Source organism: Cavia porcellus, unplaced genomic scaffold (assembly GCF_034190915.1).
Source record: "Cavia porcellus strain 051 isolate PalLab524CR breed Dunkin Hartley unplaced genomic scaffold, mCavPor4.1 scaffold_26, whole genome shotgun sequence".
Taxonomy (NCBI): Eukaryota; Metazoa; Chordata; class Mammalia; order Rodentia; family Caviidae; genus Cavia; species Cavia porcellus.
The window spans coordinates 34,811,981-34,956,159 of NW_026947509.1; the positions used below are offsets into that span (position 1 = coordinate 34,811,981).

A 144,179-nucleotide genomic window follows, 5' to 3' on the forward strand; every position below is an offset into this window, starting at 1 on the left:
GGACCAGAGGGCCTGATGGGAAGCCCTGGACTCACAGGGATGGTGGGACTTTGGGCATCTTTTTTCCTCCTTTTTTGCATCCTGGCTGCAAAACTGGGGTTTTGTCACACTTTCCCACCATGAGGTGGCCTCATGGTGGCCGGAAGGCAGGTCCTGGGGGCCCACACTGCACCCAAAGCAATGGGGCTGTGTGTCCCCGCCGGGAAGCTGTAACAGCCACAATAAATCTTTTCTCTTAGTAAGTCAGTCACCTCAGGTATTTCATTATAGTCATGCAAAGTGATCAGCGCAAGGCCTTTTGGCTCCACTGTGAATCCTCCTCTTGGGAGTGCTCAGTGGTCTTGAGGAAACCAGGGCAGTGCAGAAAGGATGCCCCTTCCAGCTGTGCCTTTGCCTCTCATCTCTGTCTGCCCCTCTCAGTACTCCCTTTCCACTGAGGAGCCTATTGGGTGCTGAGTGTTAGAGGAGGTTTTTTTTTTTTTTTAAAGTTTAGGTACAATGTAAACAATTTTGGTTTTTTTTTGTATTGGGAATCAAAGTCAGGACCTTGTGCTTGCCAGGCAGGTGCTTGTGCCTCTGAGATCTATCACAGGCCACAATTTAAAACAACTTTGACTGACACATGCATATCCAACATAGCAAGCAAGATACAGAACATTTCCACGCCCCAGAAAGTTCCCCCCAATGCTTTTCAGGTAAATTTATCCCTCCTCCATTGATTGGCATCCACTGTGGTCATTTCTGCCATTTAATTTCATAAAAACAAAACTGTAGAAGCCAGGCATGGTGGCATATGCCAATAATCATAGCATTCTGGGAGGCTGAGGCAGGAGGATCATAAGTTTGAGCCCAGCCTGGGCAATGCAGTGACTGAGTGGGAACTTGGCTTAAAATAAAAAATAAAAGGGACTGAACTAGCTCAGTGTGAAGACATTAGTTTCCCTTCCTAGTACTGAATCAATCAATCAGTCGGTCAGTCAGCCTTACAGTGTGGACTCTTTGTATACATCGTTTAAATTCTTTAGTGAACCTATTTATGAGATTCATTTGGAATAATTCTTCTTTCCAGTAAAGAACTACTGCATTTGGTTAATGTATCATGATTTGTGTATCCCTTCTCCTGGTGGTGATTTGGGTTGCTTTCAGTCATTGGCTATAACGAACAAAACAGCCGTGAACAGTCCCAGGCATGTACGTTGTTAGCACAATTTTCTCTCTTGGGTAAATAGCATCGGAGGGTGAGGTGGGAATGGTTCGCTCCAAAGCGTGAGCATGTTTCTCACTGCTGAGGCTGGTTAGAACTGCAGGTAAGCGGTGATGGTGTATAGTGGCCTGCTGTTTAGTTGGCTTTATAATTGTTTTAAAATTCTCTGCAGAAATTGCACCCCTATAGCCAGATCCAGGCCTCTCCCCCACAGGACTCCTCCAGCTGGCTACACCCCTGCCTAGGAGGAGGGCGGTTTCTGGCCCACCAGTGCCGGGTCCCCACCAGCAGGGTGTGGAGTTCCAGCTGCTCTGTGGCCTCCCCAGCATTTGGCAACGTCAGTGGTTTAGCAGTGCCGGTTACTACAGTGAGTTGTACTTCATTGTGTTATTTATTTGTATTTCCTTGGTGGCTAAAGATGTCCGGTATCTTTTTATGTGCTATTGGTCATTGGTAGATCGTCTTTTGTGAAGTGTCTGTTCAAATCTTTGGTCATTTTAAAAGTTAGATTCTTTTAATTATTGATTTGTGGAAATTCAGTTGTCTTTTATGAATACAAATTCTTTTTTATTGTGAATATTTCTTCCCAGACTAAGACTAGACTTCATTTCTTAACTCTTTTTTCACTAGAAGCTTGTAATTTTTGATGAGTTCAGTATATCAATTTATAAATTTTTTGAAACTTAACAATTAGTCATTTTAATGTCCTGTGTATAAAAATCTCTATCCACTCAAAACTCAGGAAAGATATTCTCATATATTTTCTTCTATAAGGCTTATAGTTTTAGGTTTTATATACAGGGCTATGTTCATTGTTAGTTGACTTATGAATGAGGTGAGGTAAGGGTTGAGGTTTTTGTTTTGTTTTTGAGAGATGGTCCTGCTGTGTAGTTCAAGCTGGGCTTGAACTTGTGATGTAACTCAGGCTGGCCTCAAATTCACAGTCCTCCTGCCTCAGCCTTCTAAGTGCTGGGATTACACGTCTCCAGGCCTAGGTGGGGGCTGGAGCTTATTTCTTGAATGGCTGTCCAGGTATTCTAGCACCATTTGTTTAAATTTTTTTTCTTTGTATGCCTTGGCATTTTTCCAAATTTTAATTGATAATTAGATGTGCATGTATTTCTGAGCTCTTTGATTTATTATATTGATTTTTCCCCCTTTCACTTTATTCACCCTAGTTTGATTACAGTAGATTTTTAGTAAGTACTAAAATCAGGGAAGTATGACTCTTTTGAGTTTTTTCTTTTTCAAGATTGTTTTGTTGGGGCTGGGGATTTAGCTCAGCAGCGTAAGCACCTGCCTTGCAAGCAGGCAGTCGTGAGTTCGATCCCTCGTACCGATAAAAAGGAAATAGACAAAAAAAAAAAAAAGATTGTTTTGTTTCTTCAAGATCGTTAGGCTAGCCAAACAAATCTTAGCATTGGTCTGCCAGCTTCTATAAAGAAGAGCCTGTTGGTTATGAACCAGGCTGTGTTAAATCCACATGTCAATTTGGAAGGAAATAACACTGTCACAAGACTGGCTCCAAATCCATGAACATGGTATAGTTTTTGGTTTGTTAGCTCTTCTTTAGCCGCTCCCACTAACATGTTGTACTTTTCAGTGCCGGGTTTCGTGCAGCTTTTGGTAAATATACACTGAAATATTTTATGTTTTTTGATGCTACTGCACTTATTTATCTGCTTCATTTTTCAGTTCTTTATTGGTAATACATTGATAGACAGCGGATTTGGAGTCACTGACTTTTTTTTTTTTTTTTTTTTGTCTTTTTCATTTTTATCAGTACCGGGGATCGAACTCATGACCGCCTGCTTGCAAGGCAGGTGCTTATGCCGCTGAGCTAAATCCCCAGCCCCTTTTTTGTCTTTTTGAAGCAGGGTCTCGCTGTGCAGTTCAGGCTGGCCTTGAGCTCACTTTGTAGCGTAGCTGGTCTTGAACTTGCAATGATCCTCCTGTCTCAGCCTCCTAAGTGCTGGGATTACAGGCATGAGCCACCACGCCCGGCTGGAGTAACTGACTGGTTAGTGTTGCTGTGATGCCTGAAGCTGGGTATCCTGTAGGAAAGAGAGGGTTAGTTAGCTTACAGTTTTGGATATTGGAGAGCACAGTGTCAGCCTCTGATTATCTCTGGTAAGGGTCTCACAGCAAATGGCCTCAAGATGTCAGAAGGGCACATGGAGGAGATCATGTGATGAGATAAGAAGGGACAGGAAGGGCCAGGCACGATCTTGTGTAATGATCTGTTCTCTAAGAGCCCATCTACTCTCCAAGACTAGCACTAAATCCTGGGGCTGCGCCCCTAGGATCTGATGATGTCCTCCAGGCCCTGCCTAGCAAAAGCTCTACCAATTCTCTGCTGGGGACCAAGCCTCGAGCACATAAGCCTCTGGGAGGAAACCGTTTCCAAACCGTAACATCTCGCATCTTCAATCTGATTCCATTCATTCATGAGTCATTTTAAAATGAGGTCCCTCAGGCTTTCTACAAACCTGATCATGGTATCTGAGGCCAAATATGCTTCTTTCAAACATGAATTACTAATGACCCATATTCCTTTTCCTTCTGCTGCTTCTGACTCAAAGGTCACAACTCTGGCCACTTGCTGCACCGAAAGGAGCTTTTCTGGGTTTACACATACAGGACTGTAATAGTGTGTCCCCTCTTCTGTCTGGCAGTCTGCAGACTGTGATCTGAGGGCAGTTGGTGCTGTGCATGCTGCGGGTGCTGCTCTCATGGTCCCGGGGTTTCTGCTGGATCCCACTGGTGGGGAGCTGTGCATGGTGTGGGCTTTGCGGATCTCACAAGCAGTGCTGCGACAGATGTCCTGGCTCGTGTCCTGGGTGATTGCATGCTTACCTCACCAGTACTCCATGGGGACCACATCTCATGCCTTCACGTGTCACGTGCCCTGTGGTGACAGGAGGTGAGCTTTCCTCAACAGCTTGTCCTTGTGTTCCGATGCAGCAGTCACCCTGGGTGACAGGGCTGGACCAGATCTTTTCCTGAGGATCGTGAGTGGGTGTCGGTATGGTCCACAGGGCTGGGCTCCAGAGCTCAGAGGCTGCTGCAAATTGTGTCTCTGGGGAGAAGAGCATGGGGATGGGCTACCACAGATTAACCCTGGGGGTTAAATCTCCACTCCACGGCCTCCTAACCCTGGAGCCTCCTCAAAGGAGCTCCTCACTCCCTCTAGTTGCAGGAGGAGGAGGAGGGGGAGGACGAAGAGGGGAGGAGGGGGGGAGGAGGAGAGGGAGGGGGAGGGGGGAGAAGGGGGAGGGGCAGGCGGCAACAGAGGCCGGCTTGGTGCCTCTCCACCCCGCAGGCTGCCTGTGAACAGGACGCCTGCCCCAGGTGTTTTGACACACACCATCAGAAATATCACAGGCAAATATTCCTTCCACGGTTGCTGCTACAAACATGTTTCTGGGAAGAAATCCTATACCTAAAGCCAAGAAAGGCACAGGGGTGTGGAAAGACGGATCCCTGTCTTCCTCTCTTTTACTTGACATCCACGACTTCAAGGAGGAAAGGTTTATTCTGGCTCAGTTTGCAGAGGTTTCAGTCCATAGTCAGCTGGCTCTGAGGCAGGATAACAGAGGGATGCAGCAGGGGAAGCAGTTCATGGTGTGGGGATGGGGAGCAGAGACAGAGACCAAAGAGCAAGGAGGGAGAGAGACCTTTGCAGGTGATGCCCTGGGGGACCCGCTGCCTCCTGCCCATCTCACCTTCCATCCAACATCACATAGAGTTCCAAGCTCCTCAGCGGAGAATTCACTGATGAATGCAGCACCTCACAGTCCAGTCGGCTCCTCAAAGCCCCACCTGGGAGTGCATGAGGTCTGGGGGGCATCTAGATAGGAACCGTAACAAGGTGGTTTTCTAGCACACATAAAACCCTGTTTCCATCCCGAGAAAAAAAGAGAAAGAAGAAAAAGAGAAAGAAAGAAGGTTTAATGTAGAAGTGAATGGCGAGAAAAACTAGTCTTGGAAGGGAATATGAAAATGTCAATTACCCTAAGAGTTTTTTTTGCAAATAAGTAGAAAAAAATATCTAAAATTTGTCTTCAAAAGCTAATATAGGCTGGGCATGGTGGCACACATCCATGATCCCAGTACTTGAGAGGCTGAGGCAGGAGGATTGATTCAAGTTTAAGGCCAGTGTGGGCTACCAAGTGAGCTCAAGTCCAGCCCAAACTGCATAGTGAGGCCCTGTCTCAAAAAAAAAAAAAAAAAAAAAACCTGATATATTGCAATTGCCAAGAACGTACAAGAAAAGAAGAAATGGTGACTGAAACTTGCAACATAACAGTACAGTGCCAGAAGAAGAAAATGGGGTAATATAAAGTCTAAAGAGGAAGGCCTCATAAGCAAACAGGCATGATAGAAAATTTGATGTTATATCTGAATATACCATGAAATAAAATAAGGAGGCAAACATCAAACTAGAAAAAAATCTGATTTTCTGATGGATGAGGCAAAGGCTAAGAATGAAGTCCTTTTAGTTAGATTGTAATAGGCTCCGCCACATGAACTTCTATTTCTGAAGAAGCAAGGGAAATTGACATGAGGGATCGGTTAGTGGGTCTCGCTGGAAGAATCCACAATTAAAAATAAAAATAAAATAGTTGACTGAAGTTTGGGTGCCCAGAGCCCAGGGAGACAGCCACAGAGCAAACGAAAGAAGGAGGAGTAAATGAACGGGAAGCCGAGTGCCACGGCTGGACGTGGTTTCCGTTTGCCCCTAGACGTTCAGTGGTGGAAGCTGGGTCTTCAGGGTGGCAGCATCGGGAAGTGGCTCCTTGTGCCTTTAGAGGTGGAGATCACGGTAGGTCTTTAGGTCACTGGGGAGACCGCAGTGACTCAGAGACAGTTATGAGGTCCTGGCTCGTTCTGTTGAGAAAGTTGTTACAAAAGCCCAAGCTTGGCCCTACCCAGCTTCTTTGGTTTCTGGTTTTGTTAGGTGATCTTTCCTCCCAAGCCCCTCCTATGGTGATGGGACACAGCCAAGACAGGTCCAAGAGAGCTTGCATGCCCTTGAACAACCACAACTGTGAGCTAAGGAAACCTCTTTTATTTATAAAGTTAGCCCACCTCAGGTATTCTGTTATAGTGACAAGGAACAGACTAAGACAATGCAAAAAGCAAAAGAATGGATCAAAATATCAAGCACACTTCTTTTGATTTTGAAACAAGGTCCCAATATATAATCCAGGCTCGCCTTGAACTCACTAGTCCAGGATGACTTTGAATTTGAGGCAATCCTCTTGCTTCAGCCTCCTGAGTACTGGGATTACAGGTGTGTGCCTCCACACCCAGCTAGAGGTATTCTTTTTTTTTTTGTCTTTTTCTTTTTCCTTTTTTACCGGTACCGGGGATCGAACTCACGACTGCCTGCTTGCAAGGTAAGTGCTTATGCTGCTGAGCTAAATCCCCAGCCCCAAGGTATTCTTTTGAAAGCAACTAAACAAGACAAATCCCTGGATTACATAATAAGCAAGAAACAAAATATTAATACAATGAGAGAGGTTATATAACTATAGGAATGGTGGATAAGACAAACTATAAGGCTTTTTTTTTTAAAACATAGAATCTTATCTAATAAGCATGAATATTCAGAAGTGGATGATTTCATAAAATAAAAAAGTAGAAATGGCCAAAATGGACTAGACAAGCAGTAGAAAAATATAATGGCCTATAATCAAGGAAACCATTGAAAAAGTTCTTAGGCAATTATCTCCAAAGAAGTGGTTCAGAGCAGCCGGGCCATTTAACTGGATGGTTCTTTCAGATAAAAGAAACAGCTCATTCTTTTGATGCTTCCATTAATTTTGGGCATAGATTATATATTCAGACACAGGACTCTGACAAATAAAAGAGAAAAACATCACTTAGCTATGAATAGACACAGAAATTCAACAGTACAGCGGAGCAGCCGTGAAGTGTGGCTGGTAGAATGTCTCTAGCAAAAGAGACATCAGTTTCGTATTTAAAAATCTATTTGGGGAGAAATGGCTTTCTAAAATAATGTTTAGAAGTGATTTCTATTCAACTTGGAAGGCTTAGGAAAGTCTAAATGAAAACAAAAACAGCCAGGACAAAATCCACGATAACTATTATTACTTCTTTATTATTTATCCCCCCCCCAGTGTTTTCTACTTCCCATACATAGATGAGCATGAGTGTGTGTGTACACTTCATTTTTCTGCCCAAATTAGGGCCATACTCTGTGTGTAGCTCACATTTAGGGGTGATTTGTCCTCCTCCAGATGGCCAGTTGCCAAAATCGAGAGACATTTCCAGTTATCACACCAGGCTGGAGTCCCTTAGGGCATTACTGGCCTCTTGGTAAGGCCAAGCACTGTGCTGAGTGTCCTGCAATGCACAGCATCGTCCAGTTTAAAATGTCAGTGGTGTCCAGCTTGAGAACCTTATGGCTACTGTTTCTATCTTGTTGTCCCCCAAAGCCTCGAGTGCTCACAGGTGGGGCTTCTGGGAGGTGGCTGGATCGTGGGGCGTGAGGATCTGTGGACCCCTGCACTGGTGAGTTTGCTGCTGACTCTCTGGAGGCGGGGCTTGGCGGAAGGAGTGGTCACTGTGGGCGTGGCCTGGATTAGTTTATCCCTCTCCCTCCTCCCTTCCTTCTCTCTGGCTGCTTCCTGTGCCTCATGCTGTGAGCAGCTCTCTTCCCCCAGATGCCTGGCAATGCGTTCCTGCCTTGGAGACAGCTGGTTATGGGCTGAAACCTGAGCCAGAATAAACCTCTCCTCCTTTAAGTCGTGGGCATTGGGTATTTTGTTCCAGCAATGAGGGAAGCAACTAAGGCAATCAAATATCCTGCTTCTTTCTGACTTAGGATAATTGGCACACTTTCCTGTTGCATGGTTCAGCCTCAGCGTCTCCCAAGGACATCTGCATCCCGACCTCTGGAACTTGCGACCTGGCTACGTAGCATGGTGCAGAGGACATTGCTGATGTACTTAAGGTCATGAAGGTTAAATTAGGGGGGCACCCGAGAGCAGCTGCATGGGTCCTGGCTGAGGAGTCCGCAGGCCTGGAAAACAGAACAAGGCAGGAGGAGGACCCCACACAGCACGGTGGGGCGGAATGGGGGGAGCAGGCCAGGTGACAGGGATACAGCTCCCCCTAAAAGCTGGCAGAGGCTCCCAGCTGACACTCAGAAAGAGAACGGAGACCTCTGACGTTTGCCACAGGGAACTGAATTCTGCCAGCAGCCTAATCGAGGACCTTGATTTTGACCTTGTGAGACCAGGAGCAGAGCCATCTAGATTGTGGCAGAAAATGCCTCCCGCCCCAGCCAGTATACTTCAGTTTGTTAGTTGTACAGGTAATAGTTCTTTTTTTTTGGTACCGGGGATCAAACTTACAGCCTTGTGCTTGTCAGGCAATAAGCTCTGCCCCAGGCCCAGGGTAAATCCTTCTGCCTCTGTGCTTCTTGCGTGCTTAGCCAGTGTAAGTCCTATGCCACCAGGGTCTTATATTTCAGGAATGAATCTGATCAATGCCCATCCACATGAATAAATCTACCTGCAAATCCTGGATGTTGTTTTGTTTTTTTGCTCGCCATTGCAATATGATTTGTTGACCTGAAATAACAAAGTCACCTTGTTTTCAGCCTCTAAATGTGTTTTACAGCAGCAGTGAAAATCTAATACATCTGACTTGATTAAAAACTCTCTTAGCCTGTGATGACGGTGCAAGCCTGCAATTCCAGCACTCGGGGGAAGCTGAGGCAGGAGGATCCTTCCAAGTTCGAGGCCAGCCTGGATTACAAAGTGAGTTCAAGATCAGCCTAAACTATGCAGTGAGATATTATCTCAAAAAACCCCAAATTCTCTCACATTTATAACCGTCTTTGTATGTGAATATTTGCCTCTATCTCACAGTCCTGCTTATCAACATCATCATGCGTTCCAGAAACATTTTCAGTTTTTTGTCACATTTGAGAGGACTGCTTACAACATGAGCTTATTAACAGGTAGTGAATTCATTTAAAACATAGTCTTTACTATAAGTGAAAACATATATGTTGATATTGTAATACTTTGTTCAAAGAATTTTTTTTTTTGAAATAGGGTCTCACTATGTAGCCCAGGCTGGCCTTGAACTGGCGGCAATTGTACTGCCTCAGCCTCCCAAATGCTGTGATTGCAAGTGTGTACCACCGTGCCCAGCTGAGGGCTTAATTTTTAATTAGAAATGTTTATTTAAAATGGAAGCAGGGTAGGGGCTAAGGATTTAGCTCAGTGGCATAAGCACCTGCCTTGCAAGCATGCAGTCATGAGTTCAATCCTTGGTACAAAAAAAAAAAAAAAAAAAAAAAAAGAATGGAAGCCGCGTAGGAGACTGGGCATAACCTGCCAAGTGGAGACAATTGCTCACACATGCGCAGCTCCCGAGCCCTGCACCCATCACCAATCATGTGACCTGAGAACAAGCGGAGTTTGGCATCTGATACCAGTGTCCAGCAGGCTGCCCGCCTGGAGCCACCGTCAAAGACCAACAAGGACAGTGGCAGCCAGCTCTGCAGCCGTCTTTATGCAGGATAGACCTTCTCCTTTTCCCCTGTAACACCCTTTTCTCCTTGAGCAGTTCTGTTCCTGTGTTATTTTTGCCCTAAGTAAATGTTAACCCTTCACATCCACCGATGGTTCTGACCAGGTCATCAAAAGGGACAAAGAGAGCCTAGGAAGTAAGGCTGGTTCCGGCCACGCTGGGTGCCGGAGGACGGACTCTTTCTCTGTGAGGGAGACCGAGAGCCCAGGGATTTCAGATTGCACAGGAAGTCGGCAATGACAGCAGGGCTGCTGCTGATAGCGGGTGTGTGACACAGGACCTCCAAGTAACACAGGGCAAATGTAACTCCCACCCACAACGCCGCGTTTGTGTTCCCTAAACTCGAGGAATGAATTCCAGGAAAATGGAGGTTAAGAGTAGAAAGAGCTTACTGAAAGGAAAGTTTCTGTCTAAAAGGGACAGAAAAAGGACCCTGAGTAGGTGGCTCCCCAAACTTCAGGATCAGAATGGCAACATCATTTAGAGATATTACAGGCTTTTGGGGCTGGGTGCTGGAGAAGTCAGTGCAGAAGACAACCGTGGCTGGTGTTGTGTTTGTTGAAGGTCAGGCCTTGGGACAGAGAAATGACAGCTCCGCATTCTCCCCCTAGGGGCGAGCAGCAGTGACTGATCCTGTCACCATGGGTGGGGACCAGACCTCCTTGCTGGGTCCAAGGGAGCCCGCTCCCATGACTTGGCTCCCCATTTGACCTTCATTTAATCAACATTACCCAAGCAACTGTGCTTGTGATCTCATTAGTGGGCACAGCTTTGCCTCAACTGAACCGCCTCCCCTCGGGGGTTTGCACAGCACAGCCCCTCGAGGAGCGGGCTCGGGCCCCCCCTTCCGGCCCTTCTCAGACGGCAGTTTTCTTTCTCAGTAAAAAGACCCCCAGCCGGTCGGGAGCTGTAGCATTTCCCCCTTACATTATCTGGTGGCCCGTGGATCGTCCCTGTGTCACGCTCCTGTGTGGCCCTGACCTCCGAGAAGCCTGCGCCTTTGCTCTGTCCTTTGATTCCGGTCCTGAGAGCCGGCGCATGCAGGCCCCGCTCTGTGCCCCGCCCTCTTGCAGCTGCTCCTGAAGGCAGCTTCCCTATCCCGGGAGGCTGCAGTCACATCCAGGCCCCTCATGGGGATGGAGATTATTTCTGGTGTCTCCTGGGACAGGCGCTTGACAGGGATGAATCTGCTAAAGAGCGCCTCTCCTAACCCCAGGCACCGGCTAAACTCGGCCTGTTCGAGTTTCTCTTTCAGTACTTTCCTAAATCCTGTGTCAAGCCCCAAAGTTGGTGATCCCGGCTCTTTATCAGTGGCCTTGGGGTGCTGTCTGAGCGATGCGCGGAGCCCGAACAGGCCCGGCACCCCTGACTTGGTTGTGGATGCACCCTATGACTTAGATTGTTTGTTCTTCAGCCTGGGTGCTGTTCATGTTGAGTCAGGGACTTAGTTGTTTTCCTTGAAGCTGAGTTTCCAAAAATGTGTCTTTTTCTTCTCGAAGAGTAGTCAGAGAGAGTTTTTGGCATAAGAGTATATAAAGTAAAAAATAGCCCTTATTCTAAGGAGGTGGAGAGAAGTCCATGACCACCACCGGGGGCCTGGGTCCCTCTGTGGGTAATGTGGGGCATGGGATATACATATAACCTCTGACTGGGGGTGGTGCTTAGGGGGGCATTAATGACGCTCGAGGAGCTGATTGAAGTTTTCTTTACATGCAGACAGGAAGGGGAGTTGCAATCAAGACTGAGAAAGAAGCAGGAAGTGGTAGGCATTTCTGCTTTGTCCTTCAGCCACATTAGACCACCGCCATAACTGCACAGTAATTTATACTAGGGCAAGAACCTTTCATTCCCGTCTTTGTATTGTTAGGAAAAGGGCAAAGTCTCTCTTACTACTTCCTGCTGAAAGGGGGTGCTATATTGGGGTTTAGGAAGGTTGATTGGATGATGGTTGATGCCCATGCAGAAGCTGATACCAGGTGTTTCAGCCAGGACAACTTCACCATTGGTGAACACCTGCATACTAGACTGGAAAAAACCTAGACAAGGTGCTACGAGGAGGCAGGCCACTATCATAGTTAAGGACCCTGGAGAGGTGGAATTCTGAAAAATAAGGGTGGGGTTAGGAGGAGTAAAGTTATGAGAGGTGATTATTCCCCCACCTGAGAGGGTAACAGTTAAGAGTGTAGGTCGGTAGGGCTTATCTCAGGCCCAGGAGTTGAGCTGGAAAGAATAAGAGGGGTGGGGAGGCTGTGTCTGTGTCACTATAAGGGAGATAAGAGCCTAGGCCCACAGGGATCTCGGGTTTGACTAAACAGCTGAGGGTAGGGAGAATTAAGACAGTTGTCATGTAGAACAACATAAAGACGATTTTATGCATGATGTGGGAGTCTTTAGGAAAGACCGTCAAGAGTCCTAATGTTAAAAAAAAAGATAATTAACTAATAGAATATAAGGAATTAGGAACCAAATTGGGTAACAAAACATGACTTAGCCTTAGAGTTGTGGCTGTGAGGCCTTGGTGAGACGGAGATAGGTGGGCAATAGAAGATGAGATGACCACTCAGGATGGTTAGATTTAGGGCTGGGAGGGCACCACTTGAGTGATGTGAAACGAGGATGGCAGTCTAGCAACTGTGACTGCTGTTGGGGTTGCCAAGAAGACCAGGTAGAGGCCGCTTCACTTTGGTTGTAGTCCTTGGGATGATTTCCTATAAGAGGACTTTAGTAAGTATATCAGCAGTCTCCCTGGTTGTGGAAAAGGCTTTTATTTATCCTGACAAAGTACAAACAAAGGTGAGAAGATATTTGAGAGTTTTGTGGCAGGGCATGTGTATAAAATTTACCTGCCAGTCCTGACCAAGGTTGTATCAATGAAATTGATGAATAGGAAAGGAAGGAGGTGTTATGTGTCCCTGAGGAGAGGTTTTATTAGAGATAACAGGTGTAAGTTGTCGAGACCTCAGAGTGGAAACACAATGGAATAAAAAAAGACATTTTTTTAAAAAAGGCATTTTTAAGATCTATGACTGTAAACTGAGTGGTGGAGGGAGGGATATGAGAGAACATGGTATAACAGTTTGGGAACATTGGGTGGATTGTGATAATGGCATTCTTGATTACCTCCAAGGTCCTGCACTAGATGATAAGATCCATCAGGCTTGAATACCAAGGGGATGGGAGTATTATAAGCTGAATGGGTAGGTTTAAGAAAACCATTGTGCTTAATTACAGGTTTAAGTCCCTGTAAATGTTTGGGAACTGTGGAATATTGGGGAATGCAAGGAAAAATTGAAGGATCCCTGAGATGAATTAAAATAGGTAGTGCAGGTGGGATTGGAGGTATCTCAAACTATGGAATCAACCAGAGAAGACGTTGAGTTTGGAGCCTGCATAGAATAGGCCTTGTCTGCAAAGGCTGTGTAGGTTGGCCCTCAACACCCACTATAGAGACTGAAGATTTAATATAGCGGCCTGAAAACTCAGGAAGAACACTACCCATGGCTTCTATGTCCACAAGTACAGAGAATGTCTTACCTGAGACCTCCAGTAGGACTTGGGGCTCTGAGAAGGACACCTTAAATGGAGGGCTGTGGACCCCGAGCCCCATCAGTCTTCAGCAGCAGCAAGTCTGAGTAGATCAGTCAGTGATGAATCTGGTGGTCATGAGATCTCCTATGAGGACAAGGAGTTAGAGGGTGGCTTACCTGCTCACTGGTGGCTAAGACAGTAGCTCTTCCAATGGCCCTTGAGATTGCAAGGCCTCAGAAGAATGCCGGGGTTGGGGCACTCTCTTGCCCAGAGTCCTTCTTTGTTGCCCTTGAAGCATGGTCTGGGAAGGGCTCAGGAAGCTCCACCTTGTGTCGGTTTACCTGTCTCAGAGTTCCAAGTGTCACTGCTAAAAGATCAGATTGTTATTTTTCCTTTTAATTTTTATCTCTGTTGTTGAAAACACGAAAAGCCACATTAAGAAGGTCTCCCTGTGGGGTCTGAGGGCCAAGTTTAGCCTTTTGTCTTGGGATCTAGCCCACAGAGAAAGGTATCTGTCTCCTCCACAGTCACAAGACATCTGCTTTTTATCTTGGGTAGGTGTACAGCCTAAGTCTAAAGGAGATAAAGGTAAAGAATCAATTAAATATGCAGGAGTCAAATAATAGAATCAAAAGGTATTTATGATTATAACTTTAGCAATGGCTTTCCATAAGGAGGATAAAGATTAGGTCCAAGGCATTTTAGAAATTGACATGTCATTCATTTGTCATACACACATTTAGGTTTTACAATTGTATAAGTACCTCCTGTGCTGTTAGAATGTCTAATGCCATCTGATTTTTGGAGGATGGCCTGTTTTATTAATTTTACCTTTTTATTTAGGAGAGAAATCAGCTGCGGTGTCATTTAATGTCAGTTGAGTATAGTTAATTATGGCCCCAATATGTATCATATAACCTTATTTTGGAAAAGATCTGGTGGATCTCAGCAAAAGGAATCCAAAAGGAATTTGTAATTATCTCTTAATTGTAGTTGTTGAACATCCAGAAGATTGATAACAGTACAATGCAGTAGAGACAGTAAGCTTAACATAGAACATTAAATGGAACTATTATTTTCTATTAACCATGAGTGTTTTAACATTTGGGCAGTGAAGAAATTTGTGACACTGTTTGGACTGTGTACTATTTAAGCATCTCTAAGTATAACATATATATTACATAAATTTTTGTTTGAAAATTATTTGACTGGTGATCTTGTGTTGGTGTGACCTGAATCTCCTGGCTGGAACACAAGAAAAAGGCAGCCATCTGGATCTGAAAGAAAACACTTGTCATCATAAATAATCCCAGTTTTATATTTGAAGGCATGAATATACCATCAGATCAGCAACAATGAATTGTCTTAGTCATATGAACTTTAGTTGAGGTGTCACTCGTAAGGCTATGGAGATTATTGGGGCCTCTGATTAATGAATAAGAGCTGATTAAAGTTACCAGGTGGCTACTTTCTCATTCGTTAACTGAAGTCCTGTCCAATGTCTCCTCACCACAAGGGAATTTGGTTAATCAATTTTAGCATCATTTTGGCCAGCTGGCAACCTAGGTGGAAGCATGTTTTTAAAATCTATAACACAAATAAACTTTGATTAAATGATCTGAAAATGTAAAAGAGGAGGAAAAAATTGTTGAGTTCAAATAAAAAGGAACAGCTGTTTACAGAGCAGACAAATGAACAGACAACAGATATATAGACTGAAAATCATCGTATAAAATCAGAGTGAACTCAAATATATTTGGCCAATTTGAACTATAATAAATAGAATAGTGTGAACTTTTTTGTAGATCAATTAATGGAGATTTCTTGAAATAAGAATACCAGAAAAGGAAGGAATAAGTATACTAGAATAGGTCAGAAATAAGAATACCAGAAAAGATCAGAGAGGAAAAAAGGAAGGTGGATATTACCTGATCCCTCAGGCTCAGCCTGTTCCCAAAGTGGGAGCAGAGACTGAGGCTGAGAAGGCTGTGGAGTAGATGGCCACCGAGTGGCCAACATCCAGCAGGCATGTGTGGGCAAGTACCCAATGACTGGCTACAAAATGGCTGCTTGTCACCATGCGATACGGAAACATAGGCTGTTGGTGGGTCACCATGTGACCTGAAGCAGCCTAGTTGCTGCCAGTAACACAGTGAGGGAGCGCAAGATGGCGACTGGTCATCATGTGACCTGCAGCAAGATGGCTGCTGCTCATCACATGAGAGGCCACAAGCTGGCGGCCATTGATCCTGAGACCCATCACAAGATAGTGGTGCCCTGTCACGTGGTGGAGGGCCGCACGATGGTGGCTGTCTTCCATGTGAGCTCCATCAAGATGGATGCTGAGAACCACTCGGCTCGCTGGAATGCTGGCAAGGCAGAGGAAGGAGAGAGATGCATCATCTAAGGAGGGTGGAGCAGAGCCATGTAAGACAGAGTGAGAGAAGGATACGTCCTTAAAGTGAAAAAGGCCTAAAGATGAAGGGTTTCTGCCAACTTGATGCCATTGTGACAAAAGCATAAATAAAAGACCAGCTTTTTGGTTTTTATAGCCTTCTAGAGGCCAAGAGCACCAAGGTTATGAACCAGGCACCCCAGAGGTGTGTCTTTTGGGGGACAGGAAATGGTTCCCATGACTGAGTTATAAGTGAGCTGAGAGAACAACTTTGCCTTGGAATGTAAGAGCCTTAGCTCCCCCCCAGGAATGTGGAAGCTGTCCTGGGTCACACCTATTAAAAGAGGTCGTCACCAGTTTTGAAAGTGTGACATGGAAAATCCCAACACCATTCTCCTCGGCCACCAAAGAGTGCGGGGTGGGGTGTCAGGGAACAAAAACAGCAGTTTTGCTCAAGCAGTGTGGCCTAAGGAGCATGAAAACTGGTATCCTTGTTCCAGGATGGCAGGATAGATTTTCTGCCTCAAGCTTGCAAATTAGGAACAGAACCCGGGATGGCAGCTCACCTGTGTTCAGTGAGGAAGGTCGCTTTGCATGCAGATGAGTGGTGACAAGTAAACAGTCCCAGAGGAAGAAAAAGGTGGTCCTTAGGCAGGGGAGGTCAAACTGGGATTCCCAGGAGCCACTCATTCTGCCATATGAATTGAGGCACCATTATGAAAGAGGTTTTGGCACGTAAAAGAGAATATAAAGTAAAAAAATAGCTTTTATTCCAAGGACATGGAGAGAAGTCCATGACTACCAGAGGCCTGGCTTTCTCTGCCAGAACGTGGGGTATGGAAGATAGGGGTGGTGCTTAGGGAGGGCATTGATGAAGCGTGAGGAGTTGATTAGAGTTTTCTCCATGCACAAATAGGAAGCGGAGTTCCAATTAGGGCTAAAGAAGAAGCAAGAAGTGGTAGGCATCCCCGCTTTGGCCTTCTGCCATGTCAGACCTCCGCCATAACCGCGCAGTAATTTATACTAGGGCAGGAATTTTCAGACCCTGCAGCGACCAGGTTGCCCCTCCTTGCGTGGACCCCCCCAATGGAACCCTGGGACACTAGCACCGTGTCCCTCCCCTGAGTTTGGGGGCCTGGGTCTGGTCCCGGCTCCCCTGCACTGCTGCCCCATTGAGAACCGTGTATCCACGCAGGGTGGTCCAGAGTGTTACCCCCACTAGCTGGCCCCAGCCGCCCCAAAGCCACTAAAGGGGTGGGGTGGGGGTGGGGTCAGGGCCTGTGGCCACAGCTGACCTAGGAGGAAACCAAGGATGTGCCGCCCGAACCTGGGAACCTGCCTGTCCCAGCCAGCGGGCAGCCTCAGGGCAGGGGGTAGGCGACAAGAACAGTGGGCCTGGCCAATGTCTTTCCCTTTGATATTTATTTAACTTATTTCTTATTTATTTAACTTATTATGTATTTCTAAGCCAGGCTCTCGCCATGTGGTCTAGGGTAGCCTTGAACTCACTGCGGGGTCCTATCCTAGTTTGCTGAGAAGGCTTGTCCCACAGCCTCAGCAGCAGCCTTTAAACCAGGGGACTCTATCGCCCCCCAGTGGACATGTAAACTATGACTGTTTTTCCAAAGCAGCCTGTCTTAGACCATCAACAAACATGATTGTATAAATGCAAAATATTAAACCAATTCTCTGCATATCATAGTAGAATGAAAGAAGAAATCAACAGCAAAAGAATCCATAGAAACCACTCCAACACACGGAGATTAAAGAACATGGAATAGTCAGTGGATCACAGAAGAAATCAGGGAGAAATGAAAAGTTTTCTGAATCAAATGAAAACACCACACCACATGCAGGGGTACAATGAAATCAATCTGAAGAGGGGAAATTAGCACTGTAAATGCACGAACAAAAAACCAGCCAACCCCAAATAAGTAACCTAATGATGGATCTCAAGGTTCTGGAGAGAACAATCCAAATCTGAAACTAATAGTAGGAAAGAAATTATAAAGATCAGAATAGTAATTAGAGAAATCGAGACAGAAAACAGTAACACAAGACAAGAACCCAAAGGACCAATGAACTAGAGTTGGTTCTGGCTGGGCGTGGTGGTGTGCTCCTGTAATCCTAGCACTGGGGAGATTGAGGCTGGAGTTCGAGGCCAACCTGAAGGCAAAAAAAAGTTGGTTCTTTGAAACGTTGAGAGGGATGTGGATTGGGGAGCCAGGACAGGGGTAGAAAAAAGGATCAAGGGGTGCCATACATGTGTATCAGTTTCCTCACACTGAATGTATCTACTATATAATAAAAAAATGCAATAAAATTTGAAAAAATATGGGCACAAATTGGCTGGAGAAGGGATGGACTTGGAGGATGGGGTGGAGGACAGACTGAGGCTCCCCAGGGATCTGGTCAAGCTCTTCCCCAAGGTACCCATTCTCTAATTCTCCAACCCACCGGTAAGGCCATCCTATGCCTTCCAGAAAAGTTATTCTTTAGGGGAGCAGAGTGTAAGAGAACTGGGTCTTTCTCAGTTTTGTTAGCGTGACACTTTGCCAGCTGAGTTAGGTGTGCTCTGCCCTGCGGATTCTGAAAGGTGAATCTGGGGGCTTTGGCTGAGTGAGGCTTGGTAGCAGGCAACAGGCATCTCTGGGCCTCAGGAAGTCCTGGACCAGTAGAAACAGGCTGGGGCTGGCATCAGCCTTGCTGTGCCAGGCCTTTCCCCGTGTTGTGCTCTGGCACTCACACCTCTGGCACTGTGTCCCCTAGATTTGCTGCCTCCAGCCTCTGCCCACAGGGATGGCCACCCAGCAGAAGGAACACAAGGAGCTGGCGGCAGGCGGGCTAGCCCCACAAGCTGACCCAGGGAGGAGGCTTGCTTGGGGCTCCAGCTCAGGAAACCCTGGTTTAGCAGATGTGAAATGAAAGCTTTTCTGGACCCTGCCTGGGGAACACTGCTCCTGCGCCACTGTCCTCCCCTCGGGAGGAGGGCTGCTTCTGCTGACAGATGGGCCTCCCTCCCTTGGGTCCAGAGGGGACTGCCGAGGCAGGGACACAGGCGATCACGGTGAGCAGAAGCAGGGGACACCAGCTGTCCTGCTAGTGTGTGGGTGACAGATTGCGCTGCAGGAGAGCGAGCTGCCTGGGTTAGGCTGAGTGCAGAACGCTCACCTCTGTTCGGGATGAGAACTTGGTTAGGAGGGCAGGGGTCGAGGTCTGGGGTGTGCAGTGAGGTGTGTGTGGCAGCATTTCCGGGGAAGGCCCTTTGCCTCCAGCGTGGGGCAGTTCCGGGGTGCCAGGGAACCTCAAGCTTCAGCCTAAGGCAGGAACCAGCCAGCAGGCATGTGCGCCTTGTGGAAGCCCTGGCCAGGAACCGGTGCCAGCTGGTTATTGTCCCTGAACACCAAAGTTTAGGTGGCAAACATGGATTGCCCAGGGAGCGTGGTTCCACCGAGCTGGAAGAGAAGTGACACCGCCATGTGCAGCGTCACTCTCCCTGGAGGCCCGACGCTGGGCCCATATTAAGAGTTTGTAGGTCTGGGTGATTGGACTTGGGGAGACGCGCGTGGAAGCCGCAGGAGACCCGAGGCGGAAGGCTGGGGTGGGGGAGCGCAGGCTGCTCGCGAGGCGTCTGGGTGAGGTCCAGCAGGTTTGGAGAAGGCCGCGTGGCTTGGGGCGCACCTCGCTGTCCAGCTCTGGGAACCCGATGGCGGAGAAGACACCTGGGATGGCGGCAGCCCCGGGGTGGTCATCTGGCCTTGGGGTCTGCCCTGCTGGTGCCCCCACGCAGGCCGGGATGTCAGTTTGGTGCGGGGAGCAGCCCAATCTAGTCTGCAGCTCTGCAGCAAGAAGGGGGGACCCCATGGGGCATACCCCGGCACAGGCTCCGGGGCTCCCGTGGTGCTTCAGAGAGCGAGAGCTCACGGCCCATAGCCAGGGCACGTCCGGGTCTCCAGCTCACTGATGGGCGGGGAGGGACGTGCAGGGTCCTGGGCCGGACGCCTCTGCCACCCGCTCTCCCTTCCCACTCAGCGCCGGCCCCTTCTGGCTCCCGGGCTGTGGGGCCACTGTGGGGTGGCAGCTGCCACAGCAGGCGTGGCTCCGGGTCAGTGACGGGACACGGGAACTGCATGGACTCTGAGCACGGTCTCAGGTGCTAAGAGACGCCGAAGCACTGTCCCCTACGAGCCAGCTCGGCTTGGCCTCCCGAGGGGGCTCTTCAGCGGCATGGATTCTACTGAGATACTAGGAAGATGGACACTGCTGTTTCTCCAAAATTTTATTTTAATTTAAATTACAGGGCCAGCCAGGTATTCTGATAAGAAATTTACTCTTCCTAAGGAGAAAGGAAATGCTTTAATAATTGTTTACATCCCCACTTTTTGCTTTAAAGGGTTTAAAAAAATCTCATTAAGTAACTTCAGTAAAATTTAACCTTTATAACACAAACAGAAGCGACTTCCAGCACAACGATTTTGGCAATGTGAAGATATCAAATGATCACAACTTCAAATGCAATTTTCAAATTTGGAATCTTTTCATATTGGTTTAAAAACAAAAGATCAGACAGCCTTCATCGCCTTCAGCTTTCACTGTGCTGGTTCAACGCAGGGGCCTAGAGCTCGCAGGGCGGAGCACAGCGCAGACCACAGCCCACCGTGCTTATGGGGTGAGTCTGGCCCCCACCAGCTGAAGAGCTCCTCGAGGGGATCGAATGCTTTCCCTACTTCCAGTAGGGGACATGGATTATTTCACTGAAGATTCCTGTGACGACAGCTTCAGAAAAACCAATCACTGTGGACTGCCACTTAAATTACACAGCAAAATCTGTTTTCTGGAGAGGTTTCCTAACTGGTGTTCCTTAAAGATCATCAGCTGGGAGGCTCATTGTACTGGCCAATAAATAATTCAATTAGTGAGACAGGCTAGCAAAGAATAATTATGTAAATTTCTTAATCAGCTACAGCCATGCTGAATTCAAACTGGCAAACTCTGATTACTAAGGTGTTACTTGTGATCTTCATATCGCTAAGATGAACAGATGCCATTCTAACTACACAGATATAGTCCAGAAGACATTGTTCTGCCGTGGTCACAGTAACGAAAAAGTGGTGCAAAATCAGGTACTTTATAAATACTGATAATTTGCAGCATTAAGGAACAGGACATTAAAAAAAAATAAATTTCCCCATAGGACACCTAGGATTAGGAATTCTTCCTAAGAGAAGGTGAAGGTTTAATTCATTGGTTTCACAACTACTGTAATGGATTACGTACTCCAAGAAAGAAAAGGTGCGCTAGAGGCCCCCCACCCCCCAAATCAGCGTTAATTCAGCATGATCTGTATCAGCCACAGATCCGGCCGGCTGGCGACTCCACCTCAGCACGTGAGGCCAGGGTTACACAGGAGAGTGGAGTGGACGGAGGCCCAGGCCTGGTGCCGCCTACTATGGGCACCCATCGGGTAACTGAATACAAAGGATTGGTTTACTTTTCCTTTTAATGCTGTGATCCTTAAATGTTAAATCAGCATTTTCATGTGATCTGAAGTATTTCAATTACATATGAGCATTCTTTTTTTCTTTTTTTGCAAAAACTCAGTATTAGGTAATAGTTACATACTACTACAATAACATTCCTCTGCTGTACAAATTAAATCTTTTAAAAGAAATGAGCATCCTAAGAATTATATACAAAAGAAACCTGTAAGCAGTGTTGAAATGAAATGCAAGGTGTCTTCGCTAGCTCTACTGCTTTAAAATACCTTGGAAAAGTAAAATTAACAAATACCCTTCAACATATCCAGGTTTACAAGTCTCAAGAAAATCAAACGTCAGAAAGTTCTAGAAAGCTGTGAAAAGCATATATACATTTTCCTTATGATCTTATTAAGCTTCACACCCTTGAGAAGTTTGTAAGTTTAGGAAATCAATTTATTTGCATGTCAGCTTTCTATCCTGCCCAAAGCTCGCGTTGCAGACAGCGGCCCCTCTGGGTTGGTGCAGCTCCTCTGGAGAAGGCAAGGGGTCTGCGGGAGCACGGATGGGTCCCCCCAAGGGCACAAAGCCGAAGCACGCTGTCCTGTCCTGTCCTGTCCTGTCCCACAACGCCCCCGCCCCACCCACACTCACCCTCCATCCCACCACGTGCCCCACGGCAGAACTCCCAGCGCGGAGTCCATTAACTCGGAAACAACACAAAGATCAAGAGGAAGCCCGTGGCTCTAGTGTGCAAGCGGCAGCAGCTACTTTCTCCAACCTGGACCGAAACACAAAATGGTAAAATGAAAACCGTTCATTAACAGCAGATTAGCAGTAAAGTTCCTCATGAACTGGTAAGGGTGCCTGATGCTGAACAGCTAACAGCAGAAGCTGAATCTGGGTTTGACACTGGAGGTGTTTATTGGAAATTAGGCTTCCTGCTGAGCCGGTCTCTTCAAATCCCTGATCTGTTTAACTAGGTAGGTCTTCTCATCGTTGAACTGCTCGTCCTCGGTCCTGTCGTTCTGGAACTTGCTGAGAAACTCGATGAGCTTGGTCTGGTTCTTGAGGAGGATGTCCAGGATGGGCTGCGTCTTGTTGGGGTTGGCCACGAACACCTGCAGCACGGGGAGGAAAAGGTGGGGTCACCAGGAGCCTGTGCCCCACGAGTGCCAAGGCCACTGAAGGCGGGGCTCAGGCTTCAGAGGGCTTGTTTTATCTGAGGTGGAGAGAACAGGCGCCGGGCACTGCAAGGGACTGCGGCTCACCTCACCAGCCTCCAAGTGCAATGCTTAGTGCCCATAATGTGAGAGGAAATAGTGTGTGGCCACAGCAAGTCTGACTGGATTTTAAGAATAAAAACTTTGCACATGCCTGGAATCCCAGCACTCAGGAAGCTGAGGTAGGAGAACTACCTCAACAACACTTTTTAAAAAATTATTATTATTATTTTTCTGGTACCAGGAATTGAACTCTGGACCTTGCACTTGCCAGGCAGGCACTGGCCGCTGAGCTAAACAACACTCTTGGTACACACTTGCTCCCAACCCAAACAGGACATGCATCTTGTTTCCAAGCCTGTCTCTCGGTTTAAATGTCACACCACACCACCATGAAGTGACTGACCAGGCTGGAGGACGATACTGCTGATGATCTGTACACTCTACCTTGAAAACGTGAAAGGCTTCAAACTGGATGTTGCGACTTTTGTCTCGTAGAAGGTTCATCATTAGTTTCAGGTTCTCAGGTTTACTGATGTATTTCGTCATAATTGTGAAGTTGTGTCTGTCTAACAGTAGTTCACCGAGAAGCTGAGAAGACATTTAAACAGTCATTCTTACATGACTATTAAGGCTAGATGCAAACTCTTAGTTTAAAAGTTACTAGTAAGCACAGGGTACTAACAGACAGCCCAAACAGGGGGCTGTGTCAGGCTGGAGGCTCAGAGGATGCTGCTGTCTCCAGAGCGCACAGGGTATGTGGGGCCCAAGACTGTGCCTACCCAGGGCCTGCTCCTTAACTTGTGCAAACCCTTGAAGAAACTACCCCAGAGCACATGTAGGGGAAAAGTTACTGTCATTCTTGTTAAGTAGCCTTAGCGTCATCTGACATATTTCATTTGTTTCAAATTGTACTTAGTAGACCATGAAGGGATAAAGGGCTTCCTAACCAGCTCTCCACACCCCGACCCCGCCACACGCCACAGCCATTAGCCACTGTAACATGGGCAAGGCCCATAGCAGATGCACGCCTTGGCTGTCAGCAAGGCTCCCACAGATAAGTCTCCTCGCCACCCAGGTGTCCGTGAGCTGAACCCCCCTAGTTCAGGGCCGGCTGACTTACGCAGAGCTGATCATATCACAGAAGCCTGCAGTGCTCAAGTTGTCACACTGCTTATTCCTTTTTTTTTTGAAAGAGGGTCTTTCTGTGTAGGTCAGCCAGGCCTGGAGCTCATAGCAATCACCTTCCCTCAGCCTCCCGTGTGCTGGGGTTACAGGTGTGCACCACCACGCCTGGCTACCATCACTTGGTCTACATTTTGCTCTAGGCTGTCCAGGTGCCACCTCTAGCTACAGTTCAGTGCCCAATGTACAGGCCCTGTGTCCTGGGGAGCCATGCAGAGCCCCCTCCTCACTGTGGCACAGGGGCAGAACCTGTGAGGGGCTGGTCCCCATGCCTGTGTGCTGGAGCCTTGGTGAAGCGCTCACACACTGTGCTTGTCTTAGCATCTAAGTGGTGGGAGTGGGCTGGGGGTGGGGGACAGTGTCTGCGCCTCAGGAGTGGTGGGCAGCACAGGGCATGGAGTGTGCGTGAGTGCTGACACATGGACGGGGCCTCTAGGAGGAAGACGCACACGCAGTGCTCTTGCTCTGGGCTTCTCTCCTGGCTCCTGCCTGTGTCCAAGAGCCATGACGTTTCTAGATACCTCATCTCTAGGGAAGTAACTCATCATCATAGCACATAAAACAGTCTCATGTGTAAGAATCTATTCTACTTGAGGTTTATAAAAAATTTATAGTAACAACTTAAAAACTTAGACTTCGTTATCAATCTGAATCACAAAATGTACAATTTCCAAGTGGAAAGCAATCTGTATATGCTTTTATGAAGACTCAAAAGTTAGTATTATGTAAATGTTTATAGTTTTCGTGGTGCTCAACCAAAGAAACCAAAGAGAAGCTGAAAAGGGCTTCAGTTATCTGAGGGAAGACAGCAGTTAACTCTTAAATTTCTTCAGACATAAAAATGAAAATCCTGAAGTCTTACAAAGAAAATACAAATATGCTGGCAAGATAAACATCAGAAAAATAAAGGCCAACACAGCTGCCAGAAAGAGTACAAACTGCAATTTATCTTTAAAGTACCCCTGCTCCGTGTTCGTGACACATTCAGCGTGGTCTGCGCAGTGAACGAGCCGCAGGAATGAGCTGTCCGCTCTGGTTCCACCACTAACGGCCTAGGAAGGGCAGTCCCTAGCTTCCTTTCTATACGGGTAGTTCTGAACAGCAAAAGGCTCTCTTTCTTGCTCCTCATCTAAGCTGGTGAGGAGTGCAAAGCTCTGTCAAAGGTCACTGTGTGTCAATATATCTCCTCTGCCCCAGCGAAGAGGACAGGGCCTGAACCTATTCTCCTCTAGTCTCCCATCTGCCTTAGACTCCTTGGAGCTGTGCAGCATATGTGACCCTTGGAGAGGACGGTCTTGACCCCTTAAGGATGGCAGAGGAGGACAGACAGGGGTCTCCATCCTATTGCACTAACAACTCAGGAACAGCAGCTCCAAGGGCTGCCACAAGCTGCTCTGAACTCTAAAGAACAGAGTGGTCACCCTCAGCAGGCAGAAGTGTAGGGACTGATCATCTAACCACACCACGGGAGCCTGGATGAGGCCACGAGGCTGCGGGGAGGGCAGCTTCTGTCACGGCAGTGCACAGGAAGCGCTGGGCCTGCCTGACGACTGCAGTAGTGCCGTGTCCCCGAGTGGGGCTGTCACTGTTCCCTGACTGCAGCAGTTACAGCCTTAAGGAAAAGAAGGAAGCAGCTGGTAGATGGAAGGGTTCCACTGGTATCTGCAGGGCAGAGAGCATTCTTATCAAAGGACACAAAGCATGACACATGCTCCACATGTCCTTCGTATCTTCCCACAGATACGGTCTTCAGGTGACATTTCCCCATGGCTGGAAGGGGGAGAAAAAAATGGAGTCTTTATCAATATGAATTCAGAGGGTAGACCTCGGGGCAGACCTGAACTTAAAAGTGGGCCTGACAAACATTCCAATGCAATGACAGCCTCCCCGGGTCTTGGTGATTCCATCTGTACAGCAGTCCTGGTCAGGACCACTTACTGACAGACGCAGAAGGGCACGGCTATACACTATGAGCTGATGTGAGAATTTTCTGGAGCAAGGGCAGCAAGCTTTCTCTGTAAGTGCCAAGCAATAACCTTTTAGATTCTGCAGGCCACACGGCGTCGGGCCGGCTATTCCGATCACCACTGCACCTGGAAGCAGCCCTAACCACATGCACCTGGCCTTCAGACCTTTACTTACAACACAGGCAGCAGCTGGACTCAGTGCACGGGCTACCGTCTGCCAACCTGTGTTCTAGAATTTAATGTTTTAAAGTTTGAACTGGAACTGCCACATCCTGTCCTGATACAAAGCACCAGAGTGTGGCCAGGTCACTTGTCGTCCCTGTGGCAGCAGCCTCAAGGCACACAGCACCTAGACCACCTTAGTCCAGATGGCGAAATTCTAAATTTTATTTTTACTTTTTATTTTATCTTAGTTTAGTTTTTGTCTTTTTCTTTTTTATCAGTAACGGGGATTGAACTCACGACCACACACTTGCAAGGCAGGCGCTTATGCCGCTGAGCTAAATCTCCAGCCCGGGCTTTAAAATCTACACTGTGAAGTTCTCTTCAAATTTTTGTGCACTCCCTCGTGGGTCCCTGCCTTACAAGGAAGCAGGCAGGTCTCCACATGGACCACTGCCTGAGCCTAAGCGCCACGCTTTTCTGTAAAAATCCCCATCGGGGACGGATGTATTTTTCTCCAAAGTCCTGTAACTTGCTGTAGCACATCTTTCTTTCCCCAAATCCAAACTTCAAAAACCCAGTGTAAAGAGAGAAAATGACACAAGAATCTGTCAGAGCTGGGTGTGGCAGGCCACACTTATAATCCCAGAATTTGGGAGGTTGAGGCAGGAAGATCACTCTGGGCTTCACAGTGTTTCAGGGCCAGCTTAGACCACATAGCAAAACCCTGTTTAAAATAAAACAAAACAAAATAAACAAAGGAATCTGTCATACCTTCAGTGACTGTCTCTTTGTCACATAATTTTCTGAATGAAGTAGCTTCTCGTATTCACTGAAAAACTAAGAGAAGAAAACACATCCAGGTTATCTGAGAAAAGACTGGCAAAGTTACAGAGCCTGAGGGCAGGTCCCTAACACCATGCCTGCCCTGGAGGCCCTGGGGTGACAATACATCAACTCCTTTTGGGTGCCACTACCTGCCACTTCTGTGATGGCCTGACAGATTCCCACAACTTCCAGTTAGGCTTGGAATCTGCTGGGATCCGGCCCCCAGCACCCCAGATTATACATGCACAAGACACAGCCCTCCCCAATGGCTTCCCTACAGTGGAGTCAGTCTTCTTTCTTGGTGTTAGAAATAGAGGGTTCTTATTTTTTATGCATAAACTGAATCTGTCCAAAGTCAACCACAAAGAGAAGTTACTGGCTCCTTTTCATACCACACAAATAAGAGACTTAGGAGACAAGAAATCCAGCACCGTGTTACACAGGAGACGCCAGAGAAAGTGCTAACTTGGGGGAGAGTGATTTTGCTTAGAAATGAGGAGAAAAGCACTTCTGGAGGGACACAGAAGGAAGAACACAGCCTGTGGGATGATCTGGGGATGCGCAGTGCTCTGATCTGAGAGCTGGACACAGCCCTTCATATGTATATGCTGAGGGGTGGGAGGATCCTACCGAGCAGGCCACAAGGCTGCTCCGGGGAGACCTGGGCTCTCTGCCCTGCACTTTTTGGACTGAGCAGGAAACCAGAACTGACAGGCATACAGGGGCCAAGGCCTCCTGGTAGACAAGGCCACTGTATTCTGCTTGTTTAGCTCAAGATAGGTTTAAAATGCTCTGAATGTCCACAACCTCTGTTTTGTCTCCTGACTTGTCGCTGGTTGTGGTAGGTGCCAGGGCAGTGGTTGATGATCCTAGGGCATGCAGGTTGTTTTTAAGACAAAAGGTGTTAATGTGAGTGGTTTCCTCAAAACTAATCTTCAGTGTTGAGGTTTACCTGTAGTGCTGCCCTTCTGCAGTAATTAAGGAGCTTCTGGGTCTCAGCTTGGGCTCGTGTCTCTGAAAGGTTTCCCATCACTGTGCTAGAGGCCTCCTGTGTCATCGTTTATCCCTACATGTGCCTCTGCTTTAGGGTGGGTTCTCATTAGCCGTTCATCTGGCTTAGAGCAGGGTGGGCAAATCAAGGCCCAGGGGCCAAAGCTGCTGGCCGCCTGTTTTTATAAGCAGAATTTTACTGACCCCAGTCCTGCTCACTCATTGACTGTGAACTGAGCCGCTTATGGACTTATGCATTGCTAACGGAAGCTTCGCAGTACTATGGACAGGAGCTGGCAGGCCATGCAGCCCACAGTCTCAAATGTTTACTGTCCGGCCCGCTGGCCAGGCTAATGACCTGTGCTCTCCTAGTTGCTGCCTGAGGCAGAGTGGGTGTGACTACCTACTCTGCGTGCCAGCAAGTTCATTGTTCTTTTCGGGGTAAGCCTGTGGACCCTGCTTTCTCCCCATACCATCACCAAACTGATGATCAAACAGCTGGATCTGCCTTTGAAGCAGTCACACAAAATACGTTATCCCCAACTTCTTGACAGAAAACGCCAGTTAAGGTTTCCTGCTGGACTGAGAACTCAGAGCCTTCACACTGAGCTGCATCCCACCTTTTTTTTTTTTTTAAAACAGGGCCTTGCTGCATTGCCAGGTGAGACATGTACTTGCAATCCTCCTGCCTCAGCCTCACAAAGTGCTGGGATTACAGATGTGTGTCATGGAGCCTGGCTTCTGCTGCTTGATTCTGAAGACAAACTTGGTGGTGAGAACTTATGTTCGAGGGCACCTGCTGAGGAATGTGTCTGCAGTCCAGCCTTCCTCCAGACAGGCTGCACTTTTCTCTTTGGATTGGGGCAAAGGGCAGGTTAACAGTGCTGGACACTTCCCGAACCTCACCTGGGCCCTTCAAGGCTCGTTCTCAGGCTGTCCTCTATTGAGTGCCATTTACACTTGCACCTGCTGTTCACTTCCGGTGCTGCACATCTGGCTTAAGACTGGGGTGGGTCTCGGCTGGTTTCAGCCCAGGGATGGAATAGGCTACCTCTGAGCAGCCGAACACAGTGAAACCCTGGACTGCAAGTGACTTGCTCGGTGAGCACTCCACAGATGGCAAACACGTCTATTGGGGCCTAACAAGATGAATGGGCAGTGGTTCACAACACAAGCAGAGGACACTGAGCACCACATGATCACAAGTGAGCCAACAGCTGCTCCCGCCACTCTCTCTGTGGGGTTGGGGGTGATCCACTCCCAATAGCAAGATGTTACAGAGATCCTGTCTGCAGAGGAGGAGAAAAAGGCAGAGGAATCTCTCACTTCAACTGTAACTAGCAGGTGTGTTATGTGGGAAACAGCGCCAGATTGTGTAGAAAAGTGCCACCCAGGGCCGAGCCAGGCTGCAGTGTGGGCATGAGGAGTGTGTTTAACCAGTGCAATGTCGCTTTTCCACGAAACTCTCACAAGGAGCAAAAGTAAGGCTTATTGGACAGGTTCCTTGTTACAGTTGGAGGAAAAGAAACGATCTCATGGAGCTGACAAACAGCAGCAATCCTAGTAGACACAGTAGTGAAAGTTGTCTTCTCAAGGCCCCCACCAACACTCCTTCACGGCAGCCAAGGTTTTCAACACTAAATGCTGGTTAATTTATTTTGCTTCATATTTTATTACTTTTTTGGGTTTTTTTTGGGTACCAGGGATCAAACTCACGACCTTGCGTTTGCCAGGGCAGGCGCTTACACTGCTAAGCTAAACCCCAGGCCCTATTTCATTACTTTGTGTCATATTATGACATTGTAATCATTTTCCTAAGTATTTTTGTGTTGTGGAACATGTCATCTGAGTTTCCATTACAGGCATCCTTATTTAATGACTGAGTTATGTTCCTGTAATGACAGGTCCTTTTTTAATTTTATGTTTTATGCTGGGGGTCGAGCTCATGACCTTGCGCTTGCCAGGCAGGTGCTTATACCACTGAGCTAAACACCCTGGTCCTTTTTTAATTTTTATTTTTAGTTCTGGGAACTGGAGACAAGATCCTTAAATGAACTGGCTGTGCTAAATGAGGAATTGTACAGTATATGCATTACAAGAATCAAAACAAAGAAATGGTCAAAGGAAACTCCAACTTGATGACTTTGCTTTTATTTGCATAACTTACATGCAGAACTGTGGTGTATGACAACATAAAACTGTAGTATTATACTGTACAGTGCAATCAAGAAAAATTATAGTACTGTATAAACAAGTTGTACTGTACAAGAAAGACATGTAGGTTTTATAAGTAAGATATACAGAACTGTACGAAATTTAAAAAAGATGGGTCATGAGTCCAAACAGCAATTAAGGCTGGATAGTCATTAAATAGGTACATCATTAGATGAGGAACCTGTATTAAGGGTAAGATTCACTTTGATAAACAAATGCTTTGGCCAGGTGTGATGGCGCATGCCTGTCAACTCAGCACTTGGGAGGCTGAGGCAGGAGGGCTGCAGCAGAGAGTTCAAGATTAGACTGTCTCTAAATTAAAAAAAAAAGATACACAAATGCTTTGTATTACAAGCATGTTTCTGGAACAAATTATGCTGCAAACCAAGACTTTATTGTATATTTTACTTTACAAATGTTAAAATGTTTTCACTGATTTTAGTTTCTTCCATGCTTTGGTTATTAGGTGATTTGGAGCCAGAGTATTTGGGTCTTTTAAATTTGTTCAGTACTGTACTGGTAACTGAACCCAGGGCCTTCACACTGACTTACATCCTTATACTGCTTTTAAGTTTTTAAAAATTTGAGACTTGCTAAATTGCCCAGGCTAAACTTGAGGTTGCAATCTTTCTGCCTCATCCTTCCAGCATGCTGAAGATTAAGGTATGCGCCGCAATCCCTGGAGTGTTTTGGATATTACTACATTATGCATTTATATGCAAGCCCCTCAATTTTGACCTTATTAATTTTCCTTCCCCTTCAGATCTCTTACACTGTACACATTTCTGCTGAGTAACTCATGTTGGTTTTCTAAAATCCTATTAACCACTGTTATTCACCAGTAACATGTAGGAAACTGTTTCACTGCTTGTAGTGAACCATTTTTTTTTTTTTTTAAAAGCCAGTCTCTCTACAGAGTGCAGGCTGGCCTTGAACTTGCTTATGTAGCCCACCCAGGCTGGTCTCCAACTGGAACTCATGATCCTCCTGCCTCACCCTCCCAAGTGTTGGGATTACAGGTGTGCGACAACACGCCCAGTTATGCAGTCTATCTTCACAATCCCCATGGCAGGGACTGGTCCTGGGTAGGGTACCTTGCAGGAATGGCGGGTGTGCGAGCACTGGAAGCTGCCCCAAGTCTCTTTGGGGCACAGCCAGATGCTAAAGCCCATGGGTCTGCTCTTGTAAGGAGGCTGAGGAAATGACAGTGCTGCCCCTTGGAGCTGACAGAATACACAAGGAACTCATTCGCGGTCAGAGATGAAAGAACAGAGGTGCAGAAGCCCCGGTGAGGCTGCTCCTGAGAGGCTCAGTGTGTACCACAGTGTGAGGACACTGCCGGGATGGGAAGGGGTCTGGGCACAGAGACACCAAAGAACAAGGAAGCAGGGACTCTGTTTTCTAGAATCTCCAAACATAATTGAACAGCAAAGAAGACAATAAAATATTAATAATACTTAAGATTCCAAAGACACAAGTCACTAGTGGAAGAATTAAGACCTAAGCACGTTTTGTGGGAGCTAAGGATTCTAGTGGATTGTGAGGCCTCTAATCTTGGATGAGGTATAGTTAAACTGCTGTGGCATTGGGGAGCACTGGGGTGTGACAGGGACCCCTCTGGTGGAAAGCAGGGCCCTATCGGTGGAGGAGGACGTGGGACGCCGCAGTCCTCAGGCCCACTATCATGCAGGACACTGACTCTGACTCGGGGCAGGAGAGACTCGTGGTCAGACTAAGCACTGATCTCATTTCACAGGAAGGGAGGACCTCTGTGGTGCCCAGTGGCAGTGCTGGTTGGGGCCAGAGCTGCAGCCCTCAAAGGCCTTAGCAGGGAGGCTTGGGGCAGTGCAGGGCCTGCCCGTCCTCTGCTCCTCACGCGGTTCTCTCCTCTCAGCCGCTGCCTCCCTTGCTATGTGTAGGCAGCCACTGGTGGGAAGGAAGGACAGTGTGAAAGTCAGGCAGTAACTCTTCCCACTGTATTACCATCTCACTGCATTACACTCAGCAGCAAGAACCTCTTTCCTACTGGTCACACAGATTTGTTCTGCATTTTTGCAGTATTCTGCTTTCCTGCAAGAGGACGGAAAGGGCGATGGGCGAAGAGAAGAGACCACGTTGTGCTTCTGACCAAGTAACTCTCTGTTTTGTGTCAGCAGAGGAACCACAGCACTGTTTACGAACATTAGATATGCAGATTAAATATTCTGGTGCAATATTTCATATACTTACTCTATCATAATGCTGTTCCAAAAATTCTGCACTGAGCAACTTGTGTCTTGTAAGCAAATCCTAGGAAAAGAAAAAAAAAATTTCCAGTTGTTCATTGAAGTTCTCTTTACAAAAAGAAAGTCTCAAAACATTCCAAGTCACCTTATTGGCTAAAAATTTGTTAAATAAATACAGTACTTAATGTCTGTGTATGAATTATAGTAATATATTGACTATATAAAAACAATAAAATTAATAATTTGAAATCACAATTGAAATGTTTAGACATGGCTCTACAATTCTTCAAAGGAAACACTGAAAACAAGAGGCTAAGGAAATATAAACTACAACAAAGGGAGAAAGCAGTAACACACGAGTTACCAGCTGCCATAAAATATTAAATAAAATTCAAATAAAATATCAAATAAAAGCCCATTAAGAGCTCCTAGTGGTAAAAGAAGAAATTTCTTTTATTAGAAAAGGTAGAGCACACCTGTAATCCCAGCACTCGAAAAGTTGAGACAGGAAGACTGCTGTGACTCTGAGGCTAGTCTGGGCTACATACTGAATTCAAGGCCAGCCTGAACAGCACAGCGAGACCCTGTCTCAAAAACTCAAACTCAAACCACAACACCACACCAAAAAAAAAAAAAGACACTGAAAGTTCTATCCTTTTCCTCCTAGATTCAATTACTTCATTTCAAACCTAAGTCATTTTTTCAGAAATGTTTTATAAAGTGCCATCATTTTATATACATTAGCTCTGAAGAAAGCAGAATACTGCAAAAATGCAGAACAAATCTGTGTGACCTACAGTCTAACTGTGCATTGCTACTGAATCGAGCTTACACCTCAACCTACGAAGCAACTCAAGGATCAATCCGAAATAACCTACTATGTGCTAGGAAAAATTCTAGGTGCAGGGGTCTGAAAGACAAAAAAATGCCATCTCTGCCTAAGGAACCCACAAGTTCACTATGGACTAGCCTTGTGCTCACCAAGTGGGAGAAGGTGGGGCCATGGCAGCAAGAATGCTGGCTGCACTCAGCGAAGCAAGAGCCAAGTTTCTTCAGTACCACCTTCTAGACAGGTTACTGCCAACCCGCCCTTCACCTGCACCAGCTTTCCCTGCTGCTTCTTTCTGTTCCGTCTGCATGCTGCCCGGGGCACAATGAGCTGGTGTTTCCTAAAGTAGCTGGTGTGTGCTCCCGGGCCTAACAACCCTTAAGGAAATATCCCATAGTCACAAGTGTGAAGGCACAGCTCCAGTTCCGTTGTGACAGTCCACCGGGTCTCAAGCACTCTCTCTCTTACCACCTGTTCACACCCTTCCGTCCTCCAGGCCTCTCCACCAGGTTTCATCTCCCAGTTACCTACCACTCAACCTGTAGACTCCGGCCTGCAATCACTTGCTCGGAAAACTCTTCCTGATGGTCAGCAAATGCAAGCACTAGTCTCAACTGTGACCTCACACGTGCCGCAGGACCCCGGATTGACGTCTCTCTGTACTGGGCCATCAGTCCCATCACACAGCGATCTACTTACTAACCTCTGAGGCCCCAGAACCTATGCAATGCTTTGTACACATCAAGAGCTTAACAGTCAATCAGTGAATGAGCCAAGAAAATTGAGAGACGTTAAGAAAGACAAACAATTAAGCAATCTTCAAAGTATGCTTTTTTAAAAAAAGTTTTATTTTGTTTTTTGTTTTGGTGGGTTTTTATTTATTTTTGGGTACCAGAAATCAAACTGATGACCCTGTGCTTGCAAGGCAGGCATCTGTGCCGCCAAGCTGAATCCCTGGCTTCTAAGACAGCGTCTAACCCACCCCAAAGGTCTATGGTTGTCCAAACTTGCTGGAGAGGGTTATTAATAACTGTGTTCCCCAATAGAGATCTACTTAATTTTTCTTAAATCCTCTGTGAGGATTAAACAGGCAAAATTGGACAACCTGGAGTTTGTTGAGTCCCCTTCATGAGTGAAGAGTGCTATCTTCAAAGCTTTGGTATAAACCTGCAGCCCAGCTTGCTCGTACCTCAAGGAACTGCTCTGACAGTGAGGAGGCTTCCCTGGGTGGGGCAATCTCTGTTGGTCCCCTGGTCTACAGGGCAAGAGCAAATAAGAGAGGCAAGAGGACCTCAGAGGAGACATCTGACACACACTGGCCAAGGGGCACCTACCACCCTGACTTGACACCTGCTTCGTTTAAGGCAGGTGTCCCCCTGTATGTGCTGAAAGGACAGTACCCAGGAACCTGAGGAGTACCCAGGTGAATACAGGAAGAGGGGAGTAAGGAGCCAGGGTCTGTGCAAGACTGTCATTTCTGCCTTTCTGCGGCTCACTCATTCGGGAGCCCAGTGTGAACAGGCACAGCAGAGGAACCCCTTGCTCACTGTCCTGTAGTAACCTGAAGAACATACTAAGGCAGAGGTGACCTGAGGGATGCTGGCACTCAAGCCAACCTGCAGTCTGGGGAATGGAAGGGACAAAGTGTCTCCTCCCTCTGTGGGGCACTAGTTACCGCTGTACTGACAGTGTGCAGTAGGGACCACGCCCTCCGAAGGCTGCATCTGAAAGAGGAGCACCAGGCTCACCATTGGGCCACGCACAGCAGGGCCCCGGGACCTCCAATGTCTCCCTGTCTCCTGTCACCTAGGAATGATGTCTCAATGACTTGAGGTAGAGGGCTTAAAAAGGGACCTGTGAGAACTGCCAGTATGGGAGCTGGGGCCCCGCACATCCCAGGACAAAAGCCCTTTGTTAAGACTTCCAGGGTCAGGGTAGGGGATAACTTTTGCAGTGAAAGGACAACTAAGTGCTAAATGCAGGCAGGGTGTGACACTGCCTTCTCCCCACATATAAGACCTGGCCAGAAAACCTATCAGCCTTGAAAAAAAAAAAAAAGCCAGCCCCAGCCAGCTCTCCTTCCTCACCTGCCTTCCTGCCTCAGAGCAGCCACTGAGCGAAGAGAACAGTGATGGTGGGCAAGGCCAGGACGGGCTGACCGGGACTGGTTTTTTCTTTTTTTGACAGGGTCTCACTGTGAGGCCCAGGCTGGCCTTAACTCCTCCCTCAGGCTCCAGCATGCTGGGATTACAAGCATGCCGCCACCATGCCTGGCAGGACTGGAATTTTTTATTTCTAGTTTTTAAAAATGATTATTTTTCAGCTAAGTCTTATTTTTGGGGACAGCGAGTACTAATTTGGGAAGGAGGAAATGGGGCCATGCGCAAAGCCTCTAACTACTGGGAGATGAGAACAAACTTTAAACTTGGTGACTCTGACCAACAGCTTTGGCAGGATCAAAGTGCAGGTGGTAGTGGTAGGGGACAGGAGAATACAAAGTGAAGGATAAGGGTCACTTCTGGCCAGCAACTTGCCGTGTTTACAGAATAGTGTGACTCTACTTGAGCAACTGTGCAGCAGAGGGAAGAAATAAAGTCCTTTGTCCACCTGCTCACCTATCTAAATTCTAGAATCTCCAGGCCTCTGATTAACTTGGAGAAAGGTCAGGGGTCATGGCCTAAGTCCAGCAGAATAAGCAGCTGACTTTCAGGATGGGATTAATTAAAAAGCTCCCTAGAAGTCTGAGTTGGGCCCTAAATCACAGCGGGTCCTGTGATGTAGTGAAGGCGCACTACGGCCTGGCAGGGTGAGTTTACTTACACAGAGCTGTGGCAAGTCACCAGTCCAATTTCCTACTTGGTGCCCGGTCACATCCAAGGACAAGGAATTCAATTCTTCCACCTGTGCAATTCACCTTTGGAGTGCTTACAAAGTTCCTTCTGTGCTAGTCAAAATCTACCCCAAGTTAAAAAAAAAAAAAATCTACCCCGAGTTATGTTCAGAAATCGTTGGAGCTGACACAATGGACCTGATTTATTTTTTCAAGGTTCCCACTCCAAACACAAATAGCATTCTCAGAGCAAGTCCCAAGCAAGACTTCTCTCCTCGAGGCTAAAACCTGTCAGCTCTTTTAAGCAATCCTGGCACAACAGGGTTGAGTCCCCCTCACCACCTATTATCTACTGGAAAACTATCAACTTGTCCCTGTGCCTCTTAAGGCACAGCCTTTGAAAGGAGCACTTCTATGTGTTGTTATCCTGCAAACGTGCAGTGGGGTGCGACCATCCACTTGCTTCTGCATGCTGTGGTTGCAGGGAGCAGAATTCTACTGGACAATTCAGAACCCTATTCCTCAGGGGGCTCTGTGGTCAGTCTGCCTGGGGCAGGTGAAGTTTCCCTGTTCGCTGTCTGACTTGAGGCTGCATCTTTGGGTTTGGTTTCCTCATTGTAAGGGGGATGACACCTCCTCACAGGGTAGCGTGTGACAGTGAATTAATTATACACCGGTAAGTATTACACTTAGCAGAACCTCTTGCCTTAGCCTGAGTGCTGGGATTACAGGCCTGTGCTGCCACACCCAGCTCCTCAACTCTTATTTATACAGTTGGGTCCGTTATCAATAAGTTTCATCCTGTTCCATCCTGGCCTTGCTGAACTTTTATGAATTTACGATCCTTTTTTCTTTTTTTCTTTGAGACACGGTCTTGTGTAGTTCAAGCTGGCCTTGAATTCTTAGGATCTGCTGTTACCACTTTCTTTCCCTACATAGCCACACCTACATACCAGGTAAGCATGCCTTGTCCCCTTCGCTCATTAATAAAAGTGCTGACAGGACCAGAGGAATAAGGGCCAGTGCAAATCTGCTCGAAACTTGTACCCAGAGATGACAATCCATTTGCCAACACAATAGTATGACACACAGTGAGTTGTCTCCACCTATCTCCTTACTGGTTCTAGACCTACAGAATCATTCAGTACCTAGTGTGCCTTCACTGTCATGAAAGAACTGTCTAATAGAGACATGCACGCTGCACATGCACTGTAATATTACATCTTCACAGGAGGCAAGGGCCAGTCACACCCACAACAGAGCTGATCTGAAACAGGCACCTGCGAGATGAGTATGACTGAGCTTCCTCTTAGTGAAACCATACTGGCTGTGGGTACACGGTTTCCTTTCCAAAACACTTAGAGATTGTCTCTTTAGATACTTTTAGAACCTTATACAGCTCCAAGCTCCACCAGCCTCTCTGGGGAACCTACCTTTTTTATTCTGGAAAATATATTTGTTTGCCTTCTAATGCCCTCCCCATTTCCTGAATTCCACAAAACAAACCAAAACAAAACTCAGTAACAAACACTTGGCCATCTGGTTTTACTATTTCAGTGTCTATTACTCAAGCTATGCATCCTAGACACATTTAGAGCAGATAATTTTATCTTCCTTTAGACTCAGCACATGTTCCAGGGATTCCGCAGCCAGCGCGGTAGATGGACACACATTTGAAAACTGCTGTGTGTCAGGTGCTCTCTGAGGAGGAAGCCCCTGTGCATCCTCACGGGGTGGGAGGCAGAGCTGCTGTGCCCCTCACTGGAAAGCTGTCCTCTGCAAGCTATAGCAGGACATAGGCTTTCCCTCCCCTTTCTGCTGGCAGTGAGGTAGAGTTGCCAAGTTGGGCCTGCTCTACCCGGAGTCTCACGCAGAGAGGTGTGGCCATGCGTGCGTGCCTGGCAGGTCTGAGCCTTGCTATACACTCTTGGCGGGGTGTTTCTTGGAGAGAGCTCTGCTTGTGTGCTAGGGTGTACCTGAGATACAGAAGCCAGTCCAGCTTCTGACCCTCTGCTAGAGCTCAGCCTCGGAATCCTAAACTGCTTTTTGAAATTCCCCTTTTCCAACTGGAGGCTGCCTGTCTGGCTCTGCCTCGTGCGTTTTTTGGGGCTACCAACGTGACAGGACCTCGTTACTCACAGGGATTCTATCAGCACCGTTCTCTCCCTGGTTAAGAGTTTGCTGAGAGATGCAGCCTTAATTGGGATGAAGTCATCACAAGCCCATCAGGACTCTGTCTAATACTGCATTTCCAGTGTGCAGCTAGCACATCATGGGGAGCCAGGCTGGCCAGCTGTGCCAGGAGCTCATCCTCCACGGGGTCGGGGGCTGGCTCCATCTCCCTCTCCCACACCACTGCTGCTCCTCCTCCTCTTCCTGCAGCTGCCTGCCCAGAGTGCTGCCACTCTTGGGCTCCTGGCTGTCCTTCCACGCAGGGCACTGTCTCCCTAACACAAGGTGTCACTGTGCCTCCTGCATGCTGGGCTGCTGCTCCTGAGCGGGGCGCTCTCTACTATAGGTGCCTTCTACTCACAGGTCCTCGCCCAATCCTGCGGGGACACCAAAGACACAACACAACAGTGACCACCCAGTGCTATACTCTTCAACTCACTTCGTTTTGCTCTGTACACTGAAGTCTTACCTATAGCTTCTGGCATTTTCTTTCACAGTTTGCTCTTTTTTTTTTTTTAAACTTTTTATCGGTACCAGGGATTGAACTCATGACTGCCTGCTTGCAAGGCAGGTGGTTATGCCGCTGAGCTAAATCCCCAGCCTCCTCTTTCGCATTTTAAGAAATGACTTTCGGGACACCTTTCAACTATGGCCTTATTCTCCTTTTCTGTGAACCACCAGGACCGGGCCCCAGGCCTCCTTTGGCCGGCAGGCATCCATATGCCCTTCAGGCCCACGTCTCATGCAGAGCCTAGGGTGCATGCCAGTTACTTTGCTGCTCTTCGCAGGCAGCGCTAAGGACTGTTTCTCACTGCGACAGCACTCACGCTCTGGGCAAGGTGGCCCACATGTAAGTGTACTAAATCCTGGTAAAACTACAACACTTCTAGGGCTTTTATTGGTGGAAAAACAAAGGCAAGATTACTGCTTTATTATGTACTGTAAACAGCACAGAACCTTATAATTGCCATGATAATCTGTAGGTTGTACAGTGGTTTCATAGCGTATGTACCTGCCTACCTACCTTTCTTTCTTTCTTTTTTGGCAGTGCTGGGGATTAAACCTTGAGCCTTGTGAAGCAAGGTAAGCGCTCTGCCCGTGAACCACATCTCCAGTCCCCCATGTGTATTTAGTTTGCAGAAATCCACAATAAGGCAATGAAGATAGATGACAGGAAGCAGGAAATAACAACTGAAATACCACACTTCAACTTCTGCCTTTTTGACAGACTTCAAATCTAACATTTCCACCCTCTAAAACTAACTTTTTTGCAAAAATCTAAATCATACCAACACATATAAAATACATTTTATCCCTTCCCACCAGAGGACAGCTGTGTGTAGTTCACAAGGGCAGAGAAGATTAGTTTTTACGTTACCTTGAATGTGGCAAATGCATCTGAAGCTATGTCAAATGTTGACATTTCAACATATCTGAAGAAATCATAAAACTGTTCTGACCACAAAATGATTTTTGCCAGAGGTTCATGTCTGATGCATTCTCTTAACATTATTCCACAATTTAGAGCTATTTCTGGAGATTCATACCTGTAAAAACAAACACAAACAACAACAGATAGGATTGCTCTCTCAGAACTCCAGGAGTGAACATTTTAAACTGAGAACAGGAAGCTTCAGACATGGGTTTTGAACTAAGAGACCACAGCAGGTTCCAACAGGAGCATCTCTCCAAGCATAGCCAGGACCCAGAGCTCAAGAGCTCACACACTGGCTGGGGACAAGGCCATCAGTAGAGGAAAAAGTCCTGAGAGTGACCATGTGAACAGAAGTTCACTGTTTACGCTTTGAAAAGTTATAGAAGAATGTATTCAGGGTCACAAGGTTCCATTTGGGCTCTCCATACCCAGAAGAAACAAGGGCTGAATCAAAAAACAGTAGAAGATGAAATTAACTTTTCAAATTCAGAAATGCACAGTATTTAAATAGAACTATCAAATATATAGAATTTATATTTTCTTTCAATGCAACACTCAAAACAGTGCTTTCAGATTCTTAGTAACATGCAGCAGTATGAAGGGGACAGCCTCGCCCTGCATTTTCACAAAATGCCTCTACCACAGAGCCACGAGGCCACCAAGCATGCAGGGAGAGACCCGGCGTCAATGCCATGATGGGTACTCTCCACACACAGCGCCCCAACCTCAGCTGGCTCTGTCACCTCTGCCATTCCTGTGCTGCTAAAGAAAACCCTTGGGCTGGGCAGGGAGCCTTTGCTTTCCAAGTGCACCAAGCTCTCCCTGGACCGCTTGGCCGACTATGCACAGGCTCTTGTGGTTTCTTACAGTCAAGTTCCACCTCCCGACACTCCAATAAAATAACTAATTGGCCAGCAAAGACTTCCTCTTGATGAAAACGAGCAGTCTCATCTGATAACAAACATCCTTTTACTTAGGATTCTACAGTGATGATCTCTGCACATTTTTCTTAAGAACAGGCAAGAATTCTCCCAGTTCTTTTTCTATTCTTCTCACTGTATCTATTTGTTGTTTGGCTGAGGTCTTCACTTCTTGCTGCCAACCTGTAAGAAAGCCCATAAAATCTCAAGGTTCTCATCGTGACTACCCTACTTTCTTCCAAGCCTACATCTGGACTGCAGTTACACATTTTCTGCTGCCTCGGGGCAGCTTCAGTTAAATATCTACCATAAGTTCACAAGTCAAAAATACAACATCATTTCCCAGCACAGAACACCCATTCCAGGCCCTTGCTTCCTCATTTCTGCAATTTGGCATCATTATTTTGTTTTGGATACGCAGGTGTAAAGCAGGTCTGATCGAACTTTCTAGAATGGTGGAAATACATTCATTATGGTAGTTACCATCCCTGTGTGCCTACCGAGCACTTGAAATCTGCCTGGAGTGACCATGGGACTGACTTTAAATGTTAATTAATCTAAATTACCTCAAAATCAAATCACCAACATTCGACTAAGGAACTACTGTGCTGGGCAGCACAGCTCCAAACCACCCCTTCTTCACATCTTCTGTCCTAAGCAATCTACCCAACACACAAGCATACTGAAAACATTCCTACTTATAAACTTAAAATTGTTTCTTGCCAATCAAACAAAAGACAGGACTTCTGGGTTGTTAATGTGGCGTCTCCTCTCAGTGGATCTCTCTCTCTGGTACAAGGCCATCTCCCAGTCCTACCGTAAAGCTCCCCGCTGTTAACCTACTGCTTATATTTCTTTTTTGCTGCCTGTCACATGCGTTCACTCCTGCCTCTGGACCTTTGCTCTTAGTCATTCATTCTTCGGATGCTTCCTTTCTTTTTTGTGCCTATGAAAATCCTAAACCATCTGGATCTTCAAGCTTAAGTTCCATTCCTTTTACCAACCTTTACTTTATTAATCAAACTTGTCTTTATCCTCTCAACTCCTACAGCACTAATTTGCTAACTAACAGTGTTATCTTTCTGTTGTCTGTCCATCCCTCACAGATCTGCATCAATGAGGGGTGAGGGAGAGTCCTGCCTGGCTCTCGATTAAGATGTCTGCCCACAAACGGGTGATCACAATTCATTTCTGCTTATCTTGGATAAGCAGGCGACACAAGGGACAAGGATAAGAGTTTGGTACAATGAGTTGGGCAGGTTTTGATGAAAGTTTATCAGGTCTGTTTAAATGATTAAACCAGAGAGTACATGGTAAACAGTTATGCTGTACAACTTGTTAGCACTCGACTGGAGAGTACATTAACTTTTAAATTGCCAGTAAAAAAATCAGTGCCTCAAAACTCAGCCCAATGCTAGCAGTAAAGATGTGAAATGCACACCACTACTAGCACAGCAAAACTCTCCTCTGATATCCAACATCCAAGTTCTTACAACCTAATAAGACAATTACATTGTAGTCTAAACTAATTAACTGAAATACAAAAATCTTAAAAAGTAGTTCACAAAACTCATAAAATAAATAAATAGCTGTTTCCAGTTTTGGCAGGAACCCTATAAAATGACCAGGGTAGTCATCCTGTGCAAAAAGCAAGGAAGCTCTAACCAACTTTCTTACCAGGACAGGGAGCCAGCCTGAGGGCGCTCCCAATGGCCTAACACGGGACAATGTGGACATAAAGAAGTAATGATTGCAGAGGACTGAAACATAGCCAGTGTATTTCCTTTTTTTCTTCTGGCAGGTGTGAGATCCTGAGTTCAGGACCCACAACGAACAACCAACCAACCAACCAAACAACAACAACAACCCAAAACAAAAACAAAATACTCAACAGTCACTTAAGGACATGGGCAGATCATCAAACTAATTAACAGGCTTTTCTTTATAGAAGGAACACACTGAATGGAGAAACAGTAACAGAAACAGGAAACTTTCACTATAAATCTAGGTAACATTCTCAATGAATACATTTAAGTGAAAAAGTCAGTGGAAAACTTCGAACTACTAGACAGAGTCCAGACTGACAACAATGTAACATCAACCCAAGTGGACAATCAGTGCTACCTAACAGCAAATATATTACATCATCTTTTTTTGGGGAGACAGGGTCTTGCTCTGCAGTTTGAGCTGGCCTTGAACTCATTTTGCAGCCCAGGCTGGTCTCAAACTTGCAACGATCCTCCGGCTTCAGCCTCTCAGGTGTTGGGATTACAGGCGTGAGCCACCACACCCAGCCTCAATGCGTCATCTTTGAATAGTTCATGCCTGCCTCAAAGTGAATTTGAATGCAATCAAACCCTTAGGATATAGAGGCAAATTTAGATGAACATAACCACATGAATGCAAATATGATTTTTCTATACAATAAATGACCCAGCTGCTTCAATAAATAAGTGGTGCAAATTAAAAAACCAAAAAGAGGCATCAATCATTATACATTAACAGAATGATGAGTCTAGTCAATCAAATTCAGTTTATGGACCTTGTTTAGAAACTGATTTGAAACTAAGTAACCATAAAGCCTCATTTTTGTTACAACAGGAAATTCGAAAATTTTGTTACAACTGGTTAGGCTTATAAAAAGGCATTACAATGTCACACACCGTGTTATGGATCACAGGCGAGGGATACACACTGACATCAAATCAGGTGTGAGAGGAGGAAGGAGGCAAGGATGAGAGTGAGCAGGAACGGCAGAACAGCAGTGTTGTGGTTCAAATTTAAAATGGCACCCAAAGCTGCACATGGGTGGAAGGTAACTGATCCTGAGCTGTCCTCCGTTGGCCCTTCCACTGCCTTAAGAGCTGGCTGATTCTGGACTGAACCCACGGGAAACCATGAGCCAAACATGAATTCCTCCTCCTCCACATTGTGTGTGTCAGGTTCTGCGCTTCACAGTCAGTGACTGCTGAGGTGGAGTTACGGGGAGAAAGAGCACACTGTGCTGGTCTGATGTTATGTGCACAGTTCCTACAATGAAGGCTGAGGGGCCAGAGGGAATGGGGTGTATTTATTACCCCAAGGTGTTTATTCTCCATGCTTCTCCTCCCTCCCCACCTGGCTGAGATTTCCACTCTGGCTAGCTCTCATGGAAGTTTTAACTTTAAACTGCATCTCAAATGTCTTACTTTATACTATGACTAGCAATGTTTATTTTCTGGCTACTATGAAGTCACAGGTAGAGCGAACTGGCTTATGGATCATAATAACCACTGGTTTCCATGGAAAACAAAATACTGACATTAAAAAACCACAAAGCTAACTGGTAAGAAGACCAAAGTTCCAACCAATCCATTATATGTTTACACAGCTACAGTGGATTGGTCTAAATTAGATGTGCACGGCAGCATGTGAAGAGGCAGCATGGACGATCAGAATAGAAAGGAGGAAATGGAATGCTGGCAGGCACCCATCTACTGACTCACACTTGGTCTAAACAAGTTTGAACCTGGGGCAAGTGTCAAGCTAGAGAGATGGGAATCAGAGTGATGTGAGCTGCAAACCTGCCGGGAGGAAAGCAGGCTGGTTCATGCCACCTGTCATGCCGGCAACTCACTTGCCCACCAGCCCACAACCCTGTTGGCACTGGGGTAGAAAGAGGCACAGCGCACCTCGAGCCGGCAGACAACTCTGGTTGCCCAACAACAGGAGGCACTCTGCTGCTCGGGGAGGCTCTGTGCTGGCGCAGAACAGGATCTAATTTTTGTTTCTTCAGTTTCAGTTTTTAGTTTTTTGTTTTTTTGCACTGACAGACTAGCCAATCACAAATGGCTGCATAGTCTGGCAGTAACTATAGGACGAAGCACTGTGAATTACCAAATTAAGCGGGCTATGGAGTGAGTGCAGAGGTGGAACTCACAGGGCCCCATCGTGCAATGTGGGCTCTGCTGACCAAACGAAGTGAGTCTCACGCACCCACATTCCATGTCCAGGTGGCTTCTGCTGCTCCAGGACACAGGTCAGGTGCAGAGGAGATGTACCCAAGTATGGGACTTGGCTGATATTTCAACAACACTCAACTCTGGTTTGTTGAATTAAATATATATAAGACCACTGAGTACTTCAGCCATGTTTGATTTGTAAATGTAAAGGCTCATAATTTACCCTAAACTATAGGGCAATTTTATATTCAATTTTGCATACAGATTGGATTTTTTCCCCCCTTGAGACAGGGTCTCAATATGTAGTTCAGGCTGGCCTCGAATTTGCAGTGATCCTCTGGCCTCAGTTTCCCAAGGATTGGGTTATAGACGTGTGCCACCATGCCTGCCTATGGGTTGGATTTTAAGGAATGAAATATGCTCAAGACCTATGGAAAAATGAGCTGATTAAAATGCTTCCCACATTTATCATTCTTGTTTTACCAAGGCAATCTTTCCTTTTTATTTTTATCTAAGAATATAAATTTTATTACATTGTACATACCCTTTCAATAACATGAACAAAATATTCTGTTGGGTGCAGATGTATTCAACAGTAGGAGTTCTTGTACCAATTTGTCTTCTGAGGATATTGTTGAAAATTTGAGCCACGTCTTTTTTGCCCTATTAGGAATACAATCATTAAAATATTTACCTGACTAAACAGAGAACGCCCACCTACCCTCCCAAATGAACTGAAGAAAACCATTTTATATTTATAGTTTTTTTTTTTTTCTTCTGAGACAGAGCTTACTATGAGGTTCAGGCTGGCCTTGAGCTCACGCTGTAGCCCAGGCTGGTCTGGAACTTGCAATGAGCATCCTGCCTCAGCCTCCCAAGTGCTGGGATTATAGGCGTGTGCCACTATGCCCAGCTTATATTTATAGTTATGACTGAATATCTAACTTTAAAATCTTCATAGACATTAAATTTTCTTGTTTTTATCTTTTTATAGTTCTAAATTTTAAACTGTAATAGTACACTATTTTTAATATGAAAAATGTTGACACAGTAAATCTCCTTATTTCCCACATGTCATTTCCATCATTTCTTACACATAGAATCATACTGACTCAGATATGGAAAATAAAATGTTGCCATTTGCTAACAATCTATAGGGCTCTAGATCTCACTCAAGTGGAAAAAGCTTCAGATGGAATATTTGTGCTACAAACAAGGGAGTTTTTTTTATAGTTAAGGAATTAATACTTTACCAGTATAACAAAATGAAAGAACGTGTGTAAGGAGTTTTTTTTAATACCAGGGATCATGATCCTGAGCTTGCCAGGTAGGTGGCTGTGCCACTAAACCACATCCCCAGGCCAAGAAGCTGAACTCAGCTTTGATTCTAAGTAGATGTTTCAAACTGATTAATAATGAAGGACTAAGTAGCACATGGTTCAGTAGTTCAGAGATTAGAGCCTTGTACAAAGTAGATGGACGTTACCACCATCTGAGAATTTCACAAAACTGCCCAAGAGATTAATAAATGGAGAACTGGACCCAAGAGGTGTTTCAGAATGGTCCCTGTGCCAAGGCTGAGAAGTTCTCAGCCAGTAGCAGTATGCTAGCTTTCCAGCCTCCCTCAATGCAGAGACCATCTATTGGTCTGTGCCTAGTTCAGGTGTAGCAAGGGCAACCCTTATATGCCATTCCTGACCGGTCCTAATGGCACACACACACTTTCTATCAACATCAACTGGTGTCTCTAAAGTCTCAAATGAATATTAAATTCAGTGTCCTGTTAACAGATAGGGATGGGGGATGACAAAGAAGAAGGAGCTACATGTTCCAACATATCACCAACTTTACAGAGGAAATAAAAAGTTTTGTTGGAATTTAATACTGTTAAAAATACTATATGAAAGCAGCTATATGAATGGAAATAGTTCTATCTGCTCTATAGCAGAAAAAATATTTATTTTCTTCTATTATCACTGTTATCCAAGTAGTCTAAGAATTACACCTTCTCATCCTTCTCTGAAATTTTATTTGCTTTTTGTCATTTTTCCCCCTAGAATATTTACCCACATGGACAGCCAATCAAGTGAAAGCGGAAACTGCCTGTGACTATACAAGCGGGCTTTATTATCTTACGTTCTTCTCAACTAGTTTATTCTGACTAGAATCGAGGAGCATTATTTGCACTATTAAATTCATTAAATATTTAACATGGCACGATCTAGCTGCATAAGCTTGGGTAACAATCTCAATGCCTACCAGGGCTGGGCAGAAGGTGCTAACAGGTACAGCAAGCTGAGCTGTATTAGGATGCTGGGTAGCTGCTGTGCTCCAGCTGAAGGACCGGACCAAGCAGGACTGCAGGCCCAACACTGACAGATGAATTTTCCAAGAGATGCTAAGAAACTGAGCTGTGAGTAAAATCTGCTCCTTAAATATTGTACTAATTTAAAAATTTAAAATCAGCATGAAGTAAATAAACCACATGATCTCTGCTACAATGAACTTTTCATTAAGATCTTTTCCATCTTTAAAACTCTAACATTCTATAGTTTTCTTGAGATTGTTCACTCCCTGAGAGCTAAGCTCTAGTGAATTATGTAAGCCACTATACTGCTTTATAAAGTATAAAGTATTTACAACACTCTACAACCTAAATAAAAGGCTTGTCCAATACCAAGAAACTGCATGTATAATGTGGCTGAGGCCCAAGAAACCCTGGGTCCTGCCTTGGCTCTGCTAATGAGGCAGGGCACACAGGCATGCTCATAGGTCAAGAACCCCTGGGCTGAAAGCCCAACAGGGATCTTAAGATTCAACAGAGAACATATGGGGAAGGATTAGGAATGGGTACTGTTTTAGAAAATTAATAAATGATACCTTACCTCAAAGTCAATGAGCTGCAAATCAGCTACCAGGGTGCTAAGGAGCCCACTGTTATACAATTCTTGAGCAAGCTGGGCCACTGCTTCTGTTTGTGGCTCTTTCTCATTTGTGCCATATAAAATTTCTTTCATGGCAACCAGGTTTTTGGAAACTTCTTCTGTAGCCTGGTTTTGGTGGGAGAGGTTGGGAAAGAAAAGAAAAACAATCCATTTTAAAGCAGAATAAACATGGATTTAACGTTACTATGACTACATTCAATATGTTCTAGAAAAATAATGGGATTAAAAATTACAATAGGTGGGACTGACAGATTAGATACTGCAGAAGAAAAGGTTAATACACAAACAGCAGTAAAAACTATGCAAAATGAAACACAGGCTGGGGGAGTAGACCTATGAGGTGACTTTATTTTTTATTTTTTTGTCTTTTTCATTTTTATCGGTACCAGGGATCGAACTCACGACCGCCTGCTTGCAAGGCAGGTGCTTATACTGCTGAGCTAAATCCCCAGCCCCTATGAGGTGACTTTAAGCAATCACATTTGTTTAACTGCAATCCCTGAAGCAGGCAGGTGTGCAGACAAAATATTCCAAAACATAATCACTGAAAACAATATCTAACTGTAACAAAAACTGTAATACTGCTAGAAAGTTGAAAAATCCCAAGTGCAAGAAAAAAAGGCTACACCGACGTAATGAACAGTCAAACTGCAGCAATTCAATGTTAAAGTCTTACGAACAGCCAAGGGAATAAAACATGGACAAAGAATGACAACGGATTTCTTAACAGAAATGATGCGAGTCACAAAGACAGTAGAAAAAGACTGCTAAACGACTGAAAAAACATGCAATGAAATAAACTGTCATCTTAGAATTTTATACTCTGTGCAAGTATCTTTCAAAAACAAATGACTTTTGAGATACACACAAGATGAAAGATTTTATCACCAGTAGACTTATACTATGCAAAGGGTAAGTCTTCTGTGCAGACTTGTACACAAACAAAGAAAATGGGATGGTAATGTGAGTAATCAGAAAATACTTTCCCCTATTATTTAAAAAAGTCTTTAAAAGTGAATTGGCAGTTTAAAAAGGCAGGAAAAGTCTATTTAAAACAAAGCACTTACAACCTGAAATATACCTGAGAGATAAATTAGCAGAGATTCACAGACTGGCAGGAGCAGTACTTAGAAGCATAAATGGTACTCTGTTTCACAACCGTCTCACCTTCATACCAAATGATCACATTACTTCATCTTGAATATCTCCATCATCCAGTAATGCAGAGTTGCCAGATTTCAGATCAGATAGCTGCTGAACAGTTTTATAAGGAGACAAACATTGCCTCACCGGTGTGTGCTGGCTATGGGTTTGCTCTGCAGATCACGCAGTATTTTCACTTCTCCTCCACACACAGGCTTTAATTTGAAGCAGCTTGCCTGTCTTCCCTGAATTGTCACCTTTTCCAGAAAACCTTCTCTGAGTTTCTCTAATTACTATTCTAAGAAAGGCAGGTCTAATGTTCCAATCTTATTTGGAGAGGATGATCCTGAAAACCCCCGGGCCACCACCTGCCTATACCAATGTGAATGTACCTTTAAGAATGTTAAGTGACCTTGAAGAATTCTGGCAATTCTATTTCATAACTGACTCAGGAATCTTCCAAGTGCCCTAGACTGGAAAGCACTGGCTCTTCTCACGGGGAACACCATCCTGTCATAGTCTGCCATTTGAGGCTGTGGCAGTGCTTCTGTACTCTGAAGGACGTCCAGGATAGCAGACACAGTGGTATCATCAGGGCTGTCTGCTGGGTGCGCTTCCACTGCCTGCCTCAAGCACAGACCAAGCACTTGTCCATGCTGACAAGGACAGAACGACAATCGAGGGTACTTTCATGGCTTTGAATGGTAGTGCTTTTTTCAATAATGATCTAGTAACAATGTTTGGGAATGGCTGCTTGATCACTTAATATATGCATCTTCTTCCAAAACATTCAAAGAACTTTCTGTTAACTATACTGGTTTAAAAAAACACTATTCCTAGCTGGGTATGGTGGAGCACGCCTGTAATTCTAGCACTTAGGAGGCTGAGGCAGGAGAACTGCCATGAGTTCGAGGCCAACCTAGGCTACATAGTTAGTTCAAGGCCAGCCTGAACTATACATAGTGAGACTCTGTCTCAAAAATATAAACAAAAACCAAAACAAAACACAGTTTCTTCCCTATTTCCTGACCATAAGAAAATGTAATAAATATAATTTATTTCGTACGGCTTTTCTCTAAGCCTATGCTGATTTCTATGACTTCTGAACATTTACAAATCCTCATCAAGTAACTCCACTGTGGTGACCTACTCAGTATCAGTGCTAAGCAGAGTATTTCCTTTCCTAGCTGCCAGTTGCTGCTTTTATAGAGGTCTCTGTAACACTCAGGAGATTTCTGAAAACAGCTTATCAGCCTAGGAGCAACTTGTAAGCAACACAAACTACAATTTTTCTGGGTCAAGAGAAAATCATTTAGCAATACTCAACAGGTTATTCATAATCTACTCACACAGGTTATTTTCTCATTCCATTTCATTCAACTTTACTTTTAGAGGATTCTCTGAGAGGGAAGAACATGACATTTGACAGATTCCTCTGCACGGCATCTGCTGGTTTACAGCAGCGGCCTTCCTCTCCTGTGCTTTTCTGGTTAGACCAACATTTTGAAGCTCCTAGCGACTCTTCGGTTATAGTTTTGTTTGTTTTTGGTACTGGGGATTGAACTCATGACCCTGCTCTTGCCAGACAGGCGCTTATGTCACTGAGTTAAGTCCCCAGTTGGTTAATAGTTTTCTTTCAATTCATTGTGATTTTACATTTGAATTTAGACACACTCCACACTCTCTTCTGGCAACATATGGTTTGGAAGGAAGGGAGACATATGAGAGCTGAAGCACACAGGTTTCTATTTGAGGGCATGAATGTTCTAAAATTGACTGTGGTTGTGATGATACATATTTATGAGTAAGTTAAAAACCATGGAATTGTACATTTTAAATAGATGAGCTATGACAGCAAATCCTCTCCTTGGTATCTTCCTCAAAGAATTAAAACATCATACCAGTGATACAGCACATCTATGTTTACAGCAGCACAGTTTGTAACAGCTAAGTCTCAGAAACAGCCTAAGCACCCATCAACTGACGAATGGATAAAGATGTATTTTTTATACCATGGAGTATTACTCTGTCATGAAGAACGAACGAATGAGATATTTTGTATTAAATGGTGTCTGATATAGCTCCTGCCTGCAAGTACAAGGTCCTGCGTTTGAGTCTCCACACCAAAAAAAAAAAGAAAAAAAAATTACACACACACACACAGACAGAGTATAAGGCTAATCCAGGTAAATGGAGGCAGCTCGAGATCACACTCTTTTTTTTTTTTTTCTTTTTCCTGGTACCAGGGATCGAACTCATGACTGCCTGCTTGCAAGGCAGATGCTTATGCCGCTGAGCTAAATCCCCAGCCCCGAGATCACACTCTTAAGTGAAATAAATCAGACACATATGGGTAAATATTGCATCATTTCCCTGCTATGAGAAACCAACAGTGTAAATAAAGACCAAAAGGTATAATAGGTATAGTAAAACAGGAAGAAAATGTTTAAATGGGAAGGGGAACTAGGGGTGGGAAGGGGAAGAGGAAGGGAGGAAAAGAAAAAAAAAAAAGATGAGAATGAAGGTAAAAATGGAAGCAAAGCTTTTATAATAAATAAGGAAGAGGGGTTGGGGGGAAGATGGGGATGGTAAAAAGAATTAGGCTGTATCACATATAGGAACAAACCCCCTATAATGAATGTGATCACTGTCTACCTAAAATGCAGCAATACATTTAAATAATTTAAAAAACAGGTGAACTATATGGTGAGTTCTATCTCAATAAAGCTGATTATATATAACAGCGATGGGGGAGGTAGAGACATATTAATCATACTCCTGAGTGGAATGGCCCTTGGACTCGGGCTCAGTCCCCATTCCTTTGGAAGACATCTCCTACTTTACAGTGAAAACGCCCACGGAATTATACTCCCCACCAGGACGCTCCTGCAGCCTGTGCCCGGGCTGTTTTTTCTGGACCTCACTCTACCAGTTCACCTTCATATGGCCAATCCCGTCTCTCGACTGTTCCCTATCAGTGCAGAAACACACCGGACTGTCCCTGCCCAGCCCAGAAAGGCTCTCCGCGGATGCTGTGAGCACCCTCCTGGCTCCCGCCCATCTTCACCACAGCCTGCATCTCCTTCCTCATTTGGTCCTCAGCCCTGCTCCGTGCGGCCTCTACACCTGGTACTTCTCAGCTTAGTCACAGCGACTTACTCTTAGGCTGCCGAGTACAATTGTCTATCTGCATTACATGGGGGCTCTGGGCCGCATTTAGGGTTGATTACACCCTCCTTTAAAATTGTTCCTCACTTGTCATCTGTGACTCACCACTGCCCTAACTCTCCTTCCTGGCTCTCTGCTTTGTCCTTCTTGGGTCTCTGGCTCTCGCCCTCCCTCTCCCGGGATATTAAGCATTTCTTGAGGCAGGGTGCCAGGCATCCTGTCCTCACTCTGTGGTTCCTCTTTAAATGACCTCACCCACGCTCACTGCTTTAATTAACTCCTAATGCAGACACCTCACAGATCTCTATCTCAAATCCAGTTCTCTACTCCCTGGTCTTACCCATGCATTCAAGGATCTACTCAAAACGTCTCCCCTTGGATGATGTCTCGTGGGACCCCAAATGCAATCCATGATCTTTTCCTGATGTCTAGTTCTTTCCCTGTCCCCTATTTCAGGTAACAGCAACGCTACTGATGTCACTGCACTTGTCAAAAATTCAGGATCACCCTAGACTCTTCCCTTTGCTCCAACAGCTAATCATCACCAGTTCCCAAAGCCTTCCACGTATGCCTCCCTCTCCTATCACCATTCAACGCAAAGTTCCTGTAACTCCTGCCTACGCTACTGGAGGGCTATCTGCTGGTTTCCTTCCATCCCACCCCTCACTTTTGTTTTGAGACAGGATTTCACTATACAAATTCATGATGGCCTTGAGTTCACTTTGTAACCCAGGATGGCCCTGAACTTGCAGTGATCCTCTTGCCTCAGTCTCCTGAGTGCTGGGATTAGAGGCATGTGCCACCCTGCCAGGCTCCACTCCTTTCAATCCCTTAAGATTCTCCACACCACAACTACAATGATCTTTCCACAACACAAAGATGCTTCGGATACTTCCTCTGTTTAAAGTGCTCCAAAGATTACTGCTCTTAGGATGGAGCAAATTCTTTCCTAACATGGCCTATAGGCCCTGCAAGGTCTGGCCTACCATTTAGCCTTTCCCTACCCTGCAGTTCCTCTCCCACCTTGTGTTCGCCAGTGTGCTGGCCACGCCGCCCTTTCTGTAGAGCTCTTGTGCATGTGGCTCTTATGTCTGAAATGCTCTTTGTGCCAGCTTCTGGCCAGCTCTACTCTCCCTACACTGTGCAGCTCAGTGATCAGTCCCTTGGGAAAATCTCTCAGTAAATTCTCCTCTCTTACTACCAGGTACATTTTCAAATTGTTTCTCACTAGATACAGTTTTCTTTTCTTTGTGATTTCTAAACTAATTACTTTGCTTCTTTGTGTTACAGCAGGAGCCCAAGGCTTGCAGGTACTCCATAAATGCCTGACAAATGGCTGAACATCAGTACAAATGATCACAGAGATATAAAATCCCAATTAAAATGTATGGGGGAAATGGGGATTTAGCACGGTGGTGATATTATACTATAAAGTCAAAGGATTCCTTAAAATGTAGTGCACATACAGGGAACTGAAGGAAGGACAACCCTGTTATATCTTAGCAGGAAAACTAAGGGAGAGCTCTTGGTGGAATGGAAAGACACTGGTTGATCAAGCAGGGACTACGCTAATACTTAAAAAGACAGGGAACAGCCTACCTGGCTCACTCCTATGAACATCACACATAGAAAAGAGATAGACCCAACTTGGGTTGACTCCCAGCTCCTAAGCTTTCCAGGCAAGATCCAGCAAAGCAACCTAAGATTCACAAGTGCACTATGTTTTAATTATTGAAAAGGAAAAGGAGAAGATACCAGAATTAGGAATCAAAAGCTCTGACTAGTACTGCAGAACAGATTCTCCTCTAAAAATGAGCAAAATCCCTCAAATCCCCTGAAATAGAATAAATAATAAGTGCAGTTCAAAAGAAGGACCAATGAGCAAGTTACAGCCAATGTTTCTCTGACAGAGTTATAATGAGTGACAGTACCGTGGCTGATCAATTCAATGACCATGGTCACTTCATGACCAAGTGCATGCCCAGCACCAAGCGTGGACATCTCCCCAAGCTGGGCTGAATCAAAGCCACCTTTACATCTAGTACTCAACTGAAGAGAGAGCAGTTTCTTTCCGTAATGGAGGAAAAGTATTTGCTGTCTTGGAAACCCTGAGTCACCGTACACCTACACTGCACACAGTTCTGTAGGGACCACTGGTTAAATGCAAATCTAAGTGTACATTACAATGTTCATTATGTTGCTACTAACTGGTTTACCTTACCCTTTTTTCACTCCTTCCCATAAAGATATTGCTCCAATTTAAAGATATTTAAAGATATTTTAACAAATAATCAAGTACATAGGTTTAAAATATATAGATAGGTGTACTATTTTTGAAAAACAGCACCATTAACAATCCCAAATACATAGCTAAATAAACAATGGAATGATTACCAGAAAACTACTATACTCTGAAGTAGGTAATGAGTAGGGAGAATGAGACTTTGAACTTCCAAAACTGGGCATTTCCACGACTGGTTACTACCTACATAGGAAAATCAATAGCATGACATGAAAGGAAAACTACAATTATTTAACCTTATTATTTAGTAGCAGTCTGATAAATGAGATTTGTTCATATTTCAATTTATGACTTTTACCTGCATGTGTATTTCAGTGATTTGTGTGGTTTCTGTTCCCCATTACATGAACAACTACCAGATGACTAGGCTAAATAAACATTCAAATAACATTAAAAGATATCTGAAAATTTTTAAGATGTATTTCAAAAGAAAAGGCAATCCAGCAAGCACTTCCTGATTCACGATATCACACACAGAACACACTTGGTCATTCTTGTTTAGATCTGACTCGGCTTCTTCCCTAGAGTTCTGGGTGGTGACTACGCCTGCCTGGCCCCATCTGCATTTCGCCAGTATGTTCTTGCTCTGTGACCACATCCTTCTTATCTGCACTTCCCTGTGTGTCTCCTCACACCCACTGAGGAAGCCATTCACAGCACAGATCCGATAAACACTGTCCCCTTTCAAGCTGCTGAAGTCACTGTGTCACCTAATCCTCTGGTCTCTTAATAACCATGTTACCTGTTCTGCTCACAGGCAAGTTAGGCGCTGCCTCTGCCAGATGCTCAGTTTCTCGCTCCTTCACATTGTCTTGGATATATTTTACTAAACAATTCTCTACCATGGCTCCCAGAATTCTGCAGGAAAAATGATGGGATATGTACATACTTGGTTCACTAGTAATTTATGTTGTCCAACTGCATTCGATTCAGCTTAGAAACATTTAACTGAGTTGATTTCCAACCAATTCCTAGAAGCATGTATTTAAAATGGTTCCACTGTTGTTCAGAGAAGCTTCTGTATCTCTCTTCTCCTTCTCCAACTAAAACATTCTCAGTTCCCTCATTCCATCTTGATGATATTTCTGCCATCCTTCAGCTCAACCCTAGCAACATACTTACTTATAGAAAAGTATCCAGCACCTCAAGACACTCATTAAAAAATACAAACCATAACTACCAAAGTGGAGGTCCGACTTTAACCAAGTGATTCAAGTGAACATCACAAATAAAGAGTCCCTTGGGGCACATCATCACTTCTGGGGTGCTTTTGCCCAACATGCTGAACCTGAGAAGACTGAGGCAGGAGGATTGAGAGTTCAAAGCCAACCTGGACCACACAGAAGGCCCTATCTCAAAAAGCTGAAATACAATAAACCTACATTGAATCAGAAGAAACATCAGCCAAACCCCAAATCAATAAAAATTTTAACTGCCTGGGTCACAAAAGTTTAAGATTGAGGAACTGCTCCAGATTAAAGGAGGGCAAGGAGGTACAACCAAATGCAATGTGAGATCCTGAAACAGACACTGGTCTAGAAAAAGGTCATCATAGGACAACAGATAAGATCTGTAAAATGTTTGTACAGTCAGTTGACAGGATTGTATAGGTTACTCTCCTATTCTGACCAGTGTGCTGTGGTTGTATGAAGATGTCAACATTTGGGGAAGCTGATACCGTTTTGTAAGGCTGACGAGTTCATCCATCTTCTTAATCTGCTCCTTCTTCAAGTAAGGCTCTGGATGGTGTGCTGGAGGAAGGTGGCAAGGTCACCTGGCTGAAGGTCAAGGCGAGTGATCTTTACCCAAGTCTCCTGTGCCGTTTTTCTAGTTGTGTGGCCTCACAAACACTGCTGGTCTTCCTGAATTGTAACTGCAGGGGCTGGGGCAGCTGACTTCTGAGATCCTTTCCACTTCTTAAGACCCCAAATTCCACATTAAGGGTCTTCAGTTCTTTTGCCCTATCATCTACATCTCTGCTCTCGCCCTAGACACCTGCTCTGTGCCAACAAAAGCGCCCAGGCCCAAGCCTCTCTCCCCCAGGGTTCCATCCTTTGACACCACAACAGCGGGGCTCTTCTTCATAGCCGCCCTGCAGCACTCTGCTTTCTCACACAGACTTCTGCCTTCCTAACACAGCCAGGAGCACTGGAAGGGCTCATCTGCGCCCTTCCCAACACACCACCCTGGCGGTGCCATCTGAGATGGTGGTTTACACATGCCACCCCATGACGTTGTTAGCCCTGACAGCTGGACACAAACACATAGACACTGCTTCTGTGCAGAGCAGGAAGCCTCCTATCAGGCTCCATTAGCAGCGGCCAAGTGTTTCACTCATAACAACACGGTGAAGAAGAGATGGAGGAAAAGCCCGCTCCCAGGCTGGACAGCACAGATCTACTGCTCGATCTTTAGGGCAGTAAAGCACCTCCGCACCGCCCAGCCAAGCACTGCCATCCATTGCCACCAGGGGCTTGCCAGTGTCTCACAATCAAGTCTGAGCTGAGAAGTGCACTCCCTCATTCCCCAGGGGGATGGGCATGTGAGCCCTAAATCAGAAAGGCCCCCTGGCTTCCACAGTCAACCAAGTAAGAGTAAGTTCATTTTCACTTATCTTTAGGAAACATTTGTAAATAAAAATTTTTAAGCTATAGGATCAACTTTAGCGTTAAGCCAATATCTAAACATTCACATCTAACATTCACTTTACTAATAGTGTTAGAACTAAGCTTCCTTCTCACCCAGACTAAGGGATGGGACTCCTACAAGGGTTTTCTTAGGGTAACGCCCACCATAACCTCTCCAAGTAACACTGAGCCACAAGACTTTTTGCAGCTTTCTTTCCTCTAAAATAAAGTGGCATGGTGGTGCACAGCTGTAATCCTAGCACTGAGGGAAGCTGAGGCAGGAGGATCACAAGTTTGAGCCCAGCCTAGGTAACTTAGTAATTTAGCTGTGGGCCAGCTCAGTGGGTAGACTCTAGGTTAAATCACCGATGCTATAAAAAAATTAAAAATACAAGTGTACTAATAAAAATAAAATCTTCAAAAAAATATGATGCACATCTGTAGTCTCAGCTACAAAGCAAGTGGAGACAGCAGGATTGCTTGAGCCCATGAAGTCAAGGACAGCCTGGGCAATACAGCAAGACCCTATGTCCAGAAAAAAAGGCAAGGCAAGAAATGAGCAAACTAAACACTGGAACAACCAGTCTATTTCTTTCTTTCTTTTTTTCCTTTTTATCGGTACCGGGGATCAAACTCACGACTGTCTGCTTGCAAGGCAGGCGCTTATGCCACTGAGCTAAATTCCCAGCCCCACAACCAGTCTATTTCAAGACCTCCAAAAACGCAGAAGGCTTTGTATTGAATCTCCTGTATTAATAATCCAATGCACTCATCACCCTGCTAGTTTCACCACTGAGGCAGCTAGTCAGGTGCAAAGTGGTGAGGTGAAGGCATACACAGAAAACCCAAAAAGCAGCCTCTGCCTCCCTGCCAGGGCTCTCTCCTGCAGACCCAGACTTGCCGCTGTCAGGGAGGAAGGGCAATGAGGATACTTGAGAGAATATAAGACTGGTCTGGCTTCCTCTTTGCCTCCAGTTTTTAAGAGTTACAAGACAGGTACAAAGATACAAACCATGATATTTATAATAGCAAAGAAATAGAAAGGAAGGGCCAGGGGTATAGCTCAGCTGCAAGGTTGTGAGTTTGATTCATGTTAAAAAAAAAAAAAGAAAAAGAGGAAAGTTATCTATTTGAACCAATTAAATCATCCATAAAATTGAACACAGCAAGCATAAAAATTAACTGAGGTCTACACAGACATGATAGATGCTAACATAAGATTACAGAGCAGCACAGCTCACCTGCTCTTACGTGCCCCCAGAGCAGGGGATGGTGTATGAGGATGGGAATCTGTAAGGCTTTCTCTGCAGCTAATGGCAGTCATCCCATGGGGTAGTAAATTAAGGGCAGCGTCAGTTTTTGCCTTTACACTCATTGGTACTTTCTGAATTTTTTGGATGAACATGTCTCAAAATATACTACCTTGCTAATATTAAAACTCCTAGCTTAAAGGAAACTCTTACATACTACATACTAGTACGGACAAAAGGAGGAGGAGAAATAAATTTGCCCTACTGGCTCCCTAATGATTTGGAATAGGATCATTTGGAATCATTTGGAATGATTTGAATAGGATTTTGGCAAGCAGGTGACAGAGCAAGAAGAAATTAGAATCTGAGGCTCCAAGGTTTTGGGCCCAAGGCAGCATTTCTCAAAGAAGTCGGACAGGAAGAGAGTCCAATCGTGGAGAGGAGAACACGAATCCCAAGTTGAACATGGTCAGTATGAAATGATGCTGCAGGAACTGTGGCATCTGAAGCACTGCCGAGATGTCACAAGTTGCTCAAGCGAGGTGTGGTGACATCCACCTGTAATCCTAGCTACTCAGGAGGGTGAGGTGAAAAGACTGTAAATTAGAGCCCAGTCTGGGAAACTTAGTGAGATTGCCTCAAAATAAAAAGGGCTGGGGATAGTGTTCAGTGGTAGAGCACTTGTTTCCATACACAAGACCCTTGATTTAAGCTCTAGTATCACTGGAAAAAAGGTCATCTCAACCAGGAGAGTTTTAAAACTAAGCCCAGTGATACCTTATTCTGTACTCTTGTCCACTGCCATAAAAAAAAAAATACATAAAAATCTTTTTAAAAAAACCTCTCACGTAGGATCCCAACACGCATTAGTGTGATGGCTTATGTCTAGATGTCCTCCTAAAGCCTCACACGGCCTAGATGGAGCTTTTCAGAGGTGGCTTGGTCTACAATGTGTGACCTGGGATCGAGGGTGGGTGATTACCAACCCAGCCCACTGAGTGCTGTGGCACAGCCCAATAGGTAAGTGCTAACCACCCTAAGGGCATACATCCTGGCCAGAACCCAAAAGCAGAGACAGCTGCTGGAGTCCAGCTGCTGGTTGCTCCATTGCTTTGCTGCCCTCTGCCCACCACGAACCTTTTCCCCTTTGCAGTGCCCTCTTGGAGCCAGCTGACTATGAACTGAAACCTCCACAAACTGAGCCATAATAAACCTCCCTCTTTTAACTTTGGCTGTCGAGCATTTTTTCTCAGCAATGAGAAAAGTAAGCCAAATATTAGGTAAGACAGGGTAGAGTAAAATTTGAAAAGTAGATGAATCTGAAGCCATGGCAGACCCGCTCTCATGAGATCCTCTGTCCATTTGTTGGATACTAAGTTTAAATGTGAATCACATCTGAAATCCCTTTCGCTGGTCCCTAAGTTCTAAACAAAGTAAGAGCTGCTGTTCTAATCAATCTCACTAGAGGGGTGCATCCAGTTGCTTCAGATAAATGGGTGAACTTCCTGCTGGTCATAGAGCTCTGTTACAATCACTCAACTCAGCAGGACTGCAGTCACAGCCCCATCCAGATGACAGGTCTGCCTGTATGGCAAGGCAGCTTGATTTGGAAACGAGACAGTGGGGTACTTGTACTGCTGAGCTGGGCTTTGGAAAATATCTGTGAACAGAAGCTAGGAGAAGGCTTTGTGAACCTGGAGCAGAGTGTAGATAACCAATAAATTGTCTCTCTGAAATACAGTTTTATATCTTATTCCTTCTCACCCCTAACCTTTGTCTCCAGAATTCCTTTACTAAGTTCATTTTTCTGCAAATATATCTATCTTCCCAAACACACATTCAATCTTGCCCATCTCTGCCTCTGACACCTTGCCCTAGAGAATGTAAAATAGCCCAGCAGTTTTGGAAGAGGCTTGGCAGTTTGTCATAAATATTAAACATGTTTATCACAAGACTCAAGATTTGTACTCTTGAACATTTATCTGAGGAACTAACTATGTTCACACAAGAACCTGTACAGAAATCTGTGTAGAAGCTTTGTTTTTTAATAGCTGGATCAGAAAACAGAAATAGCCCAGAAGTCCTCCAAAGGGTCAACAGTTAAACAGTGTGGTAGATCCACAGAATGGAATGCTACTTGGCAATCAAAACCAATGAACCAACACAACTACTAACATAGATCTCACAGGAATAAGGCTGTGTGGGGAAAAAGAGCAATCTCAAAAGTTCAAGTACTGCACAACTCTTTGCATAATGCTTAAATTTTTTTTTTTTTTTTTTTTTTAGAGAGAGTATCTCCCCATGTAGTAAAGACTAACCTTGAAGTCAGTTATATAGCTCTGGCTGGCCCTAAACTCATGGCAATCCTCCTGCCTCAGCCTTCTGAGTGCTGGGATTACAGGTTGTGCACCACCATGCCCAGCTATAACGCTCTTGAAACAATAAAATTTATAGCTTTTGCAGAACAGATCAGTGGTCAATGGCAGTAATTACCAAGATTTACATCTTTAGCTTTACCTTTCACCGGTGGATAAATACCTTTGAAGTCACAATGACACTGTTTCCGGCTTTGTCTAACATTTTTTTTTCTTGGTGTGTACGTGTGTTTTAAAACCCACTCTTTACCAAAAAAATTATTTTAAATGAAAATCTCCTAATATATACCAGGCTATATTTACTGCCTTAAATATGAATTCAATTTCAAAAAGGGATTAAATAACTTCATTAAATAAAACTAAGTATATGAAGACAAAGATATGAAAATGCAAATTAAAAGTAAACTGACAAATACTGCTGGTGCTGAATACTTGATGATGAGAAAAGATCTATTATCACATTAATTCCTGTGCTAGATGTATTTTAAAATTCTAGCCTCCCCCCTCCTTTACTAAGGAAAAGCTCTTAGTATTCTAAGTTGAAAGATCATGGACTAAGAAAAATCTACTAGTAACCTTGTAGTGTCAAAGATTACCCTCCACAAGTTTAGTAACCATGAGTCACTGCTAAGTGGGCTCACTAGGAAAAGGCTGCCCTGCCCCCTTCTTATGTGTCAGTGAACCTGTTTCTCTCACAGAGTGAACAGCCATTCACCTCCGTGAACACTTGCATTCAATGGCAAAGGAGGGAACCAAATGTGAGCTGAGCAAGGCGGCCACACCTTCCTTATATAGCATGTGGCAGGCACAGAGTGTAAACACCACATCTGTTTGCTGTTCGTAGTGAGAGAATTAAGTCCCATCTTACCCATCTGCTACTTACCTAAAAATAAGGATGATAAGATTAATCATTTTAAAAAACTTATAAGGAAATCAATTTTATACAAATTCCTTTTCCTCTTCCTCCTCCTTTTTTGAGACAATCTCACTCTGTAATTAGTCACTACGTAGCCCAGGCTGCCTCTCACGAGGACCCTCCTTGCCTCAGCCTCCCAAATCTGGGATTACAGGCATGTGCCACTACCCCTGGGTGTAAAAAATTCTTCAAAAAGCTGTGGCAGAATTCCCAAGGGACTAATCTATTTGTATCACACACAGTTCTCTACTGCAACTGTGCACCATATAAAATAAGCAAAAATATCAGTACATTAAATAAAGAAATAAACACTCAAATGCTGTACTCATCATTTTGTTCACAAGAAATGAAGGCAAAGTGTCCACGGCTATAAAAATGAATAAAGCAGAAACAGGAACTGCTGGGTGTAAATTTCATCCCGGGCTCGTATGAGTCACCTAGGAAATGAGTTTTCTTCATCTGGACCATGAGAACAGTAACAGGAAACTGTTGAACCTTAGAAAAGATGCAGGCTTCTCTGTGAAGCACCTTGCGAAGTGAGGATGTGGCAATGACCCAAAACTAGATTCTCTACGGCCCCTCACCGAGCCATCACTTGGCTGCTCGATGTCTACACGTCTCCAGAGAGGAGAGGTGTCCAAAGAAGCCAACTGCCTGTTATTTTCCTGAATACCAAGACCAAACTGGACTCTTGTTGCACTCACAGGTCTGAATTTTATCTCCACTACTGTCTGAAATAGGTCTTACCCTTGTCTTAAAGGGGATGGCCCCCAGAAACATTTTATTAGGCACGCCGTTCAAATCTTGTTTTTCCTTAAGGATACCTTTTCCCTCCAGGTCATCCAGTGACTCCTCAGGTAGTTTTATTTCCACCCTGCCTGGTCACAGCTCTGCCAACACACTCCCATTTGTCTACATCTTCAAGTGTGGGCTTGCTCACATGGAGTAGGATTTAAACACTGTCTTTCTATTAATGTAACCCAGTCTTTCAACGGCTTTTCCGCACGTTTCATTACCTCATGTATCGAGGGACAGATACACGGTTTCTAAGCCCCATCACTACCAATGGTACATGGACAATATTACTCTAATTACAGCTGAAGATGACACAACATGCACCTTTGAGGTGTTCGTTTTGCCGAGTTGTGACTTATGTACACATCCATGAAATTACAGCGGGCGAACGCAATCCTTACCTTCAAGTTTTCTTGCGGCCCACCTCGTCTCTTCCCTCCGTACACCCACTGACCCTCACAGCTCCCCACCAGTCCACAGCAATCCCTGAACTGTGCTTTTGTTATTATGATTAAATTCATTTTCTACAGTTTTAGATAAACAGAATCATATATTATCTACTCTTTTTTTTAAGCAGTACCAGGGATTGAACTCACAACCGCACACACGCTTGCAAGGCAGGCGCTTATGCCGCTGAGCTAAATCCCCAGCCCCACATCATCTACTCTTTAGTCTGGATTCTTTCACTCAACACAATCGTTGTGAAATTTACTCATGTTGTTACAAATACCAACAGTTCTTTTTTTTTATTACTAATTTTTTGTTATATGGATGTACCACAACTGTTACATTCATGTACCTGGCTATTTACTGTTTTGGGTTATTACAATAAAGCCATTATGAACATTCACAGATCAGTTTTTGTGTGCACATGTATTTCTTCTCTTGGGTAAACACTGAGGGGCATCCTGGCTAGATCATAAGAGTTTACATTTAGCTTATGAAGAAACTGTCAGACCATTTCAAAAGTAGTTGTATCAGATATTTTCATTGTATCATATATTTTCATTAGGAACTCTTCATTTTTCATTAGACAGTCTTCATTTTTGACAAAACACTTTAGCCTTTATTTTCTATTTGTGATCATTCTAATATTCATGTGTTGGTCTCACTATGATGTTACTCTCTAATTCCCTGTTGCTTATCTATTTTGGTGAAGTGTAAATTCAAATCTCTCAGCATTTTAACCTTGTTTATTATTATTATTTTGTGTTTTTTTTCCTATTTTTTACATTGTTTGCTTACTGCTAAGTTTTCAGAGTTCTTTATATTTTGGGGATGCAATCTTTTATCAGATAAATGCTTTAGAAGATTTTCTCTCAGTCTGTGAGTTGACTTTCCATTCATTTATAATGTCTTCTGTATTTGAGGCAGTTTTGGTTTTGTTGAGCTCCAACTAATAATACTTTTTAAAAAATGAACTGTGTTTTGGTGTTGTATCTTTGCCTAAACTAAGGTCACAATGGTTTTCTTGCTTTCTTCGAGAAACTTGGTGATCTTTGGCTTCATGATTTGTTCTGAGTAAATTTTTGTATTTGGTATGAGGTGTGAATCTAACTTCTTCCCTTTGTCCATCTGCGTACTGAACTGTCAGCATCCACTGTTTAACTATGCAGAACTGCATTTGTTCTTCGGTTAGAAACTAATTTTCCATACATGCATGAGCTGCTTCTGAACTTCCTATCCCCACTTCCTTTCTTTCCATCAGCATCACTGTTTTGATTACAACAGTTTCATATTTTCCTGAAATCACACTGTTGCCTAGTCAACTTTTAATTTTCTTCTCTTATTTTGATTACTGTGGCTGCTCTGTACTTCCACACAAATTTCCGAACGAGCTTTTCTGTTTAAGCCTGCCAGAACTGCAGTGACTCTGTAGATCTTCCACTTCCCTTGTCACATTTATCCCTAAGTAGTTCATAGTTTTTGGCGCTATTCTTCTCCTTTTTTTTTTTTCTTTTTCATTTTTATCGGTACCGGGGATCGAACTCACGACTGCCTGCTTGCAAGGCAGTTGCTTACACCGCTGAGCTAAATCCCCAGCGGGTGTTTGGTGCTATTCTAAATGGTACTTTAAAACTTCAATCACAGACTATTTATTGCTATTGTACAGAAATACAACAAATTTTTGTATACTGAGCTTGTAACCTGCACCCTTGGTTAAACTCACTAGTGAGCTACTTACCAGTTCTGTTCTTTTTGTAGACTCCTTCAGCTTTTCTTTGAAAATAAGCCAAGTTATACAAATTAAAAGGTGTTACTTGTTTTCAATCTAGAGTCGAAACAGTAAAAATGGACATCTTATGCTTCATCTTGGAAAAAAAAGAACCTAGCCTGTTACCACATATATAATAGTAGTGAACTACTTACATTGATACATGGTTTTTTCCTAGCTGAGGAACTTCTACTTTTGTTTTTACTGAGGGTATGAGGGTATGTATGTATTTAGTCAGAAATGGAAGCTAGGTGCTTTTATCTAATGATACACAGTTTGTCAAAATAATGAATTATACTGACTGAATATTGAATACTGAATTAGCCCTGTATTTTATGAATACACTTCACTTCATTTGGTCACACTGCATTATCCTATAGTTTGAGTCACTCTGTTAAAGTACAGTATTTTTTTTTTTTTTTTTTTTTTTTTTTTTGAGACAAGTTCTTAGGACATTCAGGCTGGCTCTGAGTTTATTATGCAGCCCAAGCTGGCCTTAAACTCTCAGCACTCCTCCCACATCAGCCTCCCAAGTGGTGGGATTGCACCACACACCCCACTCCACACTGGGGACTGAACCTTGGGCCTCTGGACTATACTAAATCCTCAGGCTTTTAAAAACAAGTTGCTGACTGACGGAGACAGTCTTTATTAAACCACTCCAGCTGGGCTCTAATTTGTGATCCTCCTCAACCTTTGATCCATGAGTTATTTTAGAAGTATGATATTTAGTTTCTAAACAAACTGGAATTTCCTATGGCCCTTTCTATTACTGCTTCAAGGTACTGGAGACTGAATCCACAGCCTTTGCCCTGAGTTACTTGCCACCCTTTAATTTTTAAATTTTGAGACAGGGTCTCACTAAGTCATTAAGTTGCCCAGTTTGAACTTGGAACCCTCCTGCCTCTGCCTTACAGGTGGCATGTGACATCATGCAAGGCTACCGTTTTTATTTTTAATTTCACTACAGTCATGAACATACTGTCTATAACTTCCTATTTCGAGATATGCTTATGTGTAGCTTTGTTCTGCCATTATTTAGTGGAGTGTTAACTCTTACATCAGTTCATGCTGTTGACAGTACTATTCTGATCTACTAGAAAATCCTTGCTGACTTCCTATTTATTCTATTATTGAAAAAGAGATACTACAATTTCCAAATATAATTTGACTGTTTCTTTTCTTTTTGCAGTTCTATCAGACTTTAGTTTTTTAATGGGGGGGGTTAGGGTCTTGCTACTTATTTCAGGCTGACCTTGAACATGGTGATCCTCTTGCCTCAGCCTTCCCATGCCTCGTGGTATTTTGTTTTATTTTGAAGCTTTGTTTTTAAGTATATAAATGCTCACAAAAGTTAAATCCACTGGATTATCTGATCCCTACTTTTCATGAAATGGGTTTCTATTCCTGGTAAAAGTCTTTCCTCTGAGATCTATTTTGTCTGTTTTTATTACAGCCTCTCCAGCCTTGTGATAAATGTTAACAAGGTGTATTTTTCTATTTGGCTCCTTTTAATCTACTTGTGTTGCCTGTAAAGCACTCCCTTATAAGCAGCGTATAACTGGCACTTTTTCATCCAATCAGACTACCTATGTCTTTAGTTGGAGTGTTCAGAACATTCATATCATTAACCAATGTGAAGTAGCTACATACTGGAGTCTATCATCTTACTATTTATTTTCTACTTGTTCTGTTGTTTCTCCCTCCTTTCTTCTTCTGCTTTCTTTTGGATCAACTAAGTATTTCTAATAGTTGTTTTGTTTTTGGTGTAGGCATTTAGTCTGTTTTTTTTTTAAACAACACATGGCCATACTTTTGTCTGTATTAGTTATCTGTAACTAAATCAGTTAGGATTATCAACCCCTACCCCACTAACCCATGCTTCTTTGGTCTCTGATTCAGTCACTCACCGGATTTTTATCTTCCAGTTTTCATCATTCATCAACTACTAATTAAGCCCGTTAATTCTCCTCCCAGAAGTTAATAACAATACATGTTACAGTGCAGGTTTATAGCTTGCTGCATATCACTTGAGCCATGTCAGCAAACTCAAAATTCTATCTTCAGATCCGTTAGGTATAATTATTCATTGATTCTAAACTGTCTTCTGATCATGCTTAACCATCTCAGAAGATTCTCTCACAAAACCATAGAATGACTCTAGGATCATGAGAACAGAACTAGTGAGCAAAGTCATTTATCATACTGTTTCTGTGGGTGGCAGCATTAACAAGGGAATAACACACACTTAATCATCATCACCGAATCCAAAAAAATTATGGTATCTTCCTGTTACTCATAAATTCAATATACAAATTACTGTAATACTACTAGAAGTGGTTTTTACTTCATTCAGCAGAGTTCAGAACTCTGCTTTCTATTCTGTTTTCAATACACACAAGTATTTATTAAGCTATTTTTTGGAAAGCCATGTTTTTGGAAAGCGTGTAGTTTAACAAGAGGAAGAAAGTATCAGTAAGTATGATAAAGACAGCAAAATGAGGGAACAGTAACGAGATGGGGAAGTAGGGGAAAAGCAGCATTACGGCAATCAGAAAAAGGGAGCAAACCAAGGAAAAGCCGGGAAAGAGAAGCAAACGCAAATGCCTACGAAGGTTCACAGAAGAGCAAGGCCAACAAGGGGGAGGCTAGCGGAGACCACTGGGGACACTGCCCCAATGTCCATGCAGAGCTCACCATTCATGTTTTTGTAAACAAGCAGACAGTAAATATTTTAAGCTTTTCAAGTCACAGAAAGTCTCTATTTAACTAATCCTTTAAAAATATAAAAAGTATTCTCAGCTCACAAGCCTTCCAAAAGTAGGCTATGTCAGACTTGGCTGCAGAACGTACTTTATGTCAGAGTAAGGACTCTGAGTCTTATGCTGAGGAAAATGCTATTTGATGGACGTTTTGAAAGAATCACTATGCTTGTAGGGAGGCCAGGAAAACCAGTGAGGAGGACCCTGCAGTATCCACAGCGGAGACATGGACAGCTCACACTGTAGCGGCAACAAAGGAAACGGAGACGTGATTAAGGCCTAGATTTACATGTTTTTGCGCTCCAGATAAAATACAAGGATTTGGGGAGTGAACTAAAGAGTCATGAATGTCTTTTTTGGCACACATACACACAAAAAAATCAGAATGATGGATTTTAGTACACTATCACTGTCAAGACTGTGAATGAAATGTTTTGATTCAATATAAGAACAGATTAATATTTGTCAAGTCTCAGAAAGATCCTGCTATGATCTGAAAGGAACTATTTTAATCTGAAAAATTAATTTGGGAAGAAATGGCATCTTGGTGGCAGACACCTATAATCCCAGAATTTGGAAGGCTGAAGCATGAGGATTATCGAAAATTCAAATCTAGCCTAAACTACATAGCAAGATCCTGTCACAAACAAAGAAACAGACAAACAACCCCACAAAAAGCCAAACTAGACACTTTTGGCTACATAACCCATATATCCATAATCTGGATATTCTATTCGCTTAGCTGTCCTAACAAATTCTCATTTCCCCATGGACTTCGCATTGGGAACACTTACAAATATCTCAACACTGTAACTTTTCTTCTTTATTTGCAATGACTGTTTTAAGTTTCTAAGTTACTTTTTATACACTGGCTATAATTTCTAAAACAATGCTAACAAATCATAGCAAGCAAACACCCTAACTTAATGGAACTATCATGTTTTCAAACATGGTTTTTATTTTATCAGCTGAACTTTCATCTTTCCACAGTTTTCAGTTTCAGTTCTCTCTTCCTGTTTGCATTAGTTGCCACTTTTTCTGGGTCCTGATAAATCAAGTTTCATGGTTTCTTTCCTAGTCTTTTATTTTAGAATAAGTAATTTACATGGATTGTTCTTCAGAGTTGCCTCCTTAACTGAAGTTTATCTTTTTATACATACAACTACATGTTTTATACTCATAGCAGGTCTATTCTTTTTTTTTTTTTGGCTTTTTTTCCTTTTTATTGGTACCGGAGATCGAACTCACGACTGCCTGCTTACAAGGCAGGTGCTTATGCCGCTGAGCTAAATCCCCAGCCCAGCAGGTCTATTCTTGATTAATGTTGGTTTACAGCATGAGTTTTCAACCTCAGCATTATAGACATTTTTGGCCAGATAATCCTCTGCTGTGGGGGGCTAGTCTACGCTTAGCAGCATCTCTGGCTTTTACTAAATGGATGTCAGTAGCAGCCTGCAGCCTCACCCACCAAATGTTACAAACAAAAGTATTCTCACAGTTCAGTGTCTTCTTGCAGAATGGATCCCTAGCAGAAAAACCACTGATTAAGTCAAATAAATATTCTATCTGGGATTTGCTTACTATTATTTTATACTCATGTCTATGAGTATAAAAGAAGTCAATGAGACTTGTCCTATGTAACCCATCCTATTTAGGATACAGCCTATGTCTGTACCTCCCTACCTCCTTGTGTACCTCTCATTAACTATCACATTTATTTCAAAGTGTGGACCGGAAGCAGAAAATGCTCCCTCCATGTAATTCAAGGTCTGTTAATTGCCCAGGTAACAGTTCCTTACAGTTTCTATTACTTGTGTTTCTTAGAAACAGCTAGTCACTACGATGTATACTGTAAAAACCCGTCAAAGGCAGCCAATTATTCTGCCTCTACTTTCCCTTTGCAACCAAGCCCATAAAAACCTCCCTGCCAGCCGGCCACGGTGGCACACTCCTGTAATCCCAGCACTTGGGAGGCTGAGGCAGGCAGATTGTGGCAAGTTCGAGACCAGCCTGGGCTACAAAGTGAGCCCAAGGCCAGCCTGAACTGCACAGTGAGACCCTGTCTCCTCCCTGAACCTTTGGGGCCTGACATTTTTTTTCCTGAGGTCAGTGCCTTTCCATGTTAAATAAACCTACCTCCAAACCCTGGGTAATGCTAACTCTAAACACTTGGGTGTTTCTGTTGTTGCAGACCTGTGGGCTTTTCAAGATCCCCTCGGAGTTTGTTAGATTTTTTTATCAGTACAAAAGTGGTTAGCACTGTGCACTGTATTATTTGTTTTCTTTCAGTATTGCAATTTGTACTGACAGTTACTACTGCTTTGTTAATAAATAAAGCAATAAAGTTAATAAAACAAGCTAGTTTCTCTTAAGAATGCCCGAGAGAAAAAAGTTATTCTGACCTCTGAGTACACAAACATTTTTAACATTTTGTGTGTAAAATAGAAAGTATGTATAAAGTACACTTGGCTCACAGAATATGACTGCCCAAAGTGTTGTAAGATTTTTTAAACTATGAATTGAGCTAGTTGCTTTTTTATGGAAAATGATTTTTACCACGAAGAAAAATTGACAAATTATTCAGACATATTTGGCAGACATTTCCTCAAAAATTAATAAAGTAATCTGTAATTTCAAGGAAAACAAACAGTATTTGTAGCCAAATTTGAATTCCAAAATTTTAATAAACACAGCCACCTGTTTAGTGGATAAGACTCTCCTGATGTGATCAGTGGTGATATTTAAAAATGTGCATTTTATGTAGATAGTGCATCAACATTTTGAAGATCTGTACATATCAGTGATGCAGTATTTTCTAAATGACCAATGTATGTTATAAACTTATGCATGGGTAAAAGATCCTTCTAAAGTACACTATATAAAAGTTGCATTCACATAGTTGCAAACTTCTGGACAACCAACTGTCAAATTCTGGTGTGGTACCAAACACTTAAAATTATTTGAAATGCTTTAAAAATACTCCTCTCCAGCTGGGTGTAGTGGTGCTGCACACTTGTGATCCCAGGACTCAGGAGGTGGGATGACAGCTGTGAGTTCAAGGCCCTGGGTTATACAATGAAGACCCTGTCTCAAAAAAAAAAAAAAAAAAAAAAAAAAAAAAAAAAAAAAGAACCAAAGCAAACTACTCTTCTCCATAAAAGGCTGGCTATCCATCTACATCTCTACATATCCATCCATCCATAAGGGGCCAATTTTCATAATCTTAAACCAAAATAACGAAAACCTATATGCAAACAAACATGAGAAGCCAGCTATCTTCTATTAAACCAGACATTGAAAGAAACTTTTCAAAACTTGACACAATGCCACTCTTCTCACTATACTTTTCATTGTGGATGATATGGTTTTCACAAAAATACGGTATTTATCTTAACACGGCGTTAAGATATAGAGTTAACTGGAGGCAAGATTACAGGTAGCAACAATAAAACAAAGGCATAAAGAGACTAGTATACTTGATTATTTTACATAGTGGAGACTGGTAAAGCCTATAGTATGAGGGAGAAAAAGGAAAAGAGACTTGATCACACAGGGTCTTGTGCTGGTGCAGCGAAGATGCAAGTCAGGGAGATATTTTAAGACGTGTAGTAAGAAGGTGAATGCTAAATCCAACAAGGAAGACTATGAAGCCAGGAGTGGTAGCACACACCTGTAATCTCAGTACTTGGGAAGCTGAGGCAGGAGGATCATTTTAAGTTTGAGACCAGCCTAGGCTACAAAGTGAGCTCAAGGCTAGCCTGCACTGCATAATGAAATCCTATCTAAAAAAAAGCAAAAGCAAAGAAAGAATAAAGATTAGAATATTCTTCAAGAAGGAATACACCTCAAACTCTACTCACAAATCCTTTAGGAAGCAGGACATATAATTATTTATAGAAAATAATGTTTTGGGGAAGAGGGTCAGGATATTAATGGCATGAAAATGAGGAATAGCCTAAGCGACTAGGTCGCAGAGAGGACCTGTGAATACTCAGGTGCCGTGCCCTCCCAGGAACATTGCGGTTGGAAACACTGCTTTGAACAATCAGGTAAAACACCTGCAGATGGAGACATCTTCAGATAAACCTGAAGACTTCAAATCAAAAATGGACAAAAAAAGATGGAAATGTGTCTATGTGAGGGAAATACACAGAAGAAAGCTTGTGCCTTTGTAGCAGAAGCAAATACCACCTTTAAAGCCCACGGCTGGAGACACAGCTCAGTGACAGAGCACTTGCCTAGCACATGCAAAGCCCTGGGTTCAATGCCCAGCACCTCAATCAGTATTTTAAAAGGTTCAAATGCGAAGTTACCTGTTTTAAAAAATTACCCCATGGTTTACTTTATATATGCTCCTATCTGAAAGATTTAAAATATAAATAAAGTCAGATGCATACCTTTTCTGCCTTTTTGTCAGAAATGTCCTGTTTTTCCAGAACAGCCATGCTCTCTTTCAGGTTCTTCACGATGTCTGCAGGAGATTTGTGAGACTTCCCAAAAGGGAACGGCATGACGGCAGCGACAGAGGCCTCCGCCGCACTCTGCCTGCTTGACCTGCAAGGCAGCACAAGACTCCTGTAAGCAAACAGTGGGGCCAACAAATGCCATACTGTGTGAACCCAAATCTGAGAGGAATCTTTTATTTATATAATCCATTTTATGTAACTTTCAAAATCAGTAGGAACTGGGAGACCCTACTGTGTAAGAAATGAGGACACAGAAAGATGACTTACAATCATAGAATGCTTTGTACTTTTAAAAACACTATTCTCTTTCTCTTTAGAAATCTGCTCCCTAAACCCATTAGGAGGAAGTTTCCGGAGATGCTGAAATAGATAGCAGCAGCTACCACTCACAGGACCATTGACCCTCGCAAAGCACTTCATTCATAATCTCATGGAATCCTTTCAATCCTTTCAACCCTTGTAGGATATTACTGCTGCAATTCATAGGAAAAGTTTAGCATGCTTGAGAATCTGGCTCAAGGAACTGAGTGGTAAATAATAGTGATAAAATAATGCTTGGCTATGTCTTGATGCAAAGTGTCCTCAATCACCAGACTGTGCCTCCAATGAACAGTGGTCTCTTAGTCCGTAGCAGGGGCTTAACCACAAATGGCTCCCACACCAGGCCTCCTCGCCTATCCTCTACTGACGCTCTCGTCCGGAGCGCGCCAACACATACACTCCCTTCCTCAGCACCTCCACTGGCCTATTCCAGTGAGCCTGGGGTCAGTGCTGCACAGAACCTTGGATGGCATTTTGCACAATTTTCTTCACAGATCTTAAGGCTCTTATGCCATTTCCAACATGCACTATCTCATCTCACCCTGCACATGACTACCATCTATGAAAGAGCACACTGCAGAAAATCCTGGGGATAATGAATTTTTTTTTTTAGTTATCAAATTTTTTGTGGGCAATAGAAAACATTTCAACCATATAAGCCAAATATTAGATTATACAAAGGACAAGATATAACTATTCCAAAAATGATCATGAGAAAGACACGACTAACAGGATAAATAGTGGAAATGACTTGGGAACATGCTGGAAGCTGCAATTTGTTTTACTAAATAAACTAGGAGAACACTACACTGGCCAGGTGCGGTAGTGTGTGTCTGTAATGCCAATGACTTGGAAGCCCAGACAGGAGAATAATAAATTCAATCCCAGCCTGGGCAACTTAACAAGACCCTGTCTCAAATTTGAAAAAGAAGAGCTGGAGTGGTAGCTCAGTGTGAAGGCCCCAGATTTAATCCCCAGTACAATGAAACAAAATAAAACAAAACTCATAGCTAACAAACCAAAAGCTAAACTCATAGGCATTGAACAGTCTTGTATAAAATACTAAAGGTAACACTTTCCAGAAGAAGTTTATGGTTCACTTTAGTGGTTTTTAAACCATGAATTCCAACCTCACACTGCCCGATATTTCCCCACCCCCCATCCGTGCACCACAATAGGCAGAGGGTCTCACACACTCCAACTCCACTTCATTTCCCCCTGTAAACATATTCATCTCCAGTACATAGCATCGTGACACTTTTTTTGGAACCTGGCCCAAAATTTCATTTAAAGAATTTAACTTTTTTCACTAACATCTGAGATACAGTAATACATATATCTACAAAGAACAAATCTTTAGGGGAAAAGAGTATGCAAATGAATGTTAGTGTTAAACCTATAATTAAATCATAAACCAGCAGGCTCCACATTTTGATATGATCTGTTCTGACTCATTGCTATCCTTAAATATTACCTACCTCAGCTTCTGTCAACTTAGCATTTTTTGGATCAAATTAAAGCCCTATCTTCATTAACTGAAGAGAGGGACCCTAACTAACAGATGTCTTCCACTGTATGTTCTCAAAATCCAAAGATACTTAAGTCCACTTTTAAATCTGTTTTCTAATGATAAGACGTTTGATGGGGGGGGGTCCACTTCCAATTTGCTGTTAAATTATCTTATTATCCAGCTAGATGGTATAGAAATCCTGTTTTGGGGGCTGTAGGGAATGACAGGGTCTCACTACGCAGTTCAGGTTGGGCTTGAACTATGTGGCCTACGCTGGCCTTGAACTCATGGGGATCTTCCTACCTCAGCCTCCCAAGTGCTAAAATTACAGGTGTGTGCTATCACACCCAGTCTAGCACACAACTCCTTTAAAATTTATTTTATTTTAAAGGGAAAAAAACACAATAAAAATGATATGGAATTTCATACCAAGATAATAGGAAATTAACGGCTAATATATTGTGTATTGTTATCATCAAAGTAGTTGCTCAGGTTACAAAATATAGGTATGCAAATGGATCAAACAATGTAAGCACAAACTGTATACACAAATCGTGAATTATTCTTTTCCACTACCTTTTGTGGGGAGAGGGTTGGGGGACACACGCAGGTTGCTTCTGCATAAAGACAACAGGCCATATTCACAGTAAGTTCTCTGAAAATATTAGCTTTCCTGCCTATAATTCTGCAAATAAAAGCAGTGATGCTATATATGTCAGGGCTGGGTGCAGGGTGGGAATGTTTAATGGTATTTTGCAGGAAGTGTTACAGTGCTATGCAACAGAGATATTTTCAGCTCTGGTTCAATCCTGGCAGAGGTGACTTTACAGGGCAAGGAAGGCTTAAAAGGTCCTGCCCCACACTAAATGTGGGTTGCAGCAGGAGTCACAGTTGCCAAGGAGAACACACACACAAAACACTTCTGTGAGGGAAGGGAAGCACAACACAATCACTTCTTTTAATTCAAACCCTGAGCAGCTAAGATTTTATAGAACACATAAACTTAAAAATGTCTTTTGAGGAAATGACAGTATCACTGAATACACTGAAAGCATAAATGGACATTCCTCAGTAGAGTTCATTCATATCGGTGAAATTACTCATGACAGACTCATACCCATCCTTCACTTCTATGATTTAGTCGTAAAAAGTATCAAATATTAGGTGAAATTATACAGTTCTTATTTTTAGGGCGCAGTAAATTTCAACAAATTCTTTTATTTTACTTATGTCTCCTAAGATTGGGGGCAGGGGGCAGATAAGGCCTAGAACTTCTTAAGAGAATTGGTGTCTTACACCTAGGGTTTGTTATGTACTCAAATACACAGTAGAATACTATACGCACTAAGTGACCCAATTTTTAGAATAATGCAGAATTTAGAAAAGCTTAAACTTTAGAAATGCCCTAAGTGATGACAAAGCAAACAGGTAATACATGTGTCTGGAACACTGTTAAGAGAGGAAGAATAACAGTATTCTAGAAACAAAGTTGTGAATTCTGAAATATGTTAGGTTAACATGCATAGACCTAGTAAGTACTGATTTTGTGTTGCTGATTTACACTAAAAACAAAACAGAAAACTAAAGTAGCTCCTGTCTAACCACTTGTCTCAATGTATTTTCTCTTACAAGCAATATGGGAAAATCATAGATATGCTGTTTTAAAGATGTGGAGATCAATGCCAAAACAATCAAAGGAGTTGAAAGGTGTTACCTCTGGGGAGCAGGAAAAGGGCAGGAATCTGATCTTTCTGTTAGTTAATTGACTCCTTTGCTCATTCATATGTGTAACTCTGATAAACATGAGCTCTAAATTTAAGGAAAACTGATGGTAAAATAATTTATCTTTAATACTTAAAAAGGAGTACCCACAGAAATAAAGTTGTGGGTTTGAAATGTCTGAACTGTAGGCAGAATGATAAAAAGTGAGCTTCCAACTTGATCTTCAAAGTTAGATATTTTCTATCTTATTCAATTTCATTTTTAAAAACACCTGAGATATAAGTGAATCACTAATTGGTTTTAGATTTGGAACCAAAACCCAGGTTTAAAGAGGTAAGCTTCATGTTTCAATTCCTGTTTTAATCTCCTTATTCTAATCTATACTCAAAAGAAATAGGAGTTAATTCATTCATAGTATAACACATGATCTTCAGACATGCTCAAGTTACAGCAAAAGACTGTAACTTGTACTCAAACTGCTCTCTCCCTGGAGGAGAGACAGTGTCTTGTTCTGTGACACTGAAGGATGTGAAACACAGAGGCACAGTATGAGTTTGGGAACTAATGACTGGAAGAGAACAGAGATTCCCAAGCAATTAAGGTGGTTAGAAGACAGTTTTCAACCTTATCGTCTGCCTGTCTCATTTATTCCTTATCATCAGCAATATTTGCTTGGGTTTAGAATTTGGAGGACTTCTGGGCAACAATGACAGCTCACTGATCAAAGATGCCCATCTTCAAGAACTTTTTGTCTGAGAATAAAACCCAAAGTCATGGTCACCAAGCCTAGCTCTAGGCTTTACCCAATGCTGACTGATGGCCCAGTGCTTTGGCTCCTGCTTCAGAGGTTCGAGCCACGCTGATGTCCTTTCTGCTCCTTGAATATACCAATACCAACCATTTCTAAGTCAGCATTGCAATGCAAGTACGATAAAGCTGTAATTTTAAAATCTAGATGGCAGGTATATGAGTTTTCATTGTTAACTTAATTTCTTCAAGCTCAAATTTTTTCTTACTATTGTTTAAAACAGCTTATGCTATATTTTGGACATAAGTAGAGTTCATGAGGGAAATGGGCATAAAAACACATTATAATTGAAAAAATTCATTTAGTTTTCAAACATAACTCTTGTCCTTTCAAAACAGTTGGTTCACAACAAATTTCAATAGGATGCCTTGGGCTGGTCCAAAGCGTTTATGCAGTTTGGACAAAGCCATTTATTGTTACAATTCTCAAGGGGCCTATAGAAACCCACCTCTACACCTTGCAAACTGGGGCTACACTTGCTCTTGATGGTAATCAGTGGTATGTATCTGAATCCCTAAGACAAAGAAGAGTTGGAGAGGAGATTTAATTTGACAATGGGAGGGCTAATTTAATATACTACTTTCATATTAACATGAACACAGGGCACTGCGTGCTGAATCTGCACGGCAAGAACCCACTGGACATCTGCTTTGCCATCGTGTTCAGGCACTGCTCCCCACAGCTGCTTTCCCTTTCACAACAAGCTCTTCCCATCCATCCATCATTTAATTCAATGACTCATCTTTAACACTGATGTCCTTCAGAGTTCTGCCTTGAGCCATTCCACTTCTTATATTTCCTCTAGAGATCTCAAACTGTGGTTTCAACTACCTGATATCTACTTCCAGCCCCAAGTCTACATTTCCAACTGCTGCACCCTACCACATGTCCTCCCAGCAAGCCAAACCTCAACCAAGGCCTGCTCTTCTTTTTCCTGTGTTCCCTTTCAGAGGGACTGGATCCACTGTTCACCCTATCACAGCACTTGGCTGTCATGGTGAATAGCACTGGCTAACTCTATATAACACCAGTTCACAATTTTAGGCAATTTTCTGTTCTAAATCTCTCCCTATAGAAACCAAGTATAGACTCACTATTCTGCACACAGGGCAAGCAGTATCCAGTGCAGTCAATATTACTTCTAGGGAACTGCTAAATGGTTCCCAAAATTTATGTGTTGGAAACTTAATCCCCAGTGTACAAACTCAGCTAGGACTTACCAGGAAGTGTTTAGGTCATGAGGGTGGAGCCCTAATCAACTGATCAGTACTGTTATTATTATGTAGTTCAGGCTTGGCCTTGAATTTGTTTATGTAGACCAGGCTGGCCTCAAACACACGGCAATCTTCCTGTCTCAGCCACCTGAGTGCTGGCATTGCAGGAGTGTGCCCCCACATCTGGCCTGTAAAAGTACTATAATAAAAAGAGTCTTCAAGAAAGGTTTACATTCTTCTGTCATATGAGGATACAGAGTTTATCTCTTTTTTACCCTTCTTCCATGTGAATACAAACCTCATTAAACACCAGATGCCAGCACCCTGATGTTAGATTCAGTTCTAGAGCTGAGAGAAACATATTTCTGTTCTTTATGTATCACCTACTATTTTAGGTATTTTGTTATGGCAGCACAAATAATGCTGCTATAACATCAGGGATGTTCTGTAAAATTTTATCATCCTAATGATGGACATTTACTGACCACTGAAATCATCATCATGATCACTGAAAAAAAAATCACTTTTTATGTGTTGACCACGTAAGTATGTATCCTTCTGCAAGTTTCTGTGTATGTGGGAGTGTGTGTGTGAATAATGACTGTATCTGCTCCTTGCTTCTGCATCTGAAGAGTTCATTACTGAGAGCTAAACTTCTAGCTTAAAAACATGGTTACACTGTTCATTCAGCAAAATTTCAAACATTAAAGGATTATATGGGGTAAAAAGTGACAAATCATCTGCAAAGCATACAGAGATAGCCACTATTAACAGACTGTTATGTTCTCCTTATTATTACTGGTTCTGTATGTGTAGGTTTTTGTATCAGGAGTCCAGTCTCTTTTTCTAGAACAGATAGAGGTCAGATGATGCTAGAAATGGTCTCTGGCAGTCACCTAGTCACATTCATTCATGCAAACATTGCACACATTCACTGTGTCCCACCAATTTAAGGCAGTGAGGGTACCTGCTCCCAAAACAACCTTCTGGTGCATATGGACGTGGGTGTATGTATTCAGTGACAATAATGAAAAGCTGCTGAATGACAACGCATTTCTAGACAGTGAGTCCACAAGACTCATAACATACTTGTTACCTTTGACTCATATTAGGAAAATAGGAATTTTCAAATAGGAAAAGTATAAACAAGCAAAAAAAGCCAGACACAAGATTGTGGCATATGGGGATTGCTAGAGTACTTAACTAAGCAGTCACGCAAAGTGCAAAATGTAGGTACACACATGAGCACGTCTTCCCTTTTAAAGTTATTTCTAAAACCCAATCCCCCGTTTCCAGGGTTAGCGCTACTTAACTACAGAATATATACAGGAACTGAGTGAGGTTCTCAACTATCTGTTTGGTAATGCAGGGTAATTATAAAGAGCACAGTAATTAACTACACAGGCTTTAAAGATAGCCTGAGTTCAAATCCTGACTTCATCAGGCCTTAACTGACTCAGGATATTTCTAAGCCCACTTTCCTCAACTTTGGTTTGTGAAAAACAATAACTACCTCACAATGAAGCATAAGAATTAAATTACATTAAATGTGGTTAAAGTATTTAGCACTGTATTTGTACATAGTAAAATCTGAATAGTTATAGGAGATAGTTTCCCCTTGCCTCAAAATCTGATTCATGATCATCAATTTTGAAACTAAAATGGGTAGACAGGATATCTATCCTATAAACTTACAGCGGTATGGAATGGGTTAAAAGGAGTGATGTAATCTTTCTTTTTTAAGCCTTGATTTAGCTTTTGGAAGGACAAGAAGCATTACCTTCTTAGGTACAAATAAGATATGATGACTCAGTTCCATTAAAATAAACCATGAGCAGCTTTAAGCAACAGCTGAATCTTTGGTTAATTACCAAAAGGTACCAAGTACATAACTCTAACTTAACCATGTCAAAATCAAAATCAAATGCTCAAGGGCATACAAGACACTGAAATGTCTTCTGTAATTAATAGATTTTCAGGGGCCAATGAAAGGAGCTATACTAAAATTCTTTCAGAGCCTAGATAGTAAACCAGATGGTTGTAGTGATGGCCACAATATCAGCAATATTTAAAGTACTGTAAGATCTCTCACATACAGCTTTCAAAGTACTGTCATTTCTCTGTTTAGTCTGAACCCTTTGCTCACTTCCCAATTCATTCAGAGACATCTATCTATACTGTGACCAAACCTAAGAGGTTCCTTGTGGTCTGTTCCCCTTTGTTTTCATCTTCCTCATTCCAGGCTTTAGCTACACTCCCTGGTTGATATTTTTGGGTCTGGCCTTAGCACATTTCCTACATTATTTTTGGGAACTATTAGCACAAATCATGCCCTCTCATTTTATTTACATGTCTGCTCAAATGAGGCACAATCAACAACACCTTCCCTGAGTACTCTTTCCAAAATAGCTCCCCCTCTTATCCTCATGTCCTTCTCTTCCAATCCAGTACTTATTACCTCAAGGTGACATGTATTCTCTATCTTCCTTTATTACTGTAAGTCCCTCAGAAATATGGACTGTGTTGGTTTCATCCTTCACAGTTTTACCCACAGAAAGTGCTACATGACATAGACTTATGGGACATTTGTAAAACAAACTATTTCTTTGATCCTAGCAAAACAGAGTGAGATTCTTCGGACCCTTCATTCCCAAGTTCTATTACTTCTGTTCTATAAGTCAGTAAAGTAAGGGTCAAAGAACACTGGATGGTTTCTTCTAATACCATGAAGCCAGTTAATAAAGTGGAAAAGCTGGAACTTTAAGCTACATTTTGACAAACTTTTACAGTGTTAGGTTACTATCTTTCACGTTACAATGAATATATTCATCATGCTTTAATAATGTTCCTCTTAAAATTTCAATCACATTTCTACAAGTGTGTCCAAATCATCAATTGCTTCTGTAAAATTTAGATATGAATATAGCTACTTAATCGTTCTTTAAAATAGTTGAAAAAGGAAAAAAAAACTTGACATAAGAAAATATAGTTGAATACTTCAAAGTCACAAACTGATTTTTTGGCTTTCTAGATGTGAAAAAAACATCAGCAATCTCTCTTAAATGAGAATATTTCACATAAAATTACATATATATTATAAATCCACCTATGATCTTTATATGCAGAGGCACGTGCTGACTAAGGAAAAAATATCAAAGGTTAATACGGGTAATAAGAATGTAATTTTAAGATCATTTTCCATGAAAAGGAATGAGAGCCCCATAAAAGAGTAGGAAATACACAAGATGACCTGGGATGTGCTACTCCAGAAAGCCAATACTAATGAGGCTGTGCCAAAGACAGAAAAGCAAAACTGAGAAGGTCTCCAAAGGCTTAGGGCAGCTCAATTCAGGCACAGAAAGAAAGTGACTGCAATATATTGACATGCAAATCAGATATCGGAATATATATTTAAGAGTACTATAAGGGAAACACTAAAATCTATGGAAATTAACACTAAACTGGTCACATTGGAGGCTGTGAAAGCCATAGTTCTATACCCTGAAAACTGGCAAATGAAGAGTACAGCACATTTATCTTGCCTTTTTCTGTACAGCTTTTCAAGGCAATTCAACAGTTGATATGGAAAAGTTCTTGATAGACGATACATAGCTAATGAGTACAGAAAAACAAAAATTACCATTCTATAAACCTTGATGTAATAATGAATCTGGCAACAATCAATACGCAATGAAATCATTAACTGAACTGTAGATGGGAACTTCAGTGGCTGATGACAGAGAACACATTGATCTACAACTAAATATAGGACAACTAGACACTAACGTGTCTCATGATACAATGAAATAAAGCACAAGGCATCACCTATACAATGTTTACCTCCTGCCTTTCCCCCAAACTACAACTTTAAATCCAGTAAGGCTTCTAGATGTAAATACTTGAACACGTTCTTCATTTTAAAAAATTAGAATAGGGAAAACTTTCTATTTGAAGAACTCGTACACTTCTTTAAATAAGTCATGATGCAGTGAACCACATCACTGACTGTGTTCTGCTTTGCTTAATTTTCCCCCTTATTTGCCAAGAAGTTAAAATTTAAATTTAGGGGCTCGGGATGGGGCTCAGAGGCTGAAAAGAGCACTTAGCTAACATTTATGAGGGTTTGAGTGCAAAACCCCAGTCTGAAGGAAAAAAGGACAAAAATACATTTAATGGCAAAATGACCATCTTACTTGGGCAGCTAAGGCAGGAGAATTGATTGCTGCGAGTTCGAGGCCAGCCTGGGCTACAAAGTGAGTTCAAGGCCAGCCTGAACTGCATAGTGAGACCCTATCTAGAGAAAAAAAAAAGGTAACAAAATGATCATCTGAATCTTTTTTCTTTTTGATACCAGGGATCAAACTCATGATCTTATGCTTGCTAAGCAGGCACTTGCTTATGCCACTGAGCTAAATTCCCTGGCCTTAATCTTTTTCTGAAATAAAAATAAACCTTTTTCCTCCTTTGTGTTTCACAACTCTCTTAACTGTTCTATTCTACATGTTTCATTGTCTAGTGCAATTCAGTTTAAACTTGCTCTGCTAATGGCACGTAAGACAAGGAAGAGTATCAATGAAGGATACAGGTGTGTGGCAATGGTTCCAGCATTTATTCCCTGAAATAATTCTTGGAAATTAAGGCAATGCTAATGTGAGTAGCCCTTACTTGAGAATGCCCACTACATCTTAAGACCAACCAAGCACTGCAAGTTTTAAATATAAGTCTGTCTTCTATTAAGTCCCAGACACACACTGTACAACCATATAGCACCTTCATAACCAAGTCCCTGAAACATATGCACAGTGGCCATGATCTTCTCCATAATGCCCCCTTTGGAATATTCCCTTAGGCATATGCTTGTATTATTTTTTCAGAAGAATTTTTTAAATGAGAGGTTTTCAAAGGCTTGCTATATTATTAAACTTTTCAGAATTTAGAGATGAGGGTAGAGCACTGTTAGTGGAAGAGTTTTCATGATCCTAAAGCTAAATATACCTATCATATATAGTATTATTATATGGACCAGTTAATTCCATTTCGGTAAGCCACAGTACTAAATAATTCTTATGCAACCCAATTTTAATAGTACTCCCACAAGTTTAAATGATTGAAAATTACATATTTGCTTATAGCAAAGGGTTGTGCTTTAGTAGTTGATTTTTAGAGAAAAGTCATTTTACAAGATTTTTAAAAAGCAACACCCCTGACAAAAAAGATGTTACACAGGAAACGCCCTATGCATTAATTTCACAACAGGAATAGCACGTTAAACCTCACACAGTGCGAGAATCATACTACCATTGTCAAGTTTCACTGTGGCAATTTTGGCGTAACATGAAGAAGGCATTATGGATTTGCAAGACTAAAGTTATGATAATTAAATACAAGAGAATATTTCAAGCTGCCTTAAATACTTCTGGAACAAGGTAGGGCATGTATAAACATTCACCTAGGCCGGTCTGGAATCCACTTAAGGGCATAGTTGGAAGTGTTCTACCCAAGCTGAACACTGTTAAATTACTCTCAGGAATTATAAACGCATCATGTATCCCAGACCTTCTTCTACACTCTGTCACCACACCCTTTCTGATTTCTGCTTTTTATGAAGTATTTGCTTTTAGTCCCATTTGCATACTGGCTCTTGTAGTAGTTTCAAAACAGGAAGAAAACAAATGCCATCAAGAAGGGAGTACCTCCTAAATGAGCTTCTTCTAGGAGAAACAAATTGATTATCAATTTCTAAATCTGCATAATACCATAAAGGTGAGTTTAAAAATTATAATTTATGTCGTTACATTTCAATTTTCTGCAGAGTGTAACTTGCTAAAATTTGAATTATTTTTAATAATTACACGCAAAAATAACTTTAATAACTGTCTTAACTATAAAAGTAAATAGTTTCTTTGGTTGAAACTGTTTAACCACTATCACACTTCTGAGTAAGTAGGGAGTCATTATCTCAGTATATCTTCAAAAGACAGACTGTTCTTAACTATTTCATCAAAAAAAACAAAGACCCAAAATCTGGCTCTTATTTTTAATAAATTACCATATATGCCTCTTCTTTTCTCTGTAGACTTACCCAGTTTTACTTAAGATTCCACTGCAGTCATCTTTGAAAGTCATACAAAGTGAGTGGGGAAAAAAAGAGCCTATAATTCTTCACCTAGACCTGTCTGGCCCAGGACAGCTACTGAACTGAAATATCAGTTTGCTCATCTTTATAAAAACTTAGGAAGTGATTCCTGATCTGCCTACCTTGGACAGCTGGACAAAGGGTTGCTCTGTCACAGAAAGGCCACACAATGTTCTGTACATGTTTTGTATACCAGATAGCAGGGTAAAATGAAGCCAAGAGATTCTGAGAATGACTCAGATAAGGCAGCAGTCTGAGAGGATCAGAACACAGATTCTTAACTCATACTTAAAGCTCATGCCAATCTGCACGGCCATCAACAAACTACCCACAAGGACAGTAATTTCTTCACCAGCAACCAACAGTAGGCACTATCAATCCTTTTGGTTTTTGCCAATCTGCCCAATTACAAATGCTATCTTCCTGATCTGCCTTTTCCCATCCTTCTAATCAATCTTCTGATTTGAACTGCAAATCACTGACAATTAGCATACTTTCCACCTGTACCTGCTTTGTAAAACTGTTCGCACACTTCTATTGCTAGATTTGGAGTCTTTCTCTTATGGATTACTCAGTAATTATGAATATTATCCCTTTAGCTTTTCTTTTTGCACACATATTTTCTTTGCTTAGCAATTGTATTCAACTTTGCCACTTAAGTATGAAGTTTTAATTTGCTTATAGTTTTATCTGTAAACCTTTTTCTTTAAAAACATTGGATTTCCTACTGGGCTTACAATTGCATGTTGAATATGAATGCAATATTTTATATTGGAATACATCAAATGTTACTTACACCTAAACAATGGTATTGTTTTTTTCAGCCTTTCTCTAGTGGAATCTAACTTAACAAATCTTAACATACTATCCAAAATGTTACTTACACCTAAACAATGGTATTGTTTTTTTAGCCTTTCTCTAGTGGAATCTAACTTAACAAATCTCAACATACTATCCAGAGTAGAGGGTGGTTACTTTCCTTATAACATTGTTTTGTTTTGGACAACAAAGATACCGAGAAGTCCACCATAATGAAAGAATAAGTTTTCTCCAGGTAAATCGCCAACTAATTAAGTTATTTTGAGTTTGGTAGTTTATAAACTAGTAAGTGATACAGGACTTCAAAACCTTATGAAATCAGCAATAGTTACCATAATGCCTTTTTCTGTCTTTAAAATAGCTGCAGATACCTTTGGACATAGTAAAAATCGAACAGAACAACAGAATAGAAACAATAAAAAACAAAACAATGAATGCAATAAAGGACTTCAAGCCAATAGTAAATCCAAAATGGCTACAATAATACGTCTTGCTATCTTTTAAAGAGCTGTTCATGCCATCAGATTTAACATAATTGAACAAAAGAGAATAAAACCCGACCCAATGAAACAATGAAAATGATACTGTTTCCAGGTGGGGACCACTTCTTGGTGAGGCCTGGTTCTCTCCCCTCACAATCCATGAATGGCACTGACTCATGCAGAGAGGCTTGGGTCTGGCTGGCCCAACTCCGACAGCGGCCCACATATGGCGCTGGTTTCTAGGCGGGAATCACCTCCTGGTGAGGCCTGGTACTCTCCCACCACAGTTTGCCAACAGCCAAGGATATATTAAAAATTGAATAGACATACCTTTTAGGAATGGATTCTAACCAATGATGTGACAAAATTCCCACTCCTCAATCTCATTGAAGTTCTGGCCAAGGGTAAAAACCAGAACTAGAAGTTGACAAACTGCACCTTTTAATTTGGGCAGTCATTTCAATGGGTATGAATGGGTATGTAGGAATATGTGAACTTGATTTGTAACCTCATAGTGTAAGCATGGAGGCAACCAGAACTGGAGTAAACAAAGTGAGAGATGTCAGGGAGCAAGAAATTCAAGTATTCTGAGGAGTCTATTCAGTTATGTTAGTACACACATTAGCACCTCTATACTAGCAGGTGAGCTGTCTGGGAGTAAGAGCTATGCTACACTCAGCATAGCTGGCTACCGCACTCCTGTAACAGTACTGAGCTAAGAGTTACAATTTGCGTGTAGATGTCCCCCCAAAGCCTCATGTAGTCATAGGTGGAGCTCTGTCAGCGTTGGCTGGATTTGGTGTGTGTGACTGAATCATGGTGCGTGCTGGTACTAAGGGTGGGCGACTGCTAAATCAGCCCACTGAATGGTGTGGCACTGCCCTACACCCAGTAGCCTGGATACAATATAAGGGACAGAAAGAGGTTTGTTTTGTCCCTTGTTGTTTTGCTGCCTTTTGCCTGCCATGAACTATTTCTCTTCTTCAATGCCTGTCTGCCATGTCACCATGGCTTAGAGTCAGTCAACTGCCGAGTGAAACCTCTACAGTTGTGAGATAAATAAAACTTTTCCTCCCTTAACTTGTGGGTGTTGGGTATTTTGTCTCAGTAAGGAGAGAATAGTAACTAAAACACTAAGGTTTTATTATAGATAAAGCTAAGGAGGCTTGAGGGAGCTGATTCAACAGGGGCATCCTTTCAGGCTCTAGGCATTCCAGTTTGTCACTGTTTCCCTCAGTGGGGTGTTCCAAGGATTCCATGCTGCATATCGGACCTGGCCAGTCAAGGCTACCTATCCATATATTTCATAAATGCAGTTTCAAACTCCATTAACCATTTTAATAAGGTGGAGCAAACCTGTAAGGAAAAAAAAAAAGCTGACAATGTGCCCCAGTGCAAAGGTCCTGGGGTCAATTTCCAGTACGCCCCCAGCCCCAAGTCACAGCAAACAGCTAAAATGCTTTCTTGATCTCATCTTTCATAAAAGTCACACCTTCACTTACTGTTTAGTACTGCATTTAGAAGCATGCCTATAGAAGTGAAGAATTATTCCTATTAAACCCCTTCTGATTTAGATTCAACATACAGTATGATATTTAAATTTCTTCCTGGATTATGATTCCTTTATCTAGTACATTGTTAGTTCCCCCCATCAGCTTCTTGCCAAAATAAATCTGATCAGCAAGTCAAGGGTCTCCATTTACTCCTAGTTAAGAGAGTACAAGCAGGTCAAGGAAGACTCAGTATTGAAACCTTCCAATCTAGAGGTGGCCATCAATTTCTTTTGTGTATCGTCATCTTAGACAACCACAAGGCCATCAGGCCACTTAACAACACCTGAAGACTGATGGCTGCTGACAGATTTTTCTGACTTTATGACACACATTTATTCAAACAATAAAAAAGTATCACCAAACAGCACTAACCTCAGTAAGTAAAATTACATTAACATTCTCTATTCTATTCTATTTTCTTTTGTTTTATATCCTACTCCTTTGATTTCTTCCTCCTTTTAAACGCTGGTCATTACTTACACTAAGACGGTACTACAGTTAGTAAAACAAAGATTCAGAAATCAACCTGAGTAGCTCTTTTACTAATGACAGTTATCTTAACAACACTGAACTTTTCCAACTATCACAAAGACAAAGGCTTTATCACATGCTTTGAGATTTAAAATTACACTTACGTATTACAAAGCATTACCTGTAACACATGACTAGCTTTTATGATCTTTTATCAATGTGAATTATCTTTAGTTTTATCAATAATGATTCATGCATAGATATGTTAAGGAATTAAGAATTACATTATTGGGGCTGGGGATTTAGCTCAGTGGCATAAGCACCTGCCTTGCAAGTGTGCAGTTGTGAGTTCGATTCCTGGTACCAATTTTAAAAAAAAGAATTACATTATTGGGCTGGGGAGATAGCTCAGCAGCACAGCACCTACCTGGCAAGTGCGAGGTCCTAAGTTTGATTCCCAGTACCAAAAAAAAAAAAAAAACTTCCAGTTATTTCTAGAAAAATTAGTTCTATATTTGAACACTATTAAGTGTTAATCAATGTCCACATTTCAAAAATGTGAAACTATCAATCTTGAAGGATGAAATTATAAACTCTTTTCTGATTAATTACTCACTTTGCTATAGGGCTGTACAAATATAGTTCATATGAGCACTGGTAAACTTTAGGGTCTCACCTATAATTTTATAAATAAGAAAAGCAGTCAATCTTGTCTTTTAAAAATAATTCCTTAAAAAGAATGTCTGACTCAAAACTTCAACTGCTAACAAGTGAGAAAATGTGAAACAAAGTTCAGATACCACAAACAAAACAGCAGCCAGGTGCTGCGGCTTTTGCTGCTCAAGGACTGAAAAGGGAGGACTGCTACGGCTGAGGCCAATCTGGGCAACCTCGTGAGACTTCGCCTCAAAATTAAAACCAAAAAGGGTTGCGATGCGGCTCAGTGGTAAAGTCTCATGGGTTTGATCCCTTCCCAGTACCGTAAGTGAACCAAGCAAAAACCCTTGCTATTTAGGAAAATTATTTTGCGGTCAAAGCATTAAAGTATATTAAAAATGCTGTGCTTCCAGAAAGTTATACCCAAGAATGGTTATATGATTTTTATTTTTTGCTTTTCAAAATTATATTTTGAAAATAAAAAGCAAGTTTCTTCTTAAAACTTACAGCCTCGATTTCTACAGGATCAGATATTATCCTGGAAAATCACTCTCCCTCAATTTCTAAGCAATACTATTTCTATTGTGGCCAAATGCCCACAAAAGCATACACATACCACAAAAACTAGTCTGAGCGGAGCCACCACAGTTGGGGTTTTCTTTTTAAACTGTTCACAGGCTGCTGTATGGTGGTATTCGTTGTCAGCAGACTTTTTCCAGTACAAGCATTTAGAGGCATAGGGTGCACAACAACATGACTCTTTATAGGATCATCTGGAACATTCACCAAGGACGTATCCCTCAGCATTCTAACTAGCCACGTACACCCTTTCCATGCTTGACATCAACAGGCGAACTAGCACATGAAGGCTTGAAAAGAGCTCTCAATGAAATAATGAGGCTAAACACTGTTTAACTTCAGAGGAAGTAACTGAATCTCAGTTGTCAAATGAGTGGTTAGATCAAATACAAAAGCTCTTGCTTGTGGTTTTGGAGGGAAGAACAAAACAATACTGTCACAAAGTCAAAACTCAGCCCATGGACTCAAAATTGGGAACTCCATGAAGTACAATAGGGAGACAGGTATGCAGAAGGCTTCAATCTATGAAATACTGCAGTACAAGCCACATTACCTGACTCTGTATGAAAAACCCAACCCAACCCAGTCCAACCCAAACAAGGGATGAGTAGCAAGTTCAACGATAGGGCACTGCGAGCTGAAGGTTACAGCTACCAGTCAAGGAGATGCTTCCTGAACTGTCTTGTAAAGACTGCAGTCTTTGGGCAAAATCCAGAAAATGGATTACAAATACTGGACAACTTTATGCAGCAATCTCAACTATGGTAAGGTAAAATAATTATTTTGTAATTTTGTCAAGCTCTGGTGAGTAATGAAGTATCAAGTGAGAAGGGAGACAGAGGTGAAAAACTCACTGTAAGCCCAAATGTTGCTTACAGATGACCACATGTCTTCTTTCACTGCTCAAAGAACATTCCACTTTTTATGGTATGGTGCTTACCAGTGAAGTGTTGACATAATACAGTCAAACTGGAAAAGCTGCTTTTCAATCATAAAGGTATCTAAAATGCACTAAAAACATCTTCTATCCAAAGAAGCATAAAATGTTAAGTTTGGAGAGGTCCCCAAGCAGGAAGAGCAGCCAAAGACATGTTTTACTTACATTAAAAACTTACTTCTTAATGTAAACAATATACCCAATAACATGAGCTAAGACACATAATATTAACAAGTATGAAAAAGAAGATGGGGGACTGAAGGGAAAAGGGGGGAAGGAAAGGAAAGGGGATTTTTAAAAAGCTGTAATATGTACATGTAACCACTCAAGATGATTGTAAACTGCATGAATTGCAAACATGCACTAATAAAACAGAAGAACATATTTTTTAAAATTTTCCCTCTACAAATTTTGAACACAGGACTCCATTTTCCCTTTACTGTTTGAGCAGAGAAATGCCACTAATGCAAATGACTGGGATGACTAAATAAAATACTCAAGCATACAGATAGATTTGTTATTCTTACGCAGACTCCAAAACTCTTTTTTCTCTTGATTTTATCTCCTTCAAATGTTGAGGTCCTCATTAACCATATCATCAACCTGTCCGAATCATAGTGCTTTGAATAGGAAGTTATACTAATTAAAATTTAGGTTTCTAAGGATGTTTTGGGAGGTAGGCATGTAAAGTGATCTTATCCCATATAGGTGGCAGACTGGTGATCCAGGCAGGTTCTGAAACTTTTCCACACTAAAATAGTCTACCACAGAGCTATACCCCAGTCCTTTTTCTTCTCTTGTCTTTTTGAGACAGGGGCTCTCTATGCAGTTCAGGGTGGCCTTGAGCTGATTTTGTAGCCCAGGCTGGTCTTGAACTTGCAATAATCCTCCTGCCTCAGCCTCCTGAATGCTGAGATTACAGGTGTGTGCCACCACGCCTAGCTGTTTTTATTTTCTAGAGACAAGGTCTCACTAAATTGCCCAGGCTGGATTTGAACTTTGGATTGTCCTGCTCAGGCCTTGCAAGCAGCTGGGATTATTATAGACATGTGCCAGTATACCTGGCCTGACAGCAGCTTTTAAGCCTTGCTCTAGTTAACATGTGGGACACAGGGGACTGTCCACTTCACCAATTGAAAGACTCCATACCTATTAGTTTTAAATACTGGCAGTGGGGCATGATTTTAACAAAAAGTTAAAGTCATAAAAAGTAGTATTTGAGGGGCTGGGGATTTAGCTCAGCGGCATAAGCGCCTGCCTTGCAAGCAGGCAGTCCTGAGTTCTATCCCCAGTACCGATAAAAAGGAAAAAGACAAAAACAAAAACAAAAACAAAAGTAGTATTTGAGCTCAGTTTTCAAAGGTAGCTATTAGTGTTGCTCATCAGCTCAAAGCCCTTGCATGGGGTACATCTCACTAGTATAAAATCACGCACTTGTCTGTTGTATTAACTCAGCCCAGGAATCATTTTATCTGCCTCCTCCCCTTACTGTTTTTTATCTCATTGGTAGGGAGTGAGGAGGAAGATGGGGTAGATAAAGAGAAGGAAAACTATTCCTAACTTTCTCCATTTCCCTGAAATAAGTAAGTATATTAGCTTTCATCACTATAATGAAATATACATTTCCTTATTTAACAACTGAATTATGTTCTTGCGTCTAGGTTGCTAAATGAACTGGTTACTAAAGGAGGCATTGTACAATATTGAGAACAAAGAAATTGTCAAAGGAAATTAACTTGATGGCTTTGCTTTTACCTACATAACTCTCACAAGCAGTACCATAACATGTAACATAAAGCTCCAGTATGGTACCGTGCGGTACAATTGGCCAAAATTCTGTCCTATATTAACAGGATGTACTTACAAAAAAAGGAGAGATGCTTTGCAAGCAAGATATACGGAACTGCACAAAAACAGGATGGGTCATTAAGTCCAAGTGGTGGGTCCTAAGTCTGAACAGCAGCCCTTGGTCATACGTTTAAACAGTCATTAAATAGGCAGGTTGTTAAACATGGAACATCTGTTCTTGAGACAAGATAAATTATGGAAAGGAAAAAAAAAAAAGAGGTTTATTTAGCTCTCAGTTTTGGAGGCTCAGGGGCCTGGCGCCTGCGTCAGCTCAGCACCGGGAAGGCCTCTCTTGCTGTGGCTCAGCCATGGCGGGAGCCGTGTAGGAGGGGCAATTACCCTCAGGAAGGCAGGGAGAAATGCTGGGTCCTCTCAGGCTGTTCTGGTGCCCTCTGGAGGGCGTGTTCCCCAGGTTCCAGGGTCCCCTGGCCCGTCTCACAGGTCTCACATCCTGACACCGTCACACTGAGGACCAAGCCTCCAATACATGGACACTATTGGACACTAAATAAAGCCACGACAGAAAGGAAAACAAAACAAAATAAACTCATTCTATGGGACAGGGTGGCTTTCCATCATGAAGTCTGTTACATACTACTGCAAGATCTGGTGAGTCGATTTTTCTTGCTGAGGCAGAATCAGATAGAACATCCTCTCTGGGGACAGATTTCTACTTTTAAGTTAAACAAAGAAAGAACGTTAAGACAATCAACATGTATGGTATACAGCAATGTGAGGGACTTTCATCATTTTTCTTGACAGCTCAATAGTTTCTATCCATGAAAGTGATCTAGCCTCCTTCATAACATAAGACAATTGTTCCAGCTCCTCCATCATGGACTCTTTCCCAGTGTGCAATGTCTATTCATTTCCTATCACTCTTTTCTGGTAAATAAGAAAAAAAATAAAAATAATTTCAGGTTTATTTAACATATTGTTCAAACTTCTATTATGTGTGAGGCACTTCAGACATAAAGGTTTAAATAGCTGCCTTTATAGAAAAGTATACTTTTAGTAGGTATAAACTGGTTTGAGAAATCCAATTCATAAAATAATGGCTGAGTTATACTTGCAAACTACTTTCCAACATTCTGTTCCATCTCTTCAAGGAAATCAGGAAAGCAACAGAGTAACACAACAGGAAATGGACCACCATAACGGTGTCTGTGTCATTTCTGGCAGTTTGTGGGACGCAGGACCATCTTTGCCTTTTCTCATTCCTTCAGTGTTTGACTTCTGCCCTGCTTCACTGGAAGAGCAATGAGTTGCAATGAACACAGAAGACACCTCCTCGGTGTCACTGATCCAGCCCTCCCTCCTGAGAAGGGTAGCTCTGAGGGGCTGGGGATTTAGCTCAGTGGCATAAGTGCCTGCCTTGAAAGCCTGTGGTCATGAGTTTGATCCCAGGTAGCGATAAAAAAAAAAAATAAATAAATAAATAAGAAGGGTAGCTCTGAGTACAGGGCTCAGACCCTCCTCCTGGAAACCTTGCAAAGGGCCTAACTGGCCTGTGAGAATGAAGGCAGCACTGTCTGACTTGCCCACATACTCTGCAAACCCACTTTTCTGTCCTCCAGAGATCTGTCTTCAATGTGCCATCAAGGACAGAAATCTGTAAAAAAAAAAAAAGTGTCAAAACAGGTTGAGAATACTGTTCAAGATTGTACAAGAAAACGGAAATTATCCCCATCCTAAACTAAACGCCTAGGATAATCTTGTGAAATGGCTGATCTTTCTTTCCCTTGGATGTATTTGCTCCCAAACTTGGAAGGCATATGGAAAAATGAACTAAAAGTTACATAATATACAGACATATGAATACTGGCACACTGCCTCCTAAACAGTCCTTTTGAAGAGCTACATGGTATCAGTAACCACCATTTGGAAGCTGGAACTCCCCAACCTCTGTTATGTGACAGTGGAGGAAGAGGGAATCTGGACACAAAATGCTACATTTAGAATCTCTCCTTTCTAATTTCTTTATAGAGGTGCCATAACTTCCTAGCTCTCATTCAGAAGCAAAGTCAGATATCCTGAAAACCCTTTTGGTTCCAAGGAAAGATCAATGAGCCCTTTGGTTCCAAAACTAGTGCCTCAGAATTAAGCTACCCTGGGGGAAACACAAGGGAACCCGGGGGATAGCCCTGTACCCCCTGCACTGTGGGGGAGGAGGGGCTTTCAAGAGACAGTTTTGCAATTGCTACATGGCAAGATGACAATGCATCTTCCAAACCAGGACAATCTGGGAAAGGAGACAATGAATAATTACGCAAGACCAGGACTATGGCCATTAATGTGTTCTTTCTCTGGCAAAGTAGCATTTATTTACTCCTACTAATTGGAGCTTACTCCTACTCCTACTAAACAGTAGTTATCTTGATCAGCAGCCAATCTTTCTTTTCTGTTGTTAGCGTTTATTTCTCAATTTAGTATAGGCAAATCACCTCATTGTGCACTTTTGTTAGTGACAGTGAAAAGAAGTCTCTTGCAGTATTTGATATTTTAAATCAATAAGCAACTGCAATTCACGAACTTATGCAGGAATATGACACTATTATGGAATAACTCTTCAACTTCCTGCTAATCCAGGACAAATAATCAACTAGTTGACATTTCCCCTACAGGCACATACTTCATAGTTATCGTAATTCATCCTACTCCTACTGCTGGATCAGAACAGGTTGGCTGACCAAATTTCTCTAAGTGCCCAGTATCTTTACATGAGCTCTTCTACTTTTCCAGTATCTTTGAACTATTTTTCCCTGCCATATGCATCCTTCTATGTGGAAATTTAAACATTTTCATGCATACCCATGGGGAATAAGGGCCACCTCACAAAATGAGACTGGAAATGAAAATCAGCGGGAGACTGTCTGCATGTGCATCAGTTTTGAACAGGTGAGGTGGAAAACATCTCCTAAAACTCAAGCTTATAGGCAGTCTGAAGACCAATTCTGAATCTATAAATCCAAGTTCTCCTCCAAGAGATAAGCACTTGGCCAGCAGCTCTTTCTTTCGATCACTAAAATATTCTCAGCATTAATAACCCTTTCTTCAGGTTTATGATGCTACCTACACTAGACAGTGTGTGCCAATAAACCCAGTGCAACATAAACCGTAAAACTTTTAACTTGCTCAAATATATGTAGCACTCCAAAGATTCAGAGAAGCAAACTATTTTTTTATTCAGTAACTAAAATAGCCAGATATTTTTAAATAGCAGCTTTATTGATAATCACCTATTGACATCAATTCATCAATTTAAAGTATACAAAATTCAATAATTTTTAATTTATAAAATGATGAGTAAAATACTCAGGGCAGGATTTAAAATATTAACAGAGCTTACTAACAAATGCCAATTATTGATCTGACTCATGTTTTACCATAAGGTAAACGTTCACCTTTTGCCCATCACCACAAAACTTTTCACACACTTATCTTAGCTTCTCCCCACATTCGGCTACTGGCAATGGAAAGAAGCCTATTTTTCTCATTCAAAGACCCAACTGCTATTCATATAAATTGTCTTCCAACTTATCTTTCTTTAATTCATTTTTCTACCAGATACATTTTATATAAAGGGGTGAGCTAGATTCTTCAAACTGATTTTCCCCAAAGATGACCAACTATTTAAAAACATTTTGCTAAATAATCCTTTCTCCTTTCCCATTAATGTGTGATTCTGTTTTTGCAGAAGTTTTGTAAACACCTTTTATTAAGTCTTCTAAGTTGAGTTTCGAAAAAGCCTGAGAGTATTCCTCAAAAAACTAGGATTGGTGGTCCCATATCTTTCCCAAAGAATTAAAAACATCATACCACAGCGATAGATGTGCACCCATGTTAACAGCAGCACAATTTGTAAAAGCTACATCTTGGAAACAATCTGCCCATCAACTGAAGAACGCATAAAAAAAGATGTGGTATTTTTATACAATGGAGTACTACACAGCCATAAAGGATAAACTTGAGACTTTAATAAATGGATGCAACTCAAGACCATAATCATAAGTGAAATAAATCAGACTCGCATATTATCTCCCTAGTGGGAGAAGCTGAAAGAAAAAAAATACACACACACACACACACACACACACACACACACACAACAGTTAAGATATACTACTATTTTCTATGAGTTCACAGAAATGAAAGGTGTATGCTAATATTGTTGGAACAGTTAAATGCAGACATTTTGTACTGTGAGTAACTAATTTAAAGATAATACATACTGTATTAACCATTGTTACTCTCCAATTACTGTTTTGAACTTTTAATTTTTTCTCTTTAAAATAGAAAGTTAGAAAAAATACTACCCTTATTTAACTCGGAAACATTTTCTTACTCAGTTCTCTCATTAAAGAACATGATTATTCTCCATTCTTAAATTCCTTTTTACTGAATTAATCTTACAGAGATCTCAGCATTTTATATGGATACTCTGACTTTAGGTATTTTTTTTATTACCATAACACTTTTCATTTCACATTTTTGCAACTGGATACTGCCAGCAAGAAAAATGTACCATTAAATATCTTTATGTGGTAGACAGCCGCAATACCAAACATCTATTTTTATCCCTTCAGTTGACTGTCTTGATTTTCCTACATTTAAGACTGTGACCATCTAAAAATACTGTTTTCAATCCTGTTTTGAATGGTTACACCTTTGACACATTCTCATACTATGCAAGGTAACAGCAAAGCTGAGCAGTGTTACCGGCATCCTTATTTTGTTTTTCTGACCTCAGGAGTTCATAATTCAGGAAGAACAATTCATTATCACTGTCATCTTGACAAGTATTGGAATGATAGAGCCCAAGGGTTAACGTAGAGGCCAGTGCCAGATACTGACGCTCAAAACCAGGCTCTGTGCCTTGTCCTGCTGTTAATTTTGCTAAGACTCTTGTCCTCCACCTCTTATCCTGAACTGCTCAATCTACAAAATGAGAGTAACATGAACCTCGTTCTTAGAGTCGTGAAGATGAACCAAGGTAGCACAGATAAAGTGATGAGAACAAACCAGGCACACAGTAAACAAGTGCTACCCTCTGTGACAACTCCCTGTTTAAATTTGCTGGTATAAGTTTGCTGGTTTTACTTAGACTTTTCATAGCTATTCTGATAAATGAAACTGGAACATTGACTTTTTAAAAAATGTTTTATTAGGTTTCTAATACTGTCTTTTATTAGTTTACTAGTTTATTAGTTTTATAACATGAATATGTTCTCTTTTGGTGGTTTTCCAACTTTTTATAAGAATGTATACTATCACAGTTTGGAGCTTTCCCTCCTCTTTTTGGTGGGGAGGCTGTGGTGTCTGACATATTGTGCATTCTATGATTACTTACATGATCTGATGGGGGGGGGATCGTTTTGAGTCAGGGTCTTACTATGCAGTTCAGGTTTGCCTTGAGCTTACTTTGTAGCCCAGGCTAGCCTCAAACTTGTGGCAATCCTCCTGCCTCTGGCTCCCAAATCCTGGGATTACAGGTGTGAGCCACCATACTCAGATTCAATACATTTAATTTACAAGTGGAGGTGTTTCTAGTAAAAAACAAACAAACAAATGAAAATGCTAACCTTCCCCACCATTTTGGCTTCTGTGAGGAAGGGTAATTTTTCTATCAACTCCGGTTCCAATCATTCAACTTCAAATGAAGATCAAGACTAGCTCTTAAGAGAACAAATGGCTTTTGAATACTCTCAAAGAATAGGGATGACTTTAATAATATAAAACTATATAACGAGTATTTGTTTATTGTGTACACATACAGGAAGACGCCAGTTTCTATGTTCTTCTTCCACATTTGTAAGGCATTAGATGCAGGGCACATTATCTGCAAATGATCTGACCCGAATTGCTTGGGGAAAATGTACTAGACACCTACATTCTAGTAAGACGTCCATTCTTCACAGCTTCTCCACACTCTGATGGCAACTCAGTAATGTGAGAGTTCTCTTGGTGCTCCGCGACGTCACATGCTGGTGACCAGGAAATGACTTACTTTTGTATTAGAAACCATGTATGTGCCAGAATGACTACATGCCTCAGTCTTACAGCAGAGGTAACGAAACAGGGTAAGCTACCAGTGAAAGCGTTACAGCAAGGTTCTGTAGCTAAGGCCCCTTTCTAGGTGTGTAACTTCGGGCCAGTTACCTGGCTTCTGTTCCTTTGTTACTCACCTGAAAATACGAAGACAAAAACAGGACTCATGGGATTAAATGAAGTAAATACAGAAGTCTTAAACAACATTCATGCAGCTGATGTATGTGTGCAGCTCCCAATTATTTATTCTCTTACCTCATTCCTCCCATTCACACTAGCAGACATTATACTATTTTCTTTCTTTCTTACTGAATTGGCCTAAGTCAAGGATGCTGATTAGATTCTTTATCTCAGGCCATACTGAAGACAAATTGGTAATAAAAAGCACAGAAAATGTTTAATTCAGGGATGGCCAAAAAACTCAAAAATGCCTCAGTAGGTGACATAAATATATAAAGTAGCCAGGTTTACTGAAGGCACTAGGGGATTTAGCCTCCACCACTTACTTTCTTCTAAATATCTCTTTTCTTATGCCAGGACATAGGATTAAATCCTCACTAGTAGTGGAAAATATTAAGGATAAAGGAACTACAAACATTGTAAAATGAATGTAAAACAAGAAATATCAATTTTTAATCTCATTTTTCTTTCAATGAATTAAAATTACAAGAATGCTAATCACTGATATAAGTATATATTAGTATTAACTACATGCTTACATTAAAGAGTAAAAAAAGAGTAGTTTTAAAACTTCACTGTTTAAAAAGAGTAGTTTTAAAACTTCACAATAATATAGCACAAGCTCAGTTAACTGTTAAAAAAACAGCTTTAAATGAGTCCTTTTAGTGGTTTAAAAACTTATTTCAGAGGGTCAGTACCACAACAGACGATACATACAAAACAGATCAAGAGAGTCCAAGTCCAGTTGGGCATGGCAGAACACATTTGAATTCCAATGCTCTGGAGGCTGAAGCAGGAGGATCTCAAGTTCAAGGCTGGGCCTGTACTACATAATTAAGACCTTGTCTCAAAATACCAAAAACCAAACCAAAAGAAGAGTCCAGATTCAGGTTTTTTTTTTTGTACCGGGGATTGAACTCATGACCACATGCTTGCAAAGCAGGCGCTTATGCTGCTAAGCTAAATCCCCAGTCCCTAAAAAAAGAAAAGTTTTCCTACTTTGTTGGTTAACTTTTCCATGTACTTGTTTTTTTTTTTTCCTTCCCAGATTCACTTTTAAGGTAAACAATTTCAGTTCCCCTTTCCTCCAATCCAGGGACACTTTATCACTGAGCCATATCTCTAGTATTTTTTCTTTTCCTTTCAGACAAGGCTCACTAAGTTGCCCTGGAACTGTCCATCCTTCTCCATTAGCATCCTGAGAAGAGGCACCTTGCCCAGCTAAAGCCATCAAATGCGTCTGAAAACACACACGTGATGGCAGAGTTGGAGCACTTTGGTCACCATAAAAGCTAACATGCAGAGGCAGTGCAGGCTTACCAGATACACTGCTCACGCTGTTTCTGTCCTGAGCCCTCGACTACTGCACGTGTAGGTTCTACCCTTACTACTTCGCAAAGAGAAGCTGAGAAAGGACATTAAATGCCTGCCAGCAACACACAACTATGATTTAAATCCAGAATTCTAAGAGTGCCTTTGTCATCAATATTGAGTTTTAGTTTTGTTTTTTACTTATAAAACAATCTCTATGGTATAGTCTCTTTCTTAACATATTACGAATTTGTATTTATGGAACATTACAGATTTCATAATTTCTCAGATTTCATAATGAATTACTTTTAGTAGCACATAACATACCTTACCAAACGGAAGAAGAAGTATGAGCAGATGTGTTAGGTGACTGATTAAAAATGCAATTTTCTGCTGTGAGTTGAAGTTTTGGAAACGGGACTAACGAAAAGTCACTAATGGGAAGTATGTGTGTGAGAATCTTAACAAATCTGAGAATTCTTCTAACCTTACTTTAATTTCAGTAAGTGATCGTCTTCAGACGATCAGAATGCAAATGCTTTGAATATCATATTGAGTGTGCAAAGAACAGCATTTCCCAAACTGTGTTCCTATAGAACCCTTCCTCAAGAAGTTTGTGGGTATTTCCTAGGGAAGTGGGTATTGTGCCTAAATAAAGTTGGCCAGCTGGAGAATACTGCAATTATATTTCCTTTGAAAACAATCATAACATACATTAAAACTCTAACTACAGGAAATCAGTAACACAGTATCATCAACAATAAAAATAGGTCAGGAGGCTGAGGCAGGAGGATTGCTGCAAGTTCAAGACCAGCTTGGTCTACAAAAGTGAGTTTAAGGCCAGCCTGAACTGGGAAAAAACACACACCCACTCTGGGAGCAAGGAACGTAGTTTCAAAAATGTAACTCTGTGATACAGTGCTTACCTAACACCACAAAAATAAATAAAATACACACACACACACCTCTGAGCTGAATGTGGTGATAATGCCTCTAGTATCAGTTATTTGAGAAACTGAGGTAGGAAGATCGATTGAGCCCAAGAGTTCAGGTCAGCCTGGGCAACACAGCAAAAACTTGTCTCAAAAACAAAATAAATAAATAAAAATCTGATTTATTGAGTTTAATACAGTGCTTCTCCAAGTCATAATTCTACTTTCGAACCTCTCTTACTGTTAGCTACTCATCTATTAAAAAACTAGTGTTCTGCAAAACATAATTTGGGAAAAACAGCTTTATGTGAACTCACTGGAGAAAGTGAGATTCTCAAAAGCTGGTATCTGTTACAGTAAAAAGATCACTTCCAAATAAGCACAAATATAGCAGAAATAAACATTAAGTTGTATTTTGATTATCTGATGCCTACTGACTAGAAGAAAAACTGTATCATATCATCACTGGTTATATCATTTAATATTTATAGACACAATGTATTATTCCCTGAAAATACAAGATGGTTTGAAGAGAGAAAAAAGATTTAAGAAACTTTCAAACAAAAAACGATTTAAAAAAAAAAAATTGGGAGCTGGGGATTTACTCAGCGGCATACGCGCCTGCCTTGCAAGCAGGCAATCGTGAGTTTGATCCCCGGTACCGACAAAAAGGAAAAAGACCAAAAAAAAAAAAAAAAAAAAAAAAAAAAAAAAATCAACCCTCAGTGTAAATTATAATCTGGAGAATAAATTTACATAATTTACAACTCACACAAAGGCTGACTAGAAGACAAAACTACACTGTCAAGAAAAGAATGGCAGCCGAAGTAGATTTACACGGAATCATGGGAGTGACCTGCGTTCTGGTGTCCCTGCTGGAGAGTAACTAAACAATCTGGCTGACAACATGCCACCAAATCAGGAAGAAACTGTTCCAAGTTAGAACTCCTCAAGAAAGAAAAATCTGTAAGAACCAAACTAACAGCTACTGGAGGAGCTGTGGTCGCTCTGCATTCCCCCAGCGAGGTGACGCGACCTCGGGCAGAGGCCTAAGCTCACACACTGCCTTCATGCAGCTGAAGGATCCACAGCAGCTGCAGCAGCAGAATACTCACTGCCTCGAGAACTGTTCTGGACAAACCCGAACTTAATTCGACATTTCTGGTCCTCTCTTTCCACTCGTATCGCTTGTAGTTAATGTTTCTCCTTTCCACAAAACAAGTGGCTCATAGAGCTCCGTAACACAGTTTTGACAACGAAACTCATGTGAGGCTTGAGGACTTGTTAATCATTATCTGACTTACTAAGGTTGTACTTTACAATCATGTAACATTTAGTTCTTAACTCTTCATTCATAAGCACAAAGGTGGAAAATAAACATTTTGATGTTAATCACTCTTACCCTAATCAGAGAACTTCAATACTGTGAAGTCACTCCAGGCATCTGACCAACTGAAGAAAAAAAGGCTAAAGCACAGTCACATGCTATAAAGTTCTCATAAAAAACCAGACTTCTAGACCACACGCAAAACTAAGGGTACGTAGTAACGGAGAAAGTCAAGTCGCAAGCCTATATGCAGGTCAAAGAATGTAAGAACAAGGACTTGAGGGGTTCTGAACCTGGGCCCCTCCCTACAGAATGGAAAGAGTGAAGCCCAGCAAGGTTACTTGTTCAGAGTGACAGCATGATTAGTCACGAGGTCAGGACCCAGCACGGCCCAGCCAATTCCCAGGCTTCTGTCTTTCCCACTGTAACACAAGTCTCTCATCCTCACAAGACTAGCATGAAAAATAAATACTACCTACTGGCTTAACTATAAACCACTAATCAAATTATGATACTATACAACTGAAGCATACAACAAACCATCTCATCTTGGACTGTAACATGTGGTTACTGTTTGGAAACCTATTAAAAACCTCAATAGCCTCTATTTAGAAGCCTTTATTCTAATACAACTAAATAATAATGCTCAGCAAAAAATGAAGACACAATGGAAGAAAACCATTTCAGAGGAAGTCATGCTGCATACCCCAGGGAGCGTGGACTTTTAAAGTGAGGCAGACCTGAGTTCAACTGCACAGCGCACAGTGTGGAAGGTGGAGAGGCTGCACCCCTTGGTTTCCCATCAGCAAGAGGCTGGGTACCACCTCCTGCAGAGGTGTGTTCACTGCGTGATGGTACCGAAGTGTGATCTTAAGGCCCCAGTTTATATGGTAACAACTTGTGTTGGTCTCCCTTGGTTCTTTGTCCATTTCAATTCTTAACTTCATTCAGATGCCCCCCAAGCTTTCCAATGACATGATTATGAACATATTTAACCATAAAAAAGCATGACATGTCCGAGTGTTTAATACACGTGAATATAAAGATGACACTACTGCATGAAGTATAAAAAGTTCACTCAGCAAACTAGATGAAGAGAACCAGATGAAGAGAACTCAAGATCCATTCCTGTGACCAATATACTGCACAACCCTAGACAGGTGGCTTCACTTGCAGAAAACTCCATCTGCAAAATTCACTGAACACTACTCCATGTACAGTGGGCCTCAAAAAACCCGCCCAGAATAGATTGTTTCTCAAGTTCTAAAGCTTCTTCCACCTAGAATGGTCAATTATTAGCATCATAAGACTTAGGATGCCTGAGCATTCACTGTGTGCCAGGCCTTGTTCCAAGCCTGTCCAATGCAGTAACTCATTTAATGCTACTGTGACCCTCCCAGCAGTGAGTTATTCTCATCCTAGCCATCTAAGAACTGGCCTAAAGCTGTGGAACACAGAGGTGGAGGGGTGAGGGTTCCAACCAAGGGCTCCTGGCTGCTCCTATGCTTTTAATCACTAGAGTAACACAGTCCCTCCAAATGTCTAAGAATCTCCACATGGGCCTCACATACATGTAAACAAAACACTATTTAGGCTGCTTCATCCTTATGCCTAAATGTAGCTGCTATGTAATCTGTGGAGGGAGAGAACAATGACTAATATGTTAATAGTAGCCTGGGCTAGCTGCGGTTCATTACATAAAGGTATAAGGTAGCAACTTAATTAACAGCAAGCTACAAAATGTATATTTTGTTTCTCAAGCATTTTATTGAAATTACTGTTGCAATGTTGTTTTAACATGAACATACTTCCTTGGTTCTCCAAAACTTATCTACTGGATAACACTCCCAAGGAATAATTACTATGTAAAACTAAACTGCCACTAAACATTGGGTAACTAGATTTTATCTTTGTGATATACATATGAAAATACATATGTATATAAACAAACGAACATAAACCTACAATTTAAATCACCATATTCTAAGTACCAAAATCTCAAACTAGACACAATGTGTTAAGTACCATACAAATAGGTATGTGCCAACAGAATGGCAGGGCAGGCTTTACCGCCTCCTGGGCCACTTCACACTTGACTGACCTCTTGTAATTCTCTACATACCATTCTCCCTTCCTGTGCTGGCTTAACTTCACACCTTCTATAAACTACAATTCTGTCCTACCTTTGCCCCTTCCATTTCAAAAGACAAAGCACAGCAAGACTAGGAATCTGTGAGCTTACTAAGTTCTATGAGCCAGCAATGGCGTATTGGATGTGCGTGCATACACACACACAACTTATAGCAGTGAGTTAACCTGCCATCCATCCGTAGCCTTAGGCCACCATAGGAACTCTTCCCAGGATCCTTGGAAACACAAGTAGAACATCTATCATTTTGTTTCTACATCAAACTACGCTAAAAATAGTGGTTATGTGTATATTTGCCTTACCATGCTCAGTCCTCTCTCCAATAAATGTCAAAAGATAAGATTTTTTGCAACTTTTTGGCTTTATCTATATTCATATAAACACGAGATCTTTACATCACAACAACTAAAACAATACTTTTGAAATAAATCTAGCCCCCAAGTTCATAGATATTTCACCTTCTTTTTCATAATTAATCACATGGCAAAATTTTATCAACCAAAATTTTGCCATTTTACTTTTTTTTTTGTCGTTTTCGTTTTTATCGGTACCAGGGATCGAACTCACGACTGCCTGCTTGCAAGGCAGGCGCTTATGCCGCTGAGCTAAACCTCCAGCCCCCATTTTACATATTAATCCAACTATATTTCTGTTTCTGTAAAAGCCAAGAAAGTCCACAAAATCACACTCCTAACTAAAATAAGCCATGATAAAGAGTCAAAGGCAACCAAAAGACAATACCTGAAATATAGATTGTGTCCTAATACTGGATTTTATTTATTTTTATTTTTTGGTTGGCAAGGACAGAAATGGTGGGGTGGTGGTAGTGTATGGATTGGATATGTGACTGTATGTGTGTCTACATTTTTATAGTGTACAACAAAAAATGTTAATAAGTAATGATCCATTTCCTGAACAAATAATTCCTGGGAAAGGATAGCAGTAGCTACAGAGAAGCCTTTACTCTCACAAAAGGTGATTGAAAGAAAAACCTTTAGTGATATTCCACAGTAATACAGATGCTGTGTAATACACACACTTGCAATATACAAACAAATTCCAAGCCAAGACCAAATTATAAAGCCACACTGTACATTTAACCTGGTCTCTTATTTTTTTATATTAACTTTATGAAAACTTACTCTAACTCAGTATCTCCCTTTATATGCTATTAGAAACAAAGTTCTTACTAATATATGTTAGAATGTAAAGCATAAAGAGAAAAATGATTTAACACAAGGACCTGTGGTCTAAAATACTAATGAACTAAAGAAAGCTGCTGTGAAATACGAAACAAGTGCCCTTTGTAATTGTAGTAGATCCCCCCATAGCAAATTCTATACTGTTAAGGAAATGCCAATTAAAAAATATATCTAGCTTGAATTCTGTATGGATGACCTTTGTGTGAAACTATTTTTGAGGAGTGGAGGGTGGGCAGGGGCATGGCACGCCAGTGTGTGAGAGACTGTGCTCCAGCCACAGAGCCCCTCTAAAAGTACATCCACTCACACACACATTTTATATCTTAGGGTCACATGTATTCCAGCAAGTGACTAAAAACTATTCAAGCCTGGTGTAATGACACACACCTGCAATCTTAGCTACTCAGAAGGCTGAGGCAGGAATACTGAAAGTTGGAGGCCAGCCTGGGCAACTTCTGGGCAACTTAGTGAGACCCTGCCTCAAAATTAAAAAGGCTGGAAATGTAGCTTAATTGTAGCATGCTTAACTAGCATGTACAAGACCCTGGGTTCAATCCTAGCACCATAAAAAAAAAAAAAAAAAAAAGTCAACAAACAATAGGATCTTACAGAGAGCTTAATAAATATTTTCAAACCAGAAGCCTTTAGAAAAAGCTCTGGATATGTGTAATCTCAGCACTTGGAAGGTTAAGGCAGGAGTATGAAAAGTTCAGAGTTCACACAGTGAGTTCAGCGCCAACCTGGACTACATTATGAGACCCTACATCAACAACACAAAATTAAAAGTTTTCCATAGGCCACCTTAGTGGCAGAGTGTGTGTCTAGCAAGTGCATGGAGCTCTGGGTTCACTCCCAGAGCACCAGAGAAAAACAAGGAAAAAAAGTTTTGTCCACTGTAGCAATTACTAAACATGACTACCGCATTTCATTTGGGGTAAATAACCTGATCTTTTCAGGAAAAAAAAAAAAAAAAATCAGTATCTTTAAGAAAGCTTCCTTGGGCCAGGGATTTAGCTCAGCGGCATAAGCGCCTGCCTGGCAAGCACCAGGTCGTGCCTTCAATCCCCAGTACTGCAAGAAAGAAAGAAAGAAAGCTTCCCTTGCTTGGGTAAAGTTTTTTTTAGTACTTTTATACAATTAATGATAAAAATGTTTTTAAAAAATCTGCCTGGCAAGAGCAAGGCCCTGAGTTCAATTCCCTGTACCCCCACTAAAAAAAAATCTCCAGTACTTTCTGTGTTTCCTAAGCTTTTGTAAAGTTCATACTTTACTGTTAAATTTTTAAAACTGAGAAAAGTCAGCATTCACTTGTCATACACACAAAGATAAGTTATGTAAATGCTTATAAAGCCAACACAGGTTTTAAGCTGCTTCTACAGGCCACATATTGTAGACTTCAAATACAGCTACTAATTATTTGCTACAAACTTCAAAAAACTACAAAGAATAACCAAAAACTTTTTTCTACTTCTGTCCTTTACAGATTTTCATAACTAAAAACTAATAGTGATTACACTTTTCTGAAAAAAGGTCTATGCTCAACTTTCTAGCCTACGGTATTAACTTCCATTCAAAGCATCAATTCAGACTAACGCAAATGCCACATCAGAGAAGTAATTTAGGTTTAGTTAGTAAAATCAGAGTACAGATATTTAATATACTGTATGAGGAGTTTTGATTCATTCTAGGGAACTCACAAACAGAAATGCCTATAGGTGCAGATGAGCTGTTTTTATAGACATTGTCGCATTTCCTCTTAAGAGCCTAATGTCTAACAAAGCTTTGTGCAAAAGGTACTTTGCTTAGCCTGGACATGGATTTACTCAAATATCCCGGAAGCCATCAAAATCGTTCTCAAACGACAGACGTTCAAAGAACAGAATATCAAATACTGACCAGGGACTACTCTCCTTTCTTCAATATACCCTAGCCTACATTTCCAGGCTCGAGAGTCATTGAGAAATCAGCTGCAGGTTTCCTTACATCATCGCTCAAACAGTTTTCTTCGATAGTCTCCAAGGACCTGGTCCCAAAATAGCCTTTCAGCCCATCGCACCCCACCAAGGCCCTAGACAATAAACGGAGTTATCTACGATACCTAAGCTATGCTTTTGTAGTACGCACCTTTGTCTTCTAGCTGGGCTCCATATAGTCTCTTCTGCAACCTCCTTCCTAGCCTAAACCCGTCGCCCCCCGCACCGCAGCGCCTCGCCCAGGAAGTCTTCCAGGTTTCTGCTGAGGCGGAAGCGATCGACCGGGCTGGGCTTTCCCAGGTGCCTCTCTCACTTTGTAGTTCGCAGGACTTATCGCCTCCTTCCCGCTATCTTGGCTATTTGTGTACTCGCCTTATCTCCCACACCAGAGGGACAGTAAACTCCCGGAGGAGGGACCGCGGGGCCGTGTTCACCTGAGTCCCTGCGGCGCGCACCGACGCCGGCGCCTGCACGCAGGCAGCGCTCGGGCTGCTTCTACCGAACTCCGGAACGCGCCGACCGCACAATCCCTAACCACGAACCGGTCAGGCGTTTTCCCGAAACGATGATCACAAAGGCGGGACCTGGCTCCCGGCACCGCGAAGCCTCCGGGCCCGGCACCCAGGTGCCCGGAGCGCGGGGCGCGGAGGCAGTGACAGCGGCGCAGCCCGCACTCCCCGGCCCTCACGCCGGCCCAGGCCGCTCCGCACCATCGCCGGCCGGGGGGTAGCGGGGAGCAGGCCGCGCAGCAGCGAGGCGGCGTGGGCTCCCGGGCGCCGGGCCGGGCCCGTTCCCTCGCGGCCGCCGTCGCTGCCCGAGAAAATGGAGGCGGCCCGGGGCCCCGGGCGGGCGGAAGCCAGCGGCGTCCACGCCGCGCCGCGGGCAGGGCAGGGCGTGGGTCACTCACGGGGCTGGGCCGGGCGGCTCCCTCTCCGCCTCCGCGTCGTCGCCGTCCCCGTCCTCCGCCGCCGCCGCCTCGGGCTGCTCGCTCGGTCCCCGCGGCGCGGCTCGGGCGCTCGGCCCCTCCGTTGTCTTCCGCCCGCTGCTGCTCCCGGCTCCCGGCTCCCGCGGCGGCGGCGGCGACCCAGAGGCTCCCGCGGTGGCCGCCGCGCTGCTGCTGCGCTCGCTCGAGCCGCGGCTGCGACTGCAGGGTTCGCAGCCGCCTTCGCCTCCGCCTTGTCCCGGCTCCTCAAAGACCAGAGTCTCTCAGGCCGCGCCGCTCCCGGCGCCCCGCTCCCGGCCCGAGCCCGGCTTTGACTTGCGCACTGCGCAGTCGCCGAGGGCGCGACGTCGGGCGGCGCCGCAACGCCCCCTCTGGCCTCGAGCGCCCCCGGGCGACCGGGCGGACTCAGGACGCTGGAATCGCGCGAGACTGAACGCAGGGGGCTCCGCAAAGCAGGGGTGGGGGCAGTTCCTCTTCCTCCCCATCTGCTGCTTGCTGCTTCTTGGATGCTGGCGCCTGCACACTCTCTCTGGACAACGTACGCCCACGGTCAACGACCACTTCCTCAACTTCTATTTATTTTTGCTAAAGGCCCAAAGCTGATTTTATGCAGACTGAATCTTTTATTCTTGAGCTCATAGCTTCGTTTTGTCGTCTCTGACTGCAAAGCAAGTGACAGGATGTTCCGGAGCAAGAGGAATCAGCCTGGAGTTAAATCCCAGCGCCGCCCCTCAGGATCCACCGGCTAGTTCATGGCCCTGTGACTGGGTTTCTCACACGTTAAGACAATGTAAAATAAAATATGAGCTGAATGTGGTGGTGCATGCCTGTGCCTCAGCATGCTGGGTGGCTGGAGTAGGAGGATCGCAATTCAAAACCAGCGGGCCTAATTTAGCGAGACCTGGTCTTTAAAAAAACAAAACAAAAACAAAAATGATGTAATTTAGCCTGGCGTGGTGGCTCAGCCCTGTAATCCCAACATTTGGGAAGCTGAGGCAGGAGAATCCTTGCAGTTTGAGACCAGCCTGAGCTACAAAGTGAGCTCAAGGCCAGCCTGAACCGCATTGTGAGACGCCATCTCAAAAAGACAAAACACAACAACAACAAAAACCTAAACCAGAAAGGGCTAAGGATATAGTTTAGTATAACGGCCCTGGATTCAATCCCAAAAAACGAGGGTGGGGGGCGTGGTTTATAATACAGTAGTAGTACCTGCCATAGACATATGGGAATGAACAAGATGATGTGTTCCCAAGGCCTGATGAGAGTCTGGTACATAAAAATGCCATATATGGGTTTCTATGTTAAAATTATAGTTGAACATGATCCCTGCGCGTCTCCAGTGTGGTGCAGCTGCGAGCAATGGTGTGAAGACCACACTTGAGTGTGGGAGGATTCAGCAAGAAAGCCAGTTAGAGGCCATGAAATAATGTAGTTGGCTGGGGTGCAGCTCAGTGTTACCGAGCTTGACCCCCAGGTGTGAGGCCTTGGGTTCCGTCTCAGTGCTTCGAAGGAAAAGGAGAGAAGGGATGCAGGCTAGCGGTGGTGGAGGAATGAAGGTGTGCTGGGTTTCATGCACCTTGAAAAGGTAGAGTTGCCAAGATTTTGCTGACTTCTAATTTTTCTTCCTCAAGAAACTTTAAAATTCAATTCAGTGATGTGGGGAGGACTTGAACAGAGACCAATGTGAAAGGAGGAACTTGAGGTTATTTTGAGGCATAGTAAGTTTGAGCTGCCTGCTGGACACCAAGAGAAGGAAGAAGTCAGACATAGAAATATGGAGTTAAGGGAGAAGTCCTGGTTGGGATGGAATTTGGGGAGTCCTCAGAGTGGGTAAAACATTGGGACTCAGGGATGAGTGTGAGTAAATGGCAAGGCCAAGGGCAGACCCAAGTACCCCAATGTCAGAGGTGGGGAAATTAAAAGGAACAGCAAAGGATGCTGGGAAAGAGGGGGTTTAAGAGAAACATCTGTTGGAAGACCAGGGACAGCTTTCAGGGAAGAGGATGGGCCGCTCTTGAAAAAGGGAACCACTAAATAGCTTAATAAATCTACTACCCTGGATGAATGCAATGAAAAGAAAAAAGAAAACTCATCTTGCTTTAAAACTATAAATACAAGTAAAATATCAGCCTGTTAAAGTAAAGTTCATCCAAATAAGCACAGGTTCTTTCCAGCATATCGGAAGCTGTTAGAAAAACCAGCCAGTCCCTCAGTGGAGAGTACCTCAGGGTCTCGGAATGAGGACAGCCTGAGCTTAGGAAGAAATCTGCCAACAATCGTTGTCTCTCCACTCCTCTCTGCGAACTGCAGAAGGTGAAAAAGAGGTACCTGGCCCCCTGACCCTTTGCAAGGGAGACTAGCGAGATGGCAAATGTTAAATAATTTTGAAATATTGTTCATTCAAGACTTTCCCCTTACAGTGGTTTGGTTTATTTGCTTGGCTTTTGTGGTAGATGAGAGGTTTTTTTTTTTTTTTTTTTTTTTTAAATGTCAGTCCCCTCAAAACAGGCCTTGACTGTATTCGCATTCAACAAAAACAATTGAGACCTGATCTCCCAAGGACTCGAAGAATTCACAGGAGTAGACAGCCCCATGGGTAGGGTATCCCTCCCTTTGCACTAAGGGTCAGATAGCATTCTAGGTCATCCTCTTGCCTGGGATAAGCCCATCACCGCTGAGAATCATAGCTGCAGGACAGCAGAACTTTCTGGAGCAGGGAACTGTAACAAACTCTGAAAGCAAACTCTAAGGAGCCATGTCATGTGAACTTACAGTGGGGATTCCTTTCTACACCCTTCTGTAGAGTTCTCTGGAAAACCATTTCTATAAAAAGCTTTCTGCCTGCTGGAAAGTTTCTCCACCCCTTCATCTTGAAAGCTTCTCTAAGAGTCCCTCTGTTCTTCTGGGCTGTCCCCATGGGGTACAGCCATGGGGTGCACCCCCCACACACAGGTATGGTCCCGCATAAATCTTCTGCTATGCTTTTCTCCCTTCCTCTTCTCTCTGAGGCTGGGCCATAAAATGACGGTGCTTCCTTGCCTCAATCAGGTCACCTGTGAAAGGACCTTGGAGCCTGACTCATGGCTCCCCTCCCACCCCACCCCAGGCCTGACTTTGCTTGAGCGACCTAAGTGCCACTGCTCCCACCTCCTAGGTCCTACTTCCCTTGTGTCCTCTGTCCCAGTGGCCTTCACTTCTACCCCAGCCCAACAGCCACTTGGCTGGCCCCACCTTGGACACCACAGTTACCAGGACCACTCCTCCCTGCAGCTCCACTGTGTACCTGCCCCTCCGCCCACCCCTGGCCGCACCCTCACACTCGCCAGACCTGCTCCCAATCTCACGAGAACTCTGTTTATTCAACAAATACTTACAGGGAGCAAATAATTACTGAGCACAGTGGGAATGAGACCTTGACCAATCTGTGGTCCCACTGAGTCTATAGTCCAGCTAAGACTCACAGGTAAACAGGTAATTAGAGAAGAGTGAGAAATGCAGGGCGAATAAGACTTCATCAGTGGAGGTTAAATGCTCAAGGTAGAATTTTGCAAGTAGCACCAAAAGCATGATGAGTTTAAGGACCTGCTTGGTATATAGGGCTTGGAATTTGAGGGGGATTGGGAACAGATCTAGTTGGAGAGACAAGCAAATGTTTAATCACAGAGTCGTATCGTCCATGTTATGGGGACAGGAGGGATGGCAAGTGGAAGGTGGACACTGAAACTTCAGGACTTCGAGTGCCTTGTGCATGGTGTACTGTGGATTAGAAACACCACTTAGATCCTGGAGTGTGCTGTGGGTGACAGGAGGCCCAGATTACAGGCGGTGAGGCCAGCAGGCAATGATTTTCAACCTGGAGAGGGGTAATTGGCGGCTTGAGCTAGGCTGGTGGCAATGGGCACAGGGAAAAGTGGATCAGCTAGAAGGAAATTCCCAGAAGAGAGTCAGTGGTGAGGGACAATGAGGACTAAGAAGAAAGCTAAGCCTTGGACATGGGCCAGCGGCTGTGTACCGAGATGGACCCTGGGAAGGGTCTCAACAGTCCTGCACAGTGAGCAGGTCAAGTTAAATGGAGTCTGCAGAGCATCTCCTGGATGTGGCAGCGGGAGGGCTTTGGTATTTAAGGTGTGAATGGCAGATGTGGAAGTAGCAGGTGAGGTAGCACTTTCAAGATAGGAAAGGGGGGGCACAGCTGGGGGAATCTCTGACCAGGGAGGGTCTGGTAGATAGCAGTCTTGAGAAGGCACAGGAACATCGATTGAATGCTGGCTGTGGTGATGCACACCTGTAATCCCAGCTCTTGGGAGGCTGAGGCAGGAGGTTTGCTGTGATTCTGAGACCAGCCTGAGCTACAAAGTGAGTTCAAGGCCAGCCTGTGAACTCCGCAGGCTGCAAAGTGAAACCCTGTCTAAAAAAAGGAAAAAAAAAAATGAAGGAGGAGTGATCACAGATGCCTGCAGCTCTCTAAGGAAGGAGGAGTCTCCATAGAAGCACAGGAAAAGGAAGACAGGCCCTCTTTTTATTTTTTATTTTTTGGTAATAGTGGAGAAACAAGAGAACAGAGGTCAAAGGAGAGGGTAACTAAAATAGAAACATTCTCAGGAACTAAAGTTTTAGGATATGTTTTGTTAAGTGAAAAAGTAAAATGAACAACCCGCCTGACTGTTCCAGAAGGAGAAAGAAAAGGCACAGGGCAAACTGAAATGGATCTAGAAATCTATAGAAGTTTCCAGCAAAGACAATTTTGGTGTGGTCAAATCTGGCTAGGTTTTGATATTTCTTTGTAAGATTTTTCATAAAGAGATTTAATCTCGGGGGCTGGAGATTTAGCTTAGCGGCATAAGTGCCTGCCTTGCAAGCAGGCAGTCGTGAGTTCGATCCCTGGTACTGATAAAAATGAAAAAGACAAAAACAAACAAACAAAAAAAGATTTAATCTCAGATATGCTAGTGAAAAAGTAGACTTTTGTTTCTCTCTCTGTTAAAATGAGAAATGATTAATCTTCCAATAATGAGGTTCCTCAAAGATGTCTGCATCCTGACCCCCAGAATCTGTACATGTATCACCTTACACCGTAAAGAGAACCTTGTAGATAAGCTTACGTGGAGGGTGTTGACGGGGGTAGATCATCCTGCGTCATCGGTGGGCTCAATGAAACAGAAGTCTGCCTGTAAGAGGGAGATTGGAGGGCCAGAGGAGAAAAAGGTGCGGTGGGAAGGGGAGCAGAGACAGGGAGATACTACCGTGCTGCTGGCTTTGAGAAGGAAGAGGGGGATGAAAGGGGTGGGCAACCGGGAAAAGCAAGGAAATGTGTTCTTTCCTCGAGTCCAGAAGGAGCCCGTCCTGCTGACGCTTGCCATTGGCCTGGTGGGCCCAAGGTTAAACTTCCTTTCTCCAGAACTGTGAGATAACAAACTCGTGCTGTTTTCAGACTTTAAGTGTGTGGCGGGGGGTTAGACCAGCAAGAGGAAATGAGAACAAGTTTGTGAAAGGTTACTGTTGTGTTTCTGTGTCTGCCCCGAGAGCAGAGATCCTAGCTGGGCATGACGGGGCACACCTCTGCTCCTGGCTACTTAGGAAGCTAAGGCAGGGGAATGCAAGTTCAGATCAGCCTGGAAATGCAGCAAGACCCTGTCCCAAAATAAAAATGTGAAAAAGGGAGGAGATACATGCCAGAGAACTTGCTTAGCATGTATGAGGCTTTGGGTTCCACACCCAGCACCCTCTGTGCCCACCAAAGAAAAAAGATCCTTTTATCAGAAGAATCTTGTTTTGGTTTATGCTGACTTTATGATGTTCTTGATAGCCTAAGAAAACAGAGTCTTCACACTTAGGAAAAGACTCTTTATCATCGTGTTAACTCCTATGTTTATTTAAAATATTTTATTGTCACTGTAAGTCAAGTACTATTTCACAGTAATTTATTATCCTACCCAAATGAGATGTTCATGTTGCCTTATTATTAATTATTATTATTTGCTTCCCCAAGTTGACTTATTTTTCAAGACAGGGTCTTGCCTTATAGTTTAGGCTGCCCTTAAAGTTACTATGTAACCCAGGTTGGCCTCCATCTTGTGGCAATCCCCCTGCCTCAGCCTCCTGAATGCTGGGATTACAGCTGTGTACCACCAGCCCAAATTGATCTCCAGTGGTTTTTTTGTACCTAAAACTGTCTTTGAGATTTGCAGAGGGAAAACTACAAAGGATTATCTTTTTACCTTGCAAAAAGAGAAGTGCTGGAAGTAATTAGAATCATTTGATTCTTACTATGGTGGGGAGTTGGGTAGAAAGAGTTGTCAAAGCAGAAGAGATACTTTGTCTTCCTCAGATTAAATTTGTATGGTGAAATGCTGTTAAATATAGATATTTCAGAAATTATGTGCTGTATGAAAGATCCTTAGAGATTTGTAAATGTCCTCATGATGTGTTTCTTAATGCTGCTTTTCCTGACGTTAGATGATCAAAGCAGTATTATCATCATAATTTCAGTTATTTCTTAAAAATGGTACTTCAATCACAACTTTAATTTGAATATAGCATCTACTAGGTCAGCAATTTTCACATCAGTTACTTATTAATAGAGTTTTATTTAATATGTGCATATTTAGGACATATTCCAGACCTGTAGAATTTTTATATATCCTTAGTATATTCTAACAGCACAATTTGTATACTGATGTGTATCACGTCAGCATTATTATATTTTATATACTAAATTTTTTCCTCTGTATGTTACTGCATTTTTATAAATGAGGTCAGGCTAGCTTGCAGGTCAGTGACAAGTGGCATCTGTCTGCAACCAGAATAGAGATCCTTTTATCAGAAGAATCTTGTTTTGGCTTATGCAGCATCTATTCTTTGGAGCTAGGTCTACTCATTATGTTCATAGGGGTCATATTGTTCTTGTTATAAACCCTTAGCAGATCTTTTACATTTGAAAATTGTCCATAACAGGTTAACCACTGCCATTTTACTTGATCATCTGAAGATAGATTTTTGTCTTACTTGGGCACTTTCCTGAGGATCCTGTAGTCCGCTATACACCACAGTGCCCATTGCCAACCCTGGATGGCTATCTTAGAGTCATGTGCTGTGGGACTATGCTTGGTGTTTTGGGTGCTAAGCATCTGACAGCATCATTCACACAACTTTGAAATCATACCAGTGGCTGAGTCAGGATTTCTAAAACTCTAATTGAGGCATTGGTACATTGTACAAGCCAACTAACCCTAAATCCAGTACAATAAGAATTAATTACTTAAAATTTAATACCGAGAGGTGAGATGGTGGTAGGTTTTGTTTTGCATTTTGTACTTGTTATTTTAATGTTCTATTCTCTGGATATGTTAAGCATCCCCTTCTCTTTTCTCTTAAGCAATCCATAACTCATAACTAGTTGGTATACTATGCTTCGGTAACCAGTAATGAACTATGTATGAGTATCTTTTTTTCCCTCCTTGACTTCTCCAAAATGTGAAAGTTCTCATTGAGCATTTTCATTTCATGGCAACATAATATTTGAATAGGTTCAATGAGAATTTGTCTTCTTTGTTAGTAGGTCATAATTGGAAACATGGTTGTGTACCCGATAGTCTGCCAGGAATACCACATTTGTGAATGATGATCATTTAATCAGAAATGACCAGACACTGGTAAGGGAATCAGGTTGCCTTCCTGCTTAAAGCTTCCTTGAAAGAGCTAGCACAGTACCTGGCTTATTGAGCTCTTAGCTTTCTACCTGCATAAGGGAAGTCAATTTGTGGCAACACAGCAACATTAGAATATTGGGGGACCTCACGATGAGAATTTCTTGAAATTTTATAGGTTCTCAAAGTGAGGTTGATGTCCAGTTCTTGGCTTAGCTTCCTAGCCTCAAGAGGCTTTCAAAAATCTAACCTGGGATTCTTTATCAAAGCTTCCAACAAATTTAAGAAAGCCTATAATCAATTACCATTCTTGTTGATTCTATGGAAATAGTGACTAAATCTAAAAAGACCAGCCTTATTTTGCAATCAAGAAAAATCTCTCAGATTATCTATGTCAAAAGAAGGATGACTAAAAAGAGAAGTTTTTGTGTTTCTATGTATAGCATATCCTTCCTGGTTATCAGACACCAGCCCTGTTCACTGCCTTTGAGTTTTCCTGTACCTCTCTGTGCACTGCATGAGCTAATGGCTGTGCCAATTCTGTCTTGTCTGAAGAGATTTCGTTGACCTTCTTCTCCCGCTCTTTGTGGAAGAACCAAGGTGTATCCTGTTGCCTTGCCCAAATTACCAGTTCATCCCAAATTTCCATTCCATCCAGTTTTCTTCAATATCTCACCACAAGCCCCCAAACTAACTTTTCACCCTCTGGCATGAATCAACATCACCAGAAATCAAAACCTGAGTGCCTAGATCCCTAGCAAAACTCTAGATTGCCCTGCAAATGGCTTTGTCTCCTACAGTCTGAGGAACTTTGGCAAGCTGAGGCCGTATGCATTGACATAAACCTTGAAGAGCTCATCCCTCCGCAGGCCATGGTCAAGTGAGGACTCCCTGGGTGAGCCAGTCTCTCTGCTGGGCTGAGCAAGTCCAGCATGATGCTTGCCCTTATTTGAGAGACAGCTGTGATTATGGACAGTATCACCAAGGGCATTGACATCTTAGCTTCAAGAAACTCCAGAAGTCATGTTGGGCATTTTCCTCCTGCTGAATGCTTGGAATCTTCTGACCTGCTAATTCTCACAGTTTGATTGCTGGCTCTTTACCTTCATATAGCTTCTATTTTAGTTTTCTCTATGTCAGGCATCCCTCTTTTAAGATGCCTGCTCTCCCGTTTCCCAAAAGAACTTACCTCTCGACAGATGATTCAGCTGGTTTTATAGGAACAACACCAACCAGAATCATGGAGAGAGTGTTTTTCAGGTTCTGCTTGGGGTTGCTCAGGAGGTCAGGCTAGCTTGCAGGTCAGTGACAAGTGGCATCCGTCTGCAACCAAAACTGAGCTAAACTTCACCAGAGCCCTGGTCGGCCTCCGCAGCTATGGTTAGGAGATGTCCGCATCCTTCTATCCCCCAGAAATGGGGAACCAGCTGACTACAAAGGGCCACGTCCTTCCCTAAAGCTCCCACAGAAGCAAGGGTGACTGTTCTCCATTACTCGTTTCTATAAAACTACTGGCTCCCTTTTCTTTGAGACACTTGTCATTAATGAATGTTCTGCCCATTGCACCAGCCTTAATCATCAGGCGAATTTTGTGTGTCACAGCAACAGTGAGGACCTCCTTTGATGGGAGCCAGAACAGTCACCCCGACTGACCTGCTGGAGTGACAACCACCTCTGCCCTGAGGTGCTTTTTGGTTCTCCTGGGGTTTAACCCTGTGAGTAACCACCCTTTTAACATCTCAGTAGCTGACCAAATTGGAAGGAATTGGAAGGAAGGAGTGGCCCTGTGTACCCCAGATGGCCATGCAATTGTGGAAGGGAGCTCTCCCGTTGTCTGAAGTCTCTGATGCTTCTGAGGTGAGACAGTGGCAAGACACACCCAGTTTTGCCTTTGTTGGAAGGAAGAAATAGTATTTAGACAGTTGGGCTTCAGTCTGTACAGGTTTTGCATGGCTTTGGCCAAAGCAGAGCCCGACAGCAGCAGATACTGCTTAGATCTGGTGACCTGGTTTAGTGACTGGCATAAAGCCCAAAGGTGAGCCTGTGGGCAGATTTAAAACCTAGAAGGAAAGGAAACCCCAAAAAGGTACTGTCCAAAAGATAAGACTGATCGAACAATAGAATTTCAAGGACAGCCTGGACTACATAGCAGAGAAACTGGCCTGAGGCATGATAGGGGATTGGGTGACACTAACTTTAGGCCACATTGCCGGGAGGAGTAATTAGTACCATGTGTGGCAGGAGTTGGACATCTCTGGGATCTGGCTCACTCATTAAAAAATGGGGATCAGAGTGATTCCTTGCTATCCATTCTGCACTGTACCTCTAGAATTAGTGTGTACAGTGAGGCTGCTGGACAATCAGTGGAGATGGAACTCAGCCCTGATGAGCAGAGCGAGATGGCTGCAGATGGGGCCCTGCTACAGGACAGGGTTTGCCAGAGTTTCAGGGGCCTAAGGCCATTCTTGAATGCAGTTTTCAGGAGCTTCTGACATCAGAAGTAGGTTAAAGGACCCTTCTGGATCTTCCCAAGTCTCAACATGACTTCAGTATGTCCCGCCAAGGACCTGGAATCTGGGTCCTTCTGGATTGAGACCATGAAAGAACCCATCAAACTGGACTTGATTTGGTTCAGACTGAGAAGCTCCGTGTACTGGCCCAGTGTCAGCTTGGTTTCACAAACTAGGTGCACACAGCTGTACCCGTTCCAGTCACTGCACGTTCTACGGCTGCCTTCAGAATCATTAGAATAAACTTTCACCATTTCTAGAACCAGCCCAGGGGTAGGAACTAACAATTCAACAAAGAAGTTAAAGATAAAAGAGGTAAAAATTATTTTTACAATGTATAAAGCACCGACAATGTAATGTCTTCATTAAATGTGTTCACAGGCAGTTTTTAGAGCCGAGCTGATCACTGGTGTTCACTGTGCCAGGCTTACACTATGAACTACCTCATAGCACAAGGGTAAGTTATAAGTAATAAGATACCTCAAAAACCATAAAATCTCAACAAATTCACCAGTCATCATTGCATGCCTCTGGTAAAATTACCAAGCAAATTAACCTCACCAGCATTGAATGTTTCTAATTAATGTTACATTAAAGCAACTCAGTTTCTAACTCAGCATTTCAAATTAAGTTTCATCGCCAACTGCTTTAATAAAAATCATCTCTAAAGACAACTAAATTGAATTAAAAGGCAGATTACATCGTAGGTAATATTTTAAAATGTGGCTATTTGCTCTCTTATGCTAAAAATATTTTTGTATTATCTGCATTTTCTGAGTATAAATCTGTCATATGACTTATACATATTTTAGCAGAATTGATCATATACCATCACATGTTGAATTATGTAAAAAAATTGAGCACTTTCACATTTTACTTATCCTGTGTAAAGATAACGATTGGCAACTGTCCCCCTAAAGTTTTCCCCTGAAATAATGAACATCCACAGTCAATTTCTGGGTAGGCTTCTTTATCTTGATATTTTAAGCCCTTCCTGATTTTTTTGTCTTTTTCTTTTTTTATCGGTAGCAGGGATCGAACTTACGACCACACACTTGCCCTTCCTGATTTTTATAATTTGGCATCTTGTAACACTGCTCCAAAACAAAACAGATCAGACCTTGATTTTACTTTAAATATCACCCCAGTCTGAATGAAAGACTTTTACAGAAAGCCTTTGGAAAGCCAACTTGAACCTTCAAATATTAACCTCAAGTACATATATCAAGATATTCATAAATACAATTTTAACAAAACTGGTACAACTCAAACTGAACAAATGATTTATGATGACAACTAGGGGAACCCGAAAAAAGAGAGAGGACTCGATTCTAAGTCCGGAGATAAATTCAGCATTCTTTCAGATTCCTATATCCAACAACAGTATTCCTTTTTCTTTTAAAAACCAGCAGCGAGTTTTGCAGGGAACAATGTTCTCTATCTTTATAATTAAAAAGGGAAAAAAATGTTTTTTATTTATGCTTCTAACTTCACCCTGAGTGGAGGTCACACTCTGTCAGTTCTTTTGCGCCTCTGGTTATCTGAGGTTAAGGACTCTTTCTTCTTCTGGGTGTTCTTTGCTTCTAGCTGAGTCATGGCAGGGCTGGACCTGTTCATTTGGGCTCATTTGCACTTTCCAGTGCCGCTGGCATTTCAGCTGTGAAGTTCCAGCAAGGTGATGGATACACATCTCATCTTTTTTTCCCCTTGTGTCCTTCTCACTGTGTCCCTATGTCTCTGTCTCTTTCTCTCTTCACCACTCCCTTTTCGGACCTTTTATTCCAGCCCCACCTGCCAAATTGGCATACACTGCTCGGATCTCAAAAGGGCATCTCCTGGGCCTGGAATAACAGTTGTGCAAAGATTTCAGGGTCAAAACCCAACAACTAACTCATCATGAATTTGAAGGTTTTTTCCTATCTCAAAGTAATAGGGTAAAACAGCAATTTGTTTGGTGGAGCATCTGCTATACGTGGGTCCCGTGCTAGGTGTTTCAAAACAAAAGGAGTTACCATCTTTCATGTACTCTAAGACACCTTGGTTGTAAGACTCAAAATTGTTTTATGTCGCATGAAGGAAAAAAAGCTCAAAAATAGGGCAGCCTACCACTGATTGCTAACTGCATCCCAATTCCAGCCAAGTTCAAATACAAGGACCAAGAGCATCTTGGAGCTGATGGCAAAGAGTTTTATGGAAACAGCAGATCGGAGGAGCTGGGTAATGTGGCTGGCACCGCAGGGCCTTGGTGGGGCGGAGCACCTTGAGATTTGGGTTTGGCACCTCCCACTGCCCTACCTTGCAGGAGGTGAGGAAGAATTCTTTCCTGTGGGGCTTCACCTTCCCTGCCTGTCCTCAGGAACTGCGTCAAGCCATCCTGGCTGCCACCAGAGCCCCAGTGACAATCCTTTGGAGACTGGTTCTTCTCTAGGCAGAGCCTAATGATAGGAATGGTGCTTTCCATTATCTGGGGGAGCAGTGGGGTCTGGAGGTAGCTGCAAAGCCTTCTCTTCTGCTTAAATGTGCACAGTGGTGGCAGGTAGAAGCGGGGAGCTAGCAGTACTTCCTCTCCTCAGATCTCTGGCTCTTCTGTTACCTGCATTTGTTCATCTGGTGATGTAAGTCTCAGAACACTTGCCAGGTAGTCTGCAACAGCCATGGTCTGAGGCAGCTGTTCCTGTCCTCAGGGGCTGCACTGCCCCGTGAGGGAGACAGGTGACATCCAGGAAGCACATGAGTGAATGTGAAAAGAGGAGAGGGCTGAGAGGCTCTCTGGAAACCATGGGGCAGAGTGGGGCCCCCCTCTTTCTCTCCCCAACACACCTGGCCTCACTTTGCAGCTTAGGCAGGGGCTCCAGTCGAGGACCGTGGTTGGGCATGACATGTGTCACCTCCAGGGAAAGACTTGAAGAGCTTATGTCTGTTTTGGGCCTTCTCCTACTCCGCTTTGGTGACCTCGGGGACTGTGGGTTCTGGAGGCATAGCTCCATGTGGAAAGAGAGCTGCCCAGCCATGCTAAGCTGATTAAGGGGAAATGAACGTGGGCTGTGCTTGCTTGATTAGATTTCAGGTTTGATACGGCACTACCTGTCGCTACGAGGGAGAGCAGACAAAGATCTAGCCAGCCAGAGGGCCAAGAAAGGTGTCTCTAGGGAAGTGGTGTTTAAGCTGGTCCAAAGGAAGAAGAAGAAGAGGAGAACTTGACTTGGAGAGCAGTGTGGGAGAGGCATACTGGGCTGTCTAATAGCATGAGCCAAGGCCCTGTGGTTAGAGGGTAAAGGACCACCTGATGGGTTGGACAAAGGACAGTGAGACAGCAAGGGCACAGCATGGGAGGCTCAGTGTCCAGCTGATCTGACATCAGTCATGTACTGGCAAGACTGTGGCTCCGGTTCCACTGGGCTCCCATAGCCTGCTGAATGGGTTGCCTTGGGGTTGGTGTGGATAGCTGGCTTTTCCTCCTGCTCCTCTGCCCCTTGCATCCACCCAGAAGCCATCTTGTCCACGCCTTTCCCCGTGTTCCCCTCTGCATGCATTGCCCTGCTGTTTTCCTCCTGGTAGCAGAAGGTCCTAGGAAGGAGGAGCGTTGAGGAGGAGCCAGGATGCCACACAGGAGCCTGTGGGCAGCTGGACAAGAGGACTGGCACAGTGACATGGGAGGCAGAGGCTGGGGGATGCGGGTATGGAGAGCTGTAAAGGGGACTCTGACCTGAGTGCCCCCTCCCGGGAAGCCACACCTTACTCTTAGGACTGGAGCAGGAAACACAGAAGCAGGCTTGCCCTGTTCCTGTTTCCAGGGAGCTCAGAGACCCAAGTGGGTACTAGGGTCAGAGTAGCCATTTGTCCCCACCTGAACTGCTGCTGCATCCTCATCTGTCCCCGTAGTCCGAGCAGGATGACCTCCTCCACCTCCGTCCACACCTCCATCTGTGACACCCTGTGCAAAGCTCTGCCGGAGCTCCTCTCAAGCCTGGGCCTGGAGTCTGAGGACCCCAAACTCTGGCCTCTGACTGCCCCATCCACTGTCATCCCGTGATATCTGTGGGGACTGGGCCCAGGAGGCCACTCTTCCCTGTCTGTGGGTACCAGAAGCCATGCATACTCGGGTCCCCTGTTTAATCTTGATCATCATTAAAACCTCACCAATGGATTAATCTTATGAGTTCACTACTGACCAAGCTGTTAGGAGGAGATGTTGAGTCGGAAGGAACAGATCGATGGGGGTACACCTTCCTTGGGTATGTCCTGTCCCTGCCCTCTCTTCTGTCTTTCTCTCTTTCTCACTCTCCCCCCCTCTCTTTTTCCTTCCTGGATACTATGAATAGTTGAACAGCTGTCCTTTGCTGTGCCTCTCCGCCATGATGCTTCTGCCTTGCCACAGGCCTAAAGAAATGGAGCCAGCACCATGGACTGTAACATCCGAAACCGTGAATCAAAGCAAATCTTTCCTCTTTATTTATTTTGTCCTTTTGAGACAGGGTCTCACTCTGCAGTTCTGGCTGGCCATGAGCTCACTTTGTAGCCCAGGCTGGTCTTGAACTCACAATGATCCTCCTGCCTCAGCCTCTCCAGTGCTGGGATTAAATATATGCACCACCACACCTGGCTTTTCCTCTTTTAAGTAGTTTACCTCAGGTATTTTGGTCACAGTGATGAAATGCTGACCAGTACAAGCCTACTGGCAGACACATATTTCTTTGAGCTCCTCAATCCTAGTGATCCTTTCCTCCAGGCCTGAGCCATATCACACTCAATGAGTGGACTTTGTCCTCACCTGTAAGACTCATGCCTGAAGCATCTAATACAAACAGCCCATTTTCTGACTCAATCCCAGTCTTTCCTTGTTCTTGGGGTGACTGTAAAAGAGTGCTGTTCATCTGAACTGGAAAGCTTTTCTACTCTCTCCTGCCTTTCCCTTAGCCGTTGAACACACCCCAGTCTCCCCCACCTCCCAAGGCTGTCCTTTCGTCCTGTATTCCCCGCTTGTCTCTCTTTCTTTTTTTCAGAGATACTGTTTTATATTTAAAATGTATTTTTTATTAATGCCTATTAATTTTACAAAATATTGGGCTTCAATGTGGTATTGTCATACATGAGTATCACATGTCTTAGTTTTCTCCATTTTCTCATTGTCGTCACCCTGCTCCTTTCCTTCCTCTTATCCAATAATAGATTCCTTTTATTTTCTCATCATCTTTTTGGATTCCACATAATAGGGAGGACATGACTCTTGTCCTTCTGTGTCCGGAGCTTCACATGATAATCTTGCGTTTCATCCATTTTCCTGTAAATGACCCAGTGTCACTCTTCATGGTTTCAAGCACTCCATTGTGTACAGGTACCGTATTTTCTCCATCTATTTATGTGTTGATAGGGCCTAAGATGAATCCATGTGTCCATAGGCTGTTGGAAATTGTGCCACAATAAGCATGGAAACATAGGCATCTGATCGGTGGTATCTCGGTTTATGGACTCAATTCTCTCCACAATTCTGGTCACAAATTGAACTGGAAGAGGACTGAATCAAATTTCCCCAAAAGGTCAACATTAAACATAACCATTGGCTTTGATTCCTGTCTTGTCCAGCTCCATTTGCTGTTCATGGATTGACAGAACTAATAGGGGAATGCCTCCAGATTCAGTGTAATCTTCATCAATATTCTAATGACATTCTTAAGTCAACTAGAAAAAAGAATCCTCCAATTCATATGGAAACACAAAAGACCCAAAATAGCCAAAAGCAATCCTAAGCAAGAAGAGCACTGCTAAAGGCATTACCATCTCCACTCTCAAACTTACACTACAAAGCCATAAAAACCAAAACAGCCTGGTACTGGCACCAAATAGACACATAGACCAGTGGCACAGAACAGAGGACAGGGAAACAAACCCACATAAGTACAACCACTTGATTCTCGACAAAGTGGTCAGAAACATGTTAGAGAAAAACAACCTTGAGCAAGTGTAGTGTTGGGAAAACTGCTAGTCATATGTAAGAGACTGAAACTAGATCCCTATCTTTCTCCTGTCTAAAAATTAATTCAGAATGTTCTACGCTCAAAGATCGAGGCCTAGCACCTAAAACTTTGAAATGCTTAGGGAACACAAGGGGAAACATTTGAAACCATACGCACAGGCAAATACTTCCTAAATAGGACTCCAGGAGCATAGGGAAGAATAGTGAGAATCAACAAATAGGAATGCAGAGTGTTAAAACATTTCTCCACAGGAAGGGGAACAACTAACAGAATGAAGAGACAGCTCACAGAATGAGAGAAACCTCTGACAGCTACTCTTCTGACAAGAGGACAAATACCTTACATATATAAAGAACTCAAACGACACCAAAAAAATCAAATATCCCAATCAATCTGTGAGCAAATTAGTCGAACAAACACTGTTTGAAAGAAGAAGTACTCGTGGCCAATAAGGAAATGAAAATATGTTCAAAGGGAGGTCTTTTGATTTTTTGGTGTCTTCTTTTATTTCTTTTTGCAATGTTCTGCAGTTTCCATTATTTCATTCTTTGGAAGAAGCTACTATGAATGGAATTTTCCCCTGATTTCTTTCTTGGCTTCTTCGTTACTGGTACACACAAAAGCTATTACTTTTTTTTTTTTTTTTTTTTTTTTTATCGGTACCGGGGATTAAACTCATGACCACCTGCTTCCAAGGCAGGTGCTTATGCCGCTGAGCTAAATCCCCGGCCCAGCTATTATGTTTTTAATGTGGATTTTCGAATCCTTTTACCTCTGCTTCTTTCCTTACTATGTGCCCTCACTTATTAAAGAGAGTCACCTTGATGGGTAATTCCACCCTTTCCAATCACTCCCACTCCATGACACCAGCTCTCTCCCTGTCACTCTGTCACTGACATTTCAGATCATCAGACCTTGGACACATTTTTTTTTTTTTTTTGTCTTTTTGAGACAGGCTCTCTCTATGCAGTTTAGGCTGGCCTTGAGCTCACTTTGTAGCCTAGCTGGTCTCGAACTCGCAGTGATCCTCCTGCCTCACCCTTCCAAGTGCTGGGATTACAGGCCTGAGCCACCACACCCGGCTTTTTTTTTTTTTTTTTTTTTTTTTTTAATCTGTATTGGGGACTGAACTCACGACCATGCGCTTGCAAGGCAGGTGCTTATGCTGCTGAGCTAAATCCCCAGCCCCTTGGACACATTTCAAAACTCATCTGTTGTTGGGAGCCACCACATTGCCGAGCCGCCGCATATAGCGATCATGCGGCCTGTGGTAAAGAGTAAAGCCTGAGTTAGATTACCCCTCCCATCGAGCACGTTAGTTTCCTGCTTACCGCGTAAACAACCCGCTCAATAATATGTTAGCCAATCAGCTTGCCTTGCTTACTTTAATATGATTGGACACTGTATCCGTATATATACTGGTGCCACCCCTGGGGGGAAGTAGAAGCCCGGAAGGAGCCGCGGAGAGCGGACCGGTAGAGGCTTTGGAGCGAAGCCCGGAAGGAGCCGCGGAGAGAGGACCGGTAGAGGCTTCGGAGCGAAGCATGGAAGGAGCCGCGGGGAGCGGACCAGAGGAGGCTTCGGCTGGGAGCGATCCCAGGGCAGGCTGTACGGAGAGAAAATAAAAGAAAAGGTTGTCCACTGCCAGACTTTGTCGTGTGTCCTTCCTGCCGGCCGGGAGCGACATCGACAATCTGTCTGAACTTCCTTGTACTATTTGACAACCACACTCACATTCTTGAAATGTCCTTTTTCCCTGGCTTCCAAGACAGCCTCCACCTGGTGCTCTTCCTGCTCATCAGCCAGGGCTTCCTTGCTGGAGGTTCAGAAACTTGCTCCTTGGCCCTCCACATACAGCCTTTTCTCTCTCTCTCTCTGTCTCTCTGTCTCTCTGTCTCTCTGTCTCTCTCTCCCTCTGTCATTTCTCATCTACATCAGAATCTCTGGCACCTCTATGGTGGCAACCCTCTGGCAGACATCTTCAGCCCTGCTTTTGTATCTAATGTCTAAAAATTATTCTGTAGCCTACAGATTGCATCTCTAGCTGCCCCTCAAACTCTGCCATGTGGCAGACCAGATCCGTGTTCCTCGGGATGATCTGATTCTGCTCTGTCTTCACTGTCACTCCCTGCCCCCTCATTCCACATGCCCAGGCTGCACCGCGATGCCTCACACCTCTGGGTTTTGATACATGCAGGCTGGCACTCCCTTCCATTCCTCTTCTCTGCCTCATTCTTACTCACACTCAGTCCCCCTGGGGACCTCATTGCTGCCAGGAAGCTCTCCCCGACTGGTGTCCCTCTCTTGGGTGTGCCTTTGTGGCACAGCGCCTTATCTCAAAGGCATCTGCTCGCCTTTCTCCTTGTGGACAGGGACCGAGTCAGGGAACCCACATCCCCAGTGAGGTTCCTGGAGTGGAGGGAACACTACCCCACCTCCATATCTGTGGGGATGTGATGTGTCTCTGTCCGGTTAGGAGAGGGTTTTTTTTTATCATTCTCGGCCTCACTGATGTATTTAATGAACGTATGTGACCCAAACTAATCTCCCTGTCATTTTGAGATATCTGAAGACAGATTTCTGGCTCTCTGAGTTCCTCCGTGTTGGCCTCCCCTTCCACCCACCTGCCCAGCTCTTTTTTTTTAAGTTCAACTGAATAAATGAATGTTGGTCATGTTGAATTAAGTCTGTTGGTCTCAGGTGAGCAGACTGAGCCTACCCTCTGCAGCCAAAACACTCCTTCGTTGGGAACCTTGATCAAGACAGCCTTGGCTGGGAGATGGGCTTGTCAAGTGTTCTCTGAGAGCTCTGGGCCCTCTGTGGCAGAATCACCTGGTGCTTTATTTTATTTTACTTTATTATTGTTACTATTAGTTCTTGGTTTTTTGAGACAAAGTCTTGCTCTGTAGTCCAGGCTGGCAGTGAATTCACCATGTGTCCTGGGCTGGCCTCAAACTCACAGCGATCCACCTACCTCTGCCTCTCAACCACTGGGATTAAAGGCCTGCAACACCATGCCTGGCCACCTGGAGCTTTTAGAAGTGCAGGTCTCCAGGCCTGTCCCTGAGCATCTGGCTTATAACCTCAGGTATCCAGATGTGCATTTTCACAACTCTAGGAGAGTCTTCGGAGCGGAGCCAGGATGAAGTCCACGCACCTCTGACTTGCTGTGAGCTCAGGGTCCTATGCTGACCCCTGCATTGCAGTTTCTTCACCTGCATCATCACAATACTGGAACCTTCTGGCTTGAGAGCCAAGTGGAATAAGGCAGAGCTACAATTAGTCTTTGCATACCATCTGTTAGGAATGCTCCAAAATAAACCATTTATTTCGGCCTGCTTTCGTCTAGTAGTGTACTGCTTAGGAGGCCCGAACTATTCCTAAGGCATAGCAGGTGCTCAATAAATGTTGGTTAATAAGTGAGGACTGGTGAAGGGAACCACTGGGCAGGCCCAGGGGAGAAGCACAGCTGCGCACTGTCCCTCAGGGCACACAGTGCTGTGTGAGAGGCACAGAGGGGGCTTCCCTGCCTTCCCACGTGCCTCATCCTCTTTGCTGCTTTGTCATTAGAGAACCTTGAGAGTGACATTTGAAGCTGTTTAATTCAGTTATGATCTGTCCCTCCCACACACCCGAGGATATAAATTCCTAAGGGCAGGTGAGGCTTTTTTTTGGTCTCCTTTATTCATAGCTGTATCCCTAATATCCCTAGTACCCAGGACAGATGTAGAGTAGGTACTAAAATAGTTGTTGAATGCAGTCATGAATAAGTGAACTTTTAGGAGTGAGATCCTCGCAGGGTTCTGGAGAAGCTTAGCCCTCACTAGAGATTCAGAGGTGGTTTCTGCAGCGACTGAGAATCCGCTGGGTGAAGCCGGGTAGGTGGAGGGACACAGGCAACCAATGTGAACGCTTAGAAGGAGCTCAGAGCTGCTGGTCTTGGCTGCCACCCCTGACACAGAATGTGGTCTGTTTGAGGCTGCAGCTGATGGAGGGCTGGGGGCAGCAGGCTGCGCAACACTCAGCCTGCTTCCCAGGTCTGGGGCTTGGTGTAGGACTTGGAAGGAGGCCGAGGGCTGGGGCGACTCTTTCTGTCCCTGGATGGCTAAGAACCTATGTGGCATTTAAGGACTCAGTAGGAAAAGAGGCCTAGGATCTTGGTTAACAGAGGGACTGTCAGGGCCAGGACCTGGCCATGAGCACCCCAGTGGAAGGGCGTTCCAAATGTGAGCAGGATCCCCGATGGGTGGAGTCCTGGGCCAGCTCTTCTTGTTGGCTGCCTTTGCTCCTGCCCGCCACAGGGAGCTGGTGTCCCAGAAGAAGGGCTGCTTGTTTTCTGCTGGGCTGATGCCCTCAGCCTGCAGAGGAGCCCTACCCACGGCTTCCCGGGACATGAGTGCTTGGTTTGCTCTTCATGCTGGACTGCGGCCTCTGAGGGCCAGTCCTTGGGGCTGGGGTCCGTCCCAGGCTAAGCCACATATTCTAAGCCCTGGTGTTGGACGTCAGCACTGAGTTTGCCTGAGAGACCACCCTGCATCAGCCACCCTTGGCACAGTCTCAGTTCCTCAGAGATGGTCATGAGATGCTGGAGGTTGAGAGGCCCAGGGCCGGGGGCTGGGTTGCTTTTGTTCCTGGAGGCTCCTGGGCCCCTCTGCCACCTCTTCCCCGGGACCAGCTCTGCAGAGTGAGAGGACATTAAACTCTGAGCTTATGGAGCCAACGGGAGACACATGGTGCTGCTTTGATTCCCCCTCCCTGCTCTCTGCCTCGGCCACTCGCTATTTCCTGGGCAGAAGGGGCCAGCTCTTACCTGGCTTCCACATGGGATGGGAAGAGCATATTTAGTTGGATAAATTAACTGTATATACATATTTATAGCAATAGCCTGGCATGCAAGTCTAGCTTTTCTCTTCTATAGGAGCTCAACAGCACCTAGGTTTTTTTTTTTTTTTTTTCCTTACTTCAACTCCTATAACAAATTCCTAAGATTTTCCCCAGACAGATGGGGCAGAGACTAAGGTGGAGGCTCAAAGCCTTGTTCTTATTTTTTGTACTCAGGGTGAACTTTTCTACTCATGCACTCTTCATGTTCAGGTGTAAAGTTCATGCAAAAGATTTAAAAAAAAAAAAAAGACTTTCTTTGGCTCTTTGCGGAACTGAGTTCTCATATTTTCTAGAGACAGAGTGATTCACACATTGGAGGGGCCCGTAGGAGGGGCAGCCCTTTATTTCTTTTTCCATCTCAAGTTCCCCATCTCAGTGCCATTTCTGGCCCCCTGGAAGTCCCCACAGCTGTCCTATATTATAGAAGAATGTGGGGTATCTTCCTCTGCTCATCTGCTATGGAAAAATGTGCCCCCGGGAGACAATGGCAGAATCTTGAGAGACCACCTGAGCCGCCGGGAGCAACCCCATCTAAGCAGTTGCTCTGATCATCAGCAGCAGGGTCAGCAGGAGGCGCGTGGGTAGGTCTTGGAATTCCTCAGATTCTGCCTCCTGACATGTGTGTGGTAGGATGGATGAGGCAGAAATAAATTACATTTCTTCATACCTGCCTGGCCTCTCTGAGTATTTATGGAGCACCTGTTGTGTGAAATCCAAGGAGAAGGCAGGAAGAGAAAATAGAGTCCTCTGCTCTGTGGGATTCTGCAGGAGAATGCAAAGCTCCTGTGAAACAGAACCCGAGCACAGCTGGCTCCATGCCTAAGCACCTATGTTGTCTCCTCCCTGACCCCCACACCCCACGTTGCCTGGGAAACTTCATAGCCCCACTTTGCCCTACAGCCCATGTCTGGCATCCTGGAGGGCAACATTGTAGCACGTGGCTTCTAGTGGGCTGTTCAAGTCACTACTGAACATTTCTACCATTAGTTAGTGTGATTTCTGGTCCTCTCACTGAGCCTCAATTTCCTTGTCTTCCAATTGGGGGGTCATACTGCTACTCACGCCATCGGGTTTACAAAGATTGAGTGAGACTATGTTTGGCGTGCCAGAGATTAGGTAGTCTTGATAATTCTGATCTTTAGTGGGCTGGAGCAGGCCTATGAATTCTGCCTGCATGTTCTGTAGTACTGTGGAACGAGGAGGAGCGTCTTAGGCTGTGGTTGGGCAAATTAGAGTAACCCAAGAGGGAAGAAGTAGAGGAGAAACAGCAGCTAAATTGCACAGCTGGCTGCTGTGGATCGGCTATGGTTTGAGGGGGCCTCCCAAGGATTCATGTGCTGGAGCTAGGTCCCCAGTGTAGCAATAACATTGCAAAGTGGTGGAAACTTTAAAAGTTGGAACTTTAGTGGAAGGTAACCAGGTCACTGCAGGTACCACCTTTATTAGTCAGCTTTTTGGGATCCATACCAAAGGTCTAATCTGGCTCACAGTTTGTGGGATTTCAGTCCGTGGTCAGCTGGCTCCAGAAGGCTATTACTGACCAAGGCTGCTTGCTTTCCAACAGTCTGGAAACGCAGCACAAGGCGAAGAGAAAACACCCTACCAAGCCACACCTTCAGTGACCTAACTGAGCCCCACCTCCTGACAACACATTTAGCTCATGTGGAATGTGGTTTAGTCCACTGGTGAGTATAGCACCTTTCCAGGTGTCTCTTATCCAATGGAATTGACAACTAAGATTTATTGGCACTCCATCCTTGCAAGGGGTTGATGTGGTCTCATGGAATCTGGTTAGATCCTGTGATAGCAAGTTGCTGCAGGAAGGGCAAGCCTAGCTTCCGAATTCCTCTTCCTTTATTTCTCGCCATGGACTGCTCTCTGCCTCTGGCCTGTGCTCCACCTTGATGCTACCCACCAGGGTGTATCATGGCCAGAAGGCCCTGCTGAGAGCTGAGCAGAAGCTGCTGCCCTGCTGTTGAACCTTTCTAACTGCGAGTTAACTAGACTTCTTTTCTTTATAAAACACCCAGCCTTGGATATTTTGTTTTAGCAACAGAAAATAGATTAATACATTGGTCACAAATAAATGAGCAGTATTATAAGGCAAGGCAAGAGGACTGGTGGCTCCAGAGGTCTTTTGGGGACAGCTACAGTGGAGGTCTGATGGGACCAGAATGGATCATCTGGTGGATAGCTAAGGCCATTCTTATAAGGAGAGTTAGGACCAATTCAGGCTGAACCAGTCCCAAGCAGGCCCATGTGGTGGATTTTGAAATCTTTCTACTGCCCCAAAGGCAGGGTTTGCACTTGGATTTATTAAGCACTTACTATGTGATGATCCTGCATTTATAGAACAGCTCTGATGACACAAAGCAACATTGTAAATTCATGACTCAAAGACTCCCTGTTAAATATGCATCGAGAGGCTTCCTGGGGAGATGCTTGGCAGCCCTGAAAGCTTGCTTGTTTTTCTGTGATGAGAACTCAACTTAGAAGTTTTTCAGAACAAATCAGACTTGGTTTCATATGGTTTTACTCTGTAAACTATACTGCTGACCGTGCTGACCCGCCCTTATTTTTCTAATCATGCAAAGCATCTTTATTTAGAAGAAAAATATTGCTTACAGGTTTTTAAAAAAATATTCAAATATTCATTAAGCTTGGTTTTGTGGTTCTGTAGGAAAATGGGCAGTTCTTATGAGATGCAGCTGAGATGTTCAAGCCTGACATGTCATGATTTCAACAGCTCTTGAGATTTTCAACAGAATAAGGCAAAATGCTAACAGTTGTTGAGTACAGATGGGTCATTTCGTGAGTGTCATACGTGCCTTTCCTTTTTGCTAATAGTTTGGAAACTGTTAAAATAAAAAGGTGGAGGAAACTGATTGAATGACAGAGGAAAAATGGGGTTAGAGGAGTTGGATTCCCTTCCTGGATGGTTTTTTTTAGGCTCATCTTAAATCACTTCCTCCCCCACTTTTTTTGGTCTGAATCTGGAAAATTTTTTCCCATTGTCTTGTTAGTAAGATACTCAAGTTTCCTCAAAACCTGAGCCTTCCGGCAGCCCATTAAAGACCTCTGATTTCTGCTCCCTGCCCTGAGATTCCCTCTTTGCCTCATCTGAACGTCATCCTCAGTGTGCTGGACTCTGAGCTCCCACCAGACCCTGCCCTGGCTGCTATGGCAACAGAGATGCAGCTCCGGGAGGACGGAGGGGTGGAGAAGCCTTTACAGTTAAGCTTTCTAGATGTGGGTTCTTTAGGGCGTGTGTTGCATAAACAGCAAGAACCCCTGAGTCAGCATGTATCAGTCCCAAGGGAAGGATGGGGGCTGGGACAGAGGACCAGGTCCATCTCTTCAGGTTTGGGGGAGGTGTGAGGACACACATCTTGTGGAGGAAAATATTGCCCTGGACCTTTCAGAGGTTTATTGTCAATCCTGCTCAGCTGCCTGCCGGATGGAGTTTCAAGGCTGCTTTAAATGCTGAGCTCTTTTGACCTTACAGTATTTGCTAACTTTAGACTGAACCTTCGTGTATCCTTTGGTGCCCTGTGTAATAAAGTTCTCATTCATTCATTCATTCCGCTCATATCCAGTGAGTACTTATTTTGGGTCTAGCCCTGTGCCAAGCTGGGGACACAGTGTCCCTGTGGCTCCTGACCTGAGTTGGCCCTTTAGTTGTGCATGGGAAGGAGAGCTCTCTCTGTGAGGTGGTGGTCAAGAGTAGGGCAGGGGCAGGGCAGAGAGACTGGACAAAAGGAGGTGCTTTGTGTGTGGCGAGGCGGAGGTGGGGGACAGACACGTGAAGGACGGATCCTTGTGTTGTTTTTTTTTTTTTTTTTTTTTTGGTTAGAAGAGGATTAGTGCGCTTTCTTCAGGTTGGGAAAGAGCTAAAATTAGCCTGACCAGCTGGCCAGAGTGGGTGGGACTCCCCCTTACCCTTCGCCTCCTCGGGTTTCAGAAGGCACGAGTGTGTGCGGAATGGCAAGCTTTGCCCAGGTCACAATGGGCAGAATGGGGCACCTTGAGCTGGGCCAGGCAGGGCTGCAGCTCCCAGCAGGGACTTGGTCTCCCGTGTAGCATCTCCCCAGTCCTGCAGTGCCCAGTGAGAGGGAAGTGAAAGCCCCTTTCCCTCTCTTCACGGGCTTCCTCTTTGTCCTCCTGCAGGGCCAGGCTTGTTTGGGAGAGGCTAAACAGGCAGGAAGATGCCTGGACAGGCAGCTTCCTGGGCACTGGGTGAGGAGCACCCAAAATCCCTGTCTTCACCCACTTTGCCCTGTGCCATCCCCCTTTCCCAAAATTCCCTTGAGTGAGTCACCAGCAGCAGAACTGCACTGCAGCGTGGCTACTGAGGCTCACACATAGCCGGAGAAGCTAGCCTTCCCTTAGAAGGCGCCAGGCCGGGGCTAGGGATTTAGCTCAGCGGTATAAGCACCTTCCTTGAAAGTGTACAGTCCTGATCCCTGGTACCGATAAAAATGAAAAAGACAAAAAAAAAAAAAAAAAAAAAAGAAGGTGCCAGGCCTAGTCTGAGTGGGCAGGAGCAGTGGCATGTGCCCTATACCATGGTGGGAAGAGGTGTCCCAGCCTGGTGGTGCTGATAATCTTGGAGCTGGGGAGCAGGACCTGTGGTGCCAGACCTGTGGTGCCCTTTCCTTCATCAGCATCTTCAGCTTGCTACTGCTTTTCACCAGAATAGTGCTGTGGCTGTGGTTGGAATGTGGGGTCCCCCAAAACTCCCAATGAGGTTTGGTTCTAAGTTTAACAGCGTTGAGAGGCAGTGGTCTTTAAGAGGTGATTAGGTTATCTGCAAGGATTAGGGCCTTCCTCGCTGGAATGAATTCTCTCTCATGGGACTTGATTAGTTATCACGAGAGTAGCTACTGATTAAGCCTCTCCATGGGCCCCCACCTGCTTCTACTTTTTTTGCCATGAGTTGAAATAGCACAAGGCTCTCACCAGAAGCCAAGCCAGTGAGCAACCCAACCTTGGGTTTCCCAGCCCCCAGAACCATGGGCCAATGCAAAACCTCTTTTGCCTATAAATCACCCATTCTCAGGTATTATAGCAGCAGGAAGCATGTCTGCACCCCACTCTCAGCGTGTCATGCTTTGTCCATCCTGGCCTTGAGAACTGGGTGGAGCCTGACTGGCTGGTCTTGGATCACAGGAGTACACACTCAAGGAGGGCCATGGGGGATTGTTAACCTGTGAAAGCTAGGAGGTTTCACTTAGCATTAGTCTCCAACTTCTCTTAAAACACAGAAGTGAGCACTGGGAGTGAGCAACCATACTGCTGGACAGATATATTTTTTTTTGCCACTGTTTCTTTAAAGAGCGAACACATTACAGCACAGTGTTGAGTCTGGAGTAAAACATTAACTTTCCACTCGGTAAGTGCTGTGCAAAACCTACACATACATCACTAGATAACCTGACTTCTTGTCATGTCTTTGAGAACACCCTTTCTTCTCCATTCCAACAGAATGTCAAAGGTCCCTTTTAAGTACGGACATATGTATTTTATTCAGATCTCCTTAGCCACTAATCATGATCAATCTTTACACATTTGTCAGTGGATGTTACCCGAAAGGACAGTTTCTAGCAAAGCCAATAGCAGAGGGTCCTGTCTAATGAAACCAGGATGACGGTCTCCAAACTGTGTCTGCGATGCTCAAACTGAGATGGGTGGAATCACCGTGACCTGATGAAAGCGCTCCTGGGATGGCATTTCCAGACCCTGCCTCACGTGAAAATCCACTATCAAAAGCTCAGTCTTCCGTCCTGATGCTGCGATCTCTTTTGAACTTGCTCGCTGCTATTTGGCAGTAGATCAATAAGCTCCTACCTTTTCTGCATTCCTAGACGGTGGTGAGTTCTGTTTATCACCTGCCGCCTCAGCCTCTCACAGGCCCCACCTTGCACGGCACATTCCGGGTTCCTAGACTCTCCTAGTTCGGGTACTGTCTCTAGATAGGGTCAGGGAGTTCTGTAGGTGAGAAGGGGGCCTGACGTGGTGTGGGGTGAACCGTGTCTCCCTCCAAATTCGTATGTTAAAACCCTAACCCCTGGCACCTCAGAATGGACTCCTGTATTGGAAAAAAGGTTAATACAGATCCAGTTAGTTAAGAGGTGGTTAGAATGGAATAGGATAGGCCCCTAACCTGGCTTCCTTGGAAAGGGGCAACATGGCACAGATACACAGAGAGAATTCCACGTGACAAGGGCTGTTTCTTTTCTTTTTAGTTTTTTTGAGACAAGGCCTCACTGTGCATTCCAGATTGGCCTTGAACTCACCACATAGCCCAGGCTGGCCTCACACTTCTTGCGATCCTCCTGCTTCAGCCTCCTGAGTGCTGGGATTATAGGCACTTGCCACACACAGCTCAACGGATGTTTCTGTAAACCGAGAATTACCCAGGGTTGCCAGCACACTCACAAAAGCTAGGGGACAGGCCTGGATCCTTCCTGGTACCCTCAGAGGGAGCCTGGCCCTTCAGATACCCTGATTTTAGAACTCTGAGACAATGTGCCTTTGTGGACCTAAGCCACCTGTCTGTGGTGCTTCAGGCTGGCAGCCCCAGGAGGCTGGAAGAGGTTCCCCACCCAACAAGGTATTTGCATGCTCAGCTGTGGCAAATCCTAGACCCTTTCTAGGATCCTGGGAGGGCGGGGTAGGCTTAGAGCACACTGGCCCTACCCCCTGGGAGCTCAAGCTGGGGTCTCTAAGCTCTCAGGCCAGCAGTACCCCACAGTAGCAGGACGTGACCCTAGAGCAAGGACCAGACAGACACCAACTGCCCAGCCTTGGCAGCAGTTCCCAAACCATCAAGGGTGTTGATGGGGAGCCACAGCCGGAGAGCTTGGGCAGGGTGACTTTGGTGCTCCAGGATCGAGGGTCCTCCGGGTGCCCAAGGCATAGGAGCCTCCCCGTTCTCCCGGAGGTATTACCGGGGCAGGCTCTGAGGCTCTGAGGCTCAGGCTTTTCTACCCATCATGGTCACATCGAAGGAGGCCATTTATTTTGCTAGAAAGGTAAAAAGATTTATTTACAGCTTGCTCTGAGAACCAGGAAAGGCGCATTTGTGTCAAATCACCATCGTGTCTTGGACAGGGGTGTTAGGTCTTTTATTGCAGGGAACACTGTGGGGAGGGAAACAGTAAAACAGACTCGGTTAGCCTGTTCCTCCTGTCTGGACTCAGAGCTCTGCCTCCCTTGCCTGAGAAAATGCAGTTGGACTTGAGCTCCCGCTGCCAGCAGCTGCCCCTTGAGGACAAGCAGGGGTAACTTGTTATGCCCCCAGCCTGAGGAGGTTTGGAGAGGTTCCTTCTCTAAAGGAAAAAAAAAAAATTTAACTTTTAAAGTTCCATTTTTCAGTGCCAGTTACAGGGAAAAGAGGGATCCCAGTGTGGAGGAAAGAAATGGGCATCCGTGCCAGGCTTGATGTTCAATGGGCTAAAAGACCATAAAGTATTATTCATCCCCATTAAACAGATGAGAAAACTGAAGGTCAGAGGTGAAGGTTCAGACACTTACGTGGCTGAGGAAGAGCCTGCAGGCCTGAGCCATGGGCATGGCCAGGTTCAAGGTCTCCCAGCCCGAATCCCAAGGGCAGCTCCTGCAGCCACCACAAGCCCTGCCTCCTGGTGCCACCTGCCTCATGCTTGGTCCATTTTACTTGGAAGCATCCACTCTGGTTGTCTCCTGGTTTCCCAGGATAGTATAAAATGGTGACTTCCTGGCAGGTGCCGTGTCACCTCCTGCAGAGGGTTTGATAAGACAGTGGTTCCCCTGCTCATTGCTGTGGCCCCCTTGGGGTCAAGTGACTTTCCCATAGTTCCTTTGTTTGTTCACTTACACATTCAGCGCTTGCAGAGTGAGTACTTGACACATGGCGACCTTTCTCGCACTAGCGCTCATGGAGTTTTGTGCATATCTTCTGCATCTCACCCATCAGAGTGGATTGTGGGAAAGGACCTGGTGAGAGCCACAGCTGACATGACTCTGCGCCCTAGCCATCACATTGTCAAACACGCCCTAGAAGGAGACACCCTGGACCAGGCCCAACATTTTAAACTGTTAAACCCAGCATCTCAGTGCTCGTGGCATTTTTCGTCCTGCACCAGGAGCCCACTCCCTCTGGGGATGCTGTCACTTGGTTCCGTTTTCTTTACTGTCATGTGCCACTTGCAATTCTTTTATTTTTGCCATGCACGAGAACCTAGGCTCCTGTCTCTGAGGGACCCCAGCAGCCCTGATAACAGACCGGGCCCACCTTAGAGCTGGTCATCGCCCTGCTGCCTGGTTTTTGCTTCAGTCCTCCCTTGGCTCTCTTTGGGCCACAAGCTGTGCCCAGAGGAGCCCCCCAACCCCCGGGAATCCCAGGTTGGGGAGCAGCAGGTGAAAAAGGGGCATCCTCCTCACTGCACAGCTGTCCTTTGGAGAAGGAGCCATGAGCAGTGGTCTCCCACCCACACCTGGTGGGAGTCAACCTCCTGGAGAGCAGCAGAACATCTGGGAGGCACAGGGGTAAAAGATTGGGGATCCCCAGCCATGCAAAAGGAGGCTACAGGACTCTGGGGCAAAGGCACCCGGGTGTGAGTGAGCCTGGAGGGTGCATGGTTGGAGGAGGGGGAACCGATCCAGTACTCCTGCCCGCCCACACTGCACCACCCCAGAGCCTCGCTTCCAGGCTGCCTCTCTCAGCCTTTCATCTGATGGTTTAATTTTTGTACTGCGGGTTCAGCTGAGAGCCTTCACACGGAGCTACATCCCAGTCCTTCCTTTGCTGTTGTTGTTGTTGCTGTTTTGACTTTGAAACAGGGTCTTGCTAAGTTGCCCACACTGGGTTTGAATTTGGGATCCCCCTCTCCCATGTGCTCCCTGCTGTAGCTTGCCTCCCTACAGGCCCAATGCTATGTGTGGCCAAACTTCTGAAACCAGGAGCCAAAATAAACCTTTCCTCCTTGTAAGTTGATTTCCTCTGGTATTTTGTCACAGTAGTGGGAAGCTGACAAAAACAGCTCTGGACTCTCCTTGCTGTCCTGGACCAGACTGTCTCAGAGCTCTCTGGAGAGCAGTGTGCTGGGCACCTTCCCTGTGTTTGCTTTCCTCTTCTTCCTTCCCAATAGGCTCTGCTTTTAGAGGGTGGCAATGTACTCACTAAGATTCTTCCTAAGATCCTTTGTAGCTGGTGATGGCCATGTTGACTCATCTCTAGCCAGAGACATAAGTGGGGAAGTCAGTATAGACATCTGAAAAGAACCTGACTCCACTGTTATGCCCATCGCCCCTTTACCTTTGATTGGCATTGACCTCCTCTTTGTTCCCTTCTAAGTTCAGAGAAGGTTGTTTGGATGGGTGGAGGTGCAGCAACCATCTTTGACCATGAGGATGAAAGGCAGGAACTAATTGTGTTGTAGGAAGAAGACAGGAGTCCAGATTTTGCTGATACTCACGCAGCACCAGCCCCGGTCAATTCTGACCTTATTTCTCTACCCAGGACAAAAATAAATTCCCTCTTTGTTTAAGCCCTCACTCTTCTACTTTTTAATTACCTGGCGGCTGAACTGGTCCTAACTGATTAACAACCCATCCCATATGACACCTGGAAACTTTTTCAGAAATCCCAGCACCCCTTCCAGCCCGTGCCAGCCTTATGGATGGCCCTCTTCGTGCCACACCCCGACGCTGTTGCACAGAGATGGTGACCGGGATGAGTGGGGACTCCGGCTTGTGCACAGCCTCGCACGGCGAGCCCAGAGCAGAGTGAGGCGTCACAGTCAGGCCTTGTGGCTCAGGGGCGTACCAGAACGTGGAGGTTCCAGAAGCAAAGATTCTGATGCCATTCCTACAAACAACAGCAGCAATAATAGACAATAGATCTCCTTTGTGAAATCTTGGCTAGCTTGGGCCTACCCTACCCATCTTATTCAAAATTTCCACTTCTGTTTCCTGATTCCTCTTACTCTGCATCATTTTATTTTTTAACAGATCTGATCGCCTTGTAGAACACTGCACAATTTAATTTTCATGATGACTCCTGCTTTCTCACTCCATGGATGGGCAAGGATTTGGGACTGTTTTGCTTGTGGTGTTTTCTAAGTGCCCTAAAGAAGGTGTGCGTTGAGGCCCTGTCTCAAAATGGAAAAGGGCTGGGTTGCAGTTCCTGGGTTCGACTCCCAGTACTACGAAAAACAAAGCAGGAAAAAATCCAGCCTGCAGTCTGAGCTGAATTAAGTACTATTGTTTCCTGACTAGTGATGAGTGCCGGCTGAATTAGAATTTGTATGTCAAATTTCCAGCTCCCAGTGCCTAGGGCCTGTGGCTGTCTGTATCACTGAAAGCTCTCAAAAATCCACCAGCACTGGCCTGGAACATGATTGTGTCTGGAGGAAGGTCTTTCAAGAAGTACCTGAGTTAAAATGGATCATGAGGGTGGGCGGATATCTGCTTAAGAAGAGGAGAGAAGGATTTGGCTCACACAGAGGGATAAGGGAGAAGGTGGCCGTCACCAAGCCCTGGACAGAGATCTCCTAGGAAGCAAACTGCTGACACCTTGACCTTTGACTCCAGCCTCCAGATTCTTCAGAAAATCGATTTCTATTGTTCAGGGCGCCCTGGTTATGGCAGCCCGAGCAGACTAACAGATCGCTTGTGTCTGGCTCAGTCTAAAGGATTTTGCATGTCATCTCATTTGCTCCTAACCACAACCCTCAGAGACAGGTACTCATGTCTCAGGTGCAGAAATGGGCCTCCCAGAAGTGATTATAAGGGGCCTAGGGAAAGGCTAGATCTTGGGGTCCCCCAGCCTCCAGGGACTGGGGAGGGGCATTGTGGCTGCCTGGCTTGTCCAGTCCCTTCTCTATCCGAAGCTTGTGGAAAATCAGGCCTGCCCTCTATCTGTCCTTCTCCTCACCCTTAAGCAAGCCCTGGCTGGAGCCTTCTGTACCCAGGGACAATGGGGTACCCATACCTCTGTGCAGATCCTGGGGAACCAGCCTGTAACTACAGGCACCGAGGCCCAGGGGAGTGACAAGTGGAGTAAGACAGCTTCGGGCAGGAAGTGTTTCCTCAGTGTCCCGCAGAGCATCTTAGCCCTCACAAGCTGATCTGCAGGTGGTGAGGAGGCCGTTGTTTCTACAGTAACCATGGCCAGGCAAAGCCCTAGCAGCAGCTAATACTACTGAGGCCCTTCTATGTGCCAGGCCCTGCCTCTGTGTGCATCGCTCAGTTTCTTGTTAGGTGCTCTCAGCAGCGCCGCAGAGTGTGCGGTGATATCATCACGTTGCAGATGGGGAAGCCAAGGCTTCCAGAGCTCAAGGGTGAGGCTGGGCTCCCATCTCTCTCCAGTGCTGACTGTCTTAACCGCCAATCCACTGGGTCCCCCTCCCAACCAATGCTGCCTTAGGCTGTGGTTGGCTGGTGTGCTCCCCAAACCCTCGGGCCGTGCAGAGAATCAGGAAGGAAGCCAGTGGTAAGGAGACGGAAACTGCAGGCCAGTGTGACAAAGATCTGAACCATCGCTCCTGCCCATTCTTCCTCTGCCGCCCGTGGCTCCTGCCTCGGAGCGGGTGGGATCACTCCCCCAGAGCCCAGCTGGAGCTCATTTCAGCCAGCGTCTCTTCTCCAGGACACTGAGACCAGAGCATGGGGAGGCGCCCAGTGCCAGCAGCTCTCTGTCGTCCTTGGCATCTGGGTGGCCACCAGTGGCCACCACAGGAAGGATAGGGACTCTCCACAGAGTCAGGACTACCCAAGCACTTCCTGGAGGAGCAAATGGAGTCTAGGGCAAAACAGAAGCTGGGGCCGATGGGCTGGGTTTAGGAAACTGCACAGGCTCCTCCCTGCAGGGGGCTCTCACCCTGCCTCAGCCTCTGCAGTGACAATGACAGTGGCAGTGTGGGGCATTTCCCTTGCTGCTGAGAGCCCGAGGAGGACCGGGCAAGCCTTGCTTGCATCTAGAGCCCGGGACTACTCTTTTCCTCCTGGCCTGGGGTCAGAAAAGGCCCTGCTCTGTGCTCCTCCCCGAGGCTGCAGAGTGGCCATGTGTTTGCAGCTGAGTGTGCTGGGGCTGTCACCCTCCCTCCCCTGTATGCCTGCTGTGTAAAGTGAGGGGAGAGGGTGGAGACCCAAGTCTATCAGGGGCTGCCTTCTGCTCTGGTCCCTGGACTGTGCACAGGAAATTACCTGGCACAGCATGAGGCAGTGGTGTGTAACAGCTGGGACCTAGCAATGTATGGATCGGTCTCTTGGTGGGAGCCCCACGGGCATGATGAGGCCGAAGAAGGCCATGTCTGCTTGCCAGAACTGAGTCAGCTGCAGGCCCCAGTGCCAGGTGCCCAACACAGATGCCCACCCAGCCCAGCAGAGGCTGCTGACTGCACATCAGGGGCCTCTCAAAATTTGGCCCTGGGGCTGGGTTGGGCACAGGCTGATGGAGGAATGCCACAAGGCAGGGACATTGCTGGGCCTCCTGGCGGGGCTCTTGCCTCTTGACCATGACATCTCCTACTCTGAGGCTCTTTAGAACTGTTAGCAAAACTGCCTCCCTTCCGGTCCCCCATACTCTGCACCCTGCCTAAGTGCCTTTCTTCGCTTATCAGATGCCCAGCGTCCTGTTTTGGGTTTTCTATGTGACTCTGCACTTCTAGAAATCAGGACCTGCTGAGTTCCGAGAAGGTGCTGTATGACTTCCCTGAGGGTGGGAAAACACATTCCTTGAGTCTCAGCAGGCGTCTCCATCCTTAAAGCTGGAAGGACAGAATGTGAGGGCCAGGGGCCTGGCTGGGACTCACCAGGCTGCGGTAGGGAACAGGGGCAGAGAGGGGACCCCAGGGAGCAGGTGGGTGGGGGAGTCTCAGCAAGAGAGGCTGGTGATGCACAGACATGCCAGGCCAGGCAGAGCTGTGCTCAGTGGGAACTGGAGGCTGTCAAGGGGCTGTGGTCACCAAGCCTGCGGTGAGTGTCCCAGGACACAGCTGGGAACATCTGGGCTCAGGTAGAAGAGCCGTGCAAGCACTGTATATATGCTCTTCTCCAAGAAGGCTCCAGGGGTCACAGGGAGCCCTGGAGGAGGCAGGTGGCCTATGTATGGGTCAGGGGGGTCTGGAGACAGTGACAGGAGGTGTTATGGATTAAGAACTGGTGGTCAACTTAACGCCAGCTGGATTACATCAGCATGGCACTAAGCGAAGATGCTCCACCTGAGGAAAGTTGCCAGCATAAATAAATGGAGAAGGAGGGAGGTGTTGAGACATTGAGGCGTTGTTGCATTGAGGCATTGTGAGATCTCCTACAAGTTGCTGTTTGAGCTGTTGGTTCTCCTGGAGAAGCTTTGGCCCTCACATCGAGCATTGCTTCCTGGCTCTGGAGGGGAAGACGTGTGCCACTTGGTCTCCAGGATGAACTTGTCATGCTGGCTTCCTGACATGTACCTGACTGCGCTTGTCAGAGGAGAAGCTCGGGGCTTCCGTGTCACTGAGGATGCCTGTGGTGCCTTTCAGGACAGCCCTGGTCTTTGTTGTGAATGTGACTTCTTGGCTCCAGCATAGAACCCTCATCCGCCAGCTCCGTCACCCCAATGGCATGGACTTTCTGGCTTCCACCGCTGACCTTTGGGCCTTCCTGGCACAGATCCGTAAAGAGACTGGCCTGAGTCCTTCTTGTGGGCTCCGGACCTCCGGTTGGACTCGTGGGAGGCATTGTCATGAGTTCTGGGTTTTCATCTGGACTCATGTGGGGGACATTGCTGTGGGATTTAGGCCCTTGACTAAATATTCTTTTCTTTGGTGTTGCAGACAGATTTCCTGCATTTTTTGTGTTAACTCCCAGTGACCATCATAAAACAATATTATAAACTCCATGTTCTGGTTCTAATTGTTTTCTGCATAACCCCTGACTATAACAGAAGGATTGGGAACCTTCTTTGGGAAGCCCGTGCAGAGGGCACTGGTGATGCAAAAGTCAGGGTTGTGACTAGGGGCTGAGAGTGGAGGCAGGAGTAGGTCTAGTCAAGGACCTTTGGATCATCTGCCAAGCCTGTCCCCTTGGGCCTGTGCTAGAAGCCTGCCTGCCTCTGACACAGTGACTCCTGAGGGGACAGCTGCCCCAGTCCAGGGAGCAGAGGCTACGGTTCCCCTGGAGATGAAGGGGCCTGCCCTGAGCTAGGCCTGGAGGACTCAGCGGGCCACAGACCTGGGCAGGAGGTCATGGGAGAGCCAGTGAGGACCCAGGCAGAGCCACAGATGCAGTATCGACAGTGGCCAGTGGTGAGGTGCTGTGACTGTACCCCCTTCATGTGAGCATCATGAGCTGGTACACGGTCCGGCCCATGCGAGACCCAGTGAAGAGCGGCTGTTACTGTGGCTGAAGAGGCCAGGCAAGCTGGGAGGCTGGGGAACCAGGCCCCTCTGGAACAAGCAGGGTGCCCTTTGGTGCCATTTCTGCCCATCCCTGACCCCTGGCAAGCTGGACCTGGGCAGACCCTTCTTCCTTGGGTGCACTGGATGCTGTGAAAAAGTGGTAGCCCCATTTCTCACAGGAAATCTTCCATTCTCTTGGGCTACACGGTGGATTAGGATGCGCCTTCCATGTCCCCCAGGCCACTCCTACTGGGAACAACTAGCAACATTAGCACCATCCCATGGTACCAGCTAAAAGTCAGAGATGTCAGGGTCCCAGGGACATCATGGCTCCGTGAAGAGCTGACTACTTCATGGTCCTGGAGGGAGGTCATGGATGTCCTTTCCTTTAGGATGGCTTTGAGGTATTCTGGAGAATGTTCCAGAACCTGGATGGGTAAACTCCACCCAGCCATAATCCAGGGCAGGCAAGAGCAAGGTGCAAATGACTGTCTGTGCCTGAGAACCTGCTGCTTATCTAGAGAGGCGGCCATCACCTGCCCAGTCATTAGACCCCACCCTTCAGAGCTCCCCGCCTACCTAAAGGTTCTCTAGTGCTTTGCAAAGTCTCTCTTCCTTCCTCATCTTCTATCTTCTCCCACCCGTTAGGGCTTCCACCACTCTCCGTGGCCAGCTTCCTTTCAGTAACTCCATTGCTGATCTTTCAGTTACCTGTTTGCTAAAACCCAACCCATCAGCTGGGCAAACAGCCCTCATCTTCCCTGGGGGCACTCTCTACTGCCCTTCCCAGCTGTCCCTTCTCAGTCCCAGGCCCATAGAAATCTAACTGGCCCCCCAGACCTCTGCGCCACCCCTCTCCCAACATCTTCCTGTCCCCCACTTTTCTCCTTCTCTAACTCCCATTCAACCTGGGTTTTACTTTCACTGTTCATGTGACTAGGTTTTTCTGGGTTTTTTTTCATCCGAAGCAATGTTTCCTGTTTTGTAGGGCCATGCTGAATTTCTCTACTCAGGGGTCACCATTTCTGAATGCCCTATTCTGGGGACCCTTTGAGGGTTTCCCAGCACCTGGATTGGTGTGGATGGACCCATCTTTTTGTGGATGTCTCCCACACTAGAGGAACATGTTTTCAAAATTTTGTCCTCAGTACCCAGCACAGTTCCTAAATTATATTACCCGCTTAAAACACGGACAGTGGCAGATTTTGCTGCAAAAGTATAGAGTTAAGTGTTCAGAGCTAACCAAGCTTCATTCTTCCCCATTCCTTCCATTTTCCTCTCCTCTCCTCTGGGCAGGATCCAAGTGGGGTGCTGCCCTGAGGTGGGCAGGTAGCAGGGGAACAGGTGGGTCCTCAGAGGTGTTCTTAAGCCTCACTGCCATGGGCTCGGTTCCTCATCTGCAGCTGGTGTCTGTCCCAGCCCAGCCTTTGCTGCCATGCACATTTGTCACAGAAGGAGGAAGGGGACAAGCGCGGGGGCTGTCAGCTTATTTCATATCAAGAGTGTCTTGCCTGAGAAAGCAGCGGAGCCATGGCAGGGGCTGGAGCCCAGGCAGCACGTGGTGCCTACTCACCTCTCACTTCCTTCTGGGGTGGGCGGAGCCAGAGAGCACCTTTGTGTCTCTGAATGTGCAAATGTCTCCTGGGGCCCAAGTTCAGGGTGCAGAATAAGGTTCCTGAATTGCTCTGTATACTAAAGAGGAAAGGGTAGTTTGGGGAGCTGGGGAAAATGTCCAGGCAGCAGTCACGGAGTGAGTGGGGCTGCCAGAGCCACCATGTGGGAGGCTGCAGAGAGACCAGGGAACTCACCAAGGACAGGGTGTCTGTTTGTCACTGTGACGGGATGGGCCCAGCGTATCCACTCAAACTCTCCTTTTTTGCTCTTGCCAATTATTATTATTTTTAATTGACATACAATTATACTTACAGGGTACTGTGTGACACTTTGATGCACACATATGATGGACAATGATCAGGTGGGGTAACGAGCAGATCCATTACCTTGAACATTTACCATTGCTTTGCATTGGTTGGTTGAAAGCCACTAAGGGAAACATTCAGAATCCTTCCTTGTAGCAATTTGGAAATATACAACAAATGTTGGCTGCCCCGGGGTTGGAGTGCTCCCCCTGGACAAAGACAGGAGGCTCCTCTGTGGGGAGGTCAGGCCGGCCTTCTGTCACAGTCACAAGGTGATGAGGAGGTCATCAGGACAAAGCTGGGGAATGGAGGTGTCAGCTCCCTGGCCTTCTCTGTGACTCAGTGGACTTTTTCAGTGGGTGCTGCATGAGATTTTGATGTCAACAATCTCTAGAAGAAAAACTTTTCAAATTGGTCTGGAATGAAACTATTTGTGTCATGTAATTTAGCAACCTCCTGGGGACAGGGAGTGGGGAGGATGTCAACGTTTTTGAAAAAAAAATGTTGAACTTTTCTGATGAACTTTAATGGGTTTAAGGTTCATGCTGGAAACCAGTCCCTGGCCCATACGGCTTGCCTTGAAGGAAGGGGTGGCGGATGTGCCTGTGATCTCGGTCTGTAAACAGCATAGCCTGAAATAGTAATGTGTCACTTGGTGGAAGAGTAAACTGTGACTTAGACAGAACTGGGCATC

The 144,179-nt window shown here is 44.1% G+C and overlaps 2 protein-coding genes across 2 annotated transcripts; one reads left to right on the plus strand and one right to left on the minus strand.

Annotated features, from left to right (window-relative positions):
• Positions 1-19,965: 19,965 nt before the first annotated feature.
• On the minus strand, positions 19,966-71,145 carry Cab39 (calcium binding protein 39). The gene is made up of 8 exons (XM_013157556.2): positions 70,995-71,145; positions 46,985-47,149; positions 44,644-44,762; positions 39,182-39,350; positions 31,977-32,036; positions 26,490-26,555; positions 22,849-22,992; positions 19,966-22,299 (listed from the first exon to the last, which is right to left on the minus strand). The coding sequence occupies exons 1-8, from the start codon at positions 71,106-71,108 to the stop codon at positions 22,111-22,113; spliced, it is 1,026 nt and encodes a 341-aa protein (XP_013013010.1). The 5' UTR covers positions 71,109-71,145; the 3' UTR covers positions 19,966-22,110.
• LOC134473275 (translation initiation factor IF-2) lies at positions 71,014-106,997 on the plus strand. Its single transcript, XM_063237130.1, has 2 exons — positions 71,014-71,151; positions 106,150-106,997. Exons 1-2 carry the CDS (start codon positions 71,107-71,109, stop codon positions 106,786-106,788), a joined length of 684 nt encoding a protein of 227 aa, XP_063093200.1. The 5' UTR covers positions 71,014-71,106; the 3' UTR covers positions 106,789-106,997.
• Positions 106,998-144,179: the final 37,182 nt, after the last annotated feature.

What these genes read in the sequence shown, in the direction of transcription:
- LOC134473275 (XM_063237130.1), top strand. Translation starts at nt 71,107, where the DNA reads ATGACGGCAGCGACAGAGGCCTCCGCCGCACTCTGCCTGCTTGAC. An exon ending in CCGCACTCTGCCTGCTTGAC is followed by an intron (nt 71,152 to 106,149) that starts CTGCAAGGCAGC and finishes TGGGTCACTCAC; the next exon opens with GGGGCTGGGCCGGGCGGCTC.
- Cab39 (XM_013157556.2), bottom strand. Translation starts at nt 71,108, where the DNA reads ATGCCGTTCCCTTTTGGGAAGTCTCACAAATCTCCTGCAGACATCGTG. An exon ending in TGGAACAGCATTATGATAGA is followed by an intron (nt 26,556 to 31,976) that starts GTAAGTATATGA and finishes TTCTTCTCTTAG; the next exon opens with TTTTTCAGTGAATACGAGAA. An exon ending in AAGCCTTTCACGTTTTCAAG is followed by an intron (nt 22,300 to 22,848) that starts GTAGAGTGTACA and finishes CCCGTGCTGCAG; the next exon opens with GTGTTCGTGGCCAACCCCAA.